The 144,179-nt window shown below is 34.3% G+C and overlaps 11 protein-coding genes, 1 long non-coding RNA gene and 3 pseudogenes across 15 annotated transcripts in view; 9 read left to right on the top strand and 6 right to left on the bottom strand.

Annotated features, from left to right (window-relative positions):
* The window catches only part of LOC134245922 (3-oxoacyl-[acyl-carrier-protein] reductase FabG-like), a 17,745-nt gene extending 14,439 nt beyond the window's left edge, over window positions 1-3,306 (top strand). The window contains exons 6-9 of the mRNA XM_062728160.1: window positions 664-733; window positions 972-1,008; window positions 2,734-2,797; window positions 3,123-3,306. Coding sequence (XP_062584144.1) covers window positions 664-733; window positions 972-1,008; window positions 2,734-2,797; window positions 3,123-3,281 — 330 coding nt within the window. The 3' untranslated portion in view covers window positions 3,282-3,306. The remainder of the gene's footprint in view (window positions 1-663; window positions 734-971; window positions 1,009-2,733; window positions 2,798-3,122) is intronic.
* A 347-nt stretch (window positions 3,307-3,653) lies between these two features.
* On the top strand, window positions 3,654-13,236 carry LOC134245907 (uncharacterized). Of its 2 annotated transcripts, none has more exons than XM_062728148.1 (4): window positions 3,654-3,913; window positions 10,203-11,180; window positions 11,462-11,571; window positions 11,687-13,236. In XM_062728148.1, exons 1-4 carry the CDS (start codon window positions 3,872-3,874, stop codon window positions 13,218-13,220), a joined length of 2,664 nt encoding a protein of 887 aa, XP_062584132.1. In that variant the 5' UTR covers window positions 3,654-3,871; the 3' UTR covers window positions 13,221-13,236. The 2 variants fall into 2 exon arrangements, with proteins under 2 accessions (XP_062584132.1, XP_062584136.1); XM_062728152.1 differs by lacking the exon at window positions 3,654-3,913 and adding an exon at window positions 9,460-9,497.
* A 4,980-nt stretch (window positions 13,237-18,216) lies between these two features.
* Window positions 18,217-20,635, bottom strand: LOC134245895 (uncharacterized). Its single transcript, XM_062728140.1, has one exon. The coding sequence runs from the start codon at window positions 20,569-20,571 to the stop codon at window positions 18,397-18,399; it is 2,175 nt and encodes a 724-aa protein (XP_062584124.1). The 5' UTR covers window positions 20,572-20,635; the 3' UTR covers window positions 18,217-18,396.
* Window positions 20,636-31,479: 10,844 nt separating this feature from the next.
* Window positions 31,480-34,667, top strand: LOC134245830 (general transcription factor IIE subunit 1-like; annotated as a pseudogene).
* Window positions 34,668-38,006: 3,339 nt separating this feature from the next.
* On the bottom strand, window positions 38,007-53,552 carry LOC134245871 (general transcription factor IIE subunit 1-like). Of its 3 annotated transcripts, none has more exons than XM_062728118.1 (7): window positions 53,484-53,552; window positions 51,513-51,701; window positions 40,799-41,457; window positions 40,282-40,486; window positions 39,725-39,932; window positions 38,929-39,313; window positions 38,007-38,139 (listed from the first exon to the last, which is right to left on the bottom strand). In XM_062728118.1, the coding sequence occupies exons 3-6, from the start codon at window positions 41,446-41,448 to the stop codon at window positions 39,150-39,152; spliced, it is 1,227 nt and encodes a 408-aa protein (XP_062584102.1). In that variant the 5' UTR covers window positions 41,449-41,457; window positions 51,513-51,701; window positions 53,484-53,552; the 3' UTR covers window positions 38,007-38,139; window positions 38,929-39,149. The 3 variants fall into 3 exon arrangements, with proteins under 3 accessions (XP_062584102.1, XP_062584115.1, XP_062584107.1); XM_062728131.1 differs by lacking the exon at window positions 53,484-53,552 and adding an exon at window positions 52,823-52,843; XM_062728123.1 differs by lacking the exons at window positions 51,513-51,701; window positions 53,484-53,552 and adding an exon at window positions 42,006-42,068.
* LOC134245860 (neuronal acetylcholine receptor subunit beta-3-like) lies at window positions 48,927-55,320 on the top strand. The gene is made up of 7 exons (XM_062728108.1): window positions 48,927-49,330; window positions 51,531-51,676; window positions 52,382-52,426; window positions 52,651-52,760; window positions 53,477-54,009; window positions 54,323-54,498; window positions 54,929-55,320. Exons 1-7 carry the CDS (start codon window positions 49,276-49,278, stop codon window positions 55,256-55,258), a joined length of 1,395 nt encoding a protein of 464 aa, XP_062584092.1. The 5' UTR covers window positions 48,927-49,275; the 3' UTR covers window positions 55,259-55,320.
* Window positions 55,321-63,778: 8,458 nt separating this feature from the next.
* On the top strand, window positions 63,779-65,509 carry LOC134245808 (uncharacterized). Its single transcript, XR_009987528.1, has 4 exons — window positions 63,779-63,874; window positions 64,034-64,175; window positions 65,057-65,123; window positions 65,361-65,509. It is a non-coding gene; the product is annotated as an uncharacterized LOC134245808 (long non-coding RNA).
* Window positions 65,510-70,059: 4,550 nt separating this feature from the next.
* On the bottom strand, window positions 70,060-72,426 carry LOC134245797 (temptin-like). Its single transcript, XM_062728050.1, has 3 exons — window positions 72,186-72,426; window positions 71,545-71,695; window positions 70,060-70,163 (listed from the first exon to the last, which is right to left on the bottom strand). The coding sequence occupies exons 1-3, from the start codon at window positions 72,366-72,368 to the stop codon at window positions 70,099-70,101; spliced, it is 399 nt and encodes a 132-aa protein (XP_062584034.1). The 5' UTR covers window positions 72,369-72,426; the 3' UTR covers window positions 70,060-70,098.
* Window positions 72,427-74,241: 1,815 nt separating this feature from the next.
* Window positions 74,242-75,581, bottom strand: LOC134245786 (temptin-like). The gene is made up of 3 exons (XM_062728041.1): window positions 75,402-75,581; window positions 74,842-74,992; window positions 74,242-74,444 (listed from the first exon to the last, which is right to left on the bottom strand). The coding sequence occupies exons 1-3, from the start codon at window positions 75,579-75,581 to the stop codon at window positions 74,380-74,382; spliced, it is 396 nt and encodes a 131-aa protein (XP_062584025.1). The 3' UTR covers window positions 74,242-74,379.
* A 2,579-nt stretch (window positions 75,582-78,160) lies between these two features.
* Window positions 78,161-82,373, top strand: LOC134245822 (tripartite motif-containing protein 2-like). Its single transcript, XM_062728078.1, has 4 exons — window positions 78,161-78,184; window positions 80,754-80,760; window positions 81,647-81,877; window positions 82,039-82,373. The coding sequence occupies exons 1-4, from the start codon at window positions 78,161-78,163 to the stop codon at window positions 82,371-82,373; spliced, it is 597 nt and encodes a 198-aa protein (XP_062584062.1).
* Window positions 82,374-83,501: 1,128 nt separating this feature from the next.
* LOC134245775 (uncharacterized) lies at window positions 83,502-94,131 on the top strand (annotated as a pseudogene).
* A 2,195-nt stretch (window positions 94,132-96,326) lies between these two features.
* Window positions 96,327-110,616, top strand: LOC134245816 (tyrosine-protein phosphatase 10D-like). The gene is made up of 21 exons (XM_062728064.1): window positions 96,327-96,483; window positions 100,674-100,929; window positions 101,267-101,533; window positions 101,980-102,062; window positions 103,550-103,742; window positions 104,162-104,440; window positions 104,574-104,715; window positions 105,021-105,151; window positions 105,508-105,774; window positions 106,029-106,176; window positions 106,300-106,421; window positions 106,532-106,632; window positions 106,823-107,030; window positions 107,294-107,563; window positions 108,129-108,413; window positions 108,588-108,848; window positions 108,947-109,207; window positions 109,412-109,545; window positions 109,654-109,770; window positions 109,898-109,961; window positions 110,120-110,616. Exons 1-21 carry the CDS (start codon window positions 96,433-96,435, stop codon window positions 110,614-110,616), a joined length of 4,137 nt encoding a protein of 1,378 aa, XP_062584048.1. The 5' UTR covers window positions 96,327-96,432.
* Window positions 110,617-116,645: 6,029 nt separating this feature from the next.
* LOC134245851 (uncharacterized) lies at window positions 116,646-119,037 on the bottom strand (annotated as a pseudogene).
* A 10,402-nt stretch (window positions 119,038-129,439) lies between these two features.
* Window positions 129,440-131,758, bottom strand: LOC134245764 (uncharacterized). Its single transcript, XM_062728021.1, has one exon. The coding sequence runs from the start codon at window positions 131,554-131,556 to the stop codon at window positions 130,129-130,131; it is 1,428 nt and encodes a 475-aa protein (XP_062584005.1). The 5' UTR covers window positions 131,557-131,758; the 3' UTR covers window positions 129,440-130,128.
* Window positions 131,759-133,609: 1,851 nt separating this feature from the next.
* LOC134245755 (uncharacterized) lies at window positions 133,610-136,718 on the top strand. The gene is made up of 2 exons (XM_062728014.1): window positions 133,610-133,959; window positions 135,330-136,718. The coding sequence occupies exon 2, from the start codon at window positions 135,347-135,349 to the stop codon at window positions 136,703-136,705; it is 1,359 nt and encodes a 452-aa protein (XP_062583998.1). The 5' UTR covers window positions 133,610-133,959; window positions 135,330-135,346; the 3' UTR covers window positions 136,706-136,718.
* Window positions 136,719-144,179: the final 7,461 nt, after the last annotated feature.

Here is a 144,179-nt window from a genome sequence, read left to right as displayed (position 1 = left end):
AGTCAGATAGGCGTCCAATTTCATTCAGTCAGTGATTCATTTTAACAATGTTTAAAAAGTTATCAGTAAGAATAGTAAACTCATCAAGCCTTTATTCCAACTGTAAATCAGTGTTTCTGTAGTCAAACAACATTATTTAGAACTTAATGGGACCAAGAAAAAACTTCAAACTATCCAAGGGTTCAGGTTCAACATTTTGAGGGTAAAATTCTCAAAGAAAGAGTTATTGGGGCTTCCAAATCAATTTGAAATATTCAAGGTAATACATTCAAGATATTGGTGTTCAAGGTAAACAAGATACCAAAGTACTGCTGTATGTACTGTATATATAGGGAATCCTCCCTGTTTATTTTAGCCCCTTTTGCCCTCATCAAAAGGGAACAAATGTAAAATGGTGCAAATTCAAAGAAAACAATTAGATCTCTTTCCCAAAACTTGTTTTGGGTGATTTAATTAAAAAAGGGCGAAATATAGTTTGCAATTATGATAAATAGGTAAAAAAAAAAAGCATAGGGCAAAAAATCTCTTTTACAGTATAAAGATCATTTGATATAGTCAGTACAATTTTTTTGTTAATACTTAATTTGTGGCTACAATTCTTTAATGTTCATGCATTTTCCAGAACTGTCATCTATTTTCAGTTTACATATTTTTCAATTTCAGTTTCCAAATGTCTTGGCCTATAATATGTCCAAAAGTGCTATCGACCAGTTCACAAGGTGTACAGCTCTAGGTAATGACAATGTAGGACCTGATTCGTTAAAGCTAAATTATGATAAAAGAAGGAGACACCACCAACCTCATAGCACATCACGGAAAGATTGATCAGCTTTGTAGCCAGTTCATGTACTGATCTGAGAGCTATTCTGAATTAAATTCTATTATTTTTAGTTGACAGAACAATATTATTTTAGCTTATAAGGCATACAGAGAATTTAAGAAAAACTTAAACTTGATTTTTATTTCACCAGAGTTGGCTCCAAAGCATGTGAGGGTGAACTCTGTCAAGTAAGTATATCTCAGTACATTTTCAGGACTGTCCTTTTGATTTTAAGCAGTGATAGTGCACTCTGTTTTCAATGAAGGGGCTAGGGATGTGGGTTACATCTACTAATTGAAACTGATCACATGATGCACATGAAAAGTTGTTGGCAAACACTGAAAAATACAATACTCATATATTTCTGATAATTCCCAGGGATTACTGCACAATGAATTACAGGAAAACAAATTATTGCTTGTTTAATTAATAATAAATATTCCTTGTTCTTGTTTTACTTGGAAGAATGAATTTGATAAATGCAGTAATACTGGCCTATTAACTTCATCTTTGACCTACTTTTCAAACTGAAATTTGAAAAATAGGAATATTTTACTCTCAGTCTGCCTTTCTGTCAAGTTTAGAAAAAATCTTGGGGATGCTGTACTCTTTGATCATGAGAGCTAAACTATCTGTGGTCCCCATGTTCTATTAAACAATTCAATAATCAAATGCTACAATATGTTGTTATGTGATTCAGAAATGAAATGTTGCAAAACAGTCGAGCAAATCCTGCCATCTACATTTGTTTTTGTTTTTTTCTCAACTTGACAGAAAAAAAGGTTATTGAATTAAATTAATGAGTGATGTTCTCAAGTTTATGAAGATGCAATGTATAGCCATCTCCAATATTTTTTAATTAAGGTTATTGAATCTAAATAATTTAATTCAAGAAGTCTTTAAATGAAGCTTGAAAATTAAATCTTTTCATGCAACATTTTCATTATATGCCTCTCAATGTGCTTCAGGGTTCTTTGAACTTCTCAGAAAGGTCTAATTAAAAGTAGAAATTTTTATCCCGAAGATACCAATGTTTTTTAACATGATATGAAATTAGAAGTGATTTATGGAGCTTTGCAAACAACCTTGAAGCACATTGAGAGGCATATAATGAAAATTGTTGCAATATTTTTTAATTAAAATATTTTTGAATTAAATTATAAATGAAAGATTTGTCATATAACATAAAACACATGAAATGGAGAGGACTTCATATTGCAACTAAAGTTTACAGAATTCTGATTGTTCTGTTAGATCTCTGAAAATAAATCTAAAATCTGTGAAGGTCAGTGTTCCCTTTCATTGTTTAAATCAGTTCAATTTGACTCAATTTGAAGTGGTAAGGTCTAAATAGGTCATTAAAATTTTACTTCATAATATATATGGGTCCACAAAAGGTGAACAAAATTTTATGAAAACGGGAAAAAATTTCATTGATGTACATGTAGATATGCACTTGGTGTTTTGTTTATCAAATCTCCAAATGGATGAAATAATTTTAATTAAGGTTGAATAGAATAAATAAAAAAAGCAGGTTTGAACCTAATATTGGCTCAGGTTAGTATTATGACCCATAAGCCTTTTTGTTGTGTGCTTATCATCTATTGCCAATGCCTTTCAGCTTAATATAAGCAGTCAAATAACTTTTAGATTTTTATTTTAAAAATTTAAAGGACATTGTCCAAAGTAAAATTTAATTACATTCATTTTCCCTATAAACACTGAAAATTACTCTGGAATATGATTTGTTCCTGTTCCAGGATTCAAAAATATATGAATATTTTGGTGTGACACCCCTTCATAAAGAGTTGTAAATAGAATTCTAACTTTGCTCTAAGTTTTACAGACAATGTTGACTGCACTATCATCCTGTTATAAAAGACTGATATAAATATAAACATCTTCCTTGTCAGTCCTGGTGTGGTTATATCAGAATTACAGAAACGTGGGGGATTAAATGAAGAAGCTTACGCAAAGGTAAGGTGTGTTGATTGCAGGGGAATAATTTTTTTTAAGAGATGGGTTTATTTATTTGAAGTTTTAAACGTGATTTATTTATTTGTTTTATTTATTTACTTGTTTATTTTTTAAATAAATAGCTTATTTACAAATGCAATGTAAAATGAAAATGCCAATTATTAAAAAAATAACGAAATGTGATTGTGTAAGCTTTAAGAATCTTTGGTTGAAAACAAATTCCCGATTAGAGACCAATAATTATGATTGCAAGTTTGGGACGTTGTAAATATGATGAATATTATCTAAAATGTTGATTGCATGCATTTCTCTTTGTCTTTTTCAGTTTTTGGAGCGTGCTAAAGAGACGCATGCGCTCGGTCGCCCAGGGCAACCTGAAGAAGTTGCCAGGGCAATAGCCTTCCTTGCCTCAGATGATTCGTCTTTCATCACAGGGGCGTCACTTCCGGTTGATGGTGGTCGCCATGCTATGTGTCCCAGATAATCAAAGAAAATAAATGGGAATTTTTTGTTGTTGTCTTTTGTTGTAGACTAATTGAAAAATAAAGCATTTTCCCCATCATTTTTTCTACATTGGAAAGTAAACGGACAGAGTAAATTTTGGCATTTTTTGCTTCCGTACTCAAATACGGATGAACAACATCGTTTGTATCAATTAATTATTCGAATATAATTAGATATCTATCATTATTCTTCCTGAAAACAAAGTGATTGTTTGGAGTATTTCCATATCATTTCATTGTCTGGAACGCCATGTGTGTTTCAATTGAAGTACCAGTAATCATGACAATGTAACTTTTGGCTTGATTTAACGCAAAACGCAATAGTTGTGCAATAAGGTAGAACATAGGTAAAAGTCTGAGGTACGGGTACCCGTTAATTTTGCTTAATTCACGGAAGTACATGTTTACCGTCGACGTAATCCCGTCGATCGGAGGGCTTGGTATGCCGAGTCAGCTACGACAACTCGGGTCCGTCCGCCATTATGCCCTGTGTGTAGCCATACTAAGGCGCTGGTCGCTTTATCGGACCTTTCTAATGTCCTTTTATTCTGTATTTTAATTGTTTGGATGTATGAGTTGGAATTTCAGACTTCTGAGAGAGCGACCCGATAGGGTAAGATACATAGATTGTAGCTGTAGAAAACAAATATTTATCGGAATTGATGCTTACTAAAATGCAGATGTGTAAAATAGTTGGTTCAGTTTTCTTTTGAACTTAACAAAACGGGTATTTTATCAATTTGTTTTGTAGAAGTTAACAAATAGGTATATTTTGAAGTAGAGATATGAAAATTTTATTTTAAGTAGCGGAAAAACGCGCCTAGTTTAAAATGATAATGAACCGTATTTATTTTTGTCATTGAAAATGTTAATAATTATAATGATATCATATTGAAAAAGAAAATATTTTTTTTATCATAATTAAATTATGCCAAATATGAATTAACTAATTTTTAACCAGCAATCTAAACGATCTTGTTCTTGACATGCCACAGGGAGATGTATTTTCTGAGTCTTATTTAGTGTGTTAATCAAAGTGATATAATTATCGGAACCTATCTAATAGATGTCATAATTATACATCGGGTATCTCTACGAAGATCACAGGTTAAAACACGAGTGTGATGATTTGTAACAGTTTTTCCTTGCCGTCCGTCACCATTTTGTGTTGAAATATAACCGGGAGTTATAAATTAACCAACGGTATCGCAACATACTGTAATAAATATTAAAACCATCTGATAATTTATAACTTACATTTATTTAATTTAATAGTAAATATCGCCAGTTTCAATCAATTATACGACACAAAATTCAATTCAGAAAACACTGTGATTGACTTTCATTTTAACCATAAACATTCCATAACATAAGGATTACAAAAAAAAATTTTTTTCACAATAAAGACTTACATATTTATGTCATCAAAAAGTTTATTTTCGAAAAGTGGATGGTTCTAAAATGTGTTGCATGTAACTTGCAATTTATTTTAAATTTAAAATTTTTTATGAAGAGTCCATGTAAACACTGAAGCTTTTATATGATATAGTTATCAGTGACCTTTACTTGTAATTTTTTTAGACAGTTTGTGGACAAAATGTTTCTCTTACGTCTTGCATTGCTCCAAATAGGAAATATAAAATTCAAAGCTCTTCCTTTCGAAAGGATGCGAAATTTTGTATTGAATTTAACGAAGAGGTCCAAATACATTTTATATAAAAGCAGGACAAGATAAAGCAAAGTAAATCATGGAGTAACTAAAGAACTGTAGATCGAGTAAGATACCCAATTTTTACGTGCCCAGCTATTAATATTACAGTGATTTTTATGCGTCAGGATTGATAGATCCGGGGTGTATATTGTTTTTGTCCTGTCTGTCTGTTTGTCTGTAAACATTAACCTTCGCCATAACTTTTGAACTATGGGCGATAGAAACTTCATATTTAATATGCATTATCCACTAATTAAGTTCTTTCAAATGAATCCAAGGTCAATGACCTTGTGACCTTGATTGTGACCTATACTGAATGCTAAGAATAGCTATTTTGGTCTGCAAACTTTAATAATCTTCACCATAACTTTGAAACCACGAAAGATCGAGACTTCATATTTGGTATGCATACTCCACTAATTACGCTTTTTCAAATGACACCAAAATCAATGACCTTGTGACCTTTACTGTGACCTATATGCTAAAAAACAGCTTTTTTGAACCTTCACCATAACATTTGAACCACGAGAGATGGAGACTTCATTTTTGGTATGAATACTCCAATAATTAAGCTTTTTCAAATGACATCAAGATCAGTGACCTTGTACCTTTACTGTGACCTATATGCTAAAAATAGCTTTTTACTACCTTCATCATAACTTTTGAACCATAAGAGATAAAGACTTCATATTTGGTATGCATACTCCACTAACCAAGTTCCTTCAAATGACACCAAAGTCAGACAGACCGTATATATTTAAACTCAGAATTGCATGTAAGTAACATAATTATAACTTCTGCAGCAAGCACAATACTTCACATGAGCAGATCTAGCAAAGAAAGATACATATTGGTTCAGATCCTTCCTCATGGAATTTTTCTGAGATTTCAAATTTGTATTGGGAAAATAGATTACCTCAGATTCCATGCTTTTTTCCATTGTCAGGAAATTCCATTATACATACATGTCTAAATAAAATTACGAAGCTCTAATTAAAAATGATTATGTAAAGTGTAAAGGACAAGATAGGCTAAGAACCCTTTTTGGCCCCTGATTTTGGATGTCTCTATGAACGAGGGAAAAGTTCATTAATAAAAAACCCTGTCAGCATTATTACAATAAGTAATGAGACAACAGGAAGGTCAAGAATATGACAATTTCTGAATTTTCTTATTTTTATGCAAATTTTTTTTTCAAAGCACACAATTTGTTTCAGGAAACATAGAGCACAAGTTTGCTTACCTTCCAAATTTATATCTTTCTTGGGTTATAGTATCAGATGCATCTTGTGTATAAAAAAAACAGATATATAGGCAAACTTTAGTTCTATGTTTCCTGAACTGAAAAATATTGCAGATTTAACGAATTTCCGGCAGAATTGAGGAGATTCGTTTAAGTATTCCACTTTGGCACCATCCTGTGGCCTCTTTGTATGCCTTGATTATAAATCAATGTTGGTTTGAAAACAAGTATTATTTAAAGTTATCTGCAAACTAACACAAATTTCAATGTGTTTTGATTTTTACATGAAACAAGAAGCCAAATTCTGATGTTACCATACCTTGACCTTTATATTTTAAGGTCAATGGTCGGGTTCAAGGTTACGACTTCTGAAAGTGTAGTCGTGTAATAGAAATTCCTACTTCAAAGGGAAAATCCCCACATATGCAAAAACTGAAACGCTTATTTAAAAATTCAGAATGTTTCAACGAAAACGTAATTGCTATAACTTCTTCGACTGAAATAATACCTACCAAATAAATGCTAGCAACCAATGATACATATAAACTATGATAATTTTTTCGATTCATAATTGAAAATCCCACTTCGTCATTGTATGTACTATGTACACTGTACTACCATTTACTTGCATTACTATTGCTAGATACTAGTGATATATAACGGTAATGCTTGTATGTTATATATCTTTTGACTTGATTACATGAAACCTTGCTTTAGAAATTAAATACTCAAAAAGAAATAAATACTAAGACCTTTTGAATAAAGAAGAAAATGTCTTGAATGAAAATTTTGGCATTACTCCGTGAAACATATTATTTAAATAATGGGCACAGAATATTATTTTCCTGTTATTTTTCTAAAGAAAATTGATTTTTTTTAACTATGACCCCCCCCCCCCCTCCCGAATAGAATTTTTAAGAAGTGTTTTAACTCCCAAGATCGAAATCAAAATATCCAGAAAAATGCTATGAAGAGAAAAATCTATTCATTAGGAATTCATTTGAAATATGATATCTCGTAGAATTAATCGAGTAGATGTAATGACCAAGGTTAATTTTTTTTTTTCAAAAGTAGATAAAATGAGTTACAAAATAAGGGTACCTAATGAAAAATGTTATTATGTAAAATAAGAGAATGAAAACACAAGCGTTATTTTACTCTTCATACCTTAAGGACAGGGTGTGAGAGTAGTTTGAGGTCATGCTCACGATGTCAAAATTAAAGTGTACAACCCTAGCTACAACCTTTTAGGCGTTATGTGAAAGTTTTTTCAAGGATAAACAGATTACTAGTAGTCAATAGACAGTCCCATAACTATGAATCTCTTATTGTGGCTTTATAAAATATTTTTATGAATTGTTTTAATTTGAAGAAAAGTGTTTTCATAGCTGCATTACTTATTGATTCTGATCACATGTGAAAGTATTTCATGATTCCAACACATCTTTTCAACACATTTCAAAGGCATAGGAAACTCCTTGATATTAACAATATTTGAAATACATTGTTCAATAAATAAATACGATTTAGAAATGAAGTAAAAAAAGTGTTCTATATAGTTATTAAGTTGTCTTAGGCACAACTACTACATCAGCATCATCTAATTGTGGTATATTTTAGAAACCGTGGGAGTCGCCAGGAAGTTCCACTATTCCTTTTGCTGGCAATTCTCATCAAAATAAAATAAATATATAGGCATATGTATGTAACTCAAATATGAAAGATATTGTGATGTTAAGTAAATAAAACATCATAAAATTATGATATGTCAACCGAAAGCCAACGTAAGTAAAAATTTCTTATCAGTAGAATTTTAAGATCCTTGTATGAACTTTATCTAATAAAACACAGGCTATATGGGAATGACATTATTATGAATTGGTGAAAAGAAGTTCTGCTCTAGATTGAGTAAAATGTATAAGATTACTTGTTTTTGATTTTTTCGTTCATTTACAGAACATTTTTGATGGAAAAAGCAAATAACCGTTTGGGCATTGTTATGCCCTAAAAAGAACAAAGTTCGCTTGGTGCCTTTTTGGCCCAGTTAATTTCTGAAGTAATTATCTACTTTATTTTGATATTTGAAATGGAACCTGGCGTGTTAGTCAATGAATTGGTATATCTACAAGGCCATTTTATGCATAAAGTCATCGTAGATCTTTATTGTTGAAATTGATTATTTTACATCACTTCTTAATTGTAGAAAAAACAGGGTCAGATTTGTATTGAAACCATATCTTATTCGTTGTATGAAAAAAGTTTAAGAATAAATATTTGAACTCTATATTCATGTATTTATTGAAGCATTTTTTCAGTCAACACAATTGGTAGTCCAAAACTGTGTAGAAAAAAATATTTAAGATATTTAATTACATGGGGTAAATTGTAAATTGTGTACCATCTTTAAGCTTGAAGCTTAAATAGTAATCTCTCTCTCCGACCTGCTATTTACGGTTTACAAGAAGTGAGTAATATACCCGATTTCTCGGTGTATACGTGACCAAACAGTAAACCGCTCCTAGCGGCGGATCAATGTTACGCGGATATGACGTCACATGCGTTGGTTCCTGTCATGTAGTTGAATGTGTTGGGTGCACTCACAGGTCAATAGTTGTTGTTATTCATTAGGTGCAGGCCTTTTGTTGGCCTGTCGTTCTTGCTATATATCAAAGGTATACCAAAAACATTTTGGGAGAGTTTTTACTCATTGATCAACTGCTTTAGTCATTTATCTTATTAGTAAAAATAATAACAATTGCTCTTCTAACTGAGTAATTAAATTATTTTCTGTGATGCATCAAAATTGCCAGGCGAAGAATTGCAAAGTTTTCTTCGTATTATTCAAGTACGTATACGTGTATAAATTTCTTTTTCTTTTTTAATATTACATTTGGCTTCAAATTATGCAAGGTTAAGTGATGTTTGAAATCAGTTATATTGAATATATTCCCTACGTACGTAATCCTTAATCCATTAATTTGTCATAATATAAAACTACATAAGCTCAAGCCTTTTCACAATAATTTCACAAAAAAGACACATGTTTTACCATATGATTTTCATCATTTGACTGTGAATGCTTCTATCAGTTCACTCGTTCATATAAGAATCACATTGAAGGTGCGTCATACAGTGTAGGTGTGAATTTTCAGTACTGTCTGTCTTACTGGTATATATATTGTGTGCCACTGTACACGTTCGTGCTTGGGTACACCGTTGGCAATTTGTACTTACTGATCATTTGTACGTATGTACCTGTTTTATTCTGTCAGTCGTGTTATTTTACACTAACGAAAGCAGGTATGAGCGTCTTTTTAAAATATATTCTGAATTTATCTAGTCACCATGAAACTTTCTAAAATCTGACATTAGTTTGGTGGCTTAATTCTGGCTTCAGAAAAAAATATAATGATGCTTTTTTTGCTTGCTTCTTGTATATGTACATATACATGTAACAAAACATTGTAGCAATATTAACATAATGATAAGGTCACCGTGTTTTCTCGCAGTAACAAGATGTTATAAAATTGACAACAGGGTTGTGTAGCTCTCAAGACTTGCTGGAGCCTTTTTATGGCAGTGAAGAGGTCAAACGATAATCTTATTTAATAGAACATAAGCGTCAGATGATCAACCCGTAGGTATAAAAAGACCCCAATCTGCACAAATAGATACACAAAATGTAGTGAAGTAGTCGTCCCTCAACCCTAGTTAGCTTTTTCGCACTTTCGATTGGATTTTTTGGGATGTTCATACATGTCCATTGTGTTTCAATATAGGTATATTAAAACAAAAAAAAAAACTTGTTCAAGTATAGGTGTTACATATATATATATATATATATATATATATATATATATATATATATATATATATATATATATATATATATATATATATATATATAATTGCTGCTAATATACATAAGTAATATATTTTCTTTTTCAGATGAAGAAGCATTTATGCATAGTCTTCACAGTGTTAGCATTAGTGGGAGCTTACATAGAGGAAATCGATCTACCCGAATCCTTTACAGAATGTTTGGAAAAACAGAGAATAAAGAATCACGGTGCAGCCAGCTGGGAGGCCATGAACAAATGGTGTATGAACAGCCACAGGATGAAACTCACAGGTGATAAGTTCAAACACGCCAACGTATCACAGGACACGGTCAGCTGGATTAATGAACTACTCAGGATGTCAAACGTGGATATGAAGCTGGACCTTCATTCCATAAACAAAAGACAGGCAGATAATCCCTCACTGTATCCCAACGTGCAATTTCCCCCACAGCCAATCATTACAGATGAAGATTCACAAACATCAAATACACAGAATTCACAGGGGCCCGAATACCAATCAGAAACGCTCCAGTCCTTTGTTAATCAACATACCGGATCAAACCAGGCCCAGAGGTTTCAGCCCGGACAGACAAGGCCGTTTCCAATTATTGGTGGGAATCCACAGCCTCCATCACAATCAGTGGTTCAGACACAACAACAAGTTTTCCAAGGCTCAGTACAACAACAGCCGATAACTGGACAAAATCAACCTATCCAAAATCAAGCTTCTCCAATTCAGACAAACCCTGTTCAAAATCAGTTTTCCCAACAATCCGTAGTTCAACAGCCTCAACAGGCAGTTAATTTTGCGTCATCCCAGCAGACGTCATTTGTTCAACCCCAGCAGCCGACATTTGTGCAACCCCAGCAGCCAGCATTTGTACAAACACAACAGAATTTTCAGCCGGTGAACGCATTCCAACCTCAGCCAACTGTATTGTCTCCGACCATGTCCGCAGCTCAGCCTTCTGGTATTCCACAAGTACAGCGGCCTCAGCTAAGGATAAGGAAGGAGTATAGGACGATGACGGAGCAAGAGAGAGCCAACTTCCACAGAGCCATTCTACTACTCAAACAGGATACGGTAAGACAATCTCCATAACACACTTCACTAAATAGTTTTATATTTGCAGACATGTTTTAAATCATGCTTAGTCGTGTTTTTTAATCCGTCTCTAGAATTTAGTAGTAGCTTTCTCTTTTGTCATTTTATTCTGTATCAGTATCAATGTTACTATTTAATTTTGTCGCAAAAATAGCCAAACAGACAGTATGGTATGAAAACAAATCTAGCAGCAGACATCATAGTATTAATTATTTGTTCAAGTGTATATTTACAACTTCTTTTCATACTATTTTATCCAGACTATTCGACCTAACCGATATGATGCACTTGGACTTGTTCACTTTCGAATGGTTGATAATATACACCATGGGGGAGCATTCTTAGCTTGGCATAGAATATTCATCACCATGTAAGTTCCGTTCCTGATTTATTTGCTTTCGTATCAATACTGTATCTTCATATATGTTATTATTTTATTATTCTGCAATATTATGTCATTACCTTTACATTCTATTTGATTTTAGATTTGAGAATGCATTGAGACAAATGGTACCCGGTGTTACTTTGCCTTACTGGGATTCAACAATGGATGAGGCAATGATAGATCCCACCCAGTCCGTCACGTGGTCACCGCAGTTCCTTGGCAACGGGGATGGTCTGGTGACAAATGGACCATTCGCCTTCTGGCAAACTCCTAATGGACCACTCATCAGAAATATCGGACAGGATGGTCAGCTGCTCTCAAGACAAGCCATAAGGACTATACTGACCAGAACAAGAATGGCGCAAATCACAGAGCCTGCTGCCCCTGATCAGTTTAACATTGAAAATTACCACGGTGATGCACATACTTGGATCGGAGGTCAAATGGAGCCTATGGAAACATCCGCTTTTGATCCTGTTTTCTACTTGCACCATGCCTTTGTTGACTATGTTTGGGAAATATTCCGTCAGCAACAGCGAGCCATGGGAATAGATCCCACCCAAGATTATCCTCAGAATTACGGCCCACAGTCACACGCTCCCTTCACACCCACAGGATTTGGAAACCTGCCAAATGTATTTGGAATAAGCGACTTGTTTACCTCCCAAATATATACTTACCAGCCACATCCGACTTGTTCCTTCCAGAACTCCAACTGTGGATCTCCATACCTGACGTGTGATCTTGCCACTGGTGTGCCACAGTGCTTGCCCATCTCCTCAGGAGGACCTCCACCACAACTACGAGCAGCGCGTATGAGGGGCGTGCCTGGTGTGATGGGTGCTGGTCCAAGGTTAGGAGGAATGCCTCCCCCCTTTGGTCGTAAAAAGAGAGAAGCAACTAACGAAAAAGTGACAGTTAATGCAAAGTCATCATCAAACACTTACCAGCAAGTGATGGTCAAACAGATGCAGTGCTCCAATACATGGGTCTCTTTCTCCAGCCAGAATACCTTCGAAATCGACAATGAGGGGGATACCCGAAAATGGGTGTTTATACCAGTTCGTGTAGTTAACAAACGGTCGCCAGAGCACCGTAAATTTAAAGCCTACGCAATCATTGATGGAAAGCCCTCCGTTAAGGCCGACATCTACGATCCGGAACAGTATGAAGAAATCAGACCATACTTCTCAGAGGAACTCATGCCATCATCAGAAAAATGTAAAACTGTCACTGGGGATAGAACGGTGGGCCGCATCCACATTCGATCTAATGGACTTAATTACCAGGGAAATTACGACGAATACGTCATTGTGGACTTAAGGCAGGCGTTTACGGAGTCCACCACCTATATTGGACTTAAAAGTCCAGGTCAGAATGACACAGAAGTCCTTCTGTCTGCTTATGACTCTTGTGGTCGAAAATGTCAGGCCTTTTGTCGGAGCAGAGACAAGAATTCTCCGGGTTTTCATCCCTGTTCGGGAGCTCTCCGAGTAAACAATAACACTCCGTGGGAATATGGTAAAAACTATGGTGATGCAGTGCGCATGTCTTGGGATTTGAATGACTTGTATACAATCCCAGAACTACAAAGTCAATCTGTTTTTATTCAATTTTTCTGTGATCATCGATAATAAAATTGGTTTGGGAGTTTCAGGTCTCATTTTCTCAAAATTTTAAAGAATGTCTGTGTGCGGATTAAAGAGGAATATAAAGAGAGTGCACAATCCTACGTTAAAGGTCATTTTGTTAAGTCACCGTGTAAAATTCCTATTTTTTCTAATTTAAATTCTAATTGCACACTATCTTTGAAACAATGTTTTAGTGACATAAATCTACACTGTACTTCAAAATTCAGCTTAGTTAATGATTTAGTTTTTTGCTTTCTGTTCAATAAAGATCATCTTACATATGCATCTTATTATCTGTTTTTATGCTGGAAAATAATTTGCTTGTAAGTTGGAAGTACTCTGTAGCTGAAACAATCATCAAGAAATAGGAATTCTATTACACTAATTAATTAATTCGAATAGTACATAGAGGTATATAGTTTTGCCTTTCCGTCCATTCGTCCGCTAAAGCTTGCTGATATCTTTTGATAGGTTAAATAATGTTTGCATATTCCATAAGTATATTCCATGTGACAGGGCCTTTCTTTGGTTACCATTACACATTATCTAAAGTTTTGATCTTGACCTTTTACATGTTTTTAGTGTTTGACCCAATTTTGCCAAAAATAAAAAATACCAAAGTGCACTATTGGTCATTGAACCTTTGAACAGTTAGAAAGAGGACTTTCAAACTTCATATATGTATATATATATATATTAGCCGAAGGTTCAAGTGAGCTTTTCTGTGTCAAACTTTTCTTTTCGACCTTTGGTAGTATTTTTTTATTTAAATTGTTATGAAAGGGCCCTGTCACAAAGGGGGATAATGAAGAAAAGACAAAAATAGGAGCCTTTAAAAAGCTGAACCTATGTGGAAGCATCATAAAATTTTATCTGTTAGTGATAATATATAGGAAAAATCTTTGCTTTCAAGATTTTTACATACAATGTAGAATATACAGGAAAAATCTTTGAAAATCTTCTTTTCAAGAACCACTCTGAAACTTATGTGGAAGCATCCTGGGGTAGTGTAGTTCTAAATTGACATGACTTGGGAATCTTTTACATAGAAATATATACAACTTCTTCTCAAGAACCACTGGACCAGAAAAGCCTTATGTTGAAGGATCCTGGGGTAGTGTAGATTTCAAAATGTCTAAATTATGATCAGTGGGGTAGAGTGGGAATGGATTATGTATTACAAGGGGGAAATCTTCAAAGCTTCTCAGGTGAGCGATGTGGCCCATGGGCCTCTTGTTTTATGTTATGACCCTGTCATGAGAATTTGACCCTTTAAAACTTGAACCTTCGCCATAAATTTTTATCTGTGATAATTATAGATTTTATATCTTTAGTGACAAGACTTCTTTCGGGTAGAAACAACTTTAACCTCTTGGCCTTTGAGTTTGACCTACTTTTGAAAATCTTTTACCTTGACCATATACCATTTGAAGTTAGTAATATGATTTTATATTTCACATGTGTGATTTTCCTTAGTTAGCATTGCTTTTGACCCTGTGACCTTGACTTTGACCCACTTTATTTAGAAAATGTAACCTTGGTCATAACTTTTGAATGATTGCTGCTTCGGGCTTTCAAATTTCATAAAGGAAAATTTATTGCGAGAAGTCCTAGTTGGTGGTAACATTTTTTTTTAATCTTGACCTTTGAGTTTGACCTGCATTTGAGAAAATTTGATATTAACATCCGATTCGCCTGAAGCTGTTAACGGAGGCATCAACACCTGGGAAAGTATGGTTCAAAAACTGGTACATGTAAGGTCAAAACACATAATTGCCAAAAATTTCAGAGACCAGAAGAGCTTATTACCGCTACATTTTGTCTGTCTGTAAACAATTTTTCAAAATGCTACTCCTCCTACAGTTTGGTCTGATTTCAATATAACTTGGCACACAAGTAGACTACACCAAGATACATAATTCTGTACATCTGTTTTTGATTTCGATGAACGGTGTTGCCGTGGTTACTAAAACTGTGAAATTCTTTCAAAATGCTACTCCTCCTACAGTTTGGGTCTGATTTCAATAGAACTTGGCACACAAGTAGACTACACCAAGATACATAATTCTATTTATCGGTTTTTGATTTCAATGAACGGTGTTGCCGTGGTTACTAAAAATAGAAATTTCTGTGAAATTCTTTCAAAATGCTACTCCTCCTACAGTTTTGGTCTGATTTCAGCTTGGCACACAAGTAGACTGCACCAAGATACATAATTCTGTTTCGGTTTTTGATTTCATGAACGGTGTTGCCGTGGTTACTAAAAAGAGAAATTTCTGTGAAATTCTTTCAAAATGCTACTCCTCCTACAGTTTTGGTCTGATTTCAATAGAACTTGGCACACAAGTAGACTACACCAAGATACATATATATTTCAAAATGGTGATGCTGTGGTTACTAAAAAGAGAAATTTTAATTCTTTCAAAATGCTACTCCTCCTACAGTTTTGGTCTGATTTCAGTATAACTTGGCACACAAGTAGACTACACCAAGATACATAATTCTGTGTATCCATTTGATTTCGATGTAAGTTGCTGTGGTTACTAAAAATAGAAATTTCTGTGAAATTCTTTCAAAACGCTTACTCCTCCTACAGTTTTGGTTTTTTCAGTTAAATTTGGCACACAAAACTAAGACATAATTCTGTATATCAGTTTTTCACTTCAATGACAGTGTTGCCACGGTTAAAAAATAGAAATTTCTGTTAAATGCTCTCAAAATGCTACTCCAAATACAGTTTTAGTCTGATTATAATATAATGTTGCATGCAAGTAGACTACACTAAACATAAAGAGACTTAATCAACGAATTATTTGTTATTGCTGTTTAATTTTAAAAAAAACTTTTCTCTTCCTTTGCTGTAAGTACAAACCAGTACTTTTACCACCCTTCGTTGTTAAGCATCCTTCCGGAGATTTAACATACTTTCCTTTTTGCTGTTGAGACCAGCCTCGTTGAATGCGGAGAGAGGGGAGCTTCTTCGTAGTATAGTCTGTTGTGCAATAGTAAATGTTCAAGTAGACACCCCCCCCCCCAACATTTCTGTTGTCGTATGGTACAACACTGGAAAATTCCAGGATTAGGTGGAAAAATCATATGGTCAATATTCCTCCTTCTTTGTCAGAGAATATACTGTTAAGCACACTAGCTGCAACATATACATTTACTAACACTCACTATCTTACAGTTTAAACTTTAATCTAGATTTTCAAAAATCATTGTAAATGTAGCTAATACAGTATAGTTAGGCAGAAAGTCATGCCAGCATGAAATATTGAGATGCAGTACGGTACTTCATTCATTGGAATTCTATTTGCTGGGCAAAATTCAATCTTATCATTTTTTGATAAAACTCATTTTCATACATTCCAATTCAAAAATCTTTTGTATTCTGATTAAGGCTGTCCAATCCACAGGTAGTGCAAACCAGACATTAATTGAAAATGCTCACAATAATGTTCTCTGGGGTAATAATTTTAACATTCAATAAACTTCAGTCTACACTACTTGAAGATACTTCCATATATTAAATATTTCTAGTAATAAATCATGACTTTGTTGATCTTGGGAATATGAATTTTACGTATATAGACTTCCTTTACCAGAAAGCATGCAATATAAAGTAAAGTTATCTTTTCCAAAGGCTGTTATTTACAGCACATTAATACGATTTATAGCACTTTTAGATAGAACAAGCAAATTCAAAGAATTGTGGTCCCCCGCTTTCGGTTTCTTTGTGGATGAGATGTTATTTTTTATGACATATTGCGTCTAATATGAACATCCTATCATGCCATTTATTTAGAAATTATCATTGAAGTTGATTTTTTTGGAAGGATGAAAACCCTAATCCTGACCGTTAAAAAGTTATGGCCAAAGTAAAAAAAAAGTTTTTTTAAAAGTAGGTCAACTCCAAGGTCAAGATCAAAAGGTCAAATTTTTTTTTTTATTCAATGAAAAGTTTTCTCACAGGGATTACATATGTGAAGTATGAAAGCCCTAGCCCTTACTGTTCAAAAGTTATGATCAATGTTAAAGTTTTTTCATAAGTACGTAAATATTTAAGGTCAAGGTCAAAAGGTCAAAGTTGTTGATATCCAATGAAAGGGCTTGCCACAAAGAATACATATATGAAATATAAAAGTCCTAGTATCAACCGTTAAAAAGTTGTGACCAAAGTTAAAGTTTTTTTAAAAAGTAGTTAAAACACCAAGGTCAAAGGGTCAAAGTTGTTGGTATCCAATGAAAGGTCTTCTCACAAGTATTACATATGTGAAGTACGAAAGCCTTAGTCCTCACCGTTCAAAAGATATGGTCAAGGTTAAAGTTTTTTCATAAGTACATAAATCTCCAAGGTCAAGGTAAAAAGGTCAAGGTTGTTGGTATCCAATGAAATGTCTTGCCACAAGAAAAACATATGTGAGATATAAAAGTCCTAGTATCTACTGTTAAAAAGTTGTGACCAAGGTTAAAGTTTTATAAAAGTAGTTAAAACTCCAGGGTCAAGGTCAAAGGGTCAAAGTAATTGGTATCCAATGAAAGGTCTTCTCACAAGTATTACATATGTGAAATACGAATGCCTTATTCCTCACCGTTCAAAAGATATGGTCAAGGTTAAAGTTTTTTAATAAGTACAATAAATCTCCAAGGTCAAGGTCAGAAGGTCAAGGTTGTTGTTACCCAATGAAAGGTCTTGCCAAAAACAATATATATGTGAAATATGAAAGTCCTAGTACCTACTATTCAAAAGTTATGGCCAAAGTAAAAGTTTGGAATTTTTGTGTAAAAGTGGGTCAATTTTAAGGTCAAGGTCAAAAGGTCAAATTTGGTGGTACCCAAAGAAAGGTCTTGTCACAAGGATACATATGTGAAATATGAAAGTCATAGCTCCACTAAATCAAAAGTTATGGGCAAGGTTAAAGTTTTTGTGACGGATTTACAGCACATTGATACGGACAGACGAATTTATAGTCCCTTTTAGAAAGCGGGGGACAAAAATACATGTAACAATTTATAGGCAAAAAATCTACATAAAATCAATAAAATTCTTGAAATAAAAATCATTTTAAATACAAATGTGTTACATATACTGGCTTAAGTATACAACCATTAAACATGAAATTAGTGTTTCAGCAAAATCTGCTGCATACTTTAATTCAGAACAGCAAAAAATTATTTTTCACTGAATTTCAAGAAGGTATTTTTTCATAGCATTTGGAATGGGTAACTGTGGCACCTTAACTGCCAACTGTCTGTCTATAGATTTGTAAATCACAACACGAGAAATCTCCATCAGACTTCGGGGACTCTCTGACATTGAGCTAAGAATCTGAAGTAGCTTCTTCCCAACCGCTCCCATTGGATGAAATCTTGTCATAGAGCGGGCAGAATTAAGGCACTCGCTGAGTTCCTTGTGGCTCATGGAGTGATAAAATAACATGAGCAGCTCCTCAGCATAACCATCTCTGTAAAGGGCTTCTTCATCCTTCATCTCGTGAATGTAATGGCTGACAGGCTGGGTGCCTTGGTGACGAAGGAATATGGAACTCTGGGAATGGCAGATGATGGGTTCAGATTGATAAGGTTCTACATCAGGGTCGCCTCCCCACTGAAGGATGACTGTTAACCAGCGCCGAATCACTACAAAGTCTGAAGGACATTTGGCAAGTTTAGACAGATGGACAAATTCAATGATTGCATTTCCTGTTCCTCCCTTTAGATACGGATGTTTGGCATTTGTCAAGACATTGGGATTCAGTCCATGCAAAAAGTGAGCGCGCAAGATTTCACAAACAAGATCAGAGAAATCTTCCCTCAACCTTTGGGAATCTTCAGACACTGGAATTGTGAAATATCTTGCTGCAAACTTTGCCAGAACGGTGGAACAAGTGAAACCATTATTCATCTGGAAATTTAATTTAGCACCATACTTTAACAATGTAGATAACGATGAGACAACACCCTCTGCTTGATTACAGACTTCCACAAGATTATTTTCCAACAAACACTGTAGAAATATCTGATAAGAGGAATGACCTTCTGAACAAAGACTATTGGGATCTGATCCATGTTTCAGTAGAACTTCCAGAGCACTGTTCAGATGATTGAAGTCATTCTTGTAGAGATACTTTGAGTCAATAGAAAACTGAACACAGTCACACAGCATTTTGCCCATGGTACCACATGACTTCAGTGCAACATGCATCAACTTGTTCAGGGGCTGAAGGCCAAAGCGGTTCCCCCTCAGAGGGTCAGCATTGAACTTAAGCAGGAGATCTAAGGACTGAACAACCTGGTCCTGGTAATCTGGTTGTAACTGTAGTCTGGTTACCTGGTTCTGGCTCTGACTGGGATGAAGGAGATTTCCTCCAATAAAGGACACGTGAGTCACAAGATAGTGTAGGGGAGTCTCCATTGAGGTGTCCACCTCATTCACCAACTGCTCAATTCCTGTTGTCAACAGGTACTTGGTGGTGTCAAATATGGTGAACAACCCATCTATGTCATTGCAATAGAGTCTGTGTAGGGCGGTCTCCCCAGTTTTAGAAACACAGTTTACATCTGCACCATTATCTATGAGAGATTTAGCACATTCTCTTCCCCAGACAACTGCCTGAAGAAGTGGAGTCTCTCTTTTGGAGTTCAGTGAATTGACTTCATCTGGAAATCTTTCCACAAAGTAACGAAGACAGTTTAAAGTTCCTTTGCAGCATGCGAAATGAAGAAGTCTGGAAGGAAATGGTAGAGGCACTCTCTCTGACTGCATCTGTGACAGAAGCAGCTTCACACAATTCACACTGTCACTAGAGATGGCGTAAAAGACTGGGAGATCCACATTGACTTGACATTTATAAGTGGAGTAGTCCAATAAGCCAAGGATCTTGTAGGCCTCTAGTGGGGAGTGGGGCCCAGGGTAACACATCCCTGCAATCTGTCCACTCCTCCCTCCCCTCTCTAACAATGTCTCCAATATACCATAGTGTCCTAAGTGAGAGGCCAAGTGCACAGGATTGTTACACTTCAGATTCAAATGTCCAGAGTAATATTGCACTAGTTTGTTTACAAGGGCTTTGTTGTTGGTGATAACAGCCAACTGAATGAGATTATACTTGGTGTGTTGGTCAAAAACACTTAGAATATCTTCGTCCTTGGGAAGTGATTCCACTATCCGCATTACTGCTTCCAGGTCATCTTGATGTCGCAGTAGGTAAATCGCACGGAGAACTTTTAACTCTGTTTCAGTAGACGGGGGATGAAGCGGATTGTCAAATAAAATCTTTATCGGCCAGAAAGTTCTAAAGTACTGGTTGAGATAGAAGAAACAACTGGAGGTGAACTCGATAATGTTTGCCATATTTTTGCATTGAAAAATTCTGCAGCGCCTCTGTTCCTTTTTTTCTCTTGTCAGTCCATGAAATCTACAAGTAAAAACATTGATTTGTTTACACATCAAAAAAAAATTTCAAAAAATAAAGTTTAAAATGAAAGGTCAGGACAAACTCTCACAAATGAAATGATCCAATACTGTATAATCCCTATTAACTGCCCCTGCCCCTATAAGCGCCCCCTTAGGTCTTTTTCAATTGTCAGGAAATAAGGGCCATTGATTTAAATCAACAAGAATCCTATAAAAAAATTAAGGAAAGTGAAAATGAAACTTGTCTTTTATCCAATTTCTTAGTGGAAAATGAATAATTAAGCATAATTTGTGTGGATTATCTTCACTTTAAGTAAAGTTAGGCATTATTTTAGTGATTCCTTGTATTTTTTCTTTTCAAAAGATTTTTTGAAGTTAAAATATGACATTTAATTTAAATATCATAAAGAGAATACCAAAATAACCGCCCCCTTTTTGCAATTTTCTAAGTGCCCTGGGCAGTTAATAGGGATTATACGGTAGTTATTGTTTACTTGGTTAATACTCCAACGAGAGATACAACTCTTGCTTGCCAATGGATAAATAAATAAGAGACCATTTCTGCCAAATTTTGTCTTGCAAGGTATGCTGATTTGAGTGTATTTTAATTAAAATATAAACATTTCTTCTGGAAAATCTTAAGTGCCAAGGAAAAGTTTATGTGAGTGCATGGGCAGAGGGCGGATAAACCTTAAAATCTATTTTTTTTTATGATAATGTTACAGTTTAGGTATTTTTTTTCTTTATGCTGACTGTTGTGTGTTCTACAATTGTTTACACCAACAGCATTTATCATGTTAACATGAAACCATTTATCATGTTTACCACCAATTACATCAGATCAACACAACCATAGCAACAATAACCGAGATTACATCATAAGTGGATAAACCCGATCATAATTTATTGAGTAACCATAGTAACTCACTTGTCACTCTCAATAATATCAATGTTCAGGAGGGGACAGCAGCTTTCAGTTCAGCTCTCTATCTGTGCCTCATCTACAACAGATCATTCAAATTGAAATTAAAGGTACATATATCAGTCTATTCCAGCATAAACCTCAAAATGTTTATTAATATACAATATCAAGAAAGAGTATAACAGTGTAGAATGTACTTTAATCAAACACTGCACTTTTAAACTTGGGATTTTTAAAGTTCACATCATCGATTCAAATGCACTTTTATGAAGAAAAAAAAAATTCATGTGAATTCAACATGAAACGCATGTCCTGGTATTTAGAGGCATACCTTCAGTTGCTGTATTTTTTGAGGCCATTGCATGATTCTGTCAAATCTTTGATATACAATCATGACTATTGGTGAAGACTGATTGTCACACTTACTTACTGTGTATGCGTGACTCATCTATTTTGTTTATTTTGGATACAGATAAGATACATGTATAAGTAAATAAACAATGTTAACCTCCCACTTCTATATTTCTGTTTAGTTACAGTGGCATGTTTGAGGATTATACTTTATCAGCATTTATTTTATCAGTTATGTATTTTAATTCAGGTAACTTCTGTAATTTACACAAGTACTGTCCAGTACATGTATATGCATGTAGCAGACTTGAAAACTAATCTTAAAGGACTTGTGACAACTCTGATGACGGCGGCCTCATGGGGGATCAAATTCAAGTTACATGTTAATTAATATACTACTTAGTTCACTAAATCTGGCAAATTATGAGCTCATTTAATTAAATAATCTTGTACTACATGTATGTGTATCCACATCAAAGTTAATTTAAGTTGTTTTCCAGGATTCTTTTCACAAATAAAACTTTTCATCATATTCATGTAAATTCATTGATAACTATTTTGATAAGCTAATTGAATACAAGCAAACACAAAAGAATACTATCTATAACTTTGTTGATTGAAGCAGATGTGAATAAATATTTGATTTCTCCTCTTTTATGTTTGGTATAATAACAAACTCACTGCTATGAACTCTGGACATACAAGCATACCAGATAATAACAATAAAGTCTAGGATGATCAACAATTTTTATACACCCCCCCCCCATAAAAAACCCCTTTAAAATAATTATCATTCAGCATGTTAAGAGCTGACTTTTGTCTCATATCCCATATGCCATGTATGTGGTACATTGCCCAAGATCATTTTAAATTATAATAAAATTACAATTATAGTATATGACATTCGTCACCCTACTTATCAACTTGCTAATGCTTAGATGCATGATACTAGTATCTAATTATCTATCAGGCATTTTATGAATAAGATACCTACATTATACAGGCTTTACAGTGAATAATCAACTATTCCACTTGCACTAATTAAATTATATTTTTAACTTACTGACTATAAAACCAATTTTAAATGAAGTTAAATTCATTGGTACTCATAATGGTAAGGAAATGTACGTAAACATGGTAAATGCACATGCATACTCAAAATTTACATTATAACTTCCAGTGCCCATGGTTAAAATGATCATACATGCACATACTGCCTGTATGAAAACACATTGGGATTATTCTTTGAAAAATTGACATTGAAATTAAATACTACAGTATAGTAACTCGGCTTTGGTTAAAAATATGGTATTACGAACTGAATAGGCTCAAGCAGAAATCTTTGTCATAAAAATTAAGACGTCATTTTATCTTTACCAATCCCAAACGTCATGCCAATATGATAAAAATTACTAGTGCTACACGTCATGACTTTTCAGCAGCCTCTGCAGGTTTAGTGCAACATTGCATAACAATGTACTTTTTACATTATCTTGAGTGATAATTGAAAAAATATGATATACTCCGGCGTACATACCGTGCTTTCAATGGAGCACTGACAGTTCAATGTTCCTGTTTTTGCTAAACCTGTTCAAAAAGGTTGCGTGACGTCTATCACGACAGTCATCTTCCGATCATTCCCTGGTCTACTGCTTTCTAATGTTTTTGTCTGGGTGGCCTTCACCTATACAAGCGATGACTTTTTTTTGTTTTCTTGACTAAAGAGTTCCACTCGTGTTTTGAAGCGGGAAATCTAAAAATATTTCCATTTCTAATTGCAGCCCGGAGGACCGGGCTGCTCTATACATATAAGTTTAAGTGTAGGTGTATGGGGATTGGGGTGGGAGTAGTTATGCAGAATTAAAGGCTTTCTAAACATTGAAAAGATTGTTAATCAGAATGTTCTTTCTGTTTATGAATCACTGGCGGATTTAAGGGGGGAGTGGGGGGCGCACGCCCCCCCTAAAATTTTCAAAGTATATGTGACTAATATTTATAATGCCACATTTTGGTACAAAACTAACCCAATAAGTGTTATTCTGCCTGGTTTTATTCTTAAAATACACAAAAATCCAGGGCTGCGCCCCCTGGGCCCCCACCATTCAAAGTATGATATGACTAGTATTAAACACGTCGTACTTTGGTACATCACTAACCAATATACCACTTTTAGTAAGTTATAAGTAATAAAATCGTTTATTATATAGTGACATGTGTTACAATACAATGAGAATTGAGAAACATTCAATACATTTATTATTCAAACATCCAGACCTATATGCTATACACTTTTAACAAAAATAATTGAAAAAATATCCACTATTATTGTGCCTGGTTTTACTCTAAAATACAGGAAAACCAATGAGCTTCCGGGGGCTTCGCCCCCTGCCCCCCCACCTACATGCTATATATATACTTTTAACAAAAATAATTGAAAAATATGCACTGGTTAATATGTGCCTGGTTTTACTCTAAAATACACAAAAACCCAGGAGCTTCCGGGGGCTTCGCCCCCTGGGCCCCCACCTATATTCTAAAAACTTTTGAACAAAAATAATTGAAAAATATGCACTATTATTGTGCCTGGTTTTACTCTAAAATACACGAAAACCCAGGAGCTTCCGGGGACTTCGCCCCCTAGGCCCCCCCCAGGGCTTCGCCCTGGACCCACTGGGGGCCTTAAGGCGGCCCCCAGACCCCTTGCCTCATTAAAGTTATCCACGCCCCCCTAACCACAAATCCTGTATCCGCCCCTGTGAATTACGAGGTGCATAATATATTTACTTCCATAAAGAGAATCTGTAAAAATGTACGTGTTTTTCATATTTAATATAATATGTTCTACGGTGCGACCGTTGGGGCGAGCGCAGTTATTTACAATCAAAAACATGCATTTACACAACTTTGACTTGCACTGCCTATCTTCAGTTCATTAAAAAAGAAGAAAAGAATTTTTTTAAAAAAAAAATCACTTCCCAGGCATCGGGATCGAGATTCCGAACTTTTCGGAAGTTTCCGACAAAATCGGAAATACCCGAGCTTTTAAGTGACGAACGTATGATGTCAAATAAAAAGTCCTGTTGAGTTAGAATGCAAACGATAGTTTTGTGGCATGGAGATTGCATTAAATCGTTGTTTGTAATTTTTTTCAAGTAAGTTGTTGCTATGTTTTAGCCACCATGTTGCTATGCACCGCAAAGGATTATTGGGAGTTTGGAATTTTTTCACGCGGTGAGATAAAAATTTCTTGGAACAATGTGCAGATTTAAACTCGAATATCCTCAGTGTACACGTTAGTCTATTGAGCTCGCTACGCGAGCGGCGCTTCGCGCCGCCTCGCTGCGCTCGCTATAAAGTTATTTATCATTTACTATCGAAAAAACGACAATCGGAGTTCCTCGGATGACTCGTACCTCGCACGAATGGAGCGTAGCGGAGTCAGCCGAGGATTGCCGATTGAAAAAACGACAGGCCCCTTTTTTTAGAACATCGAATTTTACTTCTCGGATAAAAACGTACTCTGCACAGTTCGTGTTTTATATTCTAAAATTGAAAATTAATACATTTTTAAATATAAATGATGCGTGTGTCTAACTTCAGTTTATACATTTACTTGAGGAATTGATCAAGTTTAAAATGGTATCGTTTTTTTTTTTATTTTTATCCGACTACAAGTTTTTTTAAAAATTGCGACTATCGTCTCCATCAATTAGACGCATGCCTTTTTACACATATCGAAGCAGTTTGTTGATCAAGACTCATTTTCATTGTTTACTTGATATATTTCCCGGGCGACAATTGATGGTTACATCAATGTTTTCTTGTTTTTCTCTCTGTGATAACTCTTTGAAAGTTAGCGGAGTTAATTTCTTGATAATTCTACCGGAATCTAAATTAGGCAGGTCAATAGATCAGGAGCTAAGGAGGCCTAATATGCACATAGGGGCGTGTTCACGACTGACAATCGCATCAACATTTAGGAAAATCATCACTGCAAGGGACAGAGCCATGATACCGAAATAAATTAATGGTTTAGAGTCCAGAAATAGGTGCTGAAGTGGGAGGGGGTATTTTTTCCCAAGATGTCAGCTTGCGTCCCTTTGAGAGTTTTTGTATATAGGTGTGGTACGTCCTTTTTAAACGTGGTTTTTCTTCCTGAAAGTGTCAGGATCTTTATTTTAACAAAGAAGATTCAAAATTTTTAAAATTTATTTTACATTTAACAATCCGGAAGACAAGCCCCTATGAATATGCATGCAAATCTCGTGCGCATCTGTCTCTGAGTCTGACGCTAAGGAGGCCAAATATGCATGAAAATCTCGTCTTGTGTTTGACGTCAGTGGGCGAGGACTACTGAAATTGGCAAGGGAGACCTCGTGTAATTGAAATCTATGTCTGCATTTTTAAAGTCTAAATCTACAATTTTATTTCACAATGGAACGGAAATATAAGGAATCACTGTTTAGTTTGTATAGTATGCCAGGGACATCAACAATAGTGGGAAACATGGAATACAAATCATCCCATGTTTCCCATATTTGATGCCCTGGCATACTATACTAATGAAAATAATTCCTTAAGTCATTCAGGTTTTGCCAAAGGCAATAATGACAAAAAACTTATTTTGACAACAACCCCAAAACTATATGAGGTATAAAGTTAAAACGTTTTTGGGCATGTTGCCCTTTTTCAAAACCTTAAAGCATGTAAAGTACTGGGAGCTTAGCACCCCAATTACAACGATGTTTCTATGGTTAAATAAAGAAACCACTTGACAAGTGCACTCAATCCAAAACATAGACAGAAAAAACATATACTGTCCACATGGTCTAATTAAGCTAAACATATTTTGTTTTCTTTTGCTTTAAACATATTCCATTGAATGAATCAAATGTATTCTAACATTTATCAATCAAGATACACACCGGCATTGTCAAACGTCGTTGAAGATGAACATCATTTTTTATTTGTATGTCCTCTTTATAAACAACTAAGAAGTGAATTTTGTACACTTTTTAATAATACATGTATATATCTTATGAATTTCAAATTTAATCCAGCATATGTTAAATCTACAAAAAATATTTGTAACTTCATACGTGATGCATAAGAAAATCTATGTGACTATATATTATTTTTATATTTCGTTTACTGTATGTATGTACGGATAAATGCCACGTACGAAAAATATTTTATCTGGCGGCCGCCAGATATATTGGCGGCCGCTACTTCAAATTTACGGCCGCCAATAATTTATATGGCGGCCGCCATTTAAATATCTGGCGGCCGCCACTTATATATCTGGCGGTCGCCACTTTTTATTTGGCGGTCGCCAATTTTATTTGGCGGCCGCCACATAATTTATATGGCGGCAGCCATTGAATATCTGGCGGCCGCCACTTATTATTTGGCGGTCGCCACTTATATATCTGGCGGCCGCCACTTATTATTTGGCGGCCGCCACTTATATATCTGGCGGTCGCCACTTTTTATTTGGCGGCCGCCACTTTTTATTTGGGGTCGCCACTTATTATTTGGCGGCCGCCACATAAATTATTTTGTGAAATGTGAGTATTATTGTGTCTTTATTGGGTTAAGATATGATGGATGTTGACACTGCCGCTGCTTATTGATAAAAAAGTAATTCTGTAAATATACACATTCAAATCCAGAATGCAAAATATTTACTTCTCAAATCAAATATTAATCTGCTTACTGCAAAATAGCCAAATATATATATATGTTATCTGGCGGCCGCCAGATAAAATATGTGGCGGCCGCCAAATATTATGTAGCGGCCGCCAGTTAACATCATTTTTTATTTGTATGGCCGTCTTTATAAACAATTTGGCGGCCGCAAGATAAATTATTTGTACGCCAAGTATTTTAGCGGCCGCCATAAATATGTGGCGGTCGCCAGATGTTATATAGCGGCCGCCAGTTAAATATTTAATCCAGATATTATGTAGCGGCCGCCAGATAAATATATAGCGGCCGCCATATAATTTGTGGCTTCATATAAAATTTTTGGCGGCCGCATGTAATATAAGAGCCGCCAAATAATAAGTGGCTGCCGCCACATATATTATTTTTATATTTTTCGTACGTGGCACCAACGGGCTTCCGTATGTATGACTGTCTAAATAAATAAATAAATAAATAAAATAAATGAATCAATCAATTAATCTCAAACCTTTAATAATTGATCCTAATCGGGATAATCTATATGGATCGCCAAAACATATATTCAAATATTTGTACTTATCTTCAAATAATTGCACATATCTTCAAATAATTGTACCTATCTTCAAATATTTACATTTGCAATGTCTTTGTCCGAGATAAAATTACAAATTGTAAATGTACTTTATTTCCCCATCAATGTATTGGCGCGGTTCCAAAAAACCACGTGCAGGGCGGAGCAAACAGCTAGACAGAAGCAGGGCTTGGAGCACGTGGATTGGTGGAATCAAAGCATGTAAATATAAGGAATAACTGTCAGATTTTTCAATTTCATGACGATGATCAATCAATTGGCTTGCATGATAATTTTATGCATAAACGCCTTCGGCGTTTATGCAAATTATCACGCAACCCAATCGATTGATAACATCATGAAATCGAAAAATAAGACATGTACAGTTATTCCTTAAATGAATTTAACCCTGACCCTAACCTTAACCCTACTAGGTACAATTTCATTGAAGATAGGTATAAATAATTATATCTATCTCCAAATAATTTTACCTAGGTACAAATGAATTATACCCATTGTTAATGGAATTACACATATCTTTGTTCAATTAGAGATAGGTTCAATTGAATTATACCTATCTCTAATTCATTTGAAGATAGGTATAATTGATTTAAAGATAGGCACAATTGATTTGAAGATAGGTTCAATTCAGACATATCCACAAAGGATTTGGAAATAGGTACAATTTAATTATACCTAGGTTCAATTCGTTATATTTACATTTGCATTATATCTTTCTTAGATGAACCTATTGAAGAGAAATATGTTCATTATTTGGGGATCAGAAGTCATAGCGCGACGGTAACGGGTTCGTTCGCCCGATCTACCTGTTCGCGGGAGTCCGTTCGCGCAGGGTCCGTTCGCCCGAAATATTTTTCGCCCAGTATCTTGTTCGTATGGTCGCCCTATTTGTGGTTCGCCCAATACTTATTTATTCATACATGAATTTTACAATTTTGGTAGAGGGCTTAATGCTTATTACAATCATGTCAACAGTTTGAGTGCTTGATGTCTAGGAGTAAAGACGATTTTTAAAGATTGTATTGATTTTGATAGATTTAGCCCCATCCCTCAGGCCCCAGGGAGGACAGGGACCATTAACCCCCTTCCCCGCAGTCACGCATTTTAACGCATATACCATTTCCTATTTCTAACGCAAAATCACGCATATACCGTTTCCCCGCAATCACGCATTTTCACGCACTTTAAAAAGTTCATTTAATCTTAAATCTAATGCCAATTTCCTTCTATTTTATACTTGGTAAAATCTCATAAAATAAGAAAAGTTATTTTTGTATTAAAATATAACGTCAGAATATTATTTACGCTAAACTTTAGAGAAACGTGTACCACGCTAAAGGGTGCTTGCGGGGAAATGGTAAATTTCTACTTCTATGACGTGGACATTAAGCGTATGTTACATAACAATTCAGTAAGTTGTAAAGAGTTAAATTCATAATTTTTGTTTCCCTTACCCATAGATGCAATATGCCAAAAATCGGTTGAAATTGGTGAAGAGAAGAAGCTGAAAATGTTCAAATGTTAGTGCACGATGCTCGATGAACGACGTCGGACAAAAACGGATAGCAATAATTCGTCACATGAGTGACTCAGGTAATCTAAAAAATATTTGTTTTAGTGGTTGATTATGATTTTGAGTTATGTCCAAGACACGATGTAGAAACGATATCGACACATTACTTTTTTATATTTTATTATAATATTTCTCTATCCTATTGTATTTATTACAATACTTTCTGTTTTAAGAAGTCTTCCTTACTGTCAATATCCACGATATCGTGCCGATATCGAATCATGATTGTTTAAAGAATTATGGTTTCCATCTACAATACTAGCATTATATTAACATGTGTTACTTGAAAACTATATATCTTTTATAAAACTTTCCCAGTGTCGATATCGACGATTTTTATCGAATCATATTTGCTCAACTCTTTGTGAATACCGTCCCTGTTACTTTGAATGTGTATTTATATTTAATTACTTTACTTTTACGAAGATTGTAGTCGATATCAACGATATCTATCTATCGAATGCGTTAGCTTCACCAACCTTCATCCTAATACAAAAATCTTTATTTTTAACATATCCCATGACAATAAGTTCTGTTTCTTCATGCAACGCTTGTACATATTTCCATTCTGATTAATAAGTTTACCCTACCGTCGATATCGACGATATTGTATCGATATCGAATCATGATTGTTAAAACATATTTAACAACTTTTACCTAAATCCAACATCTTACTCTAAACCTAATCCAAAACAATAACAATCACCAACCCTTTCCTTATCATAATTTAATTTCATATTTATGCTAATAATGGATGAATTTGACATCACTTGTGACCTTGAAAAATTATGTTATACCTAATGTGAAAAGAAATTTTACAAATAGGATCGATATCGATACGATATCGTCATGGTATTGTCGATTTCGACGACATCGACATAGCACAAAGTCTCATTTATGGTACCAAGTATTTCAAATTAATAGTGCTCATGATGGTCGATATCGAAACGATATCGACATAACGTTTTATCGTCGATATCGACATCGAATTTTTTGGACATGTATGATGATTTTAAGCTCACCTTAACTTTGGGAAAGATTATGTGATACCTCAACATGTATACGCCCTATGATGGCCAAACTTGCATGGATGGTACATCTAAGGATGCATACACCCAGACTTGCTTCAGATGCTGAATATGACCTACATTCTTGTAATTATAATTTATATTTCCTTTCAAATTACATAGTCCTTGTTGGCAAACCATTACTTTCAAAGTAAATTTGATGTAAAGCAATTAAAACTGATTTGATATTGTATAATTTTTATATATAATGATATGCTAATTTTTACGTTTATATCTCATCAGAAATTTACAGAGTGTCACATCTCACTATGATGTCAGTCTAAAAATTCATATGATGATTAGAATGTTGATGGATTATTATGCTGTACAGAAGCATTGTTAATCATTCAAAGGAACATAGTTGACAAAGCTACAGATGGACATTTGTAAACGTCTTATGAAGCCAGTTGAGAAATATATGATGTATTCGTTTCAATAACTACACTATAGTAGATGCACTTCAAATATTAGGAATCGAAAATCATTGAAATCTATAAGTTTGATTTGATTATCTTCCTCGTGCACTCTTAACTGTTTATTATAATTGAAAATTATTTGACAGGCGTATTGTATGTGTGGCGGTGCACTTATCTCACTCATTACATCAATGTTTCATTAATATACAAATGGATGTATTTTCTATTTAGTACAGATTTTCAATATGAATGATCCAGAAATTTTGACAGAGGTACCAACCACATTGAAGAGGCTGATTAGATTAGTGGTCAGAGGATTCTACAGTTTAGAGCACGCCATGATTATCGACCTTCTAGTCCGCAATCCCTGCATGAAAGAAGACGACATTGTAGCAATTCTCAGATTCGAGAGGAAACAACTCCGAGCTCTTATAAACACCTTAGAAACAGAAAAATTTCTCAAGACAAGTCTTAGAATGAAAATGGAAACTGATGCTGAAAACAAATCTACGCGCCAGACATACTACTTCATCAATTACCAAGTCTCTGTCAACATCGTCAAGTACAAACTAGATCACATTCGCAGGAAGATTGAACATGTTGCAAGAATAGTAGGTCATCTTTCAAATGTCCCACTTGTGAAAAGACCTTCACTGATCTAGAGGTCAATAAGTTGAATGATATTATGAGCGGGGCGTTTCGGTGTATTTTCTGTGAGAGTGAAGTGACAGAGGTGACCTCGGTCCAGGATACGCGGACTTTACTGGCCAAATTCAACGAACAGATACAGCCAGTGTTTGAGTTGTTACAGAAGTGTGATGACATCAAACTAGCCCCAGAGCTTCTGGAACCGGAACCCACAGACCTCAACAGAGTTCACAACAGGTTAACGTACATCATTTCTTTGATACTCATCAAATATAGAGTTTGTATATACAGGGTTGATTTTACGTGTACATGAGAAATAATAAACTAAACAAACAAAAAAAGCACAAATAAACCGTATGATATTGATAATTATAGATTTTGTTGAACATGGAATGGTATGTAAACTCCATCTCAATAAATCTTGATTCGTGAAACTGCTACAAATTGAGTATGTACCTTTTAGGTTCCATTCTTCAAGGACATCCAATGCAGATAGGAATGTTTGGAGTTGTGATAAGAATAGGTCCACCAACTATAACCTGGGATCTGACGCCACTGTCACTATCAGAATGAGAGGGGAGGGGGAGACAAAGAAGAGCGAGGCGGTTAAGGAGGTGCCGATATGGATGTCACAGAGTACAGTAGAGGGGGGACAGGAGGACAGCAGGGTCAGTATTCATACATCACCATGGTACGTTACATTGTAAACAATTACTTACTACACAGTTCTGTTATTGAATTCTTGTCCCTCGCAACAACTGCTGCACAAAGATAGTACATGAGTATATTTATATATCTTTATCTCAAGGTAGAAATCAAATATCTTTTAGTTGGAAAAACATCATTGTATCCAATGAAGGAGGTTATGATGTGTGCATGATCTGTCGTTGAAATAATGATCAATATATACATATAATGTTATAAAGCTGACCATACATGTAACAGAGAATAGTAATTGGCTATGTCAGTGCACACAGACTTGAAGATGGTTGGGCAAAAAAGGCTATCACTTACAACTGGAATTAACTTTCATAGAAAAAGAAATGTCACAAAATACTTTTTTGTATGTTATCATTATTTTTACAAACTCTTAAAAATCTCCTAGCTTCTTCTTCTTGGGATCATTTTTGTGGTTAAAAAAACATGCCTTATGTAAAGAAATAAAATTGCATGAAAGCAACCCCAAAAAAGAATTCGAACTTTAGTGAAACATGTACCAATTATAGACTTATGAAACGCTGATATACTGAAAGCAAAATACCGGTAGTTGGCATAAATAAAATGTATATCATTTAAACAGAGCTCTTTTGTCAATGAGGAATCCAAACCAGCACATATGAAAGCAGCCAATAGGTCAGCGGTCAACAGCGAGATAGAAACGCTCCTATACATTCATGAGAAGGGTGGGGCAGAGGAAGAAACACCTAAGTTCTCAGCTGTATCACATAATACAGGTAGAATCTCAGTAGGCCATCTCATAACACAGGTAAGATGTCAGCTCCATCTCATAACACATGTAACATCTCAGCTCATCTCATAACACAGGTAAAATCTCAGCTCCATCTCATAACACAGGTAAAATCTCAGCTCCATCTCATAACACAGGTAAGATCTCAGATCCTTCTCATAACACAGGTAAGATCTCAGCTCCATCTCAAAACACAGGTAAGATCTCAGCTCCATCTCATAGCACAGGGAAGATCACAGTTCCATCTCATAACAGAGGTAAGATCTCAGCTCCATCTCATAACACAGGTAAGATCTCAGCTCCATCTCATAACACAGGTAAGATCTCAGTTCCATCTCATAACACAGGTAAGATCTCCTCCATCTCATAACACAGGTAAAATCTCAGCTCCATCTCATAACACAGGTAAGATGTCAGCTCCATCTCATAACACAGGTAAGATCTCAACTTCGTCTCATAACACAGGTAAAATCTCAGCTCCATCTCATAGCATAGGTTAGATCTCAGCTCCATCTCATAACACAGGTAAGATCACAATTCCATCTCATAACACAGGTAAGATGTTAGCAACATCTCATCTTTCTTTTGTTTAAGTGAGACTGGTGACTGGAATCCATGTTTTATGACCCTGCATCGTCGGAAACCCACGGGTGATCAATCATCTATTCTATACTTATCACGATAGGTAAAGAAGAGATCACCAGTGGGTTTCCGACGATGCACGGTCCTGAAGCTCTGTCTATAACCTTTCTTTCTTCATTACATAAAATTATATACAGTATGTACATGTGCATAAAAATAATTTTGTAGAAGTTTTTATCACTGTAAACTACAAGCTTTCCTTGTTGTTTGTAGTTGAGGAGATGGAGAGTGAGGAGGAAGATACGACGGTAACGGTTGCCGGGAGGAAAGTGCCCCTCCATGAAGTGACAGATGAGATGGTGGCCAAAATGACCCCCGAGGAAAAAAAGGATTACATACGTCTGGGAGAGGAACTCTATCAAAACATGTATGAATGACCTGATCATTCATGTGGTTTACATGTTTATGTCCAATCTTAGGAAACATCTGTTTCCTTGTACTCAACTGAGACACAAAATCAGAACCTAGCTCTTCACTTTGTGCTGACAATGCCGATGGTGATTTATCATCACGTTATTACAAACTACAGCAATTTACAGAAAAAAAACGACTCTTGCAATAGTGTTTGTTGTACCTATGTTTATGTAATTGTACCATTCTATGAAATTCATTTGATCTTAAAGAAATTAAAATATTGTTCATAACTGTATTAGTAATTGACATATTTCATCAAAATCATTTTGGTTGAATATCTTGTATATGCACTGTTAAAATTGAATTTAATTAGTTTCTTTATCATTCATCAATATGGATGTATGACTAGATCTGAGGGTTAAAATAAACTTCTTTCTGATGTACAGGGAAGAGCAATTGTTCAAGTCTTGTATTTAACTCAGACTATTAAAGAATTTTAATTAAGTTAAACACTTGTCAGAAGTCTGTTAGGAAAATTCAGGGAGGGTTTTTTTCTTTTTTCCTCTCTGTGGCTATCCTTACTCATGTGGTCCATTTCACTTGTACGAAAGAATTTACGACGAAGACAAAAAGTTTTATAGTTGATACTAGTACATCTTGCAGAATTAATGATTCTGTTATTCATTAACAAAAATTATCTTCCTTAATTCTTTTTAAAGGATTAGCCATTGTCATGTAAATAAAAAAGAGATTTATTTCAATAATTACATTCCAGTCTTTAAAAAGCATAATTATTTCTGAATCATACAAATTCATATTAAGGACAGATGATACAAACAAAAAATGGATGCCTGGATTGGTGTATATTTCTTGGACTTATTTCATTGCAAATGATGCAAACAATAAATTTCTAGAATATAATGAAATTGTAAACCTTCTGTGATGTTCAAAAGTCTGCCCGTCTGAAACCATCCATATTAATCTATACAAATATTTTTCACTTTAAATTCCATTTTTTTCCAAATTTGAATAAAAAGTTAAAAAGTACGCGGTGAAAGTTATTCATTTTATTCAACTTAACATGACCCAAGTTCTTATTTTCAAATTCTTTGACAAAAATTTGTTTGTATCATCTGTCCTTAAGAACAAGCAATTTAAAACAAAATGTAAAGGGTCTACCTCTGTAACAAAGAGGGAAGGTCACTTAAAAGCTATTTCAGAAAGTCTTAAATCAAAAAACATCCTAGCATACAAGGATATATTTCGTTCTTTTATCAGAATATGTAAGGTAATTAGAAAATAAAAATGAATATATAGTTTTTCCGTTACACCAATAGAGAAATATGTGTTTGGTGTATTAATATAAAGTGTTCAAAATTCATTCCCTCAAATGAATGTCATTGTTTAAGGCAATCAAAAAGCGCGGATCCAGGATTTTTTTTCCAGGGAGGGTCCACATCAACTCTAACAGACTCAGAAATTTTTTGCCCCCCCCCAAAAAAACCCATAATAACCCTCCCTTTTCAACTAGAATTATTCTTGCACATCGTTAACTTAATTAAGTTAAGTTAGGGTATAAATTAAACCATCATGGGATTATTTGTCAAAACCATCTCGGAATTATTTGCAAACCTTTTCTATCTTACTTGTTGCACAATACACCTAGAATATGCAAGAAAGGGTTTTTTGAAAGGCTGTATTTTCTACGGAAACCGGTGCCAGGTAGAAAAATATTTTATCTGGCGACCTCTAAGTATATATAACTGGTAGCCACAAGAAAGTTAAATGGCGGATGCCATGGAAGTAAACAGTAAATTTTTGATATGATCAAAATTTCACATAATTTATTATTTTTATATTTTAAAAAAAATGTCTGATATATCTTTACTAAGTCTGTAACACGACCCCCTACCCAGGCTTCAACAAATAATTGCTATTATAACAAGACTTCCCTGTCAAGGCTCTAATATACAGTGTACAATACCAAATTAATTGTATAAATATAGAAATAATTCCTACATTAATTTTTAAAGTACATACAGTATTTTAAAAGAAAATGTTCCTGGGATTAAAACAAATCAAAATAATGCTCCAAATTGTTGCAGCTACGACCTCCTACTCAGGCTTCAAAGATCTTAAAGTTTTGTAAACAATGTCATGAGACATGATCAGAATGGGATTCCTTTAATCGTGACACGAAAAGTAACGAAAAATGTTTTCACTCCAGTGGGAGCACTGCTTTGTACTCAAAGATCTTAAAGTTTTGGTGCTATATATAGGAACTGTTTTGTGACCACACAGTTACTTCTTGAATGAAATTAAAAAGGGGGTCAGTTCTGGTTAAAAGATAATTGAGTGGTAATATTTGTGAATCACTAATTCACCTCAATGTAAGCAATAAAACTTATCCGTCCTCCACGCACACAAGGTGGTGTACAGTTATGCAAACAACGGAAATACATCTTTTGCTAAAAAGTCTTTAAAAGCTGCATTGTTAGAACTATCTTTGATTTGGCTTGCTTTTTTGATAGTCCATATTGCATATATGAGTCAAATACCTTTTCTTTATTTCTTACAAATCTTATGAAATACATTTAGCTTTATCAAACTCCTCTGACTAGCTCTATAGCTAATTCAAGCTATTAAAGCTTATGGCAGGTAGGTCTGAGTATGGGACGCGGTTACGGACTTAAAGATTTATAAAACATTTTTTTTTTAAACGGAAAAATATATAATGTGAAAATATTTATAATTTCACATCATATAATCATATCAAAATTGCACTCTGAAAAGAAGTAATTAAAATCAGGTTTGAAACTAAACTAAATCTAACAACTTGGGCACTGGGTGTATGTCTATAAAAATATTTTATCTTTTGGTCGCCACATAAATAACAAGCAGCCGCCTGAAAGTTATCTGTCGGCCGCCAAATAATTATTTGCATGGCGGCCGCCATATAACTTTCCGGCGGCTGACAGTTATATACGTGGAGGCTGACAGATAAAATATTTTCTACCTGGGACCTGGCGGTTTCTGTAGAAAATAAAGCCTTTGAAAAATCCTCTTGCTTGCATATTCTTGCTATATTGTGCAATAAGTAAGACAGAGACTGACATCTGTTAGAGTTGATGTGGACCCTACCTGGAAACAAATCCTGGATCCGCGCCTCTTGACTACCTGAAAAAAGCCATCAGAATAGCAGCCAATTTGAGGGAACGAATCTTGAACACTTTATATTAATACACCAACCACATATTTGCTTTTTGGTATAAAGGAAAAACTACAGACAAAAATGTAATCATTGTAATAAATGGGTAATCCTTGAAAAGATTTTAGAAAGATGTTTTTATGCAATAATATATAACAGAATCATTAATTTTGCAAGATGTTACAATCAATTAAAGCTTTTGATCTTAGTCGTAAATGATTTCGGAAAATTACCACAGGAGTGAGGATACCCACAGGGAAGAAAAAGGGAACCCCCTCCCCCAATTTTCTTAACTGACTTGTGTAAAGTAATTGAAATTCTTTAATAATCAGTGTTTTATACCAGACATGAACTATCGCTATTCCCTGTACATCAGACAAGAAGTTTACTTTACCTCTCAGATCTAGCCATACATCCATATTGATGAAGGATTAAGAAACTAAGAATTAAATTTCTTTTAAATAAATTTTAATTGTATACATACAAGATGTTCAACCAAAATGATTTTAATGAATTATGTCAATTACAAATACAGTTATGTACAATATTTTAATTTCTATAAGATTCAATAATTCCAATCTTAATTTTATTTATTGATTCCTTGTGTTTTGATTGGACGAGAACAAATTCAAGAAAAAGTTTACACATCGATGAATTTTTCAACCAGAACTACTTTCTTGACTGTTGTAAAAACAATGAAAACAGATACTTCTAGTCCGTTTTAGCTAAATTATGATTACAAGAAACTTATAATAAAAAATGAATGAATGAAAAGAGATAAACAGGACTGACAGACGGGAATATAATGTTTATGTCACTGTCGGATTACGAGTGTGAATTTTTTTAAATCGCTGATCATGCTGTCATTTTCTCGACGTTCCATATCAGCTCAGTTGGTATCGTTGTGATAGGGAAAAGAAATGTACCTCAGACTCTTGCCTTTTCAGCATCAAATTCATATATTTACATCCTACAGATCCCATATTCTCCCTAAATCTTTGAACGAACCAGAGCAAATCGAGGACGTCGTCGGTCTTCAACTTTCGTCATGACGTCAACATGGCCATGGTCAAGGACGAATTATTTTGGAGAATACGCGTATTTACGATATTTGTTGACTTAAACAACATTCAATGAGTTTTTATAAGTTTAATTATTGATTGTTTTGACAAATAAAGTTGGATTTTATCTATATTCATCTTGTATACGTTTCTTTGCGGCATAAAGTATTCCTACGCCGTACAAAATAACGGATTGTATGGCGGCCTCAAAGAGAAATAATTTTAATAATTTCTAAAAATTCGTAATTGGAATTATAAGAATTAAACGTTCTGAAAAAAGAACGTTTAATCCTATAATGAATTTTACAGAAAAGTACAATAACATAAACATAGGTACAACAAACATCATTGAGAGAGTCTTTCTTCTGTGAATTTCTGTAGGCTGTGGTCAAGTGATCATTAAATGTCATCGGCATAGTCGACACAAAGTGAAGAGCTCAGTTCTCATTTTGTGCCTCAGTTGAGTACAAGGAAACAGACGTTTCCTTAGATTGGACAATAAACATGTAAACCACATGAATGAAGAGGTCATTCATACATGTTTTGATAGAGTTCCTGTCCCAGTCGTATGTAATCCTCTTTTTCCTCGGGGGTCATTTTGGCCACCATCTCATCTGTCACTTCATGGAGGGGCACTTTCCTCCCAGCAACGGTTACCATGGTATCCTCCTCCTCACTCTCCATCTCCTCAACTACAAACAATATTGAAATTTTATGGTTAACAATTTCTACAAAATAATTATTATGTCCATGTACACACTGTATAAGAAATGGAGAGAGAGAAAGTGTGATAGACAAAGCTTCAGACCATAAAACTTTGTTGAGCTTACTTTTTATTCCTGTCTCACTTACGCAGTTGGAAAGTGAGATGAAGATGAAATCCTACCTTTGTTATGAAATGGAGCTGACATCTTTCCTGTGTTATGAGATTGAGCTGAGATGTTACATGTGTTATGAGATTGAGCTGAGATCTTACCTGTGTTATGAGATGGAGATGAGATCTTACCTGTGTTATGAGATGGAGCTGAAATCTTACCTGTGTTATGAGATGGAGCTGACATTTTACCTGTGTTCTGTGTTATGAGATGGAGCTGAGACCTTACCTGTGTTATGAGATGGAGCTGAGATCTTAGGGGTTTCTTCCTCTGAGTCACTACTGGAGCTGTCATTTCTCTGACCAGGTAGGGAGCCCCCTGGGGCCCCACCCTTCTTCTCATGAATGTATAGGAGTGTTTCTATCTCGCTGTTGACCGCTGACCTATTGGCTGCTTCCAAATGTGCTGGTTTGGATTCCTCATTGATGAAAGAGCTCTGTGAAAATGAGACATTTTTAAAAGAAATTGTCAACTATCTGGCCTTCAATATTCAACTGATTCATGATCTACAACTAATTGTAAGTTTCTCTATTTTTGTTATTTCATATCGTTGGAAATTTTTTATTCTTTTCTATGATACTATAATTGGCAAAAGATAGCTGAAGTTATACTTTGAGGTAAACCACAATTAACTAATTAAAAAATCTTTGTGCAGCCTTTAACATTAAAGGCCAAAATTCATTTAATTGACTAAATTGCCAAAAATTCATTAACAGATCTGTTTTCTAAGTAAAGCTTATGCCTGATTGTTTACAATGTGACTATGGTGATATAAGAATACTGACCCTGCTCTCGTCCTGTCCCCCCTCCACAGTACTCTGTGACATCCAGATTGGCACCTCCTTAACCGCCTCGCTTTTCTTTGTCTCCCCCTCCCCTCCCATGCTGATAGTGACTGTGGCATCAGATCCCAGGTTATAATTGGTGGACCTATTCTTATCACCACTCCAGACATTTCTATCTGCATTGGACGTCTTTGAAGAATGGGACCTGAAAAGTAGATGCTCAATTTGTAGCAGTTTAAACTTCAAGGATTTTGTAAATGACTGTTCATGCAATCCATATTTTTTAAAATGTAAAATTATCACCATTAACATGATTAATGGTCTTATGCTCTAAAAATTTGATGTTGGATCCATTCACATACTCATTTCAATAACTCAGTGTAGATAGTAGATTAGTGTGCAAACTGCAAAGGGTTCTAATTTCTTTTGAAAAGTCAAAATACTGCAAATACAAGTAAGTGATTGAAAAAATAATTGTGTATAAACTCTACATTTGATTAGAGGTGATGAAACCAACCTGTTGTGAACTCTGTTGAGATCTGTGGGTTCCGGTTCCAGAAGCTCTGGGGCTAGTTTGATGTCATCACACTTCTGTAACAAGTCAAACACTGGCTGTATCTGTTCGTTGAATTTGGCCAGTAAAGTCCGCGTATCCTGGACCGAGGTGGCTCCCGCTTCTTCTTCAACCTCATTCTCACAAAACGTACACCGAAATGTCCCACTCATAACGTCAAACAACTCATTTACTTCAAGGTCAGTGAAGGTCTTTTCACAAGTGGGACATTTGAAAGACGCCCTGCTCGTGTTGTGCATTTCTTCCATTTCGATCTTCCTGCGGATGTGATCTAGTTTGTACTTGACAATGTTGACAAACACTTGGTAATTAATGAAGTAGTATGTCTGGCGCGTAGATTTGTTCTCTGCATCTGTTTCCATTTTCATTCTTGTCTTGAGAAATTTTTCTGTTTTTAAGGTGTTTATAAGAGCTCGGAGTTGTTTCCTCTCGAACCTGAGAATTTCCACAATGTCGTCTTCTTTCATGCAGGGATTGCGGACTAGAAGATCGATAATCATTGCATGCTCTAAACTGTAGAATCCTCTGACCACTAATCTAACCAGCCTCTTCAATGTGCTTGGTACCTCAGTCAAAATTTCTGGCTCATTCATATTGAAAATCTAAAAAAAAAAATTGATGTATTAAGCTATTTAATTCTTTGCATTCACAATTGTTTACAGCCACAATGTCAAAAAATATTTCATATGTGTATCTAGAAGTGTGTTTATGACCATGATCACTAATGTACAGAAAACTAAGTGTATGAAGCATTATTTTATACATGTAAGTTGTATTATTATAAAAATTTAATTCAGTTCTTCTTCTTCTTCTTGCCATCCAGTGCAAAACCACTTAAGTATTATCGCATTCTGAATAATGCTTCAAAATCACCCATCAATAATTAAAACTGTTGGTTTATTTTGCCAGATGCAATATGATTTAAAAATAAAATCCACACAGGGACTGAGCACGTTTCTGAGCAGGGTGAAACGGCCTTGTGAGCTGATGGCATATATTATGATCATACAGCCTGACGTTATATTGAAAAACCTAAATATTTTTTTTTGAATGGATAAATATAACCAGGGGTTTTTAGTTAAAATATGAACTCTTAAAAATATCTAAAATATATGTAAAGGACTAAAAATAATAAAAATCAATCAAATACCGTAAACAAAATTTCAATGCAGCTCAACACCGGATCTCGTATACGATAAATTAAAAGATGACACGGTTTGGGTAAACTGACACAATCCCGGAAATAAAACATGTACTGAATGTAATATTATTTCAGTGACCTATATACTAGTTAGTATATAGGTCCCTGATTATTTTCAACATTTTTCTGTCTTTTTGAAAAATTTACCCAAAAGATACAAGCAGAACGATTTGCTCTTAACTGCTCAATGCTGTTTTGCTTGGAAAGGGGGGGGGGGGGGGTTGCAAAGTTGGAAATATAGTTAGGTTGAATTTGTACTTGAACTCTGATAATTCCTTCATGAATGTATACATTTAATCAATTTGTATAATCAATTTGTATGAAATGTTCGATAAGTTAATCTTGTACTTTTACTTAGAACTTACGAGGCTTATCGTCGCAAACCACAGCCAAAATGTACGATCCTCCCCCATTCTTTAGGAGAGGGCCTTTTCTCTTTTAATTAGAGAAGTGGACAGGCTATCGGATTCGCCTACATCCGCCGATAGCCTGTCCACTTCTCTAAAGAGAATAGGAGAGGGACATATATGCGGACTCCGGACCGTGGCTTGAAACGGTATATGAGGTTTAAAATAAGAAAATAATAATAAGACAATTATGTACAATGAACAAGGATCGATCTATAAACCTTGAGAATTGTCGCTAAGGCCACTCTCAGAGTGGCCTGGCAGTAAGCTAGTCAGAGCGCTGCTCTATCTAGACTGACTAGAGTAAAAGTAAGAGTTTATCTTTTATGTCGCGGGTTCGAATCCCACTGCTTGACGTAGAGACCAGTCCAAAGCATAATATGATTTAGACTGTATCACGAGGTCCCACATCGCAGTAGGTGCAGACATGAAAAAGATACTTGAACACTATTCGACAAGTGTTTTATATTAAGCATCTCGTGACGTCTTCAGTTTAAGATATGAGTACAAAGTTCTCAATGCGATGTTAAGGAACAACTACAGTGTAAATACTATAGACATGAAAATTCACGATGCAGTATGGAACGCCTTCACTGCCTTATAGCAGACCACAACAATTGCATTGCGTCAACCTTCCATTATATTATGTCAACTCTTTATGACATTTACTGACACTACTATTGCATTGTGTCAACCTTACATTACGTTATGTCAACTCTTTATGACATTATCCCACACTACCACTGCATTGTGTCAACCTTCCATTATATTATGTCAACTCTTTATGACATTAATGCACACTACTACTGCATTGTGTCAACCTTCCTTTACGTTATGTCAACTCTTTATGACATTAACCCACACTACTATTGCATCGTGTTAACTTTCCTTTACATTATGTCAACTCTTTATGACATTAACCCACACTACTATTGCATCGTGTTAACTTTCCTTTACATTATGTCAACTCTTTATGACATTTACACAGACTACAATTTTATTTCGTCAACTTGCATTTCTTTATGTTTACTTTTCATGACAATCTTAGTTTTTATTAACTGATGTGAAAAGCTCATGCCATACTGTGCGCACTCTTCTACATTATGTCGATTCACTATTACGTTATGCGAACACGGGTATCCTCGGCCTTTATATGAGCATAACGTATTTTCCGCGTTCCGCAAGCACTAAAAATGGCGGGAGAGAAAACTGTCGTAGAAGAGATTCTCAGCAATTTCGGAATGACATCTTTGAATGAAATCTTTAAGCGACAAATGATTGAGAATTTTGAAACATGCAAAGCCTTAACACTGCGACTGTGAATTAAAGTCACGTCGAAATTCAATGGTGTTTACTTTAATCTGATAATTAGATAAATATAAAATACATGGTTAATCAATATTGATAGAGGGCGAGGCTTGCCAAGCCCTCTTACGCAGCAAATATCATTTTTTTTTTACATTTGAGCGTCCAAAACAAGCTAATTCCGACAGATTTAGGCACATCTGCAGTTTTACATTTGAAACTATTATTTTGAATTGACGTCACAATGCTTTTGGAACGTTACATGCACGAGGCTTTATTAGGGCAGTTAAAGCTTTGGTTTATTAGGTTACCTTTATTAGGTCAATGCATAAAAGTCTTCATTTTTTTCTTTTTTAAATTTTTTTTTTCTTTTTTTTTTATAAAAGTCTTAAACTTTGTAGGACATTGCATTAGTTTCACATTAAGTTTAGCTGAATTAAGTTGAAAACTTTTTTTCTATAAAACTCTAAAGCCTGAGAGCTTCTCCGCTTTCCGCCCTTGGTCTCCAACCATATACCGCAACCCTTCCTTCTTCAAGATTCCCATATCCGCCACTGATATGTGCCCATGCATGCTTTCTAAGGCATATTCAATTGATTTAGAAGAACGACTGGTAGATTTTTGTAATAGAATTCTGGCCCTGGAATGATTAAAAAAATTACTAACTCCAGTGACGTAGCATCTTTTTTTGAAAGAGGAGGTCAGCCAGAAAAAAATCATTTACCGGGAAAAAAAATTGACAAGTCAAGAAAAAAAAGTCCAAGCCCGAAAATCCTACTTCGGGGAGAGGGGTCCAACTTCGATCAGTCCCATTTTTTCCCAGATATATTACATTACCCTTAGTGGACTATACTTCAACAAGAAGTGGGGGTGGGGGGCTGTACAGTTTCAATAAACATTACATTTTCTATAGTAAAGTTATGTCTGGGAAAAGAGGGGGGTTGATATTGTGTGCCTGTAATTTGTCCTAATCAATCAGGACCCTCCCCCCCCTTCTTACCAGTCATTAAAACAAGGTCGTCAGCATTCATTATATACTAGATATACAGCTTTGAGATAATGTAAATGTATTTTAACATCAGGTAATAAACTTTTGGAATCAACATGATAAAGAGTTAACACAATATAAAGATATTTTTAAATCACATAAGAAAGAGTTGACATAACGTGATTATATATCCACATCACGGAATGGAGTTTTGACATAATGTAATAAAGTATTGACATAATATGGAACGCCATCACTGCCTTATAGCATACAACTATGCATTTATTATGTTAATTTATCATTACGTGATGTGAACATATCTTTACGTTATGTCCATTTTTTATGAGATGATGTAAATATATATTAACATCATGTCAATGCTGCATTACATGAAGTAAATACATCCTTTCATTATGTCAGCACTTCATAACTTGAAGTAAAAAATTCATTATGTGAAGTGATAATGTGTTTACATTTTGTTAAAACTTTACTACGTGAAGTGAATGTTTCTTTACATCTTTTCATTTCTTTAATATTTGAGGTCAAAATTGCATTACGTCAAGTAAATTGTGTTTTATAATTAAACTTATCATTACATGAAGTCAAAAGCCCATTCCTTTTTTGAGATATTTCTATTATATCAAAGCATTATTACGTAATATGGATTTATCTTTATTTTACGGCGAGGGCATCATGATGTGAGGTGAACACATCTATATTTATGTCAGTGCTTTATTACGTGGTGTAAAAAGTGTATAGCATAATGTGAACATATCTTTATATTATGTTATGGAACGCCATGGCTGCCTTATGTTAGCTGACTTTATTATATGCTGTGGGTTTGTAATTATATGCTGTGGGTTCGTAATTATATGCTGTGGGTCTTTAATTATATGCTGTGGGTACGTTATTATATGCTGTGGTTATTATATTATATGCTGTGGTTCTATAATTATATGCTGTGGGTCTATTATTATATGCTGTGGTTCTATAATTATATGCTGTGGGTCTATTATTATATGCTGTGGTTCTATAATTATATGCTGTGGGTCTATTATTATATGCTGTGGTTCTATAATTATATGCTGTGGGTCTATAATTATATGCTGTGGTTCTATAATTATATGCTGTGGGTCTATTATTATATGCTGTGGGTTCTGTAATTATATGCTGTGGGTCTTTTATTATATGCTGTGGTTCTATAATTATATGCTGTGGGTTTATAATAATATGCTGTGGGTTTATAATTATATGCTGTGGTTTCGTTATTATATGCTGTGGGTTCATTATTATATGCTGTGGGTTCATAATTATATGCTGTGGATCTATTATTATATGCTGCGGGTTCATTATTATATGCTGTGGTTTCTTTATTATATGCTGTAGGTTCATAATTATATGCTGTGGGTGCATTATCATATAATCTCTCGGTTTATTAGAAACTAGCTTTTTGAATTAGGACTTCTCGTTTTTGGAGGTTATACTTGCTCAAAATTGGCGGTAACTGCAACAGGCCTAACCGTAATAGGAACAAGTTTATTTTTTTAAAAAAAGATAGGCGAGCTAGCGCCGAAGGGAAGGTTCGTGGTTAACTAATTTATTTTGCCGAAGTCTTTAATGTTTAATGAGTATGGAGTCTGATTGTTAGAGGTATAATCTTTTGTGAAGTGTATTTTATAGAATTAAAATTATATTAGTGTGGAAGTATCAATCGCTTATTGTGTCTTGCCAATTCAATAAACTTTGAAAAGAAAAAAAAAAGATTTTTTATGAGGTTGACGGCATTATCCAGGAAGGTGGTAGAACTCACAAGCTAGATGTCCAGAATCTTTGCATTACGTATATGACCTAAGTTTTTTCTTGTGTAGTTTACATTAAAGTGTAAGTTACACTGTAAATAAACAAACTTCAGAATCAACCAGAAAAGACCCGTTCTACTCAATGACACAATGAAATTGTTATCGGACAGTCTATCAATGGTCGTTTTCACAGACAGCTACGTGTGAAGTTTTCCCAGAATGCCCGACCGTGAAGCCGATCGCTAGCAAAAAACCTCCCTTGTCTTTGTTTAGAACAATGAGTTAGTGACTCGGGCTTTTCCGTCAGAAAAAAGGGAAAATTTTTAGGTATTATAATTACGCAATTATCTTTAAAGTGTAAACTACGTAATAAATAAACAAAGTTATTTAACGAAACAACGAAATTGTTATCGTACGGTCTACCGGCCTATGGTAGTTTTCACAATTTTCCCGGAATGCACGACGAGCATGCGTATTCAAGGAATTTGGACTAACGTAGTTGCTAGCAATGAGAGTACCAATTTAAATCCCCGGATGAGCAGATGGCTTTATTTGTGGCACCACAAATAAAGCAATGTGCTCATCCGGGGATTTGGTACTCTCATTCCTATTACGGTAAGCCCTGTTGCAGTTGCCGCCGTTTTGAGCAAGTAAACTCCAAAAACGAGAAGTCCGGATTCGAAAAGCTAGTTTCTAATAAACCGACAGAATATATAATAATACACCCACAGCATATAATTATGAACCCACAGCATATAATAATGAAACCACAGCATATAATAACGAAACCACAGCATATAATAATGCAACCACAGCATATAATAATAGACCCACAGCATATAATTATAAACCCACAGCATATAATAATACATCCACAGCATATAATAATAGACCCACAGCATATAATTATAAACCCACAGCATATAATTATAGAACCACAGCATATGATTAAAGACCCACAGCATATAATTACGAACCCACAGCATATAATTACAAACCCACAGCATAATAAAGTCAGCTAACATAAGGCAGCCATGGCGTTCCATATGTTTGTGTTTTGTTTTTTATGGAATCCGGATAGGGCCATGCAGTTTACTATCGCACCATAGAGCATGGACTTATTGGTCGATGGCGCGATAATGCGATGGCGCGATAACGATGAAGCGATGGTGCGATGACGATAGAGGTATGGTGCGATAGCGCGATGACGATGATGCGATGGCGCGATAATGCAATGACGATGGCGCGATAGAACGATAGAGTAAAAGTGAATATCGCTTCATCGTCATCGTACCATCGCGCCATCGTTATCGCACCATAGTGTCATCGCTATCGCACCATCGCGTCATAGCACCATCGCTTCATCGTGCTATCGTACCATCGTCATCGCATTATCTCGCCATCGCTTCATCGTCATTGCACGACTTTTTCAGCCATTCATACGCACGATCGTAGTCAGTTACGAGGGCTGTTCAACAAATAATGTCCAGAGCTGTATGACATACAATATAGAAATCATATGACATTCAGTTTGATTAGTTTTATATCATGACTTAATCTTTAACGAACTGCATTTTTTTGTAACCACTTTTCGTCACATACAGTAGTTTCACAGTAAGTTGTTTGATTTTCCAAACTTGAAAAAAAAATTAGGAATTAAGAAGAAAGAAGTTAAGGAAATCATAGGATGCAGTATAAGAAGGGTCATACTCAAGAAAGTGTTCTAAAAACAATCAGAAATTGGATAAAAATGTTACGGACATGTGTTTTCATTAAAAGAGAATAATTACAGTGTAAGTGAAATCATTAAGACTAAATCCTTGAAAAGCGTTTTTTGTCTCTTTCCGAACACCGAGAACATTATTTTTTGAACAGCCCTCGTATAATGCCTTCCAATTTTAATAATAACCATGCGCACACCGGGAACTTGCAATGGCCATGATAATAAAAAGGCTGGCTTCTGGGGGTTCCCTATAGCTGTTGCTTTCCTTTACACATGATCCTCTTTAAAATGTGTAGGAGTCGATGTGTAGGAGGGGGTGGGTGAGGGGTCCAAAGTCATGTTCTTTATTCCTTTAATTTAGTACAATAATCCCTGGAGGGTTCCGTCCCCTAACTTCCACCCCTTTGTCGAATCCACAACTGCAATCGTAACTTCACGTATCAGCCTAATTAATTTATCCCCGAATCATTATAGTTGCAAAAGAGATCTAACATAAGAGAAGATGGCCTATGTCAATAAACGGTATATTGATTAGCGAGAAAAAACTATTCATGTAATCGATGTTTAATCCGTCAAATGTGCACAAGAATTATAGAGGCCATTGATTTCATTTCGTTTAGAAGGTTGATTGTGAAAAACACGGTTATAAATAGTACCTTCTGTTTTGCGAGTAGTGAAGGTGTTCTATTATCCTTATTCCTAAATTAAAGGACACGAACTGCTTGGAAAAATTATATTCGTCAACGATAAGCCTTAATCGAATTAATTTTTTTATGATGGAGATCCTAATGTACACATGATAAATTAAAACCTGTGCTATTTTTGTCCCAGGTACTGACCACACAGACGTATAATTTACCATCCATATATTTATGCTACTAAAATTTACACAAATTCAATCATCGAGAGCTTTGTTAATTTATTTTTGTTTGCTGACATGGATTAAAATCGATTCTTCAGGAATTAAGACCAATCACACTTAAACTAATTCTTGGACATGGAAGTTATCCGAATTTGGTGTGTTGTTTTCTTCTTTCAGCTCTATGCTTCTGGTGAGTACAGTTTCGAGAATATTTTATTCCCGTAATACATGTAATGTGTTTCTTAATTTTTTCCTTTTCTTTCAAAACAATCTTCTTAAAAATGACTATATGTATACACGTAGTCGGATTATTCACCAGTTTTTTTCTTTGTTGCCCGATGTACGGCTGCAGTTATAGCTGGTTAAATTGTTTGACCATGCCAATGATACATTGTATCCATACTATATACCTAAAAGTATATACTATACAATTATTGCTGTTGTTTAGGTCAATGCGATGATTTAGACACCTGAGGAGTACAATATTCACTGAGCCCGAAGGGCGAAGTGAATATTGTACTTCGAAGGTGGCTTAATCATCGTATTGACCGCAAAAACAGCAATAACTGTTTTATTATATGATTAAATGATAGCAAACTCCTACAAGACTGTTTCTTTGCTTTAATTGAAAGTTTTAACAAGAAATTTCAACAAGAACACATTGTAACAGAAAAAATGGAACAGGTCAATAATTCCTAGTATTGACCTGCAATAATTCCTTGTATTGACCTGGAACGTCACGTGCAGGTCAATACAACGTAGTATTTTTCTAACATAGTTGGATCTCAGCCAATCAGAGAGAAGGAAATTATTCAATCATATAATAATAGTATTTATTTCCTGTCTAAATATCCAGTGAAATATGTGGAGATAACGAAGTGTATTCGAGCTCAAAAGTCAATTAAACAATACAAAAAAGGAGCGGAGTTGGGATCAGGTGCCATGGAGGAGTGAGCATCCCCGCTTACACCCACCGTGTGCTTCTTGTCATGTTTAGGGGTAAAACGGATAAAAAATCGGTGGATGAGTTGTAAATAATGGTCAAACAATCAGAAGGAATGCATTTGATAGAATGATAAATTGTAATTATTTGCGGACAAGGTCATTGTATCGCCCATGGAACTTACGAAATGATGACTTTAAACGAGACTGCTGAAATTCTTCAACTTGTTTGTCAATAATTCACCTCGTTTTAAGAAATGTTCTTTCTTAGAAAGGTATATTGCTTCATAAGTAAGGGAAGTTGGGGATTGAAAAGTTGTTTAAGTCAATACGTTTGTCATAGAGCTTTGTTGTTAGATAACCAGTAATAGCGATGTGGGTTTTTTTTTACTCCCACCTCTGATAGCAAGAAGAAGGTACAGTTTGGCCTTTTTTGTGCCCTAAAAATTTAATGTTCTTAAAAAGTTGTAAAATTGGCTTTAACAAGAGTTGAGTAGATGAATATGATAGATTATTAATGAATATGACATGAAGGAGGATCGTTCTGGAAATATAACGTCATTAATTTGGTTTATTTCTAAGTTTAATGCAAAAACAACCCAGAATGATTTATTTCTGCGTTTATTTTCTTTTACAGAAAACTTTCTGCCACCGTCGCCCACTTCAATTTTTTGATATATGATGTAAACTGATATGAAAAATCACATATCTCAAAATCTTTGTAGGCGATGGTGGCAAAGTATTTTTTCTGAGGAAATTCCACTGAAAATTGATGTCTTCTGCAACTTTTTAAGAAAACACGGGAAAATGCACAAATAAATGACGTCAAAATCAGCATTCGGGAGGTCATTTGAGACAAATGATTTGTGTATTTTCACTGCATGGATTTCTAATGATCAAAATAAATGAATTTTAATTTCTTATATCATGACTTTCATTAATCCGAGATTCCTCTGACTCTAACCCCTGCTTTTATATTGTGACTTGTGCAGGTCGCACAAGTCACAATATAAAAGCGGGGGTTAGAGTCAGAGGAATCTCGGATTAGACTTTCATTTTTCATATTTTGGAAAATTACAGGGCTTAATTTGTATTGAAACTGTACCCCGTTCTTTAATGTGAACTTGGGGTACAAATATTGCATTCTAACATATAAATACATACATATAACACTTATAACGAATTTAATTCAATTTGAATTTAAAAAAAACCATTAACTGAAAATATGTTTGTTCCTTAATTTCCACTCCTTACATGTATCTTCAGCATGATCATTTTTGTTTGAGGTTGAAATTTTTATTAGTTGGATTTTTATGCAGTTAGCTGTTGTATTATCAATGTCCCCATGTAACATGCAGTTTGTTTGTAAACCATGGTAGGTACACGATATCGATAGACGGATGTCAGTTTTCAGTCATTGTGGGTGATACCTATTTTACATTTTTCAGTAGGATTTTCGTATCTCCTGGACGACCTCGTGACCGCGGTGTTTCAGTCCTATAAGAAGGAGGTGCGGCCGTACTGTGACGACACACGGGACTCCTCCCCTGTAGTGGTCACTATTGACCTGGGGGTCAGACAGCTGGTAGATCTGGTAAAGCATCTGTTACACTCAGTGTCTGTAAAACAATCTCAACTTTGTTCAACTGTACATACTTGTACATATGTATTTAGTAGTTTCTCTTTAATGTTTGTCATCGTTACACTTCGCACTAAAACTAGTATAAGGCAAAGTATCAAGAAAAGTTGTTGAAGGTTATGGGTTCTAGCCACAGGCGCTTGTTTTTATACTTTATATATAGTTTTCTACTATATATATATTATATAGTAGAAAACTAAGCTCACTGTATGAAACAAGCGTCTGTGGTTCTAGCCCTGGTTGGTAGGTTATGGGTTCTAGCCCCGGTTGGTAGGTTATGGGTTCGAGCCTCGTTTTGTAGGTTATGGGTTCGAGCCCCGGTTGGTAGGTTATGGGTTCAAGCCCCGGTTGCAACAAACCTAAATTTATATGGCAACATTTCCTTCGTTTATATGTTTGACTTAAAAATTGCGGATCCTTACACTGTTTGAAACCTAGGTACTGCATTGTGCCATACCATGATTTATTTCAATACTCTTCGATTGTGGTGGGCGAGTGGGATAGACAAAAAATATATGCTTTGATTTAATATGCTTAGAGAGGAAGAAAGTCAAATGTAAAATCAAATCTATTGTGTACATTGTCAACAATAATTTTTATTGATAATAAAATTAAGATGAAGTAGAGAATTTAAATTAATTAATATATTTGATGTTTCAGAATGAGCCTAAGCAGACGATTGACGTGACGGCATGGATGAGAGTGGTAATGCTTTTAATGATAATGTCCATACCTGTATACAGATAATGCACTCAATGTCTACAAGTTACCTGTAAAATTAATTATCTCCAAACTTCAGAATTCTGACAAAACTAACGAGGAATCCCACGCTCGCCTTCAGAGATAAAATCAACATTTCGGTGAATTAATCAAATTGTTTTTAAATTGTCATGTAGTGAAAAGTACAGTCAGCACTGCGTTCATTTCAGGATTGGGTCGACTGCAGGTTAAGGTGGAATAAGTCGCACTATAGCGGAATAGGCAGGCTGGCTGTCCCTCAGGACAAAATCTGGATTCCCGATCTCACTCTCTACGACACGTATGATATCACAGAGAGAGAGAGAGAGAGTATTCGAGAACATATTTGTATTGCTTCCTTACCTACTCACTGCTGTCATATGTACATGTTTCATTTTATTCACATTAAAAATATAAACAGAAATACCATTAATATGTTATATACTGATATACTTGGAGTAATGCAAGGAAGTTCTTAGACCAAGACCCAGGATCAGGAAACAAGTTAGTCAGAAATCTTAAAGTTTCATATTGCGTTAAAATGATTTAGTTCTAAGCCAAACTGGGCACAATAAAAATGATTGTAGAAAGAACGTTTAAGAATTTCAGTTGGGAGTGGGGACAACCTAACAATGTTAACTGGAGGGAGGAGCAACTTGTACCTTTAAAAAATCATAAAGCGTAATATTATTAAGGGTGCATAACTGTAACTTAGCTCCATTTCATTTTCATTATATGAAATGAACAGCATACATGTATACTAGCAATATTATGGTGAGGAGTGCGACCCATTCCCCGTCTCCTACAGGCATGTGAAAGTGAGCCTTGTCTGTGATGTCATTATCACATTTTAAGCTGAAGTTGATAATACATGTAGCTACGCATACAAAATGTGTAGATTATAAAAATTTTGACGGAAGACCAAGTTTGTTTCCAGATTCTGGGACCACAAGACAGAAGCAAAAAACATCAGCATATAAACATGGAAATATTTCTATATTTATATTTTTTTATTAGAACTGACGTGAAGGGACTGCCGGGGATGAAGGACTATAGAGCCGTCGTCAACAGCAATGGCCGGGTACAGTATCAGTTTCCCTCTAGCGTGCGGACGTCCTGTGCTATCGACGTCTATCACTTTCCGTTTGATACCCAGGAATGTCGTCTGGTGTTCGGGTCGTGGATCTACACCGGCGCAGAGGTGCACATCGTCAACAAAAGTTCCACCCTGGATATGTCTAGTTACGTCAACAACACGGAATGGGACGTCACGAGAGCAGACGCCACCAGTGTTGTTACGTATTACAGTAACGTGTCCTATCCAACGATGGAGTGTATCTTGGGGTTAAGGAGGAAACCTTTGTTCTACGTCATGAACCTGCTATTCCCGTGTTTCTTGGTGTCCTTTATGGCCGGTCTTGGCTTTATCCTGCCACCTGAGGCCGGAGAGAAGGTCAATCTGGAGATCACTGTCCTTCTATCCCTGGCAGTTTTCCAGCTGGTCATCGTAAACATGATTCCCGCATCAGGAGAAAATCCACCTTTATTAGGTTTGTTTTCCATGGATTCTAAAGCTCGATATATCCATTAATACTTCTCTTCTCTTCTGAACCCATTTATAAAGATTTCGCCCTCGCGTTTTGCAATATTTTTTTTTATTAATCGTTAATCACACATACAACCTTTGAGAAAAGGTATTTCTCATTAACTGTATTAGCCCAATTTTTCAAAATTTGCATGTAGGCTGAAAGAAGAATATCTGAACGAATGCAAACTTTTCATGTAGATAGCAATTGAAATTTAATCGACTCGGAGGCAGTATGGAGATTTTCCTTGCAGTAAAAGTCCGACCTTCCTTTTCAGCTATTTACTTCCTGGTGTCGATGATCTTGGTTGGTCTGTCCTGTCTGATGACAGTGTTAGTTCTCAACATACATTACAAGAAGAGCGGTCACGTGTCCTCAACAGTTAGGAAATACGTCATCAGGCCATTGCAGACGATTGCTTGTGTACATGCGCAGTACGACCACGATAAAAACGTAATTGAAATATTTTCATATGAATATTTTTGAATGTTTAAAGAGTAAAGTGGCATTCAAATTAACGTTGATCTTCTATCAAGTCCTAAAATCTTATCAATTTGTTGCACCTCTGAATTGTAAAAAAAAATATAAAGGTGCCAATGCAGTTTTTAAGCTACAAATTAAACTCTGCAATATATGTTGACTTTAAAATTCAGCACACACCGCGGTATTTAATGTATGTTTTAATTAAATTTATGTATCTTCCATGTATGTACATGTATCAAAAGAAACAGATCATCATGTTCCATTGCTCCAAAACAATTATCTTTTCCAAATCGGGTTTAGTTTCATTTTGATAGATGCTGCAATGTTGCTAAATTTATTTCAGAAAATCATGAAAATCTACCTGTAAATCAAGCATATAGTATATGATCTGTTGTTTCAGGATAACTTGTACATCGAACGTTATAAAAGAAAAGGAAACATTTTCCATTTTCCTTACCCAGAAGAAAGTAAGCGGCGTCGATATATAGACAATGAAAGCCAAAAACAACAGCAGCCTCTTACTGTGGGGTTTGAGGGACAATTACTGGAAATATTGAAGGAAATCAGGGAGTGTAGTGCCTCTATCCTCGCCAAACAGGAGAGGGAACCAGAGAGTCTTGACTGGTCCTCTGTCGCCGTGGCCCTAGACAGAGTGTTCTTTGTTGTTTACCTGTTGTTCAGTATTGTTGTCTCTCTCTCCATTATGCTGCAGGCAGCATTGGGGAATTAAAAGTAGACTGTGCCATAATCATTGTGGAAATCTCTAGAGAGACAATGCGCCACGAAACGAGGGTTTCATTCATGCATAATTTTGGATAACAAGTAGCTTATAATTGTGCACAATGTTGGTATTTACTAGTTCAGTTGGTATTTTTTGTGTTTGTACATGTTCTTTAAAAATAACTAGACTATACATCATATTAATTGCAGTCTATTAATTTTCTCTCCAAATACTTTATTTTACCTAAAAATGGTCCTGTAGTTTTAAGCTCTACTGGTAAGAAACCAGAAAAGCTCATGCGATAGTAAGGTGTCCGTCGTCTGTCTAGCTGTCTGTCTGTCTTTCCGTCTGTCTGTACACACATAATAAAGTGTATCGGATTTTGATTTCGAGGAACGGTTTTGCCATGGATACTAATAATAGAAATTTCTGTGAAATTCATTTAAATCGCTACTTAAGTTTTGGACTGATTTCAAAATAATTTTGGCACACAAGTAGACGAGACTAAGATACATAATCTAATGTATCAGTTTTCGATGAATCGTGTTGTCATGGTTACTAACAATAGAAATGTTTGTGAAATGCTTTGAAAATGCTACTTCTCCCACAGTTTTGGTCTGATTTCAATATAACTAAGCACACAAGTAGACTATACTACAATACATAATATTGCATCGTTTTTTTTTTTCAGTAAACGGTGTTGCCATGGTTACCGGTACCAAAAATAGAAATTTCTGTGAAATCCCTTCAACCCCCTTCCCCGCAGTCACGCATTTTAACGCATATACCATTTCCTATTTCTAACGCAAAATCACGCATATACCGTTTACCCGCAATTACGCATTTTCATGCATTTTAAAAAGTTCATTTAATCTTCAATTTATTACCGAATTCCTTCTTTTTTATATTTTCTTAAATTTCATAGAATAAGAAAACTTTAAGTTATTTTCTTATTGAAAATTACGTCATAATATGATTTACGCTAAATTTAAGAGGAACATGTACCATTCTATAAAATGCTTGCGGGGAAATGGTAACATCATATTTCTATGACGTGATCATTACGTGTATTTTGCATAACAATTTAATAAGTTGTAAAGAGTTAAAACGCTACTCCATCTGTTTATGATATACTTTCAAAATGCTATTTCTCCCACAGTTTTGGTCTGAATTTGTCCCAAAAAAAGACTTAATGAAAGTCATTATTATATTTATTGCTGTTGTAAAGTTTCAAGTTCCAATGTGTAGTTTTCTCTTCCTCTGTTATAAGTACAAACCAGTAGAGCTACAGTTTCGACAGTGACTTCTGGTTTTTGTTACATGTAGTGTAATATTTACATCAATTGTTAAATGACAGAATGATATTGATGTGGTGGTTTTAAGTTATATAATTATGCACAATGAATATCTGTGTCAATGTTTACCTCCATTGTCTTTTTGGTCTTCGTTAGAACAGTGTTTAATTACACACTGGGTCGATGTAGGACCATCATGAGTCAGTGTTCAAAGGTATATTCATGTTGGATAAATGGAATTACACATAGTTACATTACACTTTATAGATATTCAATATTTAATTGGGTCCTAGATATTGAACTGTCATTAATACAAGTCTAGTCCTATCTATTTCCTAGATAATGTCAATGTATATTGGTCTGTATAATGTTAATTTATTTTCAAAATTTTGGGCGTTACCTTTCTCTAAACTATACAAACACAGATGTATAAAATTAAAGTTTTAACTTAAAACTTTAATTTTATACATCTGTGTTTGTATAGTTTAGAGAAAGGTAACGCCCAAAATTTTGAAAATAAATATCTTATTGACCATAGGTTTAACTGAAACTCTGCCAATGTTTTTTGTTAAGTTGCTTATATATCCAATGGCATCATTTCTACATAAATGAGTAAAACAATATGAAAAACTCATATAATACTAGTATACTAAGTTTTCAAGTAAAAGACATTTTAAGATTTGTACCATACACAATATGGTTTCCAGTACGTAGTATCTGTTTATCAGCTTCGGTTATTATAAATATAATGGAAAATTAGATTACTGTTAATCAACTTATATCATTGCTACAGTGTAGATTGGCTAAACATAAAACCAGTTAAAACACTAAAGGAAGTGTAGACTCTGCTTTAAATGAACATGATTGCAGACTTATTCAGAGTTGTCTGATAGAGCAGCATCACTAGCATTCAAATCAGCATCAACTTTTCAAAAATACATCAACACGAGTAGTTACATGTGTATATAATAGTTGTAGTATGGGCGGCGGAAAGGGCAAAAAAGACGTTTATGCAAAACTAACAACTAATTTTATAAACATAATGAAATACAAAATAGACAACCTTAAAAACAAAATCAACAGACTCGTTTGCAAAATCAACAGACTCGTTTGCAAAATCAACAGACTCCGATGCAAAACCAACGATCACCAATGCAAAACCAACGATTATTCACTGAATTGTCGCTAGATGGCGTGCAAAAACATACATTACCTGAATTAACGCTAGATGGCGCGCAAGTTTTTCTACGTCATCATTATTTTGTACGAGGGGCGTTTCAAAAGTCCTGAGAACTGTTTGATAAAGAATTAACCGTTTTACGGAAATTATTGAGTTTGATATCATTGGAAAGATCAGAAAAATATACATAAAGTGTGATGTCACTTTATAATTTTTATGACGTAATATCTCCGAAAATGACGTCAGAATATAGAATGTTTAGCATACTGAAAAGTCGCATTTTTACCCACATAAAACGATTTTAAAAGTTCTGCCAAAGGCTTATTTGAAAAAAATATCTCAAAGAAAATTTTCATTTCTAAAGAAGACAAGTAGGACTATGGTACTGTTTATCAACAATTCTATTTTCATTGTTTGGTTTGTTTACTATAGCTAGCACGGTTTATATCCGGTTATGCTATCATCGACATTCTTTTAAGATTTTTAGTTACATGATACGACTGGATTTTCGGTCTTTTATGTAGTTCTAAATTGTATGAAATAAAACATTTTCTGTATAAAACTGAAGTATATTAATGCAGTTTTCAACAAATATATTTTGAGTAACAGTACTCTTACCGTTTGCAAATAAAATGTACAAAAGTCTTGCCCTTTACTTGTTTCTGTGCGTATTTTTTCATATTAATTCAACTTCGGCGCCCCAAAACTCACTACTGCTTTTGAATTTTGACTCCAAAAAAGGTTTATAAGTTACACAGACATATGTAGAATCTTATTTAATTTCCATGAACTATATTTTGCGAATATGTGGAGGTACGGTGGGGTTACAACTGTGCCCGCGCCATTTTGGATTTTACGAGAAAGTATGGGGCACACTAAACTTAACTTCTCTTGAGCCTTCATCGATCCTGCAAATCTCGTTAAAACACCTGACGAATTGATGCCATCAACTTTTGTAACACGATCGTCTATTTTTCTTTGATTGCCAACTTTGTCTTTTTCTCACAATTAGGTCTGTTATACGCAATATTTTGAGCAAGATTCGATAAAATCATGCGATGTTGACAATCGCTTGAAGCATTTCAGAAGAAGAAGATCTCCGAAATAGAACACCATATGATAGATTATAGTCTATGTAAAGATTCTACCAATTGGCATTTGCGTCCGATAGCTTGCGCCTGAGCAATGAACAAAAGTTGTTTTTAAAATTTTACTTTGATGAAATTGTGTCTTTTGTTGCGTCATTTTTATGGCCAGTATTGTTAGCATGCGGAAGTATGACGTCATTTCCGGAGTTATTAGGTCATTAAAATTATAAAGTGACGTCACAATATGTGTATATTTTTCTGATTTTTCCAATAATATCAAATACAATAATTTCAGTAAAACAGATAATTTTTTATTAAACAGCTCTCAGGACTTTTGAAATGCCCTTCGTACTTTCATAGGAACGTAAATCACGCTAAATTATATATCAGGATCCAATGGGCAAATCTTGGAATGTATTACAGAATATATTATCCGATCGGTATCGAAATCATATATACTAGTATATAGGAATACATATAATAGGGGATCATATACTATATGATACATTATATACCCATTTTTATCTATTAGATGGACCCTGTGTATATTTTAGGGAATGACTTGAGTACTTGAAAATATAAAGAAATGAAATTAAGGCAAGATGTGTGTGTATCCATATCTTTTTTTTTTTTTTTTTTTTTTTGCTTTAAAATAAGGTTAAGGAATGTAGGACAGCTATTACTCCAGGTTTGGAGGATACTGTTTTCGAAGAAATTAGGAAAATCAGTAGGGGGCCTAGCTATATAGGGGCACAGAGCCTACGGGGGGAAGCGAAGGCCTCTGACTGAAATTGAATTTGAGCATGCTTTTTTATGGCTATTTCAAGTGCATAAATTGCAACGCAGAACCATTTTCTGTGTTAGTCAAAATGCACATGCGACAAGGTCTACTGCGCATACTATGGTAAAGATGCCACCACACCTTGTACAGGAGTACAATTAAGTCTCATTCTTGTAGCCCTACAGTGTAAATTTCTTTTTCGGTTTCAACTATACTGATAGGAAAAAGAAACGCATAGTAAACTTTTGAATAAAATTAAAACTATCATTTCGAACATGTTTTCCAGATTTATTATCAAACATTTTAATTCATGTTTGATCAACAAGTTAGCAAAATCTTGTGAGACTTTGACAGAAACTTCATGAGTTATTGATATTGATATGTCGATACGTCGATATCCCCACCCCCCCCCCCAAAAAATATATATATATATATAACCTTGATTATCTTGTTCCTCAGAGCATTTATCTTTTCTGTATTATATAATTCATATCTGTACAGGCGCAGATCCTGTTTTTTTTCCGGGGAGGGGGGGGGGGGTCCACTCCAATAAAACAATTCAGCCCATAATTTTTTTGACAAGCACACCCCCCCCCCCAAAAAAAAAAAACAAACAGCAAACAAATAAACTAACATAAACCTTTCCCAAGCTTGAAAAACCTATTTGGGGGAGGGATGGGTGGGGTTAACTTTTAAATCTTTATACATAGAAACCTAGTACTTTTCACAGCCACTTAGCATATTCGCTTATTTGATGAGGGGTCAGCGTTTTCTAGGGGGGGGGGGGTCCAAGGTCATTTAAAGTAAACTTGGTTGAGTGTAAAAAAAATCTCTGCTAAATCCAAGGGGTGTGTGTGGGGGGGGGGTCTGGAACTCTAGATCCGTGCATATCTACTGAGTATATTATTGAAAACTGCGTAATTATTGGGCAATACATGCAGTTTGATAAAATTATTTTTTACTTATTGTCTAACATATATGAACCATATTTGTGCGACATGATACTTAATATGATTAATAATATCAGATCCTTTGATCCGCTCTCATAGATCGCTACACAAGTAGCGATCAACGGATCTTATTTTAATCAGATTGCTTCCTAAATTAACTTATTCTAAAATAAATTTAATAGACTTCACTTAGTCGAACAAAGAAAAGCAAAAATGATACAAGTATAACTTGCCAAGTGAATTTTCATACAGGTATCAACAAATTGTGTAATGCATGAACACAATAAAATAATTTTATATGAACTTTTTGAAGAGTGTAAGGGGATTTTTTTCTTTCTAAAATTTTCTCTTGGGGAAAGTACCAATATCTGCTACTGGTTTCTTGTAATATATTTACAGTCTTTTGTAGATGTCTTGTTGCCTCTAATATATTTGAATTTATAAAGTCCGACATGATGCTGTTTGCCAAATGGATGTTGATACTAGACAATTTCGCAGGATTTGGACCCGGGCCACATTAGCTTACATAATTTAGACTTATATAGTAAAAACATGTGTTTTGTTTTCTTTGTAACTTTTTTTAAAAAGATTCATTTTCAAAATATTTTTACCACAATACAGAGCAATGTGTTAAATAAATATTCACATAAAAATAGGGGTGTTCAATGTGGAAATCCCTGATTATTAATAAACTTCTGACGTCATGACCTCCGAATAGCTCTCGCTTGGCTTAAAAAGTGTAAACAAACCAAATGACCTCTCATATCAATACATATTTCTATGCATAATTTATGCTTGAAATGCATCTTGATGCATATCAACTTTTGACATTTAACTTAATTCTACACCCAGAAAGTCTCACAAACATGTGAGCTGTTTTTATTTTTATCATTGAAAGGGAGGCATGCGAATTTCCTACATGTGTTACTTTTCAGCCTTTTGACCTTCACTCTTTTATTGTGGCCCTGATCCATTTACCTTCCTATGAAAGTACAAAAATAATGATGACGTAGAAAAACTTGCGCGCCATCTAGCGTTAATTCAGGTAATGTTTGTTTTTTGCACGCCATCTAGCGACAATTCAATGAATAATCGTTGGTTTTGCATTGGTGATCGTTGGTTTTGCATCGGAGTCTGTTGATTTTGCAAACGAGTCTGTTGATTTTGTTTTTAAGGTTGTCTGTTTTGTATTCCATTATGTTATAAAATTAGTTGTTAGTTTTGCATAAACGTCTTTTTTACCCTTTCCGCCGACCATATTGTAGTGTTATTATTTTGGGTTGACACATGATGAAAGAGATATAGACTTGCTGCAGGTCAAAATAAAGAATCTTTATTGCATAATTAATCACATGTTCGCAATATTTGCCCCCCCCCCCCCCCCAAAAAAAAAAAAAACCAACAACAACAACAGACAACCAAATTCTTTCAATTTGATAAAGTAAACATTTTTTCTTGCATGTTTGATATTGTTTCGTGGTATGTGCACAATTGTTTGCATTTTGCAAGTCAACATAATCAATAGAAAAATGATTTGGCTCGAAGGGACAGAAATATGCCATCATAACTAATTGGTAGGGAACTGCAACTTTTTGACACCATGTCGTGAGATTTTAAAAACTGCAACATTTTTAAAAGTCTTAAGAAAATCATTTAAAAAGATTCATTTTAAAACATTATCGAGCTCTTCATTGTTATTGTTTTTTTTTCCCCCAGAATTGGATAAAATGCCGCATACAATTGATGGTTTCTTAGAAAGCTTTTTGTGTGTTCGAAACAGAGATAATCAAATTACACAAAGTTGCATATTTATACATATCGTCACATGAAAAGAATATTTTGCATTTGCAATGTAATTTGGATTTAATGTGGAATGCTCAGAATGTTGATTTTTATTCATGCATGATAGTTATGTTAATTAAGAATAAATTAAGTGTTTCGTAGTTTTATCCAAGGTTAGAATGTGAAATATTTTCTAAAATACCTTGCATATATAAAGTACAAAATTAATATGACTTTGATATCTGACCATGTTACCAGTTGAACTTAGATTTGTGTAAATTTGATTTTCCATTTGTAATTATAAACTTTGAAATTGAAGCTGGTTGATTGTATAGTTTTTATAAATGCATGATTGTAATTTCTGCACTAATGATGACCATGATGACTCGACTTCTATAATTTTAGCACATTGTATTCCTCTTTTTATTTTTAGAAAGAAATAAATACAGATAAATATACCTAGCAATGTTCATTTGAATCTATATTTTATATATATTGAATCATTTAAACTTGAACTACAGAGTTCCTTAGAACAGAAATGTTTTTAAACAAATTGATCTATTAGTACTGTGATACAATATACATATATTGTAAATCTTCTTTGTTGTTCATGTTCGCATGTTGACTGTACAAGTTCATTTGCTTAATTGTCATTGTACAATCAACATTCTAAATAAAGGAAGTTTCGCTGAATTCAAAAAGACACAGATTTTACAGTCTTAAACATTCCCGTCAAATTTTGCTCCGAAAGATTTGATAAAAATTGTGGGCATTTTTATTTTGTAAGAAATTCTTTTGGGATAGACACATTATATTTTTTGATGAGTGGAGCTCAGGAAAGATAAAGTTTGTAAAGTCGGTGGCATATTTTTTTTTTTAAATTACGTTCATATTTTGTTACAAATCAGGTTTGTCAACAAAAGAAGTTAAGAAAATATGCGGTGTTTCTTAAAATGTATCAATTTTTGTGTTCAAAATCCTATGTTTAAATCCCCACATTTTTGTGAAGGAATTATAAATTATTATAAATCTCGGTTGAATTAGATGATGTACCTATTAAAGTTGTTTATTTACTCATGACAAAGGAATGGTATCAAACCTGTTTTGATGATGTATATGTGGAAATAACCTAAATGACTGAACTTCCTCAAATAATTAATAAAGTCGGTAAGTATTTATTCCTTTATTTACTACATGTGTGACTTTTTAATCCCGTATAACCTCTAAAAAACTGAGGACAATCCTGCATGTGTTATATGATTGGTGGAATTAATTAAACTTTTCACATAATGGACGCATAAATTTATTAAGAGGACTATTTGCACTGACCTATTTACAGCTCAGGAAGGAATGGGGATTTTTGAATTACGCAAGGTAGCCACAAAACCGGTGTTACGATGAACATGCAATTCATGCATAACCCATTTATGTTAATTAATCAGATGACTTGGACATAGTATAAATAGAGAAAGAAAACCAGAAATTTGTTATAAATCGTCGAAGATGAAGCTGATACACATTGCATTAATTGCTTGTATTCTTTTTTCAAGTGAGAATTATTTCTTTCAAATTATTAATTAAAAAAATATAATTTCATTAATTTACTAATTTACTTTAATTATTTGCTGCTTAACACATAATGACAGTTCAAGAATGGGTAGGCACAAAACTCGGATATATTAGTCTATACTCTTCTCTCTATTCGTAGGTCTTCAAATGCATTCATCCCAACCGCTGTTACCAAAGGACCTAAAGAATCGGGAGAACTTCCGGTGCCCTGATATAAACAGTCCCTATTGTACCCTGGACGGGGCCAAGAGATATAAGAACGCCTGCGAAGCCTGGAAAGCGTAAGTATACTAACTTTGCCATATACATTCTTAAGGACTTCTTTTCTCTGCATAGTGTGTTCTAGCTGCCTTAAATTTGTACAAAATAACATGTTTTAACGAAATCCGCCATCAATAATATAATTGATCACCTCATCTCAATACTATAATAATAATAAAACTTTATTTGACCGAAACAATTATACACAATATATCTCTTCTTTATTAATGTATACATTATCAATACATTTAAGAATGCATATCCCATTTCATTTAATTTTAAGCAATATAATATTTAGTAATTTTTTTCTTGTCAATGACATTTTTTGAGGGACATTTGTTTAGCATAATTTTATAAAGTAAATTAAGTTTTATTCTTTATAGTTTTCGTAATATTCAGACTATATTTTATCAATTAACAGATAGTTTCATGCATTCAACTTTATTCGAATAATTTACGCAGCCTAACAGCAGACGCTTTGAAATTCAGAAAAAATTCATTTTAAATTCAAAATAAATGTATAAAAATATCTCTAAGTAAAACGTATGTATAGTAAATAGGAAAAAAAGTTAAAATATAGCCCAAGGTCAAGCAGGTTGACAGATATTTAGTGACGAAAATAAACTTTCCCTTGTTTTTGATGACGTACATGCATGTTTCCATGAGTGACGATTTCGTTATTTATAATGTATTTACTTAGCAAAAGTTTAGAACCCTGTACATAATAATTAATTTTAATTTTTATTTATACAGAAATTGACCCTTAGTTCTGACAAAGCGTTTTTGCCAATAATCATAGTCAGTGACGTTTTCATTATATATATATGCATTATGATATGCACGTCAAAATTAAACATCAAATGAAGAATTATACAAAATGCTGAAACTAAATGTTTTACAGGTACGAAGAAAAGGTCAAGCCCTGCACGTAGCACAAAAAGGTTACGATGAACCAAAAGATCATAAAGGTATTTACACATGTATTTATAGTTGTATTTTACTCAAAAAATGATGCTCAAACAATGATCAGAATTGAAACCAATTTATAATTACTTATTCATATAAACATTCTCTTTTACTTAAATATTTGTAATCCAGATTTTATTATTTCCCGCTTAACTTTGGAATGAAACTAATCTTACCTGTAATAGTGTAGATTCTGTTTTCTCAATGAAATTACACCTGTATCCTCACTTTATTTTCAGGACATCATTTTGATGGATCTCACACTAGGAGTCAGCCAACCCACGAAAATCCAGTTTCTGATATTGTATTTTATACGCTTGTTTTAGTATTTTGTCTTTTGTTATATCTATACACTTATTTATTTATTTTTTTCCAATTTGTTAATAAATGGAAAATAAACATTTTTCCAAATGCGTTACATTTTACTTGTTTTATGGAAGGTAAAAATAACAACCACAGTCAATAGTTTTGGGAGGTAATTAAGGTCTTCCGTTTCCAACGGAAGACCTTCTACTGATTCTGATGATTAAGATTATTCTTATTATTCTTTTTTTTTCCTTTTCCTAGACGCCAACTTTGAGGCCTCATATTTCACTCATTTCTCAACGGATTTTGCTAAAATTTTCAGTCATTATACACATCGATAAACTCTGTCAGAAAGCCGTCTAATATTTCAAAAAAGTACTTCCGCTTTTGAGTTATTTCCCTTTAAATGAAAATTTATAGGCTTTCATTTCCAGATAAAGGCTCAGAGACCACAAAAGCTGGAGCAGAAATTCTACTGATTTTAGATAATAAAAGGATTGAAGTTGTGCATGCCAGTTTTTGTTTTACGATTTCTTTATTCAAAATGGCGCTATATAGGGGTCAAAAATTAGAACGCATAAAAGAGCGAACAATTACACATATTTTACCTTTTATCTTGAAAACTAAAAACATTTTGTTAAGACATATTGAATAAAAGTTGTGCATAATTGCAAGAGCTTTCGTTTGATATCATTGAAAAGGGGCTGGCCCCTAGAATTAGGGATCTAGGGGCCTTGAAAGTTTTTGCTTTATAACTCAAAAACGGTAAATATTTTGATATGGTTGTCGATTTTAAATTGTTCCTTTATATCATTTCTATCCTATGAAAATATTATTTTGTTCGAGTCTTACGTATGGTAAGAAAGAAATGTAGATCCGTAAACATGGCACCGTTCTTATTTTGCTATTGAAGGAGAACTTTTTATGCGTATAATTGAAATAAACATGCCATAAGTAATAAATATTTGACAACGCTGATCATATTTTTTTTATTAGGTTTTAAACGTGTTTTTTGGTTCCCGTACAGAGTATTCGATGGCAACTTTTTCTTTTTATTAATAAAGATCTTTCCAAGAGAGAGAGAGAGAGAGAGAGAGAGAGAGAGAGAGAGAGAAAGTGATAAAAGTACGAGTATCTTTTCTTTGTATCAAATGAACACAAACAATTTAAATGAAAACAATATACACCCAGATCTCATAGAAACTTTTTCAAGAGTCAAATAATACACCATTATTTACTGCTCGATTCTCACATTCACCTGGAACACAGATTCTAAGCGTGTTTACCATTACGTAATCTATCCGTCGATTACACGCGGCCGAGAAATCTAAAGCGACACTCCGCGGTGAACCCGTAGGCAAAATAATTGATATATTAAAACCTTTCTACAACACGACAATTAATGGAAAATTCTTATTGTCGAATATTTGAGATTAATATGTTGGCTTAACTTTGTTTTAAATTTGAACGTGATACATATTTTAACTAAAACAGCTATCTAGGTTTTGTGTTTGTTTACAATTACGCGACCAACCATTCTTTCCATCGCTTGTTGACATTAATTTCGCCGGGTGGTTGACGTGTCTAATTTACAAACTTACGGGAAAATCTTATTTTCTTGAAGTAAATCGAATATTTAAAAAAATCTCATATTAAATTGTCTTAGGTTTGACTTCAGCACAAAACCCTGGGGCATTTACTTTACATGTACTCAGTACATTAATCATATTAATCAGTCTCACATATTGTTAGCTCCATGTGTAATTTTACTTTTTATTTTGACGATTCATTGCGTAAGGACTATAACGATCTGTGGTTACTTTACTTCAACCAATATTGATTTAAATACATAAGCTTTGCCCTTTTCACACACAAATAAATCCGTTTTCAACACAAATTTTCCCAAACACATTTTTTTTCCATCACAGATTTTTACCATGTCTATACCAATTTTAAATTTTAAAGAGAATCTTCTGAATCATATGGATAGAATTATAGTCAATGAAATGGATTAAAACATCGATAGTTAACTCCGGCACGTATAAACTTCATAAGTGGCTTCTGTGCTGCACAATGCATAATTATATTACAGGTTCGATACTAGTAAAGTTGAAAAAATAATTCAAGATTTTAAAGCAATGAACATAATTTGTAAAATAATTTATTCAAATCCCGTAAATGATAAGTATACCCGGTAGTGTGCTAACATTGTAATTTTGTTCCGTGATTTAATATCGGTACCAAGTTATACAATGTACATGTAAGTAGTAATAAACTCGCATCCTATGTCCAGAACCGAAAATTTAAGAACTTATATAACAAACTGCAGCTACTGAATATCAAAAACTTATCAAGTACACCTTTACAACCTAATTTGAACTATTAAAATAATATCCGGCACCATAGTCAAACCATTTGTGTCATTTATCGTACATAACTCAGTATTTTCTTTAAAATTATGAACTTATATCTAACACACATTACTTTTCCCGGTTTAAAATAATAAATGTACGAAAGAAGGCAAGAGAGAGGCATTTTGTTCATGTACATTCATGTATTTAACAGAGAGTCTCCCTGTATCAATTCTAATTTATTTTATTAAACATAACCCCCCTTTCTTATTTAAATTAAATTTATTCGTTGATTTTATTCAACTTCAAGCACAATATGTAAGTACTAAAAGTCCATGCATGGATGCAATTGTACATCAGGAATTTTCTTTTATCTTTTATCCATGCATTTCTCCTTCAAGGAAAATAATTATGAATAAATTAATTGAAGGACGTGTATAAAACCATGTGGTTTGGGTTTGTCAATGTGTTTTAGATCATGATCAGCAAATCACAACTCCTTGGGCCTTTCTGTCTAATGGAATAATAATAATCTCGAATGTATTACGTATACACCATAACCCCCATGCACCCCACCCCCTTTCCCCAAAGTTTGAAATAAATATTCTTATTCAATGGACTGATAGTTGTACTTAGCCTAAACTTTCAACACCCCTCCCGAAATATTTCATAGGCAAAATTCTTAATCATTTTTTTTTTTGGGGGGGGGGGGATATGATTGATATGTTTTAACGTCCCTCTCAAGAATATTTCACTCATATACAGATGCCATCATGCACTTGCCAGTGGAGAGCTTCAAATATCCTATAATCGGCACTTAAGGCCTTTGACCGGGGGAAGGGGATCTTTTTCGTGCCAGCACCTTAGGCGACACGGGGCCTTGTTTTATACGGTTTCATCCGAAGAACAGGCCTCCACGTCCCACAGTGGGATTCGAACCCACGATGTAAGGATGAACTCCTTACTTTGCGACTATAGAGCACACGCTCTAATCAGTGGGCTATGAGGGCGACCTTGGATGATATAAAATGAAGATAATGGAGAAAAAGGTTAGAAAATGGTTAGTAAGATAAGAAGGGGTCGTTTTAAAATATTATTCTTATGAACCTGTGGGCAAGAATGAGAAAATATACTTATGAAAGCTTCCTGATATAAAAAAGATCACTTTCTTTTCAAATAATGACCAGAGTTTCCCCCACAAAGTGATTGAGTATTTTAGGGGGTAGGGTGGATGGGTTGGGAATTAAATTGTCTGTTTAACTGTCCAGATGTCTGTCTGTCCATCAAAGTTTTTCCCAGAATGCCAGGCTATAATGATCCTAGGATGTGTCATGAAGCAAGGCAATATTACGGCAAATTCAAGGTCACTGGAGAAAGAATAAATGTTTTGTCGCACTCATTTATATGTAATCGAGAATATTTGTTTGCTAATACTTGATACAGAGATTGCTTGTGACAAAAGGATTTTTCTATGATTGTGACTCCGAAAATAGTATCATTTCGATTTGGACAATTTTTTTTTAAGTTCATACTTGATAAAAATTGTTTATAGTCCGCCGGTTTCAGATGACTTAAAATAAGGCCATTTTAACAAATTCAGGGCCAATGACAGAAAAGTTGTAAAATTCCTGTCAGAGTTATGAATTTTGAATCACTAAAAGTTGTTTCAGATTGAAGGTTTGTCTTGACACAGAGCCAATTCTGTTAAGATCAGGGTCACTGACAGAAAAAAAATATTTTTTTCCCATGCTATGAGTTAGTAAATGAAAATAATTGGAGGCTCTTACTTGAAACATAGATTACTTATGATTGGAGGTTGTGTCATGACCCTGATCAAAGGTCATTCTAGCAAATCTAGGTCACTGACAGAGAAAAAAATGTTTAAGCATAACTTTGTAATTAAAATTCACTGGAGGCTCATACTGAGAAGAAAGGTTTTTCACATAAGAAAGTGCAGTGACCTTGACCCAAGGTCGGTACTTCCTGTCCATAGCTCCAACGGAAGACCTACTCGTTGCTTTGCAACGAGCTCGGCTCTAGTTAATGGATATATCTGTGTCAGAAACGTTCTTATGTTTAGAAGAAGAAAATAAAACAACAACACAAGAACGCAATAACAACAACGATAAACAGGACTTATATAAAGTGCTTTTATTATCGCTGAATCAAAACGCAAAGTCATGCATTCAATAAAGGAAAAAAGTAAGTAATTATTAAAAAGTAACGCCTAAATGATCACAATTGTAACAAATATAAATATTTTACCCCTGCTTTAAAAAAAAATATAAAATAAAAGTTTATAGAAAATTTGATTAACACCTCACAAACATGTAACGGCTTCGTTAATTTTTAAACATTTAGGATCGTCCATTGGCTCGCATATACCTGGAAAAAAAATCAGATTTAGTTAAAATTTTAAATTTTGGAATAGCAAATGTTGAGAAATTAAGAAGAGATTTCTTTAAATCACATAAAACAAATATACCTGTAGAAGTGAACAGTCCCCAGGTAATTTTTAAACAAAAAAAAAAAAAAACCAAAAAAAAAATGCAACTTTTAAATGTTTGTCAATGTGTTTGCACTAAAAATGTATCTGATGGTATTTACACATTTTTTGCAACTTTTCCTGCTAATGGAGATGGTATTACTTTTAAATATTCATCTCGTTAACTAACTGCCATCTATGGCACGCCAAATTCACAAAAATGAGCAAATCATAGTTTCACAATCGATAAACTAGGTTTATCGGTTGTAAACTATAGTTTACGGACTGTAAACTATAGTTAACAATGTTAATCTATATTTTACATCTGTAAACTATAGTTAACGCGATAATCTATGTTTCACAACCGTAAACTATACTTAACACCGAAAACTATCATTTGCGATTGCAAAACATAGATTATCTGATAAATACAGTTTCACGATTTGTAAACTATAGTTTACAAACCGTTAACTATAGTTAACGATCTGATAAATATAGTTTCACGATTTGTGAAACTATGATTAACAACTCTTAACTATAGTTTACAAACGTGAATCTATGTTTATCAACAAAATCTATTGTTAACGCTTATTACAGACAGATAAACTTAGATTATCATTCGTAAACTATAGTTAACAACCGTTAAATATAGTTTTACAGATGAAAACTATACTAAACGAATCGTTAACTATAGTTTACGGATTGTAAACTATAGTTTACAGTCGATAAACCTAGTTTATCAATTGTGAAACTAGGTTTATCTCATTTTTGTGAATTTGGCGTGCCATAGCCATCAATTATGATAATACTTTCACACTAAAGCCAAACTTTCCATTATTTTAGATACATTCACAACAGCATTGCTCCTTATTTTGGTATGCATTTCTCTCATTTTAGATCATGAATAACTTGATTGGGGAAATCATTATTATGATCATAATATGTTTAATTGTAATAGACTCATATATTTAAAATACTGAGGCGAACGCTTGACATTGATCTAACTACATAAATGTATAATGTTATGAACACAAACTTTTGCGAAACCCTGCCCTGTATAATAAAAAGTTTAGGTTCTTCCCCAAGAAGATTCAATCTACTTTCTAAAAAAAGGTAGAAGCATTATTAGTTTTGTGTCTGATACATTTCAATAAAAGTTAGGTAGATGTCCAGTGCGTCCCAGGCATAATTATGTTCTGTTTTTCTGCGACTTCTGGGTACCCCGATTGACCCCCTCCCCCATACCCCCGTAAAGTATTTACGCATACTATGTACTTGTACCTGGATGTCCTGTGGGGTCCCCCATGGGAGGCTGTCCTTCAAACCAGGAACAGTTAAAGTCTCCGAGTTCAAGTCCGTTAATTTTTCCATCCGAATCCGAGTCTTTTCCACATAGCTCCTGAGTCCAGGTGTAGTTAGCGTCCATAAAATCCTTTAAGTTAATAAAAAATGGATGATCAACAGATATTATTCTTTAAACTTTAGTTATATATTCTATATATAGAATATAGTATACATTATACACGCTAATGGTTGGAACATTTGCAATGGAGTCATGATGTAAGGAGTTGTTTCGATCCTTAAGTCGCGGGTTCGAATCCCATCGAGGGACGTGGAGACTGGTCCTTCAAATTAGACCGTATACCGAGGTCCCGTGTCGCAGTACGTGTTGGCACAAGATCCCTCGCTGCTCAATGGCCATCGAGTGCAGGTCTAAATGTGTAACTTTCCATGGCCAGTATAAGTGAAACATTTCCGAAGGGATGTTATACAACATGAATTCTATAACATACGCAAAATGCCATTCTTAAAAGTTTGGTTACATTAAAAGTTTAAATCTAAAGTTTAATTTTTTCTAGGACTAAGTTGAAACATCGAATTTAAGCTTTTAATGTACTTCAGTATTTCATTTTCTATGGTACCTGGCCAAACGGATTTAGAGAGCCTCCTCCATTTGCAATATTGTGCCCCACTCCGTTCCATAATCCGAAAACATTGGTACACGGGTTGGGAACGTTGATTCCGTTAGGTATCTTCAAGCGATAACCGGGCAGTCCAAATACAGAGAAAGATAAGAAAAGCACAGTTAGTACTCCTGACAACATTTCAGTCCAAGTGTAGAATCCAGATTGCCACGACCTTTAGTCTTTCTAAACGGTAACAATTGATAATACTATGTCTGTTCTTTCATATCGGGAAAGTTGACCAAACACATAACGCACTTACAATCTCCCCACTAGGCATTGGACACAACAAATAATTAGGGGCATGACATATCTCTCCTAAAATAGGTGTCAGATGTACTATATTTGTCACAGTTATCTATTGTAGTGTTCATAGAACCAATCAGTGATACGAAGATTTACTCTTTAATTGATATTACATGTAATTATTAATTCATTTTTTTATGTTCTCAATTGTTTTTTTTTCTTTAATTTCCTCATATCAATGCTTTGATTCTTTATTAAAAAGGAAAGTATTAATCATTATAATTAAAAAAATAATTACTTAAAATTTCGCCTTATCATTAATTTACAACGTTCGTTAACTGAAATATGTACACTCTTTCGACTTATAAAGGCTTTAAGCCAACCTGAATCCAGAAAATATCACTGGTCTCGTAGAAGAGGGGAAAAATGAAAAGCATTATAAATATCGAAAAGAGAAAAAGGAATCGGTACTTTGTATTAAGGGTGATAAAATTACTGTTCCAGTCTTCAAATTCGTTTGAAAGGCGCTAATTAATCAATAGTGTATGTTAAAATATACAATGTAGGATAAAATAATGGGCTCCTTATTTAAGTCAGCATGTTAACATGCCACAGAACTATGTAGGAATTATTAAAATATTACTTTCGCGGATTAATTATGAAAAATGTACTCCAAATACTGTGTACAAGTGCACTTGTAAGTACAATTGATATGCAGTCCATATTCCTGTACTGGTGAACGTGAAGGATAAAACATTTCACACATTCTTGAAACAAATAACATTTATCAGTCATTTGAAACAGTCATAAAAATTATTTTTGCAAATTTTTGTTACCTAAGAAAAATTATCAATGCATACCACTATTGTGCATGCAATGTATTACATATAACCTATTCATAGTGACATGTACGTGTAAATAAAACCTGTTCAGTTTTTAGATCTGAGACCTTTCACAAAAGCATAATAAAAGTTCAAATTGATTTGAAATAAGTATAATATTTACAAGTTTTCCTAGAATACTGTCTTGCATGCACGGAAAAAAAATTCATCTAAAATCATAAAAAAGAGAAGAATCATCTGCAAATTGAATTTTAATGTCACCATAACGATATTTAAAACTATACAATAAATTATCATTATATCACGTATTCATTGCATTTATTCTTTTGTACGCCGCATTTGGGTCCTATGATCCCTTCCACTTCGTTATTAAGTCTCATATAATGCCTTGCCTTTTGTAATTAAGTCCCGTGATCACTTACATTTCATTACTGCACTTTGTATTTGAGTGAAACATATGGAGAACAGTATTCAAGATCAAAAGTCCGGCCATAAAGCAATACATTATAGGAGCAGATCAAACACTGACCTCCAAAACATCAGAGGTGGGATCAGGTGCCATGATGTGTCCTATGATCCCCTATACTTCGTGAACGAGTACTTTGATGTCTTGCTTTTTTTTATGAAACAAGCCTTATTTGTATTTTATAACAGACTTCAGTTTATAACAGTATTTCATCTAAAAATACATTTGAGTATATAAGGACGTACAGTAATAAATCAGGTTGCCAGCCGACTTCAAAAGTCATATTTTGTTAACATGTCACATGTATGTAGACTGTTTATAGTGTACACCGAATGTACATATTGTAAAATCCCACAATCAATAACCAAACTCAAAAATTGGCCAAAGCAATCTTGATATTAAGAACATGTTCACATGTTCAGAATTAAACAAGTGGCCTTAAAAATAAAATAAAACTTTTTTTTCATTTATTTAAACCTTTCTATACTATTATACATTCTACGTATTTTGTATACACTACTATAACACATTCAGTACAAAATAATCATTGAATGAAATGTGCACTAATGTTCATAATGTATAATTAGAAATTGACTTGTTATATACAAGTGATGTTGGCATTAATCTTCATACAATTGGCATCAGACATGGGTTCACAAATACCTGAAAATACAGAGAATGAAAGCCATCCTTTTACAATTCTTTATATACAGTGAAGCTAAATACACGAATATTCAGGTATCTACAGAAGTGGACAATGAAGAAAAAACAATCAGTAGTTGAAGTTGCAAAAAGTTTTTTTAATGTTAAAAACACACTATAAATTACATACTTGTCAATCTCAAGTTATCCTTTTCAAGAAATTGCAGCTATTAAGGTAGCACCGTCATAGAATAAATGCGAAAATCTTAAGTTATCTTGATATGTTTTAAAATAAGGCGTGCTTAATTATCTATAGTTCCCCTGATTTAAGGTATAAATGGGGTATATGTTGTATCCCTTTCCCATCTTCCCCATTAATTTGGTTAGTCCACCAGTTAATGTACTAGTGACGTCATACCTGGATGTCCAGTGGCGTCCCCTGCTGGAGCGTCCCCCTGCTTCCACACACAGTTGGGGTCCCCTAGCTCCTCCCCATTTGTCTTGCCGTCCATGTCAGAGTCTTTCTGACACAAGTCCTTGGTCCATTGAGTATTAGCTGCTACAAAGTCCTGAAAAGCACAAGGATAAATTCTTTAATCATACTACAACTCAAACCATTTCAATCAGTCTCTTCTTTGTTGCATCTGTGTAGAATTAATTTTATTATTTTTACAGGAGTCAAACTGAGACAACTTCTTCAACGCTTACAGTGGTTAAAAGAACTTTTTATCTACAACTGAAACATCGATTACGAATAGCATGGACATCTGAGGATGAATTGGAAGTTCTTTCCTGATTTTTACTCTCTTAGAAAATCATTTTCGGAGTACTTTTCCTTCTGGTTTATATTTTTACAGTTTCTTTCAAGTCCTATACTGGCATGGTTCAAAGAGATATGAAAGAGTAAACTTCAGTCAGAAAGTAATAGTTAAACTAAAAAAAAGGAATGGATAAAGGATATGAAAAAAGAAAGATTACCGCTCCGAAGACATTTCCTGGTCCACCTCCAATCTCTATGTTGTGTCCAACTGCATTCCACAAACCGACCACGTTAATGCAGGGGTTAGGGACATTAATGCCGTTTGGGATAAGGAGCCGGAAACCAGGGTGGGACAGGGCGGTCCCACACAGACACAGAAGAGCTAACAGGGACCTCATGGTGGTACACTGGTATTACACGGTGTGGACTGTTACTATACTGCTTATCTGGCAGTTTAGGAGCGGGGCGGATGTCTTATCTTTAGTCAAGGGAATGCATACGTTGTGGGACAACTGACTTAAATACTATATTAGAGTGCCTTGTCCTGATAAATGATCTCCATCTGTACAGCTGTTTTCTTGTGTTAATAGCTTATTTGACCTTATTTATTTACACACTTTGTAGTTTTTAGAATTTTTTTGTTTTTCAGTAATACTTGCCAATTTGCATTTACATCGAAAATGAAGACACAAATTGAAATACAATTAGAATTGTTCAAATGTAACCAGTGTTATTCGCAGGTCATCCTGACAATTAAAAGTACACGTTGACTTACCTTGAGAAAGAACTCTGCTATCTTGCATTTGCTTATGTCCTGGATCTTCTGGATTTTAATTGGTTGAAGGATGCAATACCTTAAGTCAAAACCTACTGCATGCAAGAAACGACTTTCCATATTCTTCGAGAAAGATCATGACCTAAACTTTTATTCCACTTACCACTTTTCCAAACAGTCTATGCTTTGATTTCCTAAAATAGAAAAATATAATATGGAAATTCGACACTTTTTAAAAAAATTATGTCAATCATTGGCGAGGGACATGTTTCAAGACTAGCGTGGCATTTAATTCAAATTAATTCGAAGAATTTCACACTTCTTGGGATCTATGACCCTGTCCTTATTCAAAAGACCATGAGTCAGGATTGCTTGATACCCTAAGGTAACATACAGTTAGCCATCCAGTACACAATATTGAAACCTGTGACTTATCCACATTACCCCGGGTTGCTTGGTAAAAAAGCACCTACTTATTTGATATAATGTGAAATAAGATATGTAAAATAAATATGACTTTATAAAATGACAATTCAGCTGAAAGTAAAAGTGCTCCTAAATCAGTTATATAATTTTTTTTTTATAAATTATGGTTGAAATGATCATATGCCATGGAGGAATGAGCATCCCCTATCGGCCTGTTACACCCGCCGTGAGCTCCATGTCATGATCGGGAAATAGCTAAAAAAAATCAATCGTCAATTCAGTTTATAAATGATGGACTAACAATTAGTATAAAAACGTTTGTTAGCAATGATGAATTGTATTTGCTGAAAAGGTAATTGTATCGGCCATAGAACTTACGGAATGATGAATTAAAAAAAAAAACAATTATTTTTGTGTCAACAAAAAACTTCTGTAAACCCTAGCTCCCCCTATTTTTGATTTTGCGAGGAGGAGGTTGCAATTATACGCAAAACGCAACTTGTAATTTAATTTATCCAGAAAAGCTCATGAATAAACTATGTAACTGTGCCCATTTTATCTCTTCTTAATACAAGAAGTAAACTAGAGTATAAGTAATAAGAGCACCGAGGTCACAGAATGATATTTCGCCTTACATTTGTTTACAGTAACACAGTCTAAGTTTGCTCTGGGACACTCGAAAAAGAGTCAAGTCAGACAGTAGATCAGGAAGTGCACAATGCCAGTATGATATAAAGAATCTGTAAAAGCATACATGTACTTTATTTTTATTTTGTGGTAAAGGAAGAGATGGATACCCCTCAATGTTATAGAAAGAATGGCGGTGTCAATGTTTTGCAATGGGAAATTCGAAATATTTGTCCAATCAAAGGTCAAATAGGATGTCACAATCGCACTATGTAACAAAGATTTGATGAAAGTACATGTGTATATCATTAAATTTCATTCATTGGTATATGAGGAATTGCAGATATTCACATCGCTATATACTCCCCTAGCTAGTCTTTCGAGCGGGTATTGTAATAAATTAAATATGATCAAATGAGAGAAGAGTTATCTCAATAATAATATCTGACACTTATTATCAGGTGATCCACTTCACACGCTTACATGGTCAGGACAGGTGTACCTATGAAACCCACTTTTAAAAGATAAACATGTGACAGTCATAAGAACAGAAAACAGATAAAAAAATCTAAACTCAAACCTTGTGTGTGTATGTATAAACCGTTTGTATGGTTTATCCCTAAAGAATCTTTCTTGTAATTTTATCAATTTATTATGAAAATGATCGGGATGTTTCTCTGACGTTGCCATGATAATCGTATGGGAAGCATGTGTATCATTTAGTGAGCTTAGTGCTCACATTACCTCAAGTTTTACCGTAATTGTCATAGAATAGAATCAATCAAAATAACACAAAATTATCAATAATTTATAAATTAAAAAAGATCAATGGGCCTTGTGGCAACGCACTTTGTTTCAATGTTTCAAAGAGCGTTAAAATTGGAACAAAATCACCGCACTTTGAAAAAAAATTTCAAAGTACGTTAAATGGGACACACTCAACACACTTTGAAATTTTTTTTCAAAGTGCGTTAAGAGTGTACATCAACATTTTTTACCTTGGGCAAATTTAACGCACTTTGAAAAAATATGTATAAAGCAAAAATTCTAGCGAAATTTATATTTATTGATTTAAGTTCATTGAGAACAAGAAGACGAGTAGAAGGTCTCTCAGCCCATCTCGTTTTTTAAATAGCCGACGGTAGCAAAATGAACGTGGACAAACTCCTGAAGGTAAGCCCAAATTTTCAATGTCTATTTTATGTATAACTTTGTAAGACATTTGCCTTCTAAGTCCCCCTCCCGATACCGATGCTTATGCTACACCCAAATATATGTATTTGCATAACCACTGTGACGTTAAAAACTTTCAATAATTAAATACATGGAAACTGGAAAAAATGAAGTACATTGAAAGATTTAAGAAAGAAGGAGTTTTCAAAGTATGGAAAATTCAAAATCGCTCATTTTCACATCCTGAAGTTACATTTACACCGAAAAGTTATCCAACAGGTTCAATTATTCATCATACCTAAGATTTGCAAGAATATCGACCATACACATTTTTTTTCAAAGTGCATTTAGATGGTCGATCTTAACGCACTTTGAAAGAAATTTTATTTTTTTTAAAGTGCGTTGATTTGGTCCAAAATTTAACACACTTCGATTTTTTTTTCAAAGTGCATAATTTTTCAAAGTGTGTTGTAACAGGGCTTTCATTGTCACTATGATTTTTCAGGTATGGTCACTTGGCTAAAGTGAGAAATGCATCTCTGAAGTATGTATATACTGAATGCATATATAAAAAACAAACAAACAAACAACTATTTGTTTAGTACTCTTTTATTAGTAGCACATGCACACATTTTGACCCAAGGAAGTTTTGTAATGAAGATAACATGTTAAAGCTGATTCGTAAACGAAAGAGTATTATATTTTTTAGCCACATTATTTTCTCGTCTGTGGACTATTCTCCTCCAGTCCCTATAAAAGCCCCTGGTTTGCACATTATATTCCCGCTCGAAAAGTGGGAGGGTATATAGTCATCATTATATATTAAAGACCTTCTTTCGAATAATTTCGTGTTATTAAATCTTGGCTATATACTTTTTAAACGTATTCAACATGTGTCTTACCGTCTTACCATGGTAGCCTAGTGGTAGAGCGTTTGCTTCGTGATCGGGAGGCCCGAGTTCGATTCTCGTTCGTTGCGCCGCGTCAAACCTAAGACGTAAAAATAGGTAGATAGTGACTGTTCCTTCTCCAAACGCTCGGCATCAGAAGTGAAAGTGGTGGGTCTTTTGGATATGACCTTAAAAACGTAGGTTCCGTGTCACGGTAGGCGCTGGAACGATAAATAATCCTTAATGCTCTATCGCCCTGAGTGCCGAGTATAGTTCTAAATTTGAAGTCCTTCACCGGCATACGGTGACGTCTCCATATGAGTGAAATATTCTCGAAGGGGACGTTAAACAGCATACAATCAATCAATCTTTACGACAAGCGCCCTCGTGGTGCAGTGGTTAGAGTGTCTGCTCTAGAGTCGCGAAGTATGGAGTTAATCTTTACGTCGCGGGTTCAATCCCACTATGGGACGTGGAAACCGGTCCTTCGGATGAGAAAGTAGAAACCGAGATCGCGTTTCGCAGTAGGTGCTGGTACGAAAAAGATCCCTTCCTGCTCAATGGGCCTGAGTGCCGAATATAGGACAAAATTTGCATCTCTACACCGGCAAGTGGTGGCGTTTCCATATGAGTTAAAAATTCTCGAGAGGCACGTTAAACAATATACAATCAATCGATCAATCTACGACAAGATCTTCCTTCGAACACACACAATCTTGACCTATTAACCTTGGAGTTTGACCTATGTTGAAAAAGTTCTCACTTTGCCATTATCTTTTAAAATTGGTGCTAGAGCTTTCCTGTTTTGTATGTGTATTTCTTATGGCATGGTCATCCTCAACATACTTTTCATTTTGATCTTTTATTCTTGACCTTGGAGTTTGACCCATTTTTGAAAATATTAATGTAGTCCATAACTTTTGAACGATTGGTGTTTGTGCTTTATATTCAACAGGTTTATATATACAATGACTCAAAACCATTTTTATTTTCTTTGGATAACAACATTTTGATCACATAACCTTGGAGTTTGATTTACAATATTAATTTAAAAACTTGAACTTTTTAAAATCTCATTTGTCTGTCCGTCCGTCACAAAATCTTTAACCTTGAACATAACTGTTGGTGAAATGGAGCTATGACTTTCATATTTCACAAGTGTATTTCTTGTGAAAGACATTTCTTTGGTGATAATTTCTAAATAACATATGATAGGGTGTTTATGTATAACACAATATGTCATAAAAAATTACATCTCACCCACAAAGACACCTAAAGCGGGGGGCCACAATTCTTTGAATTTGCTTTTTAAATTATGAATGTCTTTTCAATGAAAACCTTTTGTAGTACTTATACATGTGTACCTTAAAAATACAGTTTACTTACATTTACAATGTAAGGGAGCTTGGAAATAAACAGCGAAGCATTCTTGTCCAGTTTGTACTTAAATAACAAAGGTAGTTTAAAATTAGAGCTTTATAATATAATAAATGATTCGTATACAAACGTGTTTTAAATATTTTGAGAGATTTAAATCTATATTTAACTCCAATAGGAAAAAGGTCTAAGTCTATTGACAAAAGTGTTTAGTTTTAGAGAACATTCATTTCAACAGTAAGTTATCGACAGGGATAAATGGGGCAAATGTAATCTGAATAATTCTTAAATGGATATTTCAGGTACAATGTATGTTTTTTTTATTTTATCACAGAGATAGTGGCATTTTTTTCTTTTTATTGAAATTATTTATGCCTTTCTTCTCCATTTCCAAAACTGACTGTAATTGGGTCTTTTAAGACTTATTTCTTCAACCAACCACTTTTGTGTCGAACAAGTTATTAATAATTTTGTGTTGTCATTAAGTGATTTTGGTAACTTTTTAAATAAATAGCTGGGTACTGAGTATCGGTATATACAACCGTCAACAGACAGTCATGGCGACTTTAAAGAGTGCAAGCAGTGTAGTACTGTTTATGGTCTGTACTACAGGATGTTTTTAAAAACTAACTGTTACTATACTGGTAGTACATGTACATGTATCAAAAGGCTTTCGAATTTAAACAAATGTTGATTTTATACCCTTTTTTCCGCCTTACACTTTCTCAAATGTTGTACATGTATACTAAAGATTTTGAGACAATGTAATAATTTATTTGTTTTCCACAGATCGAGATATCTGGCTATATGTGAGACCGACTCATGGTTATTTCAGCAGAAAAGAATCCTGAGATTTTCCTCATCATCCAATGGATAAATGCAAGTTTCATTCAAAAAGTTAAAATATAAAAATTATTGGAAGAATACAATCCTTTTGTATGTTGTTGGTGTTCAATAATAGAATAATAATTAAACATTCAGCCGTTTATTTTGCTAGGAGAATTAAAGGCGAAGAAAGTGCATTTTTTAGAATGAAATGAACGTGATCTACAAATAAATAATCAAAACAAAAGCAGTATGTGAAATAAAAAAAGAGAGGAAAAAAAAAAAGAAAAAATTTTTTCAGCCGTCTCTTTTACTAAAGTCAGGGAGTTCAAAGTACAAGGAATCCATAACGTCTACCATGTATCGTTAGGTAAATCAGACAGACTCTGGATCAGCGACCGAGACGGTGAATTTATCCAAACAGATCTACAGGGGAATAAATTAAAGAAAATAAAAACCAGGGGAGAGGATGAAGGTTACCACACAGTCACACAGGACGGGGATCTGATCTTCACGGACAAAAACAGAAAAGCCATCTATAAGAAAGTACAGGATAACAAGATCACCGAATTCTTTAATACAGGAGACTGGGAACCTTATAGTATATATTGCTCCCATCTCAACGGGGACTTACTCGTGGGGATGAAAAAGGGTTTAGAGGCTAAAGTCACCAGGTACAACAAGACAGGGCAAGAACTACAGAACATACAGAGCGATAACAAAAGACAGGATATATATATAAACTTCCACTCTATATCACAGAAAACATCAATGGAGATATCTGTACATCAGACTTTAATAAAGAGGCAGTAGTGGTGGTGAATAAATCAGGACAACACAGGTTCTCCTACATAGGTCAGGGGTCAGTGTTCTGTCCCTATGGAATCTGTACTGATGTCCTCGGTCACATCCTGGTTTGTGATGAGATCAGTAACTCTGTTCACCTCCTTGATCAGAATGGTCAGTTTTTGTCTTTTGTATTTACAGAAAAACAATTGGTGAAGTATCCCCGTAGTTTGTGTGTAGATAACGAGAAGAATATCTATGTGGGGCAACGATACTCCAACACACTGACAGTGTACAAGTATCTTCAATGATTCTAAAGTATTTTTCTTGAAGAAATAATTCATACAAATATCGCATATACTCTGGTGATTTAAAGAGAAGTAAATAAAGACTGTTTACATTAAGAATTGTTTTTCCTTACGGTAATTGTGTTATTATGTAAGAATTTATTGATATACAATTTTTGAAATTTTAAGGTATTGTTGAGTATTGTTGATTTATAAATATTCAAACTCCTTATACTCTATACGTTCACCCCAGGAAACACGAATTGTACATTGTAGTTAAAGCTAATGCTTTAGTCTTAGAAACAATAAACTGTCAATAAGGAAAGAAGAAAATATCTATTCATTTTTAGCTCACCTGAGCCGAAGGCTCAAGTGAGCTTTTCTGATCACATTTTGTTCGTCGTCCGTCCGTCCGTCTGTCTGTCCGTCTGTAAACTTTTCACATTTTCGACTTTTTCTCAAGAACCACTGGGCTAATTTTAACCAAACTTGGTACAAAGCATCTTTTGGTGAAGGAAAATTTCAATTGTTAAAATGAAGGGCCAATTCCCCTCATAAGGGGATATAATCAAGAAAAGACAAAAAAGGATTGGGTCATTAAAAATCTTTTTCTCAAGAACCACTGGGCCAGAAAAGCTGAAACTTATGTGGAAGCATCCCGGGGTAGTGTAAATTCTAAATTGTTGTGGCGGGTCAAGAATGGGGAATCAAAGTTTTACAATGTTAAATCAAAGCATCCGATGGTAGCGCAGATTTCAAATTGTCTAAATTATGATCATTTGGGTAGGGTGGGGTCACAATATGTATTACAAGGGGGGAAATCTGGTAAAGAACGGAATGGTCAAGCTTCTCGGGTGAGCGATGTGGCCCATGGGCCTCTTGTTTTGTAATTTATACCCTATCCTTACCTCGCATTTAAATATTTGGAGCTAAGAGCTACAAATTTAACAAATTTATAATCGATCACTGGATATTATGTATGACTACATTCCTGTTAACATCAACCCTTAATACATAATATTTAAAGGAAGATTTCCAAGATAATATATTTTATCCTGTCTTTGACCTGTAACTATATAAACAATCTACAAAGCTAATCGTCCATAGTCCAGTGAAGTTAATAATCCAGTACGTTACTATTATCAGTTTGCAGTTTGAAGGAGGAGGATACACTTCCTTACTTTTAAGATTTTTTCCTGACTGAATACTGGCATTCTAAAGTAAGTACGGTAACTACAAATATATATGTCATCTTTGTCAAAAGTATAAGAATATAGATTATGTGTATATTATGTTCCTCTGGAAGAAAGTATTCTTTCCATACGAGTTCTATCACAATAGGAAAGCTCTTGATACAATTATTAATTTTCAAAACATAAAAGCAGAACATATTATCAGCAAACTTAAGCTAGTCTAAGAGGTATAATCATTTTATAGACTTGATAAGAAAATATGTACTGATTTGAAATGCTGGTTAAAATGCCCTTGATTTCAGTCCAAATATAGAGAATGCTTTTTTTGGTTTGCAATAGCCCATTTAGGGCGATTTTCAAAGAAAGTGAATTTGAGATGAATAATGTTGACCAATTCTTTTAAACCAGACCAATGCTGATTTATGCAAAATTCATCGGGATCATTTAAACGGCATCTGTATGTTGTCTATCCGTCCTTCTACCACACCCTTAATCATGAGTACTTCGATATTTTGCTCACATATTGCTTGACGCTTTAGTGTTTTTAAAATACCATTATTCCTGAGCTTGAGAATTAAAAAATTAACCTTTGAAATACTTTTAAAATTAGAAATTGTGCCGATATACAGCATTCAATTAAACCAGATAAGGTTGATTATGAATATCTGATCCTTAGCCAGAAAAGATAAATCCAAAATTTAATTAAAAAGCTTCAATATGATGTTTGAAATTGAAAACTTTTCAAGAAACGATTTTCATTTTTATCCATCTTTATATGATTAAACGCTTTTGGAAGTCTTAGAAAGGGTATTTTAAAAGCTGACATGTGCACCCTTTAAATGTAAAAAATGAATACATTCTTAGAGAAATAAACCTTTCTTGAATCTTAAATACCAATAGTTATGAGCATGATTTAAAATTAGAAGTGGTTTTTTACGTCTTGCAATAATAGAAAAAGCATTTTAATCAATACATTATATAGTAATTGAAGGGAATTTAAAAAAACCAGAGTACAGACTGAAGAAGTATAAAAATCATGATATTTTCTATGAATGGCTGCATATCTCTAGATTTTTATTTAGAAAATGCATAGATGATATTCCTATTTTCGTTTTTTGAATATGTACTCAGTATTGGAGATTTAACAATTTTTCCTGTAAATATATACATGTAATTCACTAGAATGTTTAACTTTCAAGAAATACTGTGGGTAAATTTAAATTACTTTCTGGATTCAGAGATATGTTTGTGAGCATTTTCGATAAATTAACTGTAAATTTTATGAATCTGAGTATCAGACTACCTTAAAGTAAAATAAGTTGTTTCACTTTTCCGTCCATCTGTCTGTCGCAACCTTTCTCTTGAGAACTACACATGTACGGATTTCTAATTTTTATGCATATATTGCTTGATACTTTGACTTTTGTAAAATACCCTCAGTTGGTTTCTGACTTCTTGACTTTTAACCTTGACATTGACATAATTATTCAAAAGAAATAGTCAATTGTGTCGTTTTATAGTATATCCTTCACATATGAGAAATACGACTACATATTTACATCCACTAAATATTTTCTTCTTTATTTCTTAAGAAAATCCTTTGCGTTCATCACTGCATGAACTACATTAGGCATATCACCTGTACAGATTTCTTGATCAGTGGCCGTTCCATCAATGAAACGTACAAAGACGTTCGCATCATTAACACAATAATTAATATATTTAGTCCTACTTAAAATGATAAATTAAACGGATATAAATATAAACAATAAAATGTCTTTCTTTGTTTGTTATTACTGGAATGAACGGTCGCAGCTATTGCAGAAAAAATTTACCTAACCCGCTTACGCGGGTTATGCATTTTTTCTGCAACAGCTGCTTCCGTTCATTCCAGTAATAACAAACAAAGACAGCATTTTAGTGTTTAAATATGCTATTTTTTATGTGCACTGTATGAAAAATACCATGGCCACCTACAGTCCACCTGAAATTAACCTTTGATAAACTAAGTACTTTGCAACAATTGATTTATCGTGTTTTTTTTTATTTTAAAAGCAAGACTTTGATTAAAGAATTTTTTTCACATGTTTATGAGCTGTTGACACTTAAAATAACCTTTGTATGCTATACATATGATATAAATTGAAATATTTTCATACTTTATTAAACTATATGTAAATCGGTACAGCTATACGAGAAGAACCATTGCAGACTGCGAAGAAGTACCGCAGTATACATTTTGGAGTGATGGAACAAGTATCACTCATTTCAATCATATTTATTACCAAGTATAATTATTTAATTATTAAACTTTCTATAATATATAAGGGGTATTCTTCTGGTCTTGCATGTATTTTTGTGGATTAAGCACCAAAGCAAATATTTTTAAAGCTACATAAGTCGCCAAACATTTTTACAAGCGTACGAAAAACATACTGCCCCAATTCAAAACAAAAGTCCCTTCAAAATTCCTCTCTCTCCGTTGGGGTATGTGTGTAGGTGTGGAGATAGTGAGGTATTACTCTATCATTATTTGTTTATATTTTTAATGCTGGACTTTTCTTGTTTGTAATCATAATAAAATGGAGAGAAGAGTGGTACCATCGTATGATTGTTTTGTCTTTGCTTTAATGTAAATAGATATTTGACCGCTTTTAAATTTATTATCATCCTTAAAGATGCATGCAGTGAAGCAACATGTTCTCCTAGGAACATTCTAGTTCAAATTTAAAATTAGTTCCGATCGAATATGAATAAAAGAATCTTAAGGGTAATTTGAATTTGATTTACAAAGGTTCTAATTAAACAAAACAAAAATACATGAAGTAATCAATGTATGTATAAGAGATTAAAATAATGTATTAAATGTCTAAAATATTCAAGGGCAAACTATTTATCTCTCAAATCCCCTTTAGCAGGAAATTTTCGACCGCTTACAGATAAACGATCATTTGTTCTATCCCATTGAACTTCAAACTTAATCGTTCATAGTCCAGTCAAATAAATAATCTAGTACAACCTTAATGTTTTGAAAGGGGGTGAAACATACTTCACATTTAAGGTATTTTTTGGTAAGGGGAATACGGATATTTCATGGTATAAAGGTGAATTTCAAATTTCATCAGTGTTAAAAAAATTAATGATAAATTGAGACGAGACTGTTGATATATTTGTTTCCTCAACTTGTTTGTCAATAGCTTGCTCCACTTCAGAAACGTAAGGAACAGTTATCAGGTTCATTGATCATGTCCACTGAAGCCATACAGTTTGGCAACTGAGTGATCACTAACCTTTTAAACACTTGAGGTGGGATCAGGTGTCATGGAGGAATTAACATCCCTATCGACTGGTCACACCCGCCGCTCGTCGTTTTTACGGGTAAAAAAATGGATCGATATACAATGATAAATTGTATTTGTTGACAAGGTCATTACATCGACCATAGAACTTACAAAATAATTACTTTAAACAAGACTGCTGATATTCTTGTTTCATCAACTTGCTCGTCAACAATTTACCTCGTTTTAGAAATTGTTCATACGTAGAGCATGCTCTTGCGTATCGAATCAATTGAGATATACACTGCATACACTCCGTATGCAGGTGATGATGAAGGTATATTGCGGCATAAGTAAGGGAAGTTGACGATAGGAAAGCTAAAGTCGGCACGTTTATCATACCGTATAAGTGGAAATTTTAGCGAGACGCAAATTTAACGAATTCTGCCTAGAATCTGGTATTTTATTTTTAGTGAGGAGTAATATTAGCGATTTTAAAATGCTAACTCAAGAAGCTTTTACAAATAATACGCAATTAATTTTTATCGATATTTAATTTTAGCGATGTCAACACCATCGCTAATAATGCCAAAATCAAATCATCGCTAAAAATTCTACTTATACGGTATAACTTGGTTGTTAGGTTACCATTAACTTCTTTTTCAAGTAAAATATCCAAGTATGAAACAGATGTGTCAGACTCTGTGGTATCTTTTATCTCAAGCTCTCCTGAATATATCGCATCGACGTAGAAATGGAAATTACCATTGTTAATTGACAATACGTCGTCGATATATCTGAAGGTCGAGTTGAAGACCACAGCAAGTGTTTTCTTGCATGAATTCTGCACACATTAATACAAAAATAGGTCCGCTAATAATGGAGCGCAATTGGGTCCCATGGGAATTTCAACAGATTGTTGGAAGACCTGGTCTCCAAAAACAACATATAGATATTGTCAATCAAAAACTCAAGCATCTTCTTGATGTCAACTTCAGAGTACTTGTGTGTACAATCAGAATCTTTTTTAACAAAATTTGCAAATGACCAATGATCAGGGCAAAAACTATAAACCCCCGAATCTTCGATAAAGGGGAATAAAAATAGAACACAAGATTCATCTAATTTAATGTTTATTAATTTAATTTAACTTCAATTATAAATGAGCTAACATGCAATGTTTCGGAAACATGCAAGACTTAGTATACTCAAAGTCTAAAAATGTCAAAAACAAATTTGAAATTTAACATTGGTCTTCAGTTTTAGGGGTGGGGTGCCTTTTTAACCAAGTTTTTAATGTCAAGCAAATACCGTAGTTTTCGAGTTTCACAGTAGACATTGTTCAGATTAATTTGAACTTTAACCTTTGACCTAAAAAATTCATCGACTTTTAACGAGGTACCAGTGTATATATACAGTGTACTTACTAAGTTTGCACATGCTGTCTCTCTATACGGACATTGTATGATTGCAAACCTCCTTTGAATAAAAAAAATCTATGACCAGATACACAAAAACAACTGGGAATTCTAGTCATTTATTAAGTGCTTACAGTGTATGTGCGGGAAGTCTCTAATATTAAGTTTTAAATATAGTTAAAATTAGAATTAATCTCCAATCAGGAATTATATCAAGGGTGTCATTTAAATTTGAATAATTCCAAAGAATCTACCTCAGGTCATTTATAAATGTATTCGGGAACATAATGTCTTTTTTGAAAGCGGGTAGCAAGAAAAAACAAATTTCCCCATTTAGTGAAGTAAAAATGATAATTAAAGGGAAAAATTTCTAAAATCTCGAAAATCGTATTTTAGTTAAGGTGTGCATGTGTGTTGTAGGGTTTGTGTGTGTAGGGGGGGGGGGGGGGGGGGGGGGGTCGAGTTAACGTAGGTTCCAATTTCTTTCACATTCGTTTGATACACTTCTATTTGTGAACTCTCGAGTCATTTTTAAGCAATCCTTCCACAAATGCTTAAAATGGCTTTATATTTTTTCTGCAGCTCTCCAAAACAAGAGGCCCATGGGCCACATCGCTCACCTGAGTAACAATGGTAATGCCCTTTTTAACCAGATTTCTCCTTTGTTATACCTATTGTGGCTTCTTCCTACCCCCCACCCCGGGTCACAATTAGAAAAATCTACACTTAGTACATTACCCCAGGATGCTTCCACATTAGTTTCAGCTTTTCTGGCCCAGTGGTTCTTAAGAAAAAAATTTCTAAAAGTTTTCCCATATATTTCTATGTAAAACTTGGATACTTTGTTGTGGTCCCGCCCAATCCCCCCCGGGGGTCATGATTTACACAATTTAGATTCCACACTACCCCAGAATGCTTCCAAGTTTCAGCTTTTCTGGCCCAGTGGTTCTTGAGAAGAAGATTTTAAAAGGGTCATAAATATTGAACAATTTAGAATCTACACTACCCAAGTTGCTTCTATATATAAGTTTCGGCTTTTCTGGCCCAGTGGTTCTTTAAAGGTTCCAAGATTTTTGTATGACACCACCATATTTTTGTATTTTCTTGATATCTCCGCTTGTGAGGGGTCTTGGCCCTGCAATTTAATAATTTAAACTCCCCGTTGCCTAAGAATGCTTTGTACCAAGTTTGGTTAAAATTTGCCCAGTGATTCTTGAGAAGAAGTCGAAAATGTGAAAAGTTAACAGACGGACGGACGGACAGACAGCTAGACGGACGGACAACGGAAAAATGTGATCAGATGGACTAAAAATATATTGACACTTTTCCAGACCAGCGAGTTATTATAGAGCTGCAGCCATAATACAACATTTGTACAATACGACAGACAGAAAAATATATAAAGCCATTTTTAAGGATTCGTGGAAGGATTGATTTTATGACTCACAAGCCAGACAAATAGAACATACATTTACATGTAGTACAATAAGCTTATTAATTCAAATTATTTGATTTGGCTCGTACATGTCGTAATCGTTTTTTAATTTGATTTTAGATGTCACTTCCTCCGCGTGAGATAAAAATACCAGGCACTGCCCAACACTTTCTAGAGTGTGGTTTTGAAGATTGTGAGAAAAATTGTGAATTTTACTGCAATTCCTGCCATCAGCAGATGTGTAAACCATGCAGAGACCAACATCTAAAGATTGCAGAAAACAAAAACCATGAAGTGGTATTTTACCAACAACGTAGACGACAACTTCCTGTGAAGAAATGCAAGATCCACCCCACTAAAGACATAGGTATTCTATGTGAAGAATGTAACATTCCTATCTGTTCAAAGTGTTCAACCATGGAGGACCACAGGGGTCATCACTTTATTGATTTAGAAACTATCTACACAGAAAAATGTGAACTTTGCCAAAATGATCTCTCTAAAATCCATAATTACTTTGTTCTTACGTCACAGGATTTACAGAGAGAAGTTAGGAAAGATGCCACAGAAGTTAAACAGATCATGGACAGCATACGGACATCCATGAAGGCTGAAGCCGAGTCTCTCAAAAACATGGTGGACACAGTGCTCTCAGAAAATATGGAATAATTACACCAAATAGAGAAGTCATTACTGGAGAAATTAAAGAGGCAAGAGAAGACATTTGGTGATTACATTGCCTATCTCAGTGACCTTGTTAAAGAGTTCCGGAGTTACCTGTCCTCTAATGAGCTCACTAACTTCACAACTCAACTTCCAGACAACTTAAAAATAAAATCCATACCAGAAACCACAAAACCACTGTATACAAAGTGCTAATCGAAAATCTACTTGATTTGGATCACTAGCTATATTGCTTTGGGTACTCTGATGCATTATGGGTAAAAAAGAAAGTTCTGCAAGCAAAAATGGGTAAAAGTAACCTTAAGAAATTAGGAAACTTATTAAATCTTTGTAGAATCAACGTAAATATATTTGAGGAAATTTTTAAGTTGAAACATGTTAGAAATTCGATACCTTTCTTATTTGATAAGTTAAAATGCTATTTTCACTCATTTTGAATTATTTCAATTGTTCTTAATTTTTTCAAAGTATATTCTGTTGTAAAAGTTATTGTATATAAGTTTTCTCCTCAATTCACCCACGAAACATCATCTGATTTCTATACATTACGCTTTTTTGAGAAGTTGAGCTATTCTTGTTTTGAGTGAATGCTATTATATGTTTGCAACATATTTTTGCGATTGCTATACTTTTTTCGGATCCTTTTTGTGATTTGCATGAAATCAAGATTTATTGATTTTTGATAAAATTATTGTGATTTTAACAGTTTTGAAAACATATTGGCATTCATAATCACAAAAGAATCATTTATCAGTCAAAAGATGTTAAACAGAAATAAATAATTATAGAATTTGATGAAATGTGCAATCATTGCTAGTGTTTGTGCTATACTTGATTTGCATTTTGTCGCGATTGATACAGAAATGCTATGTTTGATTTGCATAGAATACTTCTTGAAGAATGGGTGGCTTATATAGGGGAGGGGGGATATAATCCAAAGACATTTTCTCAAATTTAAATAACTTACAATGTATTGATAAAAACACGTTATATATTTTCACTAATGTTTTAAAGGTATGTAAAAAGGAAAATAAAGGCTTCACAAACTACTAGTATTCGAACTCTCTCCAAAGCTCATGATAGGCGTGAGACTGAATGCGTTAACCACTATACGCTACGGTGTCTTCTTGTTGGTTGTGTGTCAGTTTGCTTTTTAAAAAATGAATTGTTGAGACAAAAAACATTTTTCCACCTATTTTTTAATTTAGTATGGTTCGTTTTTTTTTGGCTTGCTTCTTTCACCCAACTGTTAGACCTTTGTTTTTATACTAAATTTGTTCACGAAATGCTCCCTTGATCAATACATAGAGCTCACCGATCAACAAGGAATGCTTACTCCTCCTAGGCACCTGTTCCCATTTCTGGTATTGCGGGGGGGGGGGTCCGTAATTTATGCCCTGCTCACATATTTGTATTTGTAAATTTTTCGACATAAATCAATGCTCATTATCCTCACTTTTTTAACATTCCAGAAATATTCGACTTTTAAATAGAATGGGTCCAGACTCCATTTAGAAAAAAAAAAACACAGTGGGTTTACTTTTCCGTAAATAAGCACAAAACTTAGGAGGGGGGGGGGTAGGGGCCAACTTTTTCGAAGCCAACTTACCATCACTTCCAATTTTTTCCCTACAATCCTTGATATCACTATACTATAGTAAAAAGTGGGGGGCCAACCGTCCTTGCAATGAACGTTTACTATAGTAAAGGTAATGTTGGGGAAAAAAAGTGTGGGGGGCTGCCCCCCCCCCCCCCCCGGATGCTACGTCCCTGCACCAATCAAGCCGACCCCTTCCCCAACCATAAAGTAGGGCTTTTGTGTCGGGATCCTTAAATGTTATGGACAACAATGTAATCCCCTCCCCTTCCCAAAGAAATTTATGCTTGAATCATCCTTTATTCCGAAATTTAAAACAAATGGAACTAAACATATTGATTAACGAAATAAAAACGACATTAGAGTTGTTTCCATTAGAAAATAAAAATACTTTCACGAAAGGCCACACTACTTTTTCTATAATTTATACAAATACATATTTATTACACTCACTGACTGAGCATAAAACGCTCAAGGTGAGCATATGACACATGTACCTCCTATGGACTGGGCCAAATTTGAAATGTTAGGGGAGTCTGGGGAAGAAAATATTGTACAAGACTGTTGTAAACACAACGTAACGTCAATAAATTATTTCACTAATTGCACTAGGCCTAATTGCTATATGTATACTCGAGAAAAGTATAGCTGTCATGACAACAAAGATAGCCTTCTGGATATTTTCTACGCAAACCAAAAATAGCTCCGGAAAAGTTGGGTAGGTGCTTATTTGATGTGATTGTCAAGATATAACGAAGACCTTGTGGTCAAAATTGATAGCTAACGTTGGATTAGGATTTATATTAAACAAAACAATAAATGTTTTATTGAAGTAATGTCAAGAGTCCATTCAAGTGGCTAATTAGTCGAAAAATGACCATCAGATGCGTGAAAAACGCGTGCTACCGATGTTTAAGGAAGGGTGGGTAACACAAAAACCTAATAATCTTTAAATATACCAAGAAGACGTCTCATATTGGTTGAAGTAGTTTTATTAGTAGTAAAAAACCGTACATAAAAGACATTTTTTGTCTAAATGTGCAGACAGAAACTTCGAATGATCCAAACAAATATAGCTAGTGATCCAAATCAAGTAGATTTTCGATTAGCACTTTGTATACAGTGAAAACCCGTTTCACCAGAATTTTCTTCTGCTCAATACAACAAACATGATGTTGCTAAATTACTAGGGAAAGTAATTAAATCACATAGAAAGGAAGAACTAAGAAGAGTAAAGCCAATGGAAATTCTTCCTATTGCTACATCAATGAAATCTACAAGTGAACAGACAAAACAAAATAAACACGTGAAATCTGACAAGAAACAAACAATGTCTCTATCTGCCTCTGTCACCAAGGTCAGGGAGTTCAATTTACCAGGTGTTTATGGTGTATACCATGTATCACTAGATCAACCAGACAGACTCTGGATCAGTGACAGTAATGGCAATCTTGTCCAAACAGATCTACAGGGGAATGTGATACAGAAGATAAAAACCAGTGGTGGACATGGTTACCACACAGTCACACAGGACAGGGATCTGATCGGTACACACAAAGACAAGAAAGTAATCAATAGGATAACACCGGATAATAAAATCACTGAATTCATTAAAACTGGAGACTGGAGACCACTCAGCATACACTCCTCCCACATCAACGGGGACTTACTGGTGGGGATGTCTGGTCAAGTCACCAGGTACAACAAGACAGGAAAAGTACTACAGAACATACAGAGGGATAAGAAAGGGCAGAAACTGTATAGACTACCAATCTACTTAACAGAAAACATCAATGGAGATATCTGTACATCAGACTATGATAATGCAGTAGTGGTGGTGAATAAATCAGGACAACACAGGTTCTCCTACACAGGTCAGAAGTCAGAGTTCGATCCCTATGGAATCTGTACTGATGTCCTCGGTCACATCCTGGTGTGTGATAGTTACAGTGAGACTGTTCACCTCCTTGATCAGGACGGTCAGTTCTTGTCTCTATTACTCACACAGCAACAAGGGGTAGAGTATCCCCGTAGTGTGTGTGTGGATGACGAGAACAATCTCTATATAGGACAACTACTCACCACCACACTTGCAGTGTACAAGTATCTACAGTGATTCTTATTTTGTTAGAAATATATATACTGGATACATAAATTACTGTTACAGTAGTATTTAAAGTCATATATACAGCTTATTTTTGATAAGTTCAGATTTACTAAAATTAAAAAGATGTTTCTATTTTTTTATTACTTTTATAAAAAGATGGGACTTTCCTGTAAATTACATGTGTATGCAACTTAAATCAAGTGCATTTCATAGATATCCGAGATTGAATACAAAAACCGATGTTTTTTTTTCGACTCGAAATTAAATATTAGACATCGTGTACAGTCACTTTGATTATATAGGAACGTGTGGATAAAGTTTCAAATCGGTGAAAATTGAATTTGAACGTAATCTAGCGAATATCATGTACATCGCAACTTAATCTCGTATTTTTATGTTTTAGCTCAGACACGTCATAAACATGTAAGAGGAAAGTTAACATATAAATTTAAACGTTTCACAAAGACAAAAGCATCTTTACAACACACAAATGTAACACAAGACCAGGGACCTAAATACTAAGTATATAGGTCCCTGACAAGACTCATCAGTAAAAAAAAAAAAACAAGAGGCCCATGGGCCACATCGCTCACCTGAGTAACTGGGTCATGCAGATCTTTACCAGATTCCCCCTCTTGCTATACCTATCATGCCCAACAACCCCCTTCCCTTTTTTATTTTAAAACTTTAGAATCTAAACAACCCATTAGGATGCTTCCACATAAGTTTCAGCTTTCCTGGCCCAGTGGTTCTTGAGAAGAAGATTTTTAAAGATTTGTTCTATATATTTCTATGTAAAACTTGGATTCCCTATTGTGGCCCCGCCCTACCCCCGGGGATCATGATTTTAACAATTTAATATCTACACTACCCAAGGATGTTTCCACATAAGTTTCAGCTTTCCTGGCCCAGTGGTTTTTGAGAAGAAGATTTTTAAAGATTTGTTCTATATATTTCTACGTAAAACTTGGATTCCCTATTGTGGCCCCGCCCTATCCCCGGGGGTCATGATTTTTACAATTAAATATCTACACTACCCAAGGATGCTAGCTTCCACATAAGTTTCAGCTTTCCTGGTCCAGTGGTTCTTGAGAAGAAGATTTTTAAAGATTTGTTCTATATATTTCTACGTAAAACTTGGATTCCCTATTGTGGCCCCGCCCTACCCCCCGGGGGTCATGCTTTTAACAATTTAATATCTACACTACCCAAGGATGCTTCCACATAAGTTTCAGCTTTCCTGGCTCAGTGGTTCTTGAGAAGAAGATTTTTAAAGATTTGTTCTATATATTTCTACGTAAAACTTGGATTCCCTATTGTGGCCCCGCCCTACCCCCGGGGGTCATGGTTTTAACAAGTTAATATCTACACTACCAAAGGATTTTTTAAATATAAGTTTCAGCTTTCCTGGCCCAGTGGTTCTTGAGAAGAAGATTTTTTAGTGACCCCACCCTATTTTTGTCTTTTCCTGATTATCTCCCCTTGTAAGGGGACTTGGCCCTTTATTTTAACAATTTAAACTCCCCTTCACCCAAGGATGCTTTGTACCAAGTTTGGTTAAAATTGGACCATTGGTTCTTGAGAAGAAGTCAAAAATGTGAAAAGTTTAACACACAAATGGACGGACACACGGACAAAATGTGATCAGAAAAGCTCACTTGAGCCTTCTGCTCAGGTTAGCTAAAAACTAAAATACTGAAGATTTTTCACCCCAAGATCGTTTTTACCCCTAATACGCCGTCCTGACGTGAACAAGGCGCCTCTGCCATTACTGTTACCACAGGCGCCTGAAGTATGGATCAGTACCCTCTCCCCCCTTTATTTATACCGTTTAAGGCTATTCTGTAAACGTGAGAAAAAGTACAATCTCAGTGGCGGATTTAAGGCCATTGTCAAAGTTAACGTAAATCACAGTCTCGTTTACAAAATGTTAATATGTATACTTGGTAGACCTCATTTTTACCCTACAAAATCTCTAGAATCCAGGAGCTTCCGGGGGTTTCGCCCCCTGGGCCCCCACCTTAAGGCGGCCCCCAGACCCCTTGCCTACTTTTGGCGCCCCCTCTAACTTCAAATCCTGGATCCGCGCCTGAATCTGCTTGCATATAACAAATATGGATGTGTCTGACGGGGAAATTTTATATTCTGGAGATTTAATACACTCTTACATTTTTTTTAATTTGAAAAAGGGGGAGGTATTGATCCACACTTCAGGTGCACTTAAGCTCGGGTTTGAAAGGCACGGAAAAAACATCGGGCTCGTTCTACAGTGTGTTTTTTCTTCAAGATTCAAGAGAGTTAGTAGGGAGAGGCCTAGGATTACTCATGAAAAACATATTTAATATTTTATCAGTGTTACGGATTTAGCCACATGTTCTTCTATTCGGCAATATGTTTGTGGTTATGTGTTTTCATACATTTGGTAAGTTTTATGAGTTTGTTTACAATGTAGCCCCTACACAGGTAAAGATTACAGGTGTGTCGCGACCCGGGGAGACGATGTGTTGTGACAATGCTTGATACATATAATGTGTTATCCAGGCTGTAAAAGTCAATTCACCTGATAAGGCTGATAACTATAGGTATATACTTATCTTTTTTAAATGATAATAAAAACGTGCAATACCCAGGTCTAAATTTTCTAGCTCTTATTAGGCTCTCTATTAGTATTATTAGATTAGAATTTAATGATATTTTTGTCTAGATCATGTAAATCACATCCCTTACATAACATTTAACTTATGTACAATCACAATTATTTACATTCAATTGAACTTAACAGGGATTTTTTTACCCTTTGATTCCAGGGGCCAGGGCCGTCTTAATTGGGAAAAATAGCAATATTTGGTTGAAATTGGGATAAATATCTTCATAAAATAAAAAGGAAATAATAAGCAAAAGTCAACGGTTTCATATTTTTTTCTTATCTTTTATTGTATGAAACTGGCTTCAATCAGCTTTACTGATATGAAATAATAGCGGCTGTTGAAGTTTTGAAGCTTAAAAAAAATGGCAAAGCCGCCAAGTATGATAAAATTGTAAATCAACATATTTATACGTTTTCATCTTTTTTACCTTTATTTAATAAGTTCGTGAAAAATGAAATTTGATATTAGGTTTGTTCCTGATGAGTGATTAATCCGTACTGATTGACCAGTTTATAAGAATAAGAGTCAAGAGCGATTCAACCCAGCCTGAAAACTACCGTCTGAGGCAAAGTGGAGAGACTGCCATAGTGCACATTAATTTATTAAATAACTATCCCGACTTTAATTTTTTAACATCGATCCCGCTTTAAAAACATTCGTAGTATTCCAAATAACTTCTCTGATGGCTTGTACATCGCACATGTTATTTATCGTTTACGGAAATGGCCGAGTATTTGCGATTGCATCGCACATAGGGAATGTAACACCTGTTTTTCATTGTTTTATTTTAATAATTTACAACTTAACACTTTTTTTTTTCATTTGGGGAATTTTTAGATGTAATTTTGGGAAAAACATGCACTTTTCAGCATTGGGAATGGGGCCGAATTTCGGCCCCAGAGAGACCCTAAAAAAATCCCTGCTTAGAATTTCCCTTCACGATCTCAATCCAGGGCTTGAAATGTCATTTATTTTTTCTTTCTAAAACCTGGGAGAGAATTACCAGAGTATCAGAGTCAAAATTGAATGGTGTTGATTTAAATACAAATCCTACATTTTTTCTCATTATCTTATTATCTATAGATCAAGTTTGTTTTATGTGGATCCGACTTATAAACTTCTTTTGACAATTGAGTGGTTCAGTTGCATTTGACTTGGGATTCAATGGGGTGGGATGGGGGTTCTGGGTTTGAATCCTGGTGTACTGTAAGTACCCTACAAGTGAGTCATTAGGGATAAAAACCTTCAATGTGGAAGGAGAAGAGGAGGCAGTCATGCAGGTTCTATTGCGGGGGGGGGGGGGGGGGGTATAACTATAGGTAGTTAGGTAGTAGTTAGCACCTATAGGTACAGGTAGTTAGGACCTCATCAATGAAGTCAAGGGGTCATTGATTCAAATCCTGGTTTGGTTTCATGCATCTTTCTCTTTGCCATAAATTTAGATGTATATGCATGTATATAACTAGAATAATAAAAGATTAGAATTTGTAAACATAAAATATAAAAACTGTAAGATTGTAGAAAAATGTCACAGAGTTCTTAATTTAATCACTTTATGCTGCATTGCATCTTTGTCTTACTTTGAACCCATGTTTCTCTGTGACAGTGTGCCTTTTTTTGGTCAAAATTTTAAATGTAATCTGTGAAATTTGTGCAATTCTAAATTTCTGTTGTGTTCAAGATAAGACCTATTTTGCAAAATTCTGATATGCTTTATCATGTTTATATTTTATCACGTATATAGCTATTTTAACATGCAGATAAATTTTCAATTTTGATAGAACCTGAGCATGTGCAATGTGGAGACAGTAGACTGTATAATCATGGCTTAATATGTAAACTAAATATGAGTCGTTATGAGATTCTTGTACATGTAACTACATTGTATTGGGATCTGGAAGAAAAATATATCTGATCTGTAACATTACATATGTATGTTGGATATCTTAAGTGAAGTCTTTATTATATGAAGTGAACTAGTATTTAACATAAAGTTTATCATGGATTGTATACCTTTTACATTTGATTATCAACAACATTGCTCTCTGAATAGTGCAACAAAACTAATCCAAATATAACAGAGCTTTATGAGGTTGTTTGAAGTTTCTGTGATGTAGCATAAAGATTGTATTATCTAATAGATATGTACAAAATGACAATTAATTTCCATGTGATTACAGTGTGTATTTTTCCCTTCTTATTACTCATTAAGGGCCCCCTATCTTCGTTATCCAATGAATCGTGACTGAGGTCCAATACACAAGTATGAGTCACGTTATACAGCCCTGTAACAGACTGACGGTGATACAAGTACACCCATCAACCTACCACACATAGACTAATAGAGTATGCATATAATTAGCCTGGTCTGGTGTAATCAAAGATAAAACTCAAACTGATATGATAATCTTCCGAAAAAAAAGGAAAAGAAGGGAGGGCAACAGGGCAGTTGGAGCATGCATTTTTTTTTTAAGATTAACTCTTAGTTAGATTGCTGTTACTTATCTTACTTATTTGAATATTTGAGGTATCAGAATTGTTAAGAACAGAAAAGGGTAGGTAGTAATGACATGGTCAACATGGTCAACAGTTACTTTTTTTTCCTACATTGCTACAAAGTAGTAATGATCAAATAAAACTAAAAACATGGTTTTATTATGTGCTATCAAGAAGATATAGAAAATGACAATATATATGAACATAATGAATATGATGTTTATTTATTATCTATCATGTCTATAAAACAAAAAAAATTATCTTCTGAAACACGTGAAAGCCCAGGATATTCATATTGTCTGCTTAACATTGATAATTCTATTGATGACAGAAGATAAACCAATCATCTGATCATGAAATATACAGATCTATACAGTGTCACTGTCAGGCCCAGGGGTGTGTGTAATACATGTCCCATCCCCCCGGGGGATAAGGTCAGATCTAGACCACCAGTCGTATCAGGAAGCTTAACAATAAACTTCCTGTAATTTATAATTAAATGAAAAAAATAAAAAAGGCATAAAAACAACTGATTTTTATAAGCATTTGTACTTTAACTGTTTAAATAAATGAACACTGTCTAAGAACTAAATAGAAAAAAGAAATTAAGGCCAAAGTGATTGATTACGACCTGCGTCACAAATCGGTAATCTGTCACAAAAAATGTTCAAGTGTAATGTCATGAATTTGGATTAATAGCTATACTTTATGTAGTTATGATTAATATCTGTTTAAAAACATTGTGTTAATTAAATGTTTATTGCTTAAGCAGGTGTTAATTGTATTAATTAGTCACTGTTCAACTTGATACATTAATGAAAATGATTTTCCCACTTATTCTCCAACCCATTTTTAGCTCTACTGGTCAGAGTCCAGAAGAGCCTATGCGATAGTAATGTGTCCGGCATCCATCTGTCCATCTGTCTGTCTGTAAACAATTTTTCAAAATGCTACTTCTCCTACAGTTGTTGTCTGATTTCAATATTACTTGGCACACAAGTAAACTACACTAAGAAACAAAATTATGTGTATTGGTTTTTGATTTCAATGAATGGTGTTGCCGTACATGTATTTACTACAAATAGAAATTTCTGTAAAATACTCTCACCCCACCTACAGTTTTAGACTGATCTAAATATAACTTGGCACAGAAGTAGACTAAGTCAAGATACATAATTCTGTTTATCAGTTTTTGATTTCGATGAATGATGTTGCCATGGTTACTAAAAGTAGAAATTTCTGTGAAATACTTTTAAAAGTGTTATTTTTCTCTTCCTTTGTTATAAATACAAACCAGCAGAGCTACAGTCTCGACAGAGACTTCTGGTTTTACCCTGAGTCGGGAGAGGGTAAACAAACATTGTACATGTATGAAATACATAAAAATATGGCTGTATGTACATGATGTATAGACCTATAGATACCAATTTATGCCCGTGAATTAAGTATATTCTCTATTTTGATAAAGGCCCAGTCCCAGGAGAATGTCTCCATTGACTCCTCAGAAAATGAGCTGACAGTGAACGTCACAGGTGCTGACAGCAGCAAACAGTATCGACTCGGTTACGCCACCGGTACCGAGAACCTGACATGGATAGACCTGGTCGGAGGGGATGCTTTCACTTATCTACACTACACAATTATAGGCTTAAGTCCAGGGGCCACCTATCTAGTCAAGGTGGAGAAATCCGGTACTGAAATTTACAGTCAACCAGCTACCACAAGTAAGTGAAAGTGATGACCAAAAGACAAGATTTATATTTAATGTGTTTTAGATTTATAGTTTAATTTCGTACATTCAACATGTTCAAATCTCTTAAGTTATCTATTTCATGTATTGCTTGTTTTATAGTTTCGTATATAAATCCACCTCCAATGTCTAAAACGGTACACATAAAGTACATGTAACTCTCTGAATTGGGAAAATTATTTCTTGCATTTACTTTTCAACTCTTTGCTTGTATAAATTTTACGTATTTCTTGAATATAGGATTTTTTCACCGTTAATTTTTTTTTTTGGACAGTAACTGTGGCAACTAAAATTGATGAATTTCTTTTTAGATCCTCTCCCACCAGTCATTGTCAAGGTCAAAGAAGCAGGGACAGATTACCTGACCATCACCTGGGAAACGGACACAAAAAGTATTCAAGATGGAGGCCAGGTGTTTCTTTCTTCCAATGAATCTCAGGTTCAACAGTTCACAGCAATGTCTGGAAAACAGGTCAACGCCACTAACCTACGACCCGGGGTTCAATACTCGATCATCGTAGTAACGGTCAGCAATGGAAAAACAAGTAAAGAATCAGGGGCAAAGATTGACAACACAGGTACTGATTTTTGAAGGGGGCATGTTTTTATTGCTGACATCAACTGAAAATCAAACTTTTTCAGTTGATGCATTTCGGGGTATTTGAATGTCTTTTCCAAAAAAAAGGTCACTTTTGACCTGCTTTTGGAATCTCAAGGCCATACCTGACTAATTATTTAGGATAGTAATAAGGGGCTTAGAATTGTCAAACTTTGTTTATTCATGCTTCTTAGGTTCTCAGAGTGTTTTACTCAAAATTTAGGTCATTATGACCTATTTTATGAATTACAATGTATAACTTAAAGGTGTTTATCCTAATATACATGACTTAGAGGCTTCAAAGAGAGAGAGAGAAGTGATAGGTTGTACAATTTATCAGAAAAGGGAGTCCAATGCCCTTGGACGTCTTGTTTATGTATTCCTCTATCAGTGACTTGTTTGTTAATACTAGCAGTAATTTTACAGTACCTCTGCCCCCCACCCTGACCTCCGTACAGGCTGTGGATACTAAGACCTTGATGGTGGTGTGGAAGACAGAAGGGGGTCATGTAAGTCAATTATACATTTGTAATTTTGTACAAATATAATGATACAAACAATTCACTGTATATTTACAAGTCAATTGATTGATCATCAGAATTAAATATATTACAGATAGGATTGTAAAGATTAATTAGGGCCCCGCAAGGAGTTGCGGGTGCCCTATAGTAATCACTCTGTCTGTCCGTCCGTCTGTCTGTCTGTCTGTCTGTCTGTCTGTCCGTCTGTCACTCTTCCGTCCACAAATTTTCTGTTTTTTTCTAATAACTTTTTTTATGGTTGCCCAATCAAGTTTAAATTTGGTATGGTAGTTTAATAGGCAGAAAGACATATTTTGATGCTAAGTTTGATTCTGTATGTCTTTTAGTTTGGAGCTGGGGTGGTGGGGTAGATTCCTAAACTCTGCATAAGAATGAACGGGCAACTTTTTTTATGGTTGCCCAATTAAGATCAAATTTGGTACAGTAGTTCAGTAGGCAAAAATACATATTTTAATGCTAAGTTTGGTTCTCTATGTCCCTTGGTTTGGAGCTGGGGTGGTGGGGTAGATTCCTTAACTTTATATAAGAATGCATTGGCAAAGAGAGATAACTGCTGAAGATGTTCCCATTCAGTAAACTGAATGCTACTAGGAGTCCCATGAGATTAATTAGCTTTCCTCCTGAAGAAAATCCAGAGCATTATCTTTATCTGTCACTTTGAGATTAATTACCACCTCTGTCTGCAAATGAAGTTTGTTTTGAAGTTAAATCAATTTGGAATGCTATGAAATACTCTGAAATGTGGATTTAAATATAAATTTTTATTATTTATTTTTGTTTGATAGTTATGATTTCATTGAATCCTAAAAAAAGAAATAGATTAAAGAAGATTTTTTGATTTACCAGGGTACTTTTTTTCTCACTTTTTTTCCTTTTTAAAAAAAAAAAATATATTAATTCAAGAATGTTTTTAATTTTCAATGTAGTTGTATAAAAACCCCATTCTATCATTAATACTGAAAAAGTTCTTATTGTAACTTTAGAAGAAAATGATGAGAGAGGTACAATTAATCCCTTGGGATTAATTATCTAGCCTGCTGCAGAAAATTTAGTAGGCTTCTCTTTATCTGTCACTTTAAGATTAATGAAAACCTTTGTCTGCAACTGCTGTTTGTTTGAAGTTAAGGTCAAGCCTTCATCATATTTGCATTCATTGAAGGCTGGTATTTAATATAACACAAGATTCATAATTGTTTAAATATAAATTCAATGTTAAGTTGTTCTTTACTGCCTAATGTAAATACAAGAATATTATTTTCAGATTTTTGAATATTCAGGAATTATGTTGAAATTTTAAGAATACAGTTGCTGTTGCTTTTTCTTTGTACATTTATTAATCATTCTGTAAGCTGCACCCTTTTAATTCTACCCCATGGCGGGGCCCTTGCTGACTGGTCAGTTTTCTAGTTACTATAAGGACTGTTGTTATTACATGTATCATTATTTCATTACAGGACGACATTTTCCTGACGGCCACTTACAATGACACTAACAATGCTCAGCAGACAGAGAAGCTCACCTGTAGAATGTTGATACACCTGTGTCTGGTGGACGTCCCGGGGATTCCTGGTCAGAAGTTACTGATCCAGGCTTACACCACTAAAGGACTGAGACAGAGTGTCCCTCACAGCACACTACACTCCACAAGTAAGTTACTGATCCAGACCTACACCACTAAAGGACTGAGACAGAGTGTCCCTCACAGTACACTACACTCCACAAGTAAGTTACTGATCCAGACCTACACCACTAAAGGACTGAGACAGAGTGTCCCTCACAGCACACTACACTCCACAAGTAAGATTTAGTTTTTTGGCGGGGATGGGGGTGGGTAGGTATTTTGTGTATTTATGACTGCATCTAATGTAGTCTTGCAATTTTAATTTGCCATTGATAAAGTTGGTAAGATAGTGGTAACTGGAAAGTAAATGTCAGAATAGAAAAAAAATGATGCAGCCAGAACCTGAATTTTATTGCCTTTTATCACTGTTTTTTAACAACACACTATGTTTTGTTGTAAACTGTATTTATCACTGTTTTCTACTCTATGTTATAACTAATTTCAGAGCCTCAGACAGTCCTGGGTTTGTTGGACAACTCCAGCTCCACCTCTCATCTTCATCTCACGATCCTCCCCCCGACTTACTCTTACTTTAACCTATACAATATAGAGGTGTTGAAGGAGAATGGATCGGAGCTGCTGTTTGATCAGAACATCTCGCTGAGTCACGATGAGACAGACATATTCCTGTGGAACCTTACGGCTGGCACCTTGTATAACTTCTCTGTCACCACTCGAACAATCTGGGAAGAAAGTGACATATACTCCACAGAATTTGTTACATGTAAGCTGTTATAATTTCTTATTGATGATATTTTTCACAGTTTTAATTGTTTACAGTTTTTTTTACACTGAGCTGCACTCTTGCACTAGATGATACATGTCAATCTTAATTGATTTATTTCCATTGATTTCAGACCCTAACAGTCCAGAACAGTTGCAGATAAAAGAGGTCACCAACTCCAGTGTGACCTTGACCTGGATGCCAGTGACCTCTGGTGGCCTGGATTATTATCAGTGTAGTATATCTCCCAGGGAAACCAACACACAGTCTCCAGTGTATGTTATCTCACACAGTTCAAATGCTAAATAAATTAATTGTATAGAATAGGACTGATACATATATTTAAGCAACAGTCCTCAAATTGACTTATTTTGTGTGGCAAATCTATACTTTTAAAATTGCAAATTGGATTTTAATGATCCAGACTTTGATATGCATATGAGCACATGCACCTCTGTATATACTTTTCATGCCCCACTATGAATATGGCCGGGGCATAATAGTGTTTGTCACATCCGTTTTTTATCGTTCTGTCTGCCCTTCTGTCACAGTTTGCATGTAGAGTATTATATCTTTTCAGAGAACAAGATAACCTTCAGATCAGACAAGTGACCTTCAGTAACCTTGTCCCTGGTAAGAATTACACAGTAGCTGTCAGAGCTGCCAAACAGAAAAAGCTGAGTCCCCAGATCACAGCAGAGCTACTCACAGGTACGGCAAAATCTCACCCAAAACATACAAATAACTATTTAACGATCATGCAGTAAAGTAATCAAAAATCTTGGATGCCATAGAAAACCAAAACTAATATTTACTTTAAAATAAGGGTACTTGTAAGAAGTTTCTTTGTATAATACAAAGGTTTAACTTGGAAAAATTAATAATCTTTAATTTTTAAACTTTTAACACAAATAAATTAAAGCATTTGGTAGGATTTTATGAATTTAATACTTCATAGTAGATCAATGAATATAATTTTATGTATCCATATAAAAACATGGCTGTATACAGGATTTTGACTGGTTTTGCAACCCTAATGAATTTCTTTTTTTTTCCCACACACATAGTTCCAAATCCACCAGAGATGGTGAACATAACTCCCATCAGTGGCAGAGAACTGGATGTTGATTGGTCACCACCATCCAATGGAATTGTGGATTACTATACTCTGTACTTGACAGCAGACCACACCCACCCAATCAATGTTACAGAGAAAGTGTACATAAGCTACCACAGGTTTACCTCCCTTCACCCCGGGGAGACCTACACAGTCCATATCAGGTCACACGTAGCCAACATGATGAGTTCAGAGGTCACCCAGTCAGCCATGACAAGTAAGTCGTGTCTGATTGGTCACATGATTAGGTTCAGAGGTCATCCAGTCAGCCATGATAGCATGATAGGAAGTGTCTGATAAAAGTCATATGATTAGGTTCAGAGGTCAATCGTGTAGAAATTCTTTCAAATCAAGGTCAAGTAGAACTTTAGATTGTACCAAGGAGGAAATGAGGGAATGGGACTATATAGGTATACTTACATCTAAATATTTATTATACAGAGCTTCAGTAAACTATTTGTTTTTTTTCAGACCCCAGCTCTGTGGCTGAGCTGTATGTGGACCATGTAGGAACCAACACAGTTAATATTTCCTGGCCCCGACCTAATGGCAGTACATTTGACACCTTCCAGATTGCTATAGACCCGCCTCACGCACAGTCCCCCATCTCCATCCCAGAGTGAGTATGCAGACTTCTAGATCCATAGGTTATTTCAATGAGTGTATTTTCTCTGTATTCAATGATAACTCTGGATTTTGATGTATTAAAAAACATAGAAATGATAATGATTATTGTTTGCAGATCGAGTGACATTTTACAGTACACCTTCTCTAACCTGACCCCTGGTCAGCTGTACAAGATCTCCATCACCACGGTCAACAAGGGAACTCAGAGTGACCAGGCCAGTGTCCATGTCATCACAGGTAAGATAATATCTGATTATTTGAAGCAAAGTTAAAATCTAAATTTTACATGTGACTTCATGGCAATGCCTTGTACTTCTAATATATTCCGCCTCTCCTTATATTTTTAGAGCCATTGCCTGTGGAAGATTTGAATGTGACCTCTGGTGACCCCCACTCTATCAATGTGGAGTGGAGAACAGTGGACCCCAAACAACAACACCACTTCAATGTAAGTCAAAAATTGTCTGACTGTATGGTTTGTAAGAGAAAAGTTATGTGAAAACTCTTACTCAATATAAAAATGTTTTCTTTAGCTCTATGCTGAACTAATATAATTTACACATTCTGCATAAAGATAATGGATGCATTTGAAAGAGTTGTCTGACTTTCTAATGCTGATATAATTTTTGTACCTTTAGCTTCAGTACCATGACTGGTTAGACAGTGGTAATACATCTTTGCCCATGGTTCTGGCCCTCCATGACAAGTTTGAGTACGAGACACACATCCTAAATCTGAGGCCAGGCCACCATTACTCTGTATACGTCCAGGCTAAACAGGTGGTGGATGCAGGGAACGGCTCCCTTGTAGCCTACAGCTCCTGGCAGAGTGTCAACAAAACCACAAGTAAGGGGGAGGCACAAAATGTTAGCGTAGTGTTCATACAGCAAAACTCTGTTATAACGAAGGTGCTGCTACCTATGAAATTACTTTGCTATTTCCATAGATGAAATTCATGAAATCTGTATAGCTGCATGGTGATCCAAGATGACTTCGCTATATCTGTAAATTTGCAATATACTAAACGAGTTTTACTGTAATTGGATAGGAAATTTTAAAAAAGGGGAAAAATGTATTTAAGTGATTGTTTAATTTGTGTGGTATTGTAGAACCCAACAAGGTCATGGATTTGACCTACACTTCGTCCCACAATGACATCACCCTGACATGGTTGCCAGGCAACGACAGTATACAGGACAGTTACTTTGTCTGGTACCGTGCCCGTCTCCATGGCGACTACAGTCAGTGGAAAAAAAACATCAGTGACAATACACATATTGTCCTCTCTTCTTTGTTCCCTGGACTTCTGTACGAGATGGTGGTCTTTGCTGTCAGCCATTCTGAGATGAGTCCACCCTCAGTTGTGTCTGCACTAATGCGTAAGTATTTATAAATATTTATTTATCATAATTGAATGATCAGGAATTTTAATGCTCGCTGATTAGTCTATATGGACCTGGTTGGGCATTTGACAACCTCAACCTTAATCTCGGGGAACCAATACTTGACTAAGTGCAAATGGTGAAGAGTAGACTTTATCAAAAATAATTGTATATAGTTGTATATAGTGTATATTAAAGTAGAAATCAAATGGTTTTCATACTAGGTATTTTTGTAAACAGTGGTCAATTCTCAAAAATTAATAATTGTACACCATATATCACTTACAGTAAAAATCCTGTAAATGTACCATTTTCTGTGGTTTTTCTAATTCTCAATCTCTAAAACTGGTAAATTGAATTCACTTGTACATATTGTACCACTTTCTATGGTTTTTTTCTAATTCTGTAAACAGTGGTAAATTCACAATTTCTGTTTAATCCATCTGTAGAAATTTCTGCTGATACTGGAATCACCATTACATATCTCTATAAATGTACTTTTAGAATGTGTGACCGAATTAAACAATAATCATAATGTAATGTAATACAAACCTGATTTCAGCCCCCCTGCCTCCTAGCAGTGTAGAAATTACATCCATCACCAATAGCAGCCTCTCTCTGAGGTGGACGTATAACAGTAACACGACCTACATAGAGAGCTGGAACCTGACCTACACCAGTCTGACAGATGGCATGTCTAACACAGTTAATGTCCAGGCCAACTCCTCAGACAGCACAGTCAGATACAATATCACTGGACTTACTTCTGGACACACTTATAATATCACCATCTACAGTATTGTGCAAAAGTCTGTCTCCAAGTCTGTGAATTTGAATGTTTCTGTCCGTAAGTATTTAAAAAATAATAATTTTACCATCCTACGTTTCATTCAATTTATTCTTTTAACATTTGTCTGTTTTTGAAAGTCATTGATATTTGAATAAGCATTATACTAAATGAAAACCTAATAACTATACTTAGTATAAGTTACTACAGTATAATTTTAAAATACTATTTCAGAGCCAGAAATAAAGACAGTTTTGTCGGAGGGAAATGTTGGGAGTAAAAACATCACAGTCTTGTACACTGACACTGACAACTACTTTGAGTATTATCTGTTTGAGCTGGTGGCCACATCAACAATAGTGAAGAAGAACAAGACAGACCCCGATCGCAGCGTGGTGTTCTCAGGTCTCGAGGGAGGAACCCAGTACAGTATCAAAGTGACTGCTGTCAGTGGGGACCAGTCCAGTTCTCCCACATCTATACAGATACGTACAGGTAACTCTTCTGCAGTGTCCATTTAATTTAACATGAAAAGGAACTGGACTGAAGAATATATTTCCTGACATTTTTTATTTTTTTGCCCCATTTTTTAGTGCCAGAGCTACCCTACGTTGGTAGGGAGAAGACAGCCAATTATATAAAGCTGACCATCCATAGACCAAGTGGTAATGTGGATTCTTACCGGGTCACCTGTTCACAAAGCTGTGGTTCAGAAACAAGGCCAGCAAACCAGACAACAGTTGTGATAGAGTTCGGTCCCTTGAATCCGTACACAGACTATCAGTTTGAGATTGAGGCCATTGCTGGGGACAAACACAGCTCCCTCTTTATCTCCTCCAGGACAGAAGAAACAGGTAAGCCAATCAGATTACAGATTTCAGTGTTGAACTTCAATCTTTAATTCTATTGGTTGAATGTCGAGCTGAAATGGATATGATTGGTCAAGAACTTGACAATTGAAATCTTTTTTGATGTCTTTTGATTTTAAGTACATTTTAATGAAATTTTATTTTCTGATGCTTTGAAAATTGGAAATTCATTCTATGTGTTTATTTTAGCTCCCTCTGCTGTGCAGAACTTGAATGTGGTTGAGATTTCACCCAGGACTGTAAATGTGAGCTGGTCACCCCCTAGAAATCCCAATGGAATCATCCGCTCCTATCGCATAACATATACTGCTGTGGATGAATTTGTGAGTGACTATGTCCTACAAAGTTTGTTTGACTGATTTAATACATAATTTTTAATATTAATTAAGATTGTACAGAGAGGGCAATGCTATGACTTGTGATTGTTTTAGGGGCACATTATGGACCAAGGAGAAAAGGACATAGGAGTGACCACAGAATTAATGGCAGCTCAGCTTATCAGGGAGAAATTCACAGACCTTAAAGCTGGACTCAAATACACATTCAAAGTAAGTGCTGTGATGATAATTTTAGGGGCTCGGTTTTGAATTAAAATGACTGCATGTAAAATATTTGCCTTAAACTGATTGAAGTTTATTTTTTAAATCATACATATATACACTTATGTTAATGCAGGTGTCAGCCAGAACTGTCATAGAAAACATTCCAGAGAAGTTTGAGATTGTTCTACGCACCTACAGTAAGTCAACTTGTCTGTGAGATTTTGAATAGAAATATGGATACATGAACATGAATTTCAAAGTCACACATGCCAACTATATTATAATTGATCAATTTATACTTGATTTAAAATTGTAGAATCGAGAAAAAAAATACTTATATCAATGCAATTTTTAGATCCACCTATCAAAGACAGTCTGACCTTGAGTCAAACTAAACCAAAGCAGCTGACCTCTGGAGGTCAAACTGTGACCCCCTCCACCATTACTGCCAACTTTACCAATGCCTTCTCTGATAAGTACGGCAGTATACAGGCCTACACAGTCATTATAGCCACAGACCCTGACGAGGAGCACATCAAAACCAGCACCCTGCCGGACTGGAAAGCTGCCCAGATCAACCCTAACATCAAGGCCTACCAGACCATCCGGAACTGCTCGGACTTCTTCCAGCTGACCTCTTCCTGTGGTCGAGCTCGGTCCAAGCGGAGCGTGGGGGATAAGAATTTTAAAGTGTTTGAGATTGGTGTGGAGGCTGATTGTAATAATGTGCTGTACTGTAATGGTCCACTCAAACAGAACACTAAGTACTACGTCAGACTGCGGGCCTATACAGCGGGGGGATACGCTGACACTGCTTATTCAGATCCTATCATCACAGGTATATTATTTTAGATGGTCCTGTAGCACCATCAGTCTACATTAAAGATTGTCCATAAAAATCACTTAGTCAAACCAAAAAGTTTCCAGATGTAAATTTATTTTATTTAAAGGAAAATTTTCTTTATAATCATGTTTGAAATTTTATATGATTTGAGTAACCATATCAGAAACATCAAGTGTATAAACTACATGTATTACATTGTCTTGAGCTTTGTATTAGTTTTTTCTGTATAAACTCCCCGCATCAGATGATGATCACATTGCCTTGAGCTTGTTATTGTTTTTATCCTATTGCTACTCGGTAGGAGAGCAGTCCCTCTTCAGATGATGATGCACAATGAAAAGGTCTCCATTCAAGAAAATCGTTTTTTTCTTCTATTTCTGTTTGATTTGGATATTTTATTCTTTGGAATAAACATAATCTTATTTAATATACATGTTTGTTTATTGTTTTATATAATTTGAATCTTCTTTTAAATAAATGTCGGTTACAGAAATGAAATTCAATGAAACAGTTTCAATTTATTCACTTTTTTATTTCAATCATGAGTTAAAGGACAAGCTTGCTATAATCACTTTAATTTATAAAAATACGACACATTTGAAAAGGTCTGTGATTTTACTGGTTTTTTACTATTTTCTGTTGTAGCTGTTTCATTCAGATATTATATTCTTTGGAATAGACAAGATTTTATTTATACATGTTTGTTTAAATTATGGTTTTATACACAAGAAAAGGTCTCCATTCAAACATATCTGTCTTTACTTCTATTTCTGTTGAATTTAGATATTGTGTTATTTGGAATTAACAAGATCTTATTTATACATGTTTGTTAAATTAGAGTTTTATAAAAATAATTTGAATAACTTGGCATTTAAATAAAAGTAATTTGAAAGAGACAGAAATGAAATTCAATGAAACGGTTTCAATTTATTCAATTTTTTATTCACCGGAGTTTAAGGTGGCATGTTTGTTTTAATCATGGTTCTATAAAAAAGACTCAATACACTAGACATTTACTTTATCATAAAAGTACCTTGATTAAACGTTTGTTTTTCAATTTATTTATTTATTTCTTGTTGTAGTCATGAATTTAAGGTTGTAGACTTCAAGGAATACATAAAGACCTTGTCAGCTGACTCAGATTTTAAATATGCTGAACAATTTGAGGTTTGTACTAAGCAGAGTTGTCTTCCTTTACTGGTTATTGTATGGAGTCACAAATAATTAGAATGTTATTGATTTGACAGGATCTGAAGGAGGTAGGAAGAGACCAGTCCTGTTCTGCAGCCGAGCTCCCAGTGAATCGTGGGAAGAATCGGTTTACCAATATTTTACCGTACGACCATTCCCGTGTCAAACTTCTACCCACAGATGATGAGGAAGGCTCGGACTATATCAACGCTAACTATATGCCGGTAGGTTGCAAGTCTTACATAAGTTATGCATGTGAAGAAAATATATGTTCTTCATTAAAGGTGCCCGGACAGAGATTTGAAGTGAATATTTTCTTAAATTTTTTGTTTAATATCTTGACTGATATGTTGCTGTAAAAGTTCACATTAAAATATGAGAACAAGCTTATTTTATCTGGAAATTATTGAAACTATGAAAATCTGGACATGTTTGATTGATACATCCACAAACTTCCACAAAAAATGTTAACACACATGGTGAACCTTAATAAAAGAAGAAATTTTGTTGTGTGTTAATGAAAAATATAAATTTACACTATAATCAAGAAAATTCCAAGTAGAAATGTAAGAAAGGAAACCAACTCATTGGTATTGTCATGTCCGTGTTCAGAGATGTGTATATTGTCAGTTTACTAAATTGATCACACCCAGTGAAACTCTCCAAGTATACCACTGATCAAAAAATCTGTTATGACTGTTCTTGTAGGGATTCACATCCAAAAAAGGCAGTACATCGTAACTCAGGGGCCATAATATCACCATGGACTTTCTGGAGAATGAAGCAGGGTAGCAATAACGTATGTCTGTAATATTGTCATGTTGACTCACTGTACAGAAAAAGGCAGGGTTAGTAAAATATGTCTGTTATATTGTCATACTGAATTGCTGTACAGAAAAAGAGCAGGGTACTAAGCCTTGTTTGCCTTGAATTGATGAATGGTCTTGACTTTTATTATTCCTGTTCACTCCTTGGGGAGTATAGAAAAAAGGTCATGACAATTTAATGTATTATCTTTTCATGTGACCTGTTTGTTTTGTAGGAGAAATGTGACCACTACTGGCCCACTAATTCAGATGCCATGTTTTATGGAGATTTACAAGTGGCTGTTCTCTCAGAGACTCGCTTCCCCTCCTGGACCATCACAGAAATGAGGGTAGCTTATGTAAGTTCTACAGTCATTCTTTTTTTAATTTTCAATTTTATTTTTTGGCTGCAGCTGTATGAATGATTTTATTGATGTTTTAAAAGGGTAACGTCACTCGACCCATCAGACACTTTCATTTCACTGCTTGGCCAGACTTTGGGGTACCAGAGAAGCCCCCCACCCTGATTAAATTTGTACGCATTGTTAGAGATCAGATGATTAGAGAGTGTGGCCCCGTTCTTGTTCACTGCAGGTGAGTTCACTTTTAATAGTGTCTATGGGGGAACATTTTGAAATTTTAGAACTAAAATAAAGCGTTAGGATTTGTAATTCTGACTTATTTTGTGCTGATTGTGTATGGTTGTGTTTACAGTGCGGGTGTAGGGAGATCTGGCACATTTATCGTGTTGGATCGCCTGCTACAGGAAATCAAGGAGCGTGATACAGTGGACATCTTCTCCATTGTACATGATCTGAGGAAGGAACGGGTCTGGATGGTACAGACAGAGGTAGGTCAGGGACTTGACTCCACACAAGAAATATGTACAGACTTAATGGATCTTGTGGAGCACTTTACACACAAATTTGTTATCTATTCAGATTAAAGATTATTTTGTAAGAATAAAGATTCAATAAAGCTAAAAAAAAAAAATAAAGATTCAATCACATATTTTCGTGGGGGTTTAATTTTCGCTACCATATACCATGAAATGTAACCAAATAAATGTGTTTTCCTCAAACCATGAAAATTTGACCACACGAAAATATGTGATTTTACAGTAAACGTTCTCCCAAGGAAATATGTCCAAACGAACAGTTAAAATTTGCTTGCCCACAAACATTGACCACCCACAAATTAAAATTGTCCCACAGTACATGTATTCTAATTGCTTAAAATTATAAGCATTATATCAACAAATTTATTTCTGTATTAGGCTACAACAGTTTTTTAATTGGGAGCCTTTTCAAAAGAGACTTGCTTTGCTTCTATCAGTATAAACATTTGAGTAATAAAGTTAATGTTAGAAAGAATCTTTTGATGTAGAGAGTTACTGTAAATTTCAAATTTTTTTCGAGTACCTGTTATCAAAAAATGTTTCTTTAGTGTCAAATCCTGAGAATATTTATTTGGTTGTGAATAAATGGTTGATTAAGAGAATTTACATGGATTTTAGCACCATAAAAATTTAAGCGAGTAATTTTATTAATCGAGTGATGCTTCTCGTGAAATTACGTGATAATAAATTCCTGGTATTGAATTAGGAATTTACAGTTTATGCTTGGATAAAATTTCCATTATAATTTTTTCATGTTTTTATCAATTTATAAGTTATTCTAAACTAGTTTTGATTTCCTCTCCAGCAACAGTACGTGTGTATACACCAATGTCTATTGTGTGTGTTAGAGGGGAGAGAAGAGGAACACGTGTATCAGAATGTAGGCATAGCTAACGCAGCTTTTGATGGTAAGAACAAGGTTGATGTAGCAATCTGTCATCAATTTGATTACTTTTCATTTTTTATCAAATTTGAAAAAATTTTATACTATATGTAAATGTGTATGCTTTTATTACTTGTCATTTTAGTCAAATTTTCTGTGTGTAATGTATTGAATGCATTTTATAAAGTAGGCCTTTAGATTTTCTTACCCTTCTAGGTAAAACATGCAAGTAGCTATCCTGAATTTAACTTCAATTAAATGATTTACACCTTTTTTCAGCTGATGATGAAGGCATCAATGTAGAAATCCCCTGAGAGGACCTCACTGCCAAACCATACTAGTGTTTCCCCCTAAAGGGCCCCATGTCTTCTGATATATGTGTCCTCGTTCCTACAAGATATGTTGTTGGAACTGAGTATTTTTCTCTTGACAAGGAATACATTACATTTTTAAACATCATTTTAAATTTAATCATTACAATTAACTCCATTTGGTTTATGAAGATTACAACGAAATTTTGATCAGGGCCCACTAGTACCTGCAGACTTTCCCCCATATTTCTTATTCTGCATAATCCCACCACATTCCATTATAACATTATAAACTGCCAGTACATTTGTTTTTTTCTAATTTTTTTTTCATATTTGATAGATATTCAATGTTTTTTTAATTGTTAATTTGCTTCTATTTTTATTGAGGTAGTGATATTACATGATAAGGTTGTGTGTTTATTCTATCAGAATTGTTGGTGCTGTCAATACTGTGTACATATCCATTCCATATCCATGTATATTGTTTTATTTTTATGATATTTATTATATTTATTGTTTGAACACATTGTTAACTGCATATTTTTAAAAAAAATTACATTGAAAGTTAAAAGCATGAATTTTTGTCACAAATTGAAAATGACCAGAACAAAATTTTTTCTGAATTATTTTCAAAATTATGTGCTCACGAAGTTTTGACATTTTGGACAAAAAAGGCACAATTAATGTATATTTAATTTACATCTGTTTTTTTCAGTATTGTGCCATTACAATTTACATATATTTATTTTTGTAACACTTGAATTTTTGCATTTAACAGTTGTTTATAATTGTGCCTTATGTAGTACTCCTGTATAATTAAGGTCTGTTTACAAGAACAAAAGACATTAGATATTGATATTTGTTAAAACAGGTTGTGTGATATTATATATATATATATTTTTTTTTTACAAAATAATTTTGTAGAATGTTCAGCATTCCTTTTAATTAAAACTTAATTTTTTATTAAATTCTTTCACAAGAATAGGAGATGTTGATGTTAAATTTACATCTGTTTAATTCATCTGTGATTGTTACATGAACATTAACAGATTTAATGCAGACTTTATCGAATTTACTTTGTGATTTTTAGCAAACATCTGTATGTTGAGAGTAGAATCTGACCACAATTGTCTTGATTCTTAATTGATTAATAAAATAATTTGACTTGATACATATACACGTGTATTGATATTACTTGATGGCACACTTTTATTAAATATATTTATATACTGGGATGTATATTTAGTTTTTTGAAACAAATGTACTTGATTACACATGTACCTGATAATATACATGTAACATGTTCAAGTTTGGATTTTTCACATAATACATTGTAAGTGTTAAATGAAATTGAGCTATGAATATTAAAAAAACTCTTTAAAAGATTTTTATGGGTTTTTTTTATCAATTGTCTGTATGTTTGTAGGTTTTAAGGTATTTTTCTCATGAATATATGTTTTTTAAAATCTCTGAAGTATAATGCTATTACATGTAAAGGAACTTCTCAGTATATTATACAAATATAGATACAGTACAATGGGCATTAAAGACCACTCATTTCTTGGTCCTTATTCATGTACATTTGTACAGTATGCAGCTGCATGTACTCCATAGTATTTTCCATTACATTTCCACAAATTAATAGTTTGTTTTTCATATGAGATATAGTATATTTTTGTGTAGTTTACCAGTAATAATTTCCAAAGTGCTACATGTAGAAGTTAGAGTATATATGAAAATAATATTGATCCATTTTTCATTCATCACTAAATGTCTGGAAGGAGATGAATTTTTCACTAGATCTAGTCAGCTGTCCATTTCTGACCTCAAAACCAGTTGTGCATGCAGTTCTGATATTAAAATATAACATCCACTTAATGCTGTTGTTGTGTTTCAAAATGAGTAGATTCTGTCATGCTGTCATTTTATTTACAGTAAATGTATTAAAAATTGTGCAATTAAATTTTCATGCAAACTAATTCATTTATTTATTTGAATTTTGAATAATTTGTAGAAATTATATATTTCACTACATTTTTAAAATTATACATGTACAATCATATAAAACCTGTATATAAACACATTGATCAAGATAAAACATTTAATAGGATAATTATTTCGGTATACAAAATCAGGAGTTCTAACTTCTTTAGTTTATAGTAATAACTGTATATGTATCCAGTATGTTTTAAACAGAATAAGAATCACTGTAGATACTTGTACACTGTCAGTGTGTTGGTGTTATATTGTCCCACATAGAGATTGTTCTCATCATCCACACACACACTACAGGGAGCGAATACCCCTTGTTGTCGTGTGAGTAATAGAGACAAGAACTGACCGTCCTGATCAAGTAGGTGAACAGTGTAACTGTAATTATCACACACCAGGATGTGACCGAGGACATCAGTACAGATTCCATAGGGAGAGAACCCTGACTTCTGACCTGTGTAGGAGAACCTGTGTTGTCCTGATTTATTCACCACCACTACTGCCTCTTTATTATAGTCTGATGTACAGATATCTCCATTGATGTTTTCTGTGATGTAGTGTGGATAACTATACAGTTCCTGTCCTTTGTTATCCCTCTGTATGTTCTGTAGTTCTTTTCCTGTCTTGTTGTACCTGGTGACTTTAGCCTCTCCAATCTTCATCATCCCCACCAGTAAGTCCCCATTGATGTGGGAGGAGTGTATGCTGAGTGGTCTCCAGTCTCCAGTTTTAATGAATTCAGTGATATTATTATCCTGTGTTATCCTATTGATGACTTTCTTGATTTCGTCTGTAAAGATCAGACCCCTGTCCTGTGTGACTGTGTGGTAACCTTCACGTTTACCACTGGTTTTTATCTTCTGTATCACATTCCCCTGTAGATCTGTTTGGACAAGATTACCATGCCTGTCACTGATCCAGAGTCTGTCTGATTGATCTAGTGATACATGGAATACACCATATCAACACCTGGTAAATTGAACTCCCTGACCTTGGTGACAGAGGCAGATAGAGACATTGTTTGTTTCTTGTCAGATTTCACATGTTTATCTTGTTTTGTCTGTTCACTTGTAGATTTCATTGATGTAGCAATAGGTGGAATTTCCATTGGCTTTACTCTTCTTAGTTCTGCCGTTCTATCTGATTTAATTACTTTCCCTAATAACTTAGCAACATCATTTTTGTTGTATTGAGCAGAAGAAAATTCTGGTGTGACAGGTTTTGTGGTTTCTGGTATGGGTTTTATTTTTAAGTTGTCTGGAAGTTTAGTTGTGATGTTAGTGAGCTCAGTAGAGGACACGTAATTCTGGAACTCTTGAACAAGGTCACTGAGATAGGCAATATAATCATCAAATGTCTTCTCTTGGCTACTTAATTTCTTCAGTAATGATTTCTCTATTTGGTTTAATTCTTCCATATTTTCTGAGAGCACTGTGTCCACCATGTTTTTGAGAGACTCGGCTTCAGCCTTCATGGATGTCCGTATGCTGTCCATGATCTGTTTAACTTCTGTGGCATCTTCCCGAACTTCTCTCTGTAAATCCTGTGATGTAGGAACAAAGTAATTATGGATTTTAGATAGTTCCTTTTGACAAAGAGTAAATTTCTCTGTGTAGATAGTTTCTAAATCAATAAAATGATGCCCCCAGTGTGCTTGCATTGTTGAACACTTGGAACATATAGGAATGTTACATTCTTCACATAAAATATCTATATCTTTAGTGGGGTGGATCTTGCATTTCTTCACAGGAGGTTGTCGTCTTCGTTGTTGATAAATGACCACTTCATGGTTTTTGTTTTCTGGAATCTTTAGATGTTGGTCTCTGCATGATTTACACATCTGTTGATGGCAGGAATTGCAGTAAAATTCACAATTTTTCTCGCAATTTTCAATTTCACACTCTAGAAAGTGTTGGGCAGTGCCTGGTATTTTTTGTTTTGAAAGTGCCATCTGAAATGAAAAATTTTAATCTGACAAAACATTTTTTTCGGTCATAATGTTTATCTTATATTTGGGAATTAGACCGAACAACTAAAAAGATAAAATGCTGAATTTGTTGAGAAGACTTCAAACTATATGTACATTATATAGATTATATACGGCATAATTCCATGACGTGATGTAGTTTCAGCCTTTTAAACTATCTCAGTATCTGTCTCATTTGTTGCATGTTCAGATCAAATTAAAAATAATGTGGCTTTTTTACGATTTTGTTTTCTACTATCTCATTTGTTGCATGTTCAGATCAAATTAAAATAATGTGACTGTCCTCTAAAAAGAAAGATAGTTGTCTATATCATAATCCATCTACTTACATTTCAATTTTGGTTTGAATGACCTCTAAATAACACGGCGGTCTCCGAAATCTACCATCCCAGAGGGTCTGGTACACACAAAAATGGAAGACGTTTGTAACCATCATGTAAGAAGTTGATATTTTTGCATTTATAAAGAATGAATATTAAATCAGTATCCTGCCTAAAGTATGCCAAAGAACGTCAACTACAATAGACAATGTACGTTTGCTTCGTGATAGAATCTTATTGTTCCAAAAACTAAATACAGTGCTTGAAAACAAGTGAGAAAAACCCAGCGATGTGGGGTACACATTTTTAAAATTCGAAGCAATTATTCGCATGTTCAGATGTACTAGACATTTTATTGAATTACACTGAAAATATTTTTTAAAAATCCTGATTTTTTAAATAGTTTATTATGCTTTAATTATAATGTCAAAAAAGTATAAATCATTTTGTTTTCAGAAATGATGTTCCTGGTGCACACCAACACTAAAACATGGATATGGACACACAATAAGTTACTTTCAAATTGAAACATCGATAATGTCACATCTTAAAGTTTCCATTTAAATGATCTGGCAAATTTGATAATTTATGAACAATAACCTGTACAATTATCTTTGTAATACTCATCCAAATACTTGATTCCCATTTAATGGTTTTTGAGGCATCCATACAAAAATTATAAGTTGAAAACGCTACTTTCTCCGTTAACAAAAGCTGTGTAACATGAGATTTTAAATTTTGACTTTTATTAAATTTCATGTCTAAATATACCGGTTTTTTCTGTGATCCATAAAATGAGGGAGGGGGGTGGGTGAACCAATGTCAGGAGATTGTGTTTATTGATATATCCATTTTAGTTATATGTGTTTCTTCCCCCCCCCCCCCCCTTTATATTAAAAACACGAAAAACACACACACACATACAAACTCACGAAATAATGTGTATAGCTTTGTTGCGCTACACTACTTTATTTTGCTTGTCAAAATAGTTTGGAGATCACACTTAAATTCTTTAACTTTGTGTGGCATCCCCCCCCCCCCCCCGAAAAAGTTCTTAAATCTGCAAATTGGTATTAATAACTTTTTGACACTAGCATGTTTTTCTATTTATCATGTATTTATTTAAATCGTGTAGGTGTGTTCTTCTGCCAATCAAAAATTTGCAACAACTTCGACCTTCCAGGTGATACATAACGAATTTATTTTCAGACCCTACACAGTGGTCTAAAAATTGATCGGTGAAATTCCAAATTGCAACAAATATTTTGATAATTAACTTGTAACCTGTTAATTTACTTCCTGGTTAGAGAAATTTAAATCACCTGACCAGAAATCATAAAAGCATGTAATCGTTTGTATGAAATGGTTGTCAGTGAGAATGGGCAGGGCCAAACCAAAACTAAAAGTTAAAAATTGTATATTGTCTAGCTGCCAAAAAAAATCAAAGGTTTTCAGCTGTCATTTTTCTCTGAAAAAAGTGACAAGCAAAATAATAAAACCTTAAAAATTAAAAACTTGAAAAATCCTATTTTTGGATAGCTACGGGAGTTTTTTACAACAAAAAAATCCCATTTATACAGCCGGTAATGTTTTTGAAAGGGGGCTCCTATCATTGCTTTTTAATGACCTGAAAAGGTTGACAGCACAATGTAAATAATGACATGAACTCCTTTATGAGGGGGGGGGGGGGGGTAATATTTAATCATGATTCATACATGTGTTTTTTTTTACATATACTTTTATTATTTTCTTCAAGTTAAATATACATACAGTGGGGGGCTATCCATTTCAGTGAACATTTTCAATAGTAAAAGTAGTATTGGCAAAAAAAAGTGGGGGGGGGGCAAGACACATAATAAAACAATAATTTTTTTTTCAAAATTAATACGATGATGTTATACACTGCAACTGTACAATATTCAGTTTTGTCTTTTTTTCTCAAATATATGGAAATGTTCTTTAATTAACTATTTTTTGCAATTTCAGTGTTACTTTGATATTTATTAGATTTTGAGGATAATTTTTTTTTTAAGGATGTACAACACACCTACCCCCAAAAATTCCTGTCGTTTACTTTTCGTTATTTTTGTATATTTAGTAAAAACAATATCATTGCATGTATGCACATTTTGGACAAAACTTTTCGAGTGGTTTTTGGTCCACACAACTTCCAAAAGTTACCCCAAAATATTTTTACAAGGAGAGAAATTAAACAATCAACCTTAAACCTTGAAAAAAAAAGCTAGGTTATATGTGTTTAATTTCATTAACTTATTCCTTTAACCATTTAACACAAAAACATAGTCATCTTTTTGATATACATATCATCAAAACAATTTTTAAAGACCTTAAACCGAAAAACTATGAATTATCTAAGCCTTGAAAATTGTGTATTTTTCGAATTCAAATTTTTTTGGTGAAAAAACCTATCGTTTAATTTTGGTAAAAAAAACTTTCTTTAGGTAGCTGGTAGTAAAAATAATCTTTATAATTTTTTGTATAATTTTTGAACGACCAGTTTTGATTTAATAGCGGAAAATTACCCCCTCCCCTTGCTCAATAAATCACGTTCCCGCGAGTCTTTTAGACGGTGTGTGTGTGTGTGTGTGTGTGTGTGTTGTTACACATTTTTAAATAAAATCAAATTGGAATATTGCTTTTGCTTCAAAAATATATTAACTTACAAATTTAAAAATTCTCATATGTAAAGCGTATTTAAGTGTAGATTTAAAGGCAGTTTCTGAATACCCCTACCACCCCCACCCATCCTTTTTTGCCTCGCAGACCAATGTTAACACCGACGAAAATTTTACAGTGCAAATTACTAAAATTTCGTTATTTAAATCCCGGATGTATGCATTAGTTTTTAAATGAATGAATGCAGAATAAATATTCACTACTGTTTTTATATGTATCAGGAAAAAATTACTGAAGGATTTTAGTTTTAAAAGATATATGTACAGGTTATTGTTCCTTATCACATGAAACCAGTCATTTAAATTCAAACTTATGTTGAACTTGAATATGTTGATTTTTTATTTAATTTTATTTATTCATTGTGTGTATGTTCAATTCTCCTGTGATATAAATGGAATAATTGTAGTTTCTGTCAATAATTTCAAAATGATTTAGTATTTTTTCTTGGATAATTAACATTTGCAAAGATGTAACCCCTCATGAAAAAATACGCATTTTTTAAAAATATTGCTTCTAAAGTTAAAATGAAAATTCTGTATTCGTCCACATTAACTTCAAAATAAGAAACATTAAACTCTTCACCTATTTCAATTTATATCAAATCACACATTGATATTTTTAAAAATCGTATAGGCTACGTTTTGTTTTGATTCGAGGAAATGCGAACCGACATTGCATTGTTGGCAGTGACAGAAAGTCAAACGATTTGCTGCAATAGCCATTATTCATAAATGCAGATAATTTCAGTACTAGTGAACAATTCTTTTCAATTCTATACTTACACTGTGTATATGAGGTCTATAGTATTCAATTCTCGGATTTATCAGGTCTTGCTGTGGAAAACCGTGAATAAAGGGAGGAAAATAAACATCTCCTACATTTTCAGAGTTGTTCCTCTTTGATCAGTAAGGATCTGAGAACAACATCGATTTTACATTGTAAAAAGTTTTTTGTTTGTTTATTGTTGTTTTATTTAATTAAAGCAGAAAAACAATATATATATCGTAAATGCACACATAGTAATGAAGAACATTAATTAATCGGAATGTTATATAGCCAATTGAACATAATGAGAATTTCGGCAATGTAAAAATAAAATTTTCATAATAAAAAATGCTGCGCTTTGATCAAGTTTACAATTTATTGTATATTGTAAACATTAAGGGATGGTATTTTATGTCTATTACTAGCTTTTTACGGAGGTTAATCGGGTTAATTAAAAAAAACTTATTGATTGAGTATATGGTACGCATAATCACAGCCAAGCCCCATATCCCATTTTTCTTTAATGATTGAAATACACCGGGATCGTGGTACTGTCATTTTGACGCTTTATTTTCCGTTAAGTTTGACGTCATTTCAAACGTTCAATTGAAATTTTTTAGATTTTCCCCCAAAACTCTTTAACTAGTAGTAGGACTTTAAATCGGAAATTTTATCTCTGACTCATGCGGCTAAATGTCAGAATGTGTAAAAACCCCGACCTTTCCTTGTTATCTTGCAATATGATAATTAAATTTGCATGTCTAATTTATCCACATGATTGAAGTATAATTTAGTCTAAGGTGTCCAAACTTTGGATTTGAAAAGCGTGAATATTGTTTTGGTCAACAAAATAAAATGGATAATCACTTCATTAATATTATTTTATGATTTGAGAATTCCCATCTCTCGAATTGCCCGAGAGAAAATTTTGAGACATACATTGAATACCAAGATGTGTTTGTGAAACACTATGCGCCCGGCGGCAACAAAGTAAGAAAAGAGTATTTTTAGCATATCTAAGGTCACAAGTCAAGGTCACAAGGTCATTGACCTTGGTTGTCATTTGAAAGAACTTGATTAGTGGAGTATGCATACTAAATTAAGAAGTCTCTTTCACCTATGGTTCAAAAGTTCGAGAAAGCTATTTAAGCATATAGGTCAAAGGCAAGGTCATTGACATTGACCTTGGTGTCATTTGAAGGAGCTTATTTTAATTAGTGGAGTATGCATACCAAATATGCAGTCTTTATCTCTCATGGTTCAAAAGTGATAGATTTTGTTGATAAACATAGATTCACATCTGTAAACTATAATTTACAATCGTGAACTACAATCGTGAACTATATAGTAAAGAGTTAAATTGTTAATCATAATTTCACAAATCGTGAAACTATACTTTTCAGATAATCTATGTGATTGTTTTCAGTGTTAAGTAAAGTTTACGGTTCTGAAACATAGATTATCGCGTTAACTATGGTTTACAGAATGAGGTAAAAAAAATATAGATTATTAAACATTGTTAACTATATATAGTTTACAGTCCGTAAACTATAGTTTACAACCGATAAATCTAGTTTCTCGAATGTGAAACTATGTTTAGCTCATTTTTGTGGGTTGAGCATGCCATAAACATTATACATGTACATGTACGCACATGTATTAAAGAATGTCCATAAAATACAAGCATTTTAAGAGTATTGCGTTAAGCAATACATGTCTGCTACCGGGATCCCCTTTTCTCTTTAGGGTGCCATTTTATAAGATACTATTGTGTATACATGTATATGAAAAATTGCCCCCCCTTAATTTGATAATGTCTTGTTTATGGATGAAATGTCTTAAAATGAAGTCGATCTTCAGGGGCGTAGCAACAGTTCTCATCATTAATTTTTATGAAATCTAACTTATACTAAAAGTAGGAAATGTTAAAATTTGAAAGCCTGGTTACCTTAGGCTTTTAGTGATATACCAAAATGTAGCATGAAAATTGGTACTAAAAGAAGTTGAAACTGAGAAAAAAGTTAACCATCAACACCCCCCCCCCCCCCCCCCCTTTACTAAATAGGTTTTTCGAGTTTGGGCAACTTTTTTTTTTTTTTTTTTTTTTTTTGCTTGTCAACTTTTTCAGGTAAGTAAAAAAAAAATTTTCTCTGGCTGGCCCCACTTTCAAAAACGATGCTACGCCACTGATCTTCCATACAAAGAAAGACGTGCTTGAATGCCATTAGACATGCATACATTCAATACATTACTTCGATCAAAATTATCATTTTATATGGAATGAAAAACTTTTTTTTTTTTATATATAAAAAGCTAGAAGTATGTCTATAGGACATGAAGCCCTGTCGAGGCACACTAGTAATGAGACCAAAAAAAAAAAATGATGAGAAATCCTGAAAAGTTTCTTTATAAAAGAATTTTTAAAATAAATTATAAGATTTAGATGGTAAATTCTCAACAAATTATGTACATTATATAAGTGCATAAGCTCACATAAATATAATTTACTTTTTTATTTCTTTGTAAGTGGAGCCAACTTAGGTCAAGGTCACCAGAAAGTTCAAGGTCAAAAGTTTTTAATACATGCAGTAATTCAGTTGAAAAGCTCTATCTTAAAAGTATCCACATAATTTATAAAGTTTAAAAAAATATCTTGAATGGTTTATTTTAAAATGAGTTTAACACTAATATAAGAAAAGCGAGGTTGAATAGCTCTCATCAATATCTACTTGCATAAGAAGTTAAAATTAATAAAAATATCTTTTAATACAGTTTCTTTGAAACTAATCTTTGCTTCTGGGTATTAAACAAATTAACTATACATACATAATTATATTACTTTTAAAAAGTGGGAATAGCTAGAAGACACCTGAGGAATAGTGTCCTTTCGAAAATTGTGAAATTTATTGCCCCAGGGTCAGGGGTTCTAGAGCGATGGTATGGCTATATAGATTATATAGTGAAAATGCATTATATATTTTTTTTAAAAATCTTCTCTTTTGCCCCTGGTTATTAAGTACAGCTCTGTGTGAAAATCATACAGATAGCAACTTTGAAAATTTGATTTTAAAATTTGATTAACTTTCAATTTAAGCACAGCCACCAATTATTATCTTATAATATTTTTTTTTACGTTTTCTTTCTTAATATCAAAGCACTTTTTTCATTCAACATTATCTAAATTAACCTCTTTTTTTATGAGGACATTGTCAATTTTATATTCAACATCTCAAACATTGATGGTATATATGATCATCAGACTCAAATGCAGGACATGCATGTAGATACATGTACACGTGTACCTTTCATAATTAAATATTTTGCTTAGCTTCCTCTTCAAGGTGAACTCTAATATTTAAATTAGTAAAAAAACAAAAACAAATGAGTCATTAAATGTGGTTTATTTCATCGGCACATCTAATATTGCAGATTTACTTTGTCCATTAATAATTAGCATTCACAATCTCATTACATAGGCGTCGGAACCGGGGGGCTAGGAAGGCTTAGCCCCCCTTTTTTCCCCCGGAAAATAGACCTTATATATAGGCATTGGAATTTTTTTTTTGATTTAGCCCCCCACTTTCAATTTGCTTCCGACGCCCATGCATTATACAATAAAATGCATAAATGATACAATGTATTATAAATCTTAATATAGATCAAACATATACATACAGTGATACACAGTCATTTTCCATGATTTATCACATATGAATATAACTCAAAAGTCCATATGAAAATATAAATTAAACAGTCAGACTGTTCCCCATTCGCACACAATTCTGGATACTTAATACACTTTAGCACTCGATGACCACATCACATTTTAACAGTCCACAGGTCCACACAGCTCCGAACACCTCCACAACAGCTGGGTGGTGCTAGTCTCTTTCTGGTTGTAGTCTTCCCACAAAGTGAAGAGTCGACACTGAAAGAAAAACTCTCCATTTTGCTGAATTTATTGGGATGGAAGTGTGCTCTTGCAGCAGTAGGTAAAGGGGACAGGACCACGACTTTCATTCTGGTGTTCAGACGATTGTGTCAGTCAAGACGATTGTGTCAGCCCTCAAGGTCTTTCAGTTTACTGGAAACCAATGCCTCCAAACATATGCCATGAAGTTGATGCTTTGGTCCAGTGGTGGAACATCGACTCTGTGTTCTGGAGGTAAGATACATACATAGTGAAAGTTACTTATCAATTCTAGATTTAAAAAAAAAATCTAAATGATAAATAAAATAAATGTACCCAATACAATTTAGTAAAACTGCTTTTAAATTTTATTGATTGTATTGAAGAAGGAAGGTATAAATTTACCTAGTCTCCTTAGTGACTTTAACTAGCTTTATTTTTACACAGCCCCCGAAAATCTGAAAATGGATGGCCCTCCACATTGCAGCCTAAAATCTGTTTATCTTTGCAAAACATTTGTGTGTCCCCCCCCCCCCCCCCCTCAATGTCTATGCTACACCTGCATTGGGATATTTGTATTTGAATAATTGTTCTTGCAGCAGCAGGTTATTAAGACATTTAAGGGGACAGGAAAAATCAAAATCACTGTTCATTCTGGTGTTCAAAGTTCGTTATATGTGTACAGCCCTCAAGCACTTTAAAAATAAATTTTATTTTTTCAATGTGCTGTCAGCCCTCAAGGTAACCCATTTTGATTTTTTTTTTACAAAGATGCCATTTTTCAAACACACTCCGTTGCAACAATTGTTTACAACCATATGTATAATAAACATATGCCATGAAGTTGTCCATGATGCTTTGGTCCAGGAGAGAAAAATACTTTGTGTTTTAACTCGATTAATTCATTAAATCTTAGTTCTGCTTACAAATGTATAATCCATAAACATCCCCTTTAAATCTCTCGCTTGTGTGCTCTCTGAAATATGAATTTTAAAAAAAATTATCATAAATGATAAATAAAATAAATCGGTTCTACTCATGGTAAAAATAATACAATTTAATTGAATTTAAAGAAATAATAGGCATTTCATTTAAATTTTATTTTGCCATTTCATTAAAAAAAATTGAAGAAGGAAGCGTTGAAATAAATTATATTCTTTTTAGTCTTAACTCCTGGACTTTGCGATACAAGGCCTGTATCCATATATTTTAAAGACATATATTAAAGCTTTGTATAAAAATCACAGCTTCAAGTGTATTTTTAAATCTGTCCTGGATGGCCCTCCACATTGCAGCCTAAAATCTGTTTATCTTTGCAAAACATTTGTGTGTCTAACCAATCCCCCACCCGCGTGAATGATTTATTTTAATATCATTTTGTAGGATATCCTAATGGTATATTTTAAATTTCAAAGAATTTCTCAAAAAACAAAGGAGAAATAGCCATTTAAAGTTTCAGCCAATCAGAAAGCACACGTGCATGCGCGTGATTTCATGATTTTTTTCTATATCATTTTGTACATATCCTAAATATATGTATTTGAATAACTGTTGCATAAAATGCATGCAAACTGGAAAAAATGAAGTACAGTTATAAAACATTTGAGAAAGAAAGAATTTTCAGGGTATGGAAAAATCAAAATCACTCACTTTCACATTCTGAAGTGACCTTATCACCGAAAAGTTCGTTAATATGGTTGATACATGTATCAATGCACTTTGAAAATAAATTTTATTTTTTCAATATGCGCTGATTTGGTCCCACATTTAACCCATTTTGAATTTTTTTTTCAAAGTGCGTAATTTTTCAAAGTGGCGCTGTAATACTGCGGCCGTTGCAACAATTATTTACAACGTTGTTTAATATGTATAATAAAACCCAACTTGAGTGATCAATGCAAAACGCTTGAATTGTTTGTGGATAGGTACTTTAAAGGATAAAAAATATTTCTGTACTTTTTTTAAACTCGATTAATTTCAATAAATCATTTTGAACAACTTTGTTCTGCTTACAAATGTATAATCCATAGGAGAGGACTTTTTTCGAGATCAACACTTTTTAATCTTTTGTTCTCGCTATGTTTTAAATGTTAGAAATTTTAAAATTCTCTCTTTTCGGAATAGCGATAATCCCTTGAAAAAGACATTTTAAATTAATATTTATTTGCTGAAAAACTCAAGATATATAATTTAAATATAATGTAAAATCTAAAGCAAAATAAAATGTTCAAAGAAAAAATTATATATCAGGTTTGTTTGATATTCAATAATTTTCTAAAGTACTGAGTTGAATTTGCACAAAATCGGTAACAATAATAATAATAAAAATGTAAAAGATATACATGATACAGGGTACTCGAATAATAGTTACATATAATAGTGAATGCTAGATTTTTTTTTCGGACAGAACGAGTCCTCAGAGAGGACGTCGAGTTACCACTCATAAACTCGTATTTCAACCTAAACTGGTTGCAAGTTAATTAATTGACAATTTCCTTTGGCTAGAAAATTAATTATAATGGAATAAAACTCACATCTAAATTAGCTTTATATGAAATTAATAGAATATACCTACCGATTTCTTAAAAGAAAGAAAGCATCAATCTTGGTAATAAGTTTCCTTTGTTTTGAAAAGACAGAAAATAATGTAATAATGTTTTTGGTTTTATGACGTGATCAAACTATGGTCTTGTGTGATAATTTGCATAAACAATGAACAATAACACACAATCACCATAAAAACTATATAATTATAGAGTTATATCATATACATGTTTATATTTACTGTATAAAAATTACAAAACATAAACAAATTATTCCTACTGATTTTTTTTAAAATTTGTTTAAATTTCAAATCCATACAAAATACACACAGGTATTTAGAATATTCTTCCAGACAAAAAATCAGCATGCGTTACCAGGGGTGTGTGAAAAGTTATCACATATTCAAAGAAAAATATATAAAAATTACAAAACATAAATTCCAGATTTTTTACCATCAAAATTTGTTATAGAAGAGGTGTTCAAATCCATATATAGACATTTAAAAGTATTGCACACAGGTCCTTCATTGTGTGTGACCTTAACATACAAACTACGTTGTGTGTGACCTTAACACACAAACTACGTTGTGTGTGACCTTAACATACGCCTGATTCCGTGTAATCTTTCATACCAACCACTTCTCCCTCTCTACCCTTAGGTAATATCGATAAACCACTAGCTTAATGCAGAAATCAAGTTTTTCAAAATTATTACTTACATATTGTTTTATCTTGTGAAACAATCAATGGGAATATAACTTTAACAAAATGATGCAAGAGCAGAAGAATCGCCTGAGAATGGTCACACTTTAAAAATAGAAAGGAAAATAGCATTGTTAAACCAAAACTTTTAAAGCTGTATAGCTATTAGGAATTTGAAATCACCATTCAAATGAACCAGGCATTTCCTTTTTTCCGTGCAAACCATATACTCTCAAATTTTTACGACCGAAATAAAATTTAAACAATACTCTTTTAGCATGTTTAGTTAAAGCTTTGACTTTTGTTTTAAATGTTTAGATATTTTTCTTATCCTTAGTAAAAAAAAGACTCTTTCTGAACACTGTTCGCATAGCAGTATACTATTACATGTATAAATATAATTGTGAAAATGACTAAACGAAAGACTTTCACATAATAGTTGTCTATAGCTTCGTTCAGAACACAGAACAATGACCAAAAACTGACAAAATGCATGAAACAAAGTATGTTTCCCCTCATGTTTTAGGGGAGTGGGGATCGTTATCCGCCCCCTCCTCACCCTGAGGCTGTAGAGCGTCCATGACGGGTTCTCCCTGCTCCTGGATGTTGTGTTCGTCCGTGTTTTCTCTCTCCCTCCACGTCGACTTGATTTCCACCACGATAGATTTGTTTGACCGATTAGTGTGTGCATCCTCGTTTCTATTGATAGAGAGGTTCGACCTGTTAGTTTGATTCTCTGCGTCATTTTCGGCGATAGGTTTGACGTCATTACTTTCCTGCAAATCGATTGGTTCAGCTGGTTGATTGACGTTGATAACAGACTGAAGAATGCGGTTCTCCTGTCCATATTGTGAGAGGTCGCTTTTCTCTCTTTCCCGCAATCCGGGCTTCTGCCCCTCCACAATAACGTTGTTTTGGAGATTTTCTACGTATTGTTTATATGCATCAACTGATTTGTACTCTTTTGTTGAGGTCACAACAGGAATGGCCGGGACCTGTTCATAATGTTTATAGGAAAGGTACATGGGCCGTCCGTAGAGATTTTCATGCTTTAATGGTCGCTCCATCCGATTCCTCGTGAATCCTATTCCGTGAAACTCGATTGGTTGCTGAACATTTGTTGTGCATTGGCCATATTCACCCTTGGTTAAATCCTGATTTGCTGTGATGCGTTTTACCTCTAGAAAGTTCACTTCATGTTGACTATCCCGACTTTTTAAAAATTTCCTGCGCAGGGTCCTGCTGAGTGCTGCTTGTCGATGGGGTTGTGGAACATGTTGTGTTTTATCTGACTTGGACTCTTTGGAGAAATCGAGAACTAAATTGTTTTTACGAACTTTTGGCTGTGTTTCCTCCCCCGCCGTCCAGGGTCTGTTTTCTTTGGGGATGTGCGGTAACGTGGAGCTGTTGTACCGGATTTCCCGGTCCTTACTCACCGAATACCTGTACAGAACATCGCGGGCATCCCTGACACCCGCCACAGAATCCCGCCATTTCTCCCACTCGTCTTTCTCAGCATCATTCTCAAATGAGGATTCACCTTCGGAAGACTTCGTACAGCCATTCGGAAGTAAGAATTTAACCATTTTAGGATAACTTCCCAAACTTCCTAAAGACATATTACTCCGCTCCATTTCCAGATTTTGTATCGTTGTTTTGCTTCCTCCGATGTGTTTGCTATGAATTTTTAGCTGATATCGGAGTGGAGACTCCATATTACTTTGTCTGCTGGGGTATCGGCTGTATCCAGTGTTGATGTCTGCTAGAGTTGGCGCACGCACACCCCCGGAAAATATTTGTTTGTGGATCCGTTCCAATGTCTGTTTATCCGGTATTTTGATTTTTTTATCGTTTGGTTTTTCTGGTGAATTTCTCGGTGGAAACAAGCTACTGTATGAGCTACTTATAATCCTAAGAGTCCTGTCGTTAATTTGAGTGGCCATAGTGCCTAGTGAAAAAATCCAACATAATGCAAAAACCTACTCATAATCACTTTTTTGTTGAGAAAAATCCGCTTGAAATAGTGACCACTCCATTCGTTTATTTTTTCCACCGAAAAGGTCCAGCTTTCAGCTTAATATCCAATCACCTGCAAACAGAATGCATTGCTATAGCGGATTATTATCACATATCAACCAACACAATGGCTAAAACCATTAAATTGTGCAGGTAAAACCGACCATTGTGCCACGATATTGAGCTGTGTTTTTCATACCTACAAATCGCTTTATGGACGTTTTAAATGGTCTCCTATACAAACTAGATTATGAAAATGGAATTTAGAAAAGTTTTGATCAAATGATCTGAACAATTATTTAAAGATATTACGGTCTTAACTTTCACGTACGCTAAATGAAAGAACGTGTCTAATTGAAATGTATATTGGACTACGGCAGGTATTATATCATAAAATGATTAGGGCTCTTCCCCAAAATAATGGGATTTAAAATATTTACACTTGTAACTCTTAATGGAAACGAAAAAGCAGAAAAGTAGATTGTTGTCTAAAGTAATTGACAAAATATTGATCGTTCACAAACATTGAAATTGAGATGGTCTCAAAACTGAAAAATGTAAAGACGTACACACATTCATTAAAATGAAAAACACGATCCAATTTAGTGAAAAACAGGTCCCCCATGTAATAGAATTCTCTTTCAAAGTTTGAGATGAATTTCTTTTAATCCTTTTTGAGGTTTCGTTGGCATTTCTATAAAAGAGACTTTATTCATTTTCACACACTTACCTAAATAATATGTGCATGTATATAACTCTAACAGATGTTAATTTGATCGCGCACCAAGACCAAAAACATTTAATAAAGATCACTATAAAACTTTCGTTTCTACATTGTAACTACACGCACTTACTCTATTCAACCTCAAGAAATGGAGATTTATGCTTCTAAAAAAAGATATAAATATATACATGTATGCACACTTATCACGAAATACATGTACATGTATCTATCACTTAATTTTGTGATTTAAATTCATCCATTGTTATTATTGTTCTCTCTCTCTCTCTCTTTTTTTTTACCGAATGTTATTTCTTTTTAATGATGAGTCAGACTTCTATTATAATTTTTCTATTTTTATTACCATTGCACTTTATCTCGATACATGTTTAATAAATAAATAAAAATCAATTAAATAACCCGATATTTTGGTTAATCCGTTTACACACAGAGAGAGAGAGAGAGAGAGAGAGAGAGACTTACCATAACATACCACAGGTTGATTACAAGCATAACTTCTTCACTAACTACACGTTTTGATTTCTTGGTGACAGATATAAAATTCTTCAAGACGCCAAAGTTCAAAAAACCAAGCGGCGCGCCAATTTTGTGTTATCGAACAGCTGATGCCCTAGATTATTTCAAAATGTAATTTAAAAAGAAGGGTATGTGTTGATATATTACATTGGACGAGACTTGCATTTCAAATGTCATCTTCAGTGGAGTAAAAATCAATGTTTTGTGTTACTTAGGTGCACTTAAGGCTTTTGATATCTATGTTTGTGATTTTTATTACAAATCCCAAACCGTTAGAAAATTTAAATGTCTGAAATTTATTACCTGTATACTTTTTTTCCAATAGACTTGTAAGTTTTACAAGAAATGAAACACCTCCTTTCAGTTGAATTTCACCCACTGAATTGATACAGGTTTCGATATTTGTCGTAAAGTCGAAAAAAGTTTTTTTTAATTAATCTTAAATTTTATTTTCTTCTGTTTCTGAAATGTAACAAAATTAATAAGAATTTGCAAAGAGAGACTATCCTTATTTCTTTAATTCAAAATTTATCTGAAAAAATATCTTGAAAACATCAGTCTTGTAAAGTATCAAATCATTAATCTCGAGTCATAATAAGACACAAGTTATGATATATATACGCAGTATTAATGTATTTCAATGAACAAAGTATACGTCCACGGTCTGTTAATTAGAATGCATGTTAAACTGAAGCTAATCTACTCTTTGAATCTCTTCATTATGAGGTTATTAAGACGGTATGAAGTTTTGATTTAAACACCACTATCGGGGGGATTTTTATAATTGTATTACACATGTATATGTGCCAAATTTCAGCAAGCTGGATTCGCATATGTGTTGTGCAGCAAAATATTCTTCTCTAATATTAATAGCTGATTTTAATTAATTATAATCCGCTGGACAACTTTCCATGCTCTTAGCTTACAATCGTGACTCTAAATGGCGTAAAAATGCTATGAAAGAACTGCGAAGATATGAATGAGAGTATTGGCCCCAATAAGAACTATGGCGGATAAAGATGCCGTAAAACCCCACACTTACTTGTCAACATTTATGGAATAAAATTATAAGGTAAGTGTTTCCAAATTTCATTCATGTAGAACAAACTTTATACAAAAATATAATGGATATTTTTCCTGTAAGCATTTTAAATTATCGTAAGGGCAAGTTTTCACAGTTATTATTGTCGACCTTGAAAAGCAAATTCAATGCGCATACATGAAGATGTAAATGCCTTGAGCAGTGGTCCAAAATATGCACATATTGATGCATTGATCAACTTCAGACCGAGGTCATTATTGTACGATAGCTGCAGATCTGTAGGTCGCTGGTCTGTTAAAAATTTGGATTGGCGACCAGATACAATATAGATTATATACGCGATAACTGTCCAATGTACAAGCATATTTTCTCTTTATTCTGATATTATTGTATCCTTCTAAGAGACAGAAGTGAAATTTTGTACGCCGGCATATAAATTCGATCACAATGCCCTTATAAAGTCGTTTATATGCTAATTTCCCACGATTTATCAGATGAACTTGACTTCGTGTACAAAGTGCTGCATAAACCCCCCTGCCAAAATTTGTTAAACATCCCCGACACGCGTAATATACTAAAAGGCCTGTAGTAGACAGGTGACAGACGTTTAAATTTATCACATCTAGATCACAAACTTTAGATTTCTCAAGTTTCGAGGCTTTGCTGGCCATATTTATATTGAAAGTAAGGAGGGGATTCCTATTCTCAAATACTCTACTGGAATGAACTTAGAGATGGAGATATTATAGTTCAAGTGTTTAACTCTCTTTAAATACTTGTTACAGAAAAAATATCAATAACTTTAACGTTGATTGATTTTGGGTGGTGGTAAAGATTTATATATAGTATAAATAAATATTCACACCTAAGCTACGAAACAGAAAACTAATAATATTTACAGTATATTTAGGAATCTACACTGAAATGGTATTCTACCTTGTAAATATTAACTGGGGTGTATATATCTTGAGCTGTCTTAATGAGATTAAGATCTAAATATCAAGGTAAAATAAAAGGATTAAAATCTCTCAATTGACAAGTGATTGCATTGGTTACAAAGTTATTGTGCTTTAAACGGTAATCCGTGTGCAGACTAACATATGCATCGCGTTACCACGAGGGAACAGACAATTAATTAAGAATTACTCAATATATTAATTAGTCCGGATTCTTAGTAATACAGCGTTAGTAGAAATGGAATTGGAATTAAATTCTGTGAGACGGTTTATTTGTATTTCGAATACGTAAGTTAATATCATGTGTTTACTTCATTTCTTGTTATCATGTTTTCCTTATCATTTTTACGTATTTAGTGATTATAAAAAAAAAATTAAAGACACTAATCTTGAAATTTTTATACCATACTACATTCAAACATGTTTAACTTGTTGCTTTTTAAGTATTCACCTCCTGAAAGATGTCGACAGCCATTGAAAAACTGAAAGTGAAAGGAGCACCAGCACCGCGAAATACGCCTGCGTCATCTCCGGTAATGGCGACGTCACGAGCCAATCGACCAATGGTAACAAGCACTATACTGACATTAGATAAATCCTATGAAATAATCCTGAAGCAGACGTCACGCCATTCTCTGGAATTGGCCGCGGCAGGAATGTCGGCTGCTTCCAGAAGAATGGAGTATCTGGGACGTCTGCAACATGCTAATTTTGGTATATCTACCATGGACTCGCCGTTTATTGTGTGTGAAGATAGTGTTATTGAGGAAAAACCTTTTTTCGTTCTCTGTGGGCAACCAGTAAACGGCGTGTCAACAAAATCTCTCGAGAAATATCTCTCTGATAATAGGACAGGGAATTTCAAAACGTCTGCCCATGAAATGTACAAGGTGCGGCACGGAGTTAAAACGGCAAAAGTGCGAACGGAACCTCCGTTTCTAGTGTCTCGGGCAAGGAGGGCAAAATCCGATCTTGTGGATTATTCTAGTCATCGATCAGATGTCCGTGTCGGGCTGTCGTCAGCAGCATCTAGGAAGCCATTATCAGAATCCAACTCCAATGCAACTCCGATTGAGCTAACTACCAAATCTTTTAAAGGAGTAAACGAATCCGAAAAAGTATCAAGCCATCCTAGATCAGCGGATTATATGGCTTTCCGGCCAGTAAAGTCCAGTACCAAAATGATGACAAGGCACGAGATGACGGAGAAAATTATAAAAGATCATGAGTCTGGAAAAGCCCTGTTGACATGCATCCATGTCAATCACCATACCCCGGGGAATATCCGAAACCACGAGGACGATGAAAACTTCCTGTCGCAGAGTAAGGCTTTCTCCTCCCACAATGGATTGCGTACCTTTAACAATCCTTATAGAAATCTTAAACATAGGGAAAACGTGATCATGAAAGACAGAAAAACAGATATGAAGTCTGTCCGAAAGATTGCAAAATTGCCACCAGATTTACATATGACCCAAAGCGGGAAACAAATGACCTTGCCCAAAAATATACTCAGAGTGCCAAATCCTTGCTCTGACACCTTTGTGTTGCAAATGCTAGTCACAGCCAATAATCCTAAAGTATATCACTCTCCCCTTCCGCGGACGTCGTCAGGAAAGTACTCAGACATTGCTCTGCAGCGAGACTTGGATGACTACGTTCAAGTGAGGACTCCCTCGATACCCCCCAAATCCCCGGCAGTGCCAATCAAATCTCCCGACCAGAAGACGGTGAAAAGTGCGAAAAGTAACCACCTGATGGAGGACGAGGAGGACTGGGCAGGGGACACCGCAAGGGAAGATGATGACGTTACTTCGTGACGTCATTAACTAATCCTTTTCAACAAGATTGATAAATTAAAATGTATAAAAGAAATGAGATTTACTGATGTTAAGAGAAAAATTATGCCAATAGCGAAACTTGCCTGGCATTAAGTTTTGTTGTAATTATGTATATTCTAGGTAGCACACTTAACACCTTTTTGATTTTGAAAACGTTTATCTTTGAATTAAAAAGTCATTTCATAGCATTTGACTCGGAGTCTACTTGTCTTTTATTGTGCTGTCAAGAATTTTTCAAGTCCCAATGTACGTAACTGCATTATTTCTATTTCATAGAAAGAATAGTCTAATATTTGTTTCTTCAGTGTAATTCTAAGAATATTCTTTACCTACATCTAACAGCTGTATTAAATTGTCCTTTTTTCAGACAATAATTAATGTAAAATGTGCATCTTGCATATATCATATATTGACTCATTTAGTAAGTTAAAATTACCAGCAAATGGTATAGGTGTTTGTTCCAACATGTATCCATTCTGTATATGTTTATGGTATATATTCTTCGTATTTTTAACATCAATGCTTCGTAAAACAACCTTTGCCATTTGATAACATTTCTATGCTTTTGATCTCATCAAAGGGTTTCTAGATTTTTCATAACGAACAAGCAAACCCTTTTCTTATTGACAATTGAATAGGAAATAAAATCATTCCACCTTGACGAATTGTGTTTAACTCTTTAATATTGCTTGGGAGGTCAACATTACCGCTACATTGCCAAAAATTTTAACTCATTACCGCTACATTTTTCCAGATTTTCGACCGATCATTACCGCTACATTTTTTCGGCAAAAAACAACTCATTACCGCTACATACTGAATCAGCCAAAAACAACTCATTACCGCTACATATCGATTTAGCCAGGTATAGTTCGGTTTACATGAGTTATAATCATCAGAATTCACTAACTATCTAATCAGAATGAATTAATATGAGAATGAGAATATATATTTTAGCGTCATCTGAACATTATGGCCACCATTGAGAAGTTTGTTTCAAATCGAGGGAATGCCGGCTTACTTATTGATTTTTTTTAATAAATTTAGAAAAAAAAATAAGACTTTGAAAAAATCAAAATTGTGGAGATGTATTGAAAAGAGTTGCAAAAGCAGCTGCAAAACAGACCTCGACGAATTACTCATTGATTCTAATTTTTAAAAACCCATCCTGTTCAAAGTCCTACTTTCACCTCCCCGTGGTGAGCAGGAGGAACGGGTCTTCTGCATACATGTACATGTATAGGTTGTACTGTACACGCATAAAGTGGCTGGCTAACGAAAGAGGCAATGTAGCGGTAATGTACTCTTTTTAATGTAGCGGTAACGTATGGTTTTTTATAGCGGTAATGGCAATGTAGCGGTAATGAAAATTTTTAAAATGTAGCGGTAATGATACGCACCCTGCTTAAGCAGCTAGCCTTTGTTTAGTATCAAAGGAATATCATTATGTAATAGTTAATTAGCATTAATCACATATATATATTGTTGCTTGAAAAGTTGCTGTAAGAAAAGGAAGGCAGCCAAAACTATCAAATCCGATCCAATTTTCAAACCTGGGGATAGCCAAGCAGTTAAACGTTTGGCTTGATATTAATAATATGGTGGCATATTTATGCCATCCACATAATTTTTTGTTAACATAGCATATCATGTCAGTCAAGATAACTATCTCGTCAAGTGATGATAACTTTCTGGTTTGTCGACAAACACCGACTTTATATCTTGCCAAGTCAAGATAAGCTATCACGTTTTGTTGCAATAGCTATCTTGACATGACGAGATAACTTTTTATCGCGATACAAGATAAATTATCTCGTTTTGTTGAGATAGCTATCGCAAAAATACGATAGCTATGGTGGCATATTTATGCCATCCACATAATTTTTTGTTCACATAAGATATCACGTCAAGTCAAGATAACTATCATATAAAGTCATGATAACGTTCTGGTTTGTCGTCAAACACCGACTTTTATCTTGTACAGTCAAGATAAGCTATCGTATTTTTGCGATAGCTATCTCGACAAAACGAGATAATTTATCTTGTATCGCGATTAAAAGTTATCTCGTCATGTCAAGATAGCTATTGCAACAAAATGTGATATCTTATCTTGACTTGGCAAGATATAAAGTCGGTGTTTGTCGACAAACCAGAAAGTTATCATCACTTGACGAGATGGTTATCTTGACTTGACATGATATGCTATGTTGACAAAAAATTATGTGGATGGCATAAATATGCCACCATAGATAGCTTATCTTGACTGTACACGATAAAAGTTGGTGTTTGACGACAAACCAGGATTGGGTTGCTCAAAACTCTGGTTAAGGTTAACCGTTGGTTAAATCTCGTATCCAGTGGTTAACTTTTAACCGTTGGTTAAATTCTGTTGCTCAAAATTTTTCCACTGGTTAACTTTGCTGTCCAGTGGTTAAATATTGGCTAAAGTTAGCCATTCCACAGAGGTGGGTTAGTCTCTTAACCAGTGGATAAATATGACTAACAAATTATTATTTGTTGTAAATTTTGGGAGATTTAATGTTGATGAATACTTAAAAAGACATATGCAGTACTATAAAGTCAAGTTGACGTGGTTTTGTAGCAATATTAGGCAGGAATAACATCACAGTCAGGAATATGATAGGTTTTTAAGTCTTCATCGTCAGCAGAAATGTTTTAAATGGGTTCTTTCAAGGATTAATCTGTTGGCATTACAAACGATCTTACCAAGCGGCCTTCCCTTGCTGAAAAATAAATTATAGGTATATTTTAAATAAAAATTATAAATGAATAAAATTGTTGGTCATTTGCATATAGGTCTAATAATGGATATATATATAAATTGTTCTTTGGTTACCATACATATTTAAAATCAATTGAGAATTGACACCCCCCCTCCCCCGACACACACACTCCTTTCCCTTTTTTAAAGATCTTGCATTATGTATTCGTTTTCAAAATAATATTCGTAATCATTTCCTTTGCCGATATTTTTATCTGCCTATTTTATCAAACTGCCTTTCTTGTTGACTGCTGCATTAAATTTTAAATGCGTACCATTTCCTTTGATTTTATTATCATTTTGGCAAGGTCTCGGTGAGATAAAGTGAATAAAAATATTTATTCAAAATTAAATCTAGCATTAAATTCTAAATATCTATCCATAGGCATCAGGATTTTTTTTTTTTTTTTTTTTTTTTTTTTTTTTTTGCAAAGATAGGATAGACTTTGTATCTATAGGCATTGAAAATTTGGGTTACCTTTTTTTAATTTGTTGGTTTAGCCCCCCTCCCCCACCCCCACCCACATTCAGTTAGCTACTCTACTTTCACAATGCTTCCGATACATATGCTATTAATATCTACATAAAGATTTTTATCTAATTTCTACATGTATTGATGCTAATATTAAAAGGTGTTCTATTTATAAAATACACTTGGGATAATGCATTTTAGTTACACCGCAAAATTTAATTGTACGGAGCGAAATGCATTAGTGACGAACTCGCTATATCTACTTGCATATTCGACCATGACCTTTCTGTAATAATTTTAAAAAAATGCTACCCACTTTCAGACAGTGTTAGTGCATTGTAATGCAGGATTACATAAATGTGACGAAAGTTATTTCTTGTTTGGAAATATTTGACAAACCAATGGACTGAGATCTTTATGTCAAGGTATGTATAAAAGCGATAATACAACAAGTGCGAATTTCCTCGAATAATAGCAGACGACGTTTACATGGTGTAAACAGTAAAGGTGTCCTGACTCAAATCAGTTATTATTTAGGTATGAAACAATACAAACTGATGTATTTGCCTCGTAATTATAGCTGTCTTGAGTAGGTATAGTCTTTAAAATATTTTCTGTAAAACTAAGACCTAAGAGCTTATTCAGCTTAACGAGCATCTAGGTTTCTGCAATCATTCTATCCATCTTACCTGTGGTGCTAATCCTTTCCCATTCTATGTGTTTACAGTTACTGCATCTTCCACTTGAATTTTCAGCGAAGAATAATCCCAGCTGACTTGTGTGTTCCTCACTTTTTGCGACTAAAGCGTTTGTTTAGTTTTGATAATGTTACATGTCGATATTTCTCCACTTCTCCACACACGGTTGTTACGTTAAAACGTCTCACTATTTACTTATTTGATATTTACTATGGTAGCCATTTTTTGGGTTGACAACTGGACAAGTGTAATGCATTGTGGGATACTAACCAGTGGTTAAATCACTTAACCTGTGGTTAGTTAACCAGAGGCTAATTTTATTTTGAGCAACAAATATTTGACCAGTGGTTAGTTACCCAGTGGATATAGAATTTAACCAACGGCTAACTTATCCAGTGGTCAAATTTAACCAGTGTTTTGAGCAACCCAATCCAGAGAGTTATTACCGGCCGCCAGGAGGCGGTCGGTTATATGATATGAAAGTTTGAAGTCGCTGTGCGTTTCTGCGGAGTTAAAACAATCTAAATAAAAATATTTAACATTAATATAATAGTATATTAAAAAGAGCGTCTAAATGTTTAACGAGAACGCACAATAAACATATAAAATTATTTCTTTATTAAGAACATTGAAGAATGAGGTAAATATTTCATCCAATCCTGATTGAGAAACTTAGACAAGTTTGAGGTGCGGAGAAAATTAGGACATGTGTTAGGCATAGTCTAAAGCAAAGACCACGTCATGTATATTGCACAATTTTACTTTCTGTATTTAAACAAAATTTGTCGTACGTATTTATTTTAAAATGACGTGTTCACATGTACATACATATATAAAATTTTCAAAAATATGGGTAAGTATTAATTCATCAAAAGACCTAGCAGGCTACAGAACATTACGAGATTTTGCCTTAGCAGACGAGGATAATGCACGTTTTACAATGTGCCAAAAATTTTCCCGCTACAACTCAAAGAAACTGAAAGAGAAGAAATGTAGTGGCGGATCTAGAGGGAGTTTAGTTTTTTACTTAAAGAGAGAGCAATTAAGGAGCCGGTTTTTTATCAAATTTAAACTACACTGCATATCTAGTTGTAGATTACATTAAACTTTAGTTTTAAAATTTTAATGTAAATGCCTCTTAATTAACAGGCCCACGGTTTGTTGACGCAGAGGACCAGGGATACTTTGCTTATATATACATGTAATACTGAACATGCATTATATAATGAAGAAAATCATGCAATGTTGTGCACAAGCGTTTAATGTGATATAATATTAATAGATAAATATAAGATATTTTAAAAACAGATCTACATCACCATTTCAGACTTTAGTTGCTTCATAAAAGGAACAATTAATTGGTTTGCGGCCGATTTTTGACGCTTGCGTCAATATATGTTTCTTGTCATGACTTGATACGATAGTTATCTTGACTTGACTTGATATCTTATGTTAACAAAAATATATGTGGATGGCATAAATATGCCACCATATAATAAAAATCAACAAATTATCCCCTTTTCTAAACTTGTGACAGGATATTACTTGCAAGATTCCTCCAAAGAAAAAAAAATTGTTTGTATCATCTGTCCTTAAATGTCTGCTTAGATACTACAAAAGCACAACAACCAAATGCAGGGGGACAAAATACTCTATGATGATTATAAAGTTCTGTGTGTGAGAGAGATAAAAGGCATAAAGATGACGAGGAAATTTTCACATGATTGATCTTAAGGTGTCGATATAAAATGGACTGAAAATAAGAATTGATGCGTTATACGTACATTTTCCGTCTTCCTTGTTTATATCCATTGAGATGTAATTTACAGGAAATTGAAATACGATTTCTGTATGCAGAATTATAGGCACACAGTTGAAAAATATCAGTTTTTTCCACATTTTTGGGGAATAAAAGAATATGAACATACAAAACTTAAAAGTCTTTTGGAATAACATGGTTAAGACAGTTCTAGTTATAGGATTCCTATTTTTCTATACACCTAAAGAGAGCTGGGCCTTAGATGTATAGATAGGTAAGAACTGTTTTTCTGTGTAATGTTAAAATCGCAGAATTGATAAAAAAGCCTATGTTAATCTGTTAAAATGGAGAAAACAATCAGTATTCTACGAAAAGGCTTTCTAAATCTAAAGAGAAAAAAAATTCAAAGGCGTTATAACGTTCCTTTTGGAACAGAAAGGCGTAATAGCGCCTTTTCATAAGGCGTTATAATGCCTCTTTTCGCGTTATTACGCCTTTTTTCGTGTTAAAACGCCTTTTAATTTTTTTCTCTTTAGATTGATCCTAATAGGATTTCGTAGTATTCCAAGTTCAAGGTCTATTAAAACAAAAATCGAGAGCAGAGCAAATAGAGACGTCTGAATACAAAAGAGGGGGATCAGGTGCCATGGAAGAGTAACCCCTGCAGACCGGGCTAACCTGCCATATGCTTATTGTCATGATCGGGGAAAACTGAAAAAAAATCCGTACGCAATCAGTGTGTAAATAACAAACTAACAATAAGTACGAAAGATGCATGTAATTCAGCATTTGACTTATTGTGATATATATAGATTGAATTTGTTGACAAGTCTTGTCACTGTATTTAATGTCTGATTAAATAGTATATGGTGTAATATTCCTAACCCCTAATTCAGCTTCGTAAAGTTTTGATCAATACGCTTTGAAATTTTCAGGTATTATATTTGATTAAATTTTGAAGAAGCTAGGAGGAGGTAAAGGAAACTTTACACAATGATAACGTAAATCCAAAAATACTTCACTTTCCTCTTCTATATACGCAGTAATTGTTGTGCCACAAAATGATTTAATAAGCAATTTAAATAATGCAAAGCCCTAAATGAATCATGCAAAAAACGTCTGAATACCTTTGCTGCAATAGATAGACAGTTGCTGGAACAATTCAAGTTGAATATATATAAATTGTTGGATGAGAAACAATCAGCGTCCCAACATACTCTGATCAACAAATTTAATATTCATCATATCTGAAGCTAGTCCAATCATCTTTTGATTCTAATTTCCAATGGGAAAAAATAAACTATAACTTCAACATATGATGTTGAAATCCAATACTAGGAAATAAATATAGATAAAATTGTATTTATTCATGAATCAAGAGTTAATTTTTTTTGTCTGTAGACAATGAAAAACGAACCTGGAGGGATGCCGATTCGAATTGTCCGCTTCTCGGCTCAAACAACAGTGGGATATTTTCTGAGCTGCCAGAAACCTACAGAGATTATGTACCTCAAGATGGAAGGGAATACTGGATAGCTGCAATTAAAAAGACGACAGATCCAATCAAATTTAATCGTAAGAGAGAGAGAGAAAGAGAGAGAGAATAAAAAATGACAAACAATAACATATATTTATGAAACCTTAGTAAAATTATTCATTAACAGAGAATTGCAATGAAGAAAATAGCATTTATATTAGAGATTGTAAAAATTCTCTTAATGAAATACCGGTATATGACGAAA

The sequence above is a fragment of the Saccostrea cucullata genome, unplaced genomic scaffold (genome assembly GCF_032062105.1).
Source record: "Saccostrea cucullata isolate Sc308-1 unplaced genomic scaffold, CSIRO_AGI_Scuc_v1 ctg1920, whole genome shotgun sequence".
Lineage (NCBI taxonomy): Eukaryota > Metazoa > Mollusca > Bivalvia > Ostreida > Ostreidae > Saccostrea > Saccostrea cuccullata.
This window is presented reverse-complemented; position numbering and strand designations above follow the sequence as displayed.

Bases quoted from the DNA above. Each gene is read 5' to 3' on its own strand.
- LOC134245907 (XM_062728148.1), top strand. From the start codon at position 3,872: ATGAGTTGGAATTTCAGACTTCTGAGAGAGCGACCCGATAGG. The intron at 11,181-11,461 runs GTAAGACAATCT...TATTTTATCCAG, and splicing joins TACTACTCAAACAGGATACG to ACTATTCGACCTAACCGATA. The intron at 11,572-11,686 runs GTAAGTTCCGTT...ATTTGATTTTAG, and splicing joins CATAGAATATTCATCACCAT to ATTTGAGAATGCATTGAGAC.
- LOC134245895 (XM_062728140.1), bottom strand. From the start codon at position 20,571: ATGGCAAACATTATCGAGTTCACCTCCAGTTGTTTCTTCTATCTCAAC.
- LOC134245871 (XM_062728118.1), bottom strand. From the start codon at position 41,448: ATGAATGAGCCAGAAATTTTGACTGAGGTACCAAGCACATTGAAGAGG. The intron at 40,487-40,798 runs GTTGGTTTCATC...TCTACTTTTCAG, and splicing joins CTCAACAGAGTTCACAACAG to GTCCCATTCTTCAAAGACGT. The intron at 39,314-39,724 runs GTAAGGTCTCAG...TATTGTTTGTAG, and splicing joins AGCTCCATCTCATAACACAG to TTGAGGAGATGGAGAGTGAG.
- LOC134245860 (XM_062728108.1), top strand. From the start codon at position 49,276: ATGGAAGTTATCCGAATTTGGTGTGTTGTTTTCTTCTTTCAGCTCTAT. The intron at 51,677-52,381 runs GTAAAGCATCTG...TTGATGTTTCAG, and splicing joins TCAGACAGCTGGTAGATCTG to AATGAGCCTAAGCAGACGAT. The intron at 52,427-52,650 runs GTAATGCTTTTA...CGTTCATTTCAG, and splicing joins TGACGGCATGGATGAGAGTG to GATTGGGTCGACTGCAGGTT.
- LOC134245797 (XM_062728050.1), bottom strand. From the start codon at position 72,368: ATGTTGTCAGGAGTACTAACTGTGCTTTTCTTATCTTTCTCTGTATTT. The intron at 71,696-72,185 runs GTACCATAGAAA...ATTAACTTAAAG, and splicing joins CTCTAAATCCGTTTGGCCAG to GATTTTATGGACGCTAACTA. The intron at 70,164-71,544 runs GTACAAGTACAT...TTTTTTTTCCAG, and splicing joins GGACCCCACAGGACATCCAG to GTATATGCGAGCCAATGGAC.
- LOC134245786 (XM_062728041.1), bottom strand. From the start codon at position 75,581: ATGAGGTCCCTGTTAGCTCTTCTGTGTCTGTGTGGGACCGCCCTGTCC. The intron at 74,993-75,401 runs GTAATCTTTCTT...TGTGCTTTTCAG, and splicing joins CAGGAAATGTCTTCGGAGCG to GACTTTGTAGCAGCTAATAC. The intron at 74,445-74,841 runs GTATGACGTCAC...CTGTATTTTCAG, and splicing joins GGACGCCACTGGACATCCAG to GTATTTGTGAACCCATGTCT.
- LOC134245822 (XM_062728078.1), top strand. From the start codon at position 78,161: ATGAACGTGGACAAACTCCTGAAG. The intron at 81,878-82,038 runs GTATATATTGCT...TCTATATCACAG, and splicing joins AGGAGACTGGGAACCTTATA to AAAACATCAATGGAGATATC.
- LOC134245816 (XM_062728064.1), top strand. From the start codon at position 96,433: ATGTTCTTCTATTCGGCAATATGTTTGTGGTTATGTGTTTTCATACAT. The intron at 101,534-101,979 runs GTACTGATTTTT...GTAATTTTACAG, and splicing joins GGCAAAGATTGACAACACAG to TACCTCTGCCCCCCACCCTG. The intron at 106,422-106,531 runs GTAAGATAATAT...TTATATTTTTAG, and splicing joins CAGTGTCCATGTCATCACAG to AGCCATTGCCTGTGGAAGAT.
- LOC134245764 (XM_062728021.1), bottom strand. From the start codon at position 131,556: ATGGCCACTCAAATTAACGACAGGACTCTTAGGATTATAAGTAGCTCA.
- LOC134245755 (XM_062728014.1), top strand. From the start codon at position 135,347: ATGTCGACAGCCATTGAAAAACTGAAAGTGAAAGGAGCACCAGCACCG.